Genomic DNA, 144,179 nt, shown 5'->3' with positions numbered 1-144,179 from the left:
ATATTTTACCAGGTAAGGCCCACTGGGCTATATAGTTCGTTTGTCAGACGCGACCTGGTCGCAAATGATAGCTCAACAAAAAGTGGCTCATCACGTGGAAATTCATAGCAGACAAATACTGTAAACGCGTGTTTCTAAATGTGGAGGGGAAAACCCTGGAGGACCCGGAGAAAAATCCACGCGACCACGGGGAGAGAGAGAGAGACACGCAAACTCCAAATATGCAGCAGCAGGCATCAGGGTCGGGATCGAACCCACGGCCTCCTGTACACCAGGCGAGGTAGTTAACATCTCCTAGCCACCGTGATGATGATGAGAGAGAGAGACACGCAAACTCCAAATATACAGCAGCAGGCGTCAGGGTCTGGATCGAACCCACGGCCTCCTGTACACCAGGCGAGGTAGTTAACATATCCTAGCCACTGTGATGATGATGAGAGAGGGAGAGACACGCAAACTCCAAATATACAGCAGCAGGCATCAGGGTCGTGATCGAAACCACGACCTCCTGCACACCAGGCGAGGTAGTTAACATCTCCTAGCCACCGTGATGATGATGATGAGAGAAAGACACGCAAACTCCAAATATACAGCAGCAGGCATCAGGGTCGTGATCGAACCCACGGCCTCCTGTACACCAGGCGAGGTTGTTAACATCTCTTCCACCGCAGCGCCCCACGGCATTGCCCCCCACCCCCATTTTTCATGGAAAACAAAAACTATCCAACAAAAACTCGGGAGGTGATTTTCAATAAAAATCGTATCCGTGCAAACCGAAACTGAACGCCGTTTGCGCGACTCAATGAAACCGCGGTGACCATTCACGACGCAACGAAGACGGCCGCGCCCGTGTTCATTTACGGTGGGAATTGAGGCCAAAAATATAAACCCGTGGTGAAGGCCTCGCAATGCCGCGTCAGTCATCGACGTTGGTTTTGCCACACACTAGCGGACTTCGCGACTGAGATCATGGCTTTAAATGTACGCGTGTACGTATGTTGCACTCCTTTCCCACTGCATCTAGCCAACCGCGCTAATCGGAGGTGCGGGAAATCGTAAGTTTTAGCCGCCTGTAATTAAACCGGGTTCTCGTGCGTAGCGAGAATGATGGTCTCAGCCCGCTAAACAATCGCTTAATTTGCTTGAATTTGAGCTGTGTGGATTTATTTTCGAATTACCAGTTTGCTTACCCTGCAACACACGTTTCTCTGCAGCAACATGTGTGGGAATGCGTGTGCGTGGATACCAAATGAATATTCTCAGAAGTAGTTCTGTTCTGTCACCTTCCACGGGCCATTCCCGAACACGCGGTGATGCTCGGCTCTCCGAGTGCGCGTGACGGACGCCCAACAGCACAATTGTAACACAACTTTGGACGGTGACAAACGACAAGAATGATAATATCATGCTTCACCAGATCATCACCACCACCACCACCATGAACAGTCCCTGTCTCGTCAAGCTAACAAGACCGCGATGCTGCATTGGCAGCGGTGCACGAGCACACACGTGACACAAACTCAACATTTTGAGCAGCAGCAACAAGAAAGCATGAAAAAATAAGAGTAGGTTTTACCCTTTCTGACAATAAAACAGGTGTCAATATGTTCAAACACCAAATAGAAACCTTTTTGCGAGGAATCATGTACTGCGTTAACCCACACTGCACACTTGTGGTGAACATGCATGCTCTCTGGTCTGACACTGGTGGTGAGATCAGGCCCGAAAGAAGGCTGCTGCTGTCTGTGGTGTAGACCAATCAGTCTCAAGGACAACGCAAAATGTTTTCAGAGCATGTTGTGTTTGCATGTTCACCACAAGTGTGAAGTGTGGTTAATGCAGTACACGATTCCTTGCAAAAGGTTTCTATTTGGCGTTGGAACATCTGTTATTGCCAGAAAGGGTAAAACCTATTCTTATTTTTTCATACTTTGATATTGGCAAAAAAAGACATGTCCCATTGTGTTAACAACAAAGCACTTCGTTTTAAGGCAGCGCTGTCGACAAATGTGCAGCGCTTCGAGTTATTTCGGCTCCCTCAAGACGCCCTGACATTTCGGCCAGGGGCACTTTCTTCTTCTTCAGAAGACGGCGGCGACAGAGAAACGTTTAAGTGGCGATGTCTCCTTTGAAGTAGCCAAAGTCGGTCGAGGAGAGAGTCAATCAGTGAGTCGCCCTTCAGCGTGACCCTCGGAGTCCTGGGCCCTCCCCGTGGCCCTCCCCGTGGCCCTCCCCGTGTCCCCCGTGGCTCGTCAGATCTGTCGAAGCGCGGGGTCGGCGGCCGTGCGATCACGTTTCCTCTCTCGACCGAGGAGGCTTTTTGGCGCAACAACAAAAAAAACTCCAGAACTTTCGCCGGGCAAGTCCCCGCACGAGTGAGTGCGCACGAGTATAAATAAACTCCTCCGGGACCGACCGTTGGTCCGCCGTAGCAACCGCACGGTAGCGTTGAAGGCACAAAAAGAGGGCCCAGCTGAATATGCGCAGGACGCCGGGCCTTGAGGGCACGGCTCGAGCATCGTGAGGCTGCCCACGTGGCGACCTGGCTCCACCGGTGCACTTTCGGGTTGTGCCCCGTGCGTTGGTCTAAACTACTAAACCATCACAACCTCCTCCTCCTCCTCCTGGATACACCTGCAGCGCATTGTTGCCACCTCGCATTGTGAACTTTAAAGTTGATTTTAACGATGTTACAAACATAACTACCACGTGAAACTATTGTTGTTTTATTTTACAAGGTAAGTCCTACTGAGCTATTTCGCTCTTTTTCAGAAGCGACCTGGCGACAAATAATAACTCAACGAAGTGGCTTGTCACGTGCAAATGCATAGCAGCCAAAGACTCGCCCGCTTCTAAATGTCCCGTACGATGTCCGACGTTTTGCGCAACGTGCTGGGTTATTCCCCCCCCCCTTCCCCCGCCACCGTCCACATTTCTAACGATGCTCAATCCGGCTCAACGACGACACTGGGCGCATTTCATGGCCTCTTAGCTCATCGTTGGAGTCGTTAACGCCCGACGCTGAGGCCGCTCCCTCCCACCCGCGGCGCCGCGTCTCCCACTCATGCAACAGCAAAAGGAAACAAAAAAACCTGAAAATTATTCTCGCCGGAATTCTTACGAATCGCGTGACCCATTTCAGGACGTGACGGTGAGGGCCACGGCCGCAGAATGGCCGAGCGAGTGTGACCACTTGCGATTAAAAAGCTTAGAAACATCCCGTTTAGAGTGTTTGGCTGCTAGACATTTCCACGTGAAAAGCCACTTCGTTGAGCTATCATTTGTAGCCAGGTCGCTTCTAAAAAATAATCTATCTAGCTCAGTGGGCCTTACCTAGTAAAATAAAAGAAAGTTTCAGTTTAGTTGAATTAAGTAATGATATTATGATCATCAATGGCTTGAGCAAGCAATTGCAGGGCTGCCCCTTTACCTTCGTCGCACCGCACGCGCGATGCGGGGCGGTCGGGGTTTTAGTGGATATGGGCGCAGCCCGCAAGTTGGAAACCGCTGCCCGTGGGTCAGTCCTCTCACGGTGCGCGTCAGCGCGCAGCCCATTAGCGGAGCTGTCAAGGGAGCCCGGCCCCGTCTTTCTCTCGCGGATCGCTGCCGCACCTGCCGGCCAACGATGAGAAACGATCCGAAACATTTCGTCGGAAATGCGAAGGGGTTGAATGTGCCTGCAAAAAGGGTGTTGTTGTCGTTCTGCGCCTTCACGAGCCCACGCTGTGCTCCCCCTGTGCTCGGTGTCTAACGTCAGCCGGAACAGCCCGGAACAGCTCATTATTTTAGGCCACGCCAAAAATCCATCTCGCCTCATTTCGGCCTCGTGATTTATGTAAACCTCCTGCTCATAGGGTTATAGGAACATCGGTTGCAATAATATCGTGGTGGTGCCTCACGCCGATGTAATCCCGACTCCAAGCCAGCCGAGCAGCGTTCCTGACAATATCGAGTGAGGAATTAAGACCTAACTGTGGTTGTCTGACTCCCACAATGCACCTTTGACTGAGTCCCACTCTGTGGATCAGCGTTGAGCGTGGCGCTCGCTTAAATGCCTCGGAAGCTCAGAACGCCTCGACGCGTCAACATCGCCGTTTCAAAAAGTACCAATGCCCCGCTGCAGTCCAGCCAAAGGGGTTACCCAGTGGCAGCTGCCCCTGTGCAGACGCAAGGTGTACACAGCACCGGCCTACAAATGGACGTTAGTTTGCCCGTCACGTGGCGATGTCGCTGTCGTTTTTTTTTCTCCCCCGATTTGGGTATTTTGAAATAAAATCTGGAAAATGTTGGACCATGTCGTCACCTGCGTACATGGACTGCTCTCTTTTCGAATGAGACGGTAACATCGGCTGCGAAGCAGACGGCACGCACTCTTGTTTGAGACGGCCGCAGCTGGACTCAGGCACCTCGACTCCCGGCAATGAGCGGCAAACGCGCGCTACCGCTCGCCTATGTCATTCCCTCGCATAATGCACTCATGAAAAAAAACTAAACAAATTTTTATTTTACCAGGTAAGGCCCACTGAGCTATATAACTCTTTTTCCAGACGCGACCTGGCCACAAATGATAGCTCAACGAAGTGGCTTATCACGTGGAAATGTATAGCAGCAGCCAAATGCGTCACCATAATTCCCACCATGCTCTTATCATCTTCACCCACGTGCCACTTCTTGCCAGCCCAGATGGCCCCAGAGACCAGCCGCTCTAAATGCGTTTGGCTCAATTCCACACGCGCACTCAATTCAAGGAGCATAAACCGCTGCCGTGAAACAAATACCATTAGCGGTGACGGCTATTTCATCCGTCTGGCAAGGCAAGATAAAAAAAAAATTCAATTTTAATAATTGTTGTGACCTCAAAGTATGTTGACCAACGTGGAAACAAATTCGGATCACGGCCATTTAAGAGGTGACCGGCTGGTTCAGAGGTCAGAGCACTTAGCCGGAACCACTGACATCCTGGCTTCCAATCTGGGTTTCGGACGCCTGTGGTTCAGCCAGGGGTTTCATGCGGAGTGCACTGATGGTCTCAGCCTGCCCACCAATGACCGGACATGAAGCACATCACGTAACATGTTACGTCTCACTTAATTTTGGCTGATCTCAGCTTTGAGAATGACAGAGATCCGCGTGATGAACTTGTTAGGAACGCTCATTGAGGTGACTTCATAAGTAGTTCTACGACGGCGTTTTCTTGGCCCGTTCTCTGGCACAAGGTGATGCACTTCTCACTGCGAGAATTTTGAATGGTAATTTCGTCCCCTCATGGCACGATGCCCCGGATGCGCAAGTGATTGAGATGAAGGAGCAGCCCCTGCAATTATTTGCCCATTCCACTGCTGGCAGAAGGGTGTCCACTAGAGGGCGCTCTGAAGAGCCCCCACGAGAGGGTGTTTGGCCTACTCTTCCATGCTGGTCAGACGTCTTGGAAGACGTGAGAGTACCCACCACACACGACCTGCCAATCGATTGACTGTTGTAGATAGAGGTGGGTGGGGGGGTGGAATTTAATAAACGTCCCTCCATTGTTTGACCTACCACAATGGGAAATCGGATGGAACCAGCGATCTCTGGATTGCCCAGAGTGTTGACCATTGAACCACGGCGGCGGCAGTGTCCCCACAAGTGAATGTTTGCCTACCACCAACTCAACTCGGAGTGCGCCTGATTTGGTCAGATGTCGGAAGCTACGCAGGCTTGAGTCTGGATGAAGCTTGGATATGGGTGACCGCCATGCGTCGGTGGTATCATAGACTGTGGGGCTACGCGGTGGGCAGAGGATGGCACAGCAAACCCCACTGTTGTATGTACGGTATGTTGAACCTCTTTCGTACCGTACGTCGCCAACTGTGCTAATCAGAGATGCAGGGGAAGGACAAACTAAACACAAAAGCAGCTATAAAGAAATCATTTTTGATCTAGATTAAGTGGCTTCCTAATATCGGAAGAGCGTTCCAGACGGCCGCAGAAGCACATCGGAAAGTGCGCGATGCGGCGACCGTCTTTGTTCAATGGGTATCCAAACGCCACTGTGAGGATGACCGGAGTTTGAGTAATGGCTTATAACCCTCGACGAGATCAGCAAGGTTGTACCATCAGTCCAGCGTGCTAACCCTTGCACCAGGGCTGCCTTCCCTGCCCAACTGGGATCAGTGGGAAGAACGCAACAACAAACAAACAACAACAATCACAAAAATTTCCCCCGCGCAGGATAGAGTTGTAGATGGAGTTGGGCGAATTATCTCGGACGCTGAGGGCACCACTGAAGATTGATCTCCGTCATCCGATCGCTTTGACCACCGCGGCGGCGTGGGTCACGTGCGCGGTCCCTCCGTGTCCGCCTGGCGCGCCCCGCGGATTAACCCGTCAGGCAGCAGGGCCGGGTCCCTTTGCGCGATGCCCATTCCCAAGTGCGACAAATTGCTTGCGGAAAAATACGAAGTCAACGGGGGAGAGAAAACAAAACGCAGCAGCAGCAGCATCGCCCCATAATGGCAGACTGCCGCATTCAATTTGCGTCTCGCACTGGGACAGCTGCCGCTAGGGAGTCCCCTTGGCCGGACTGCTGGCAGAATGTTGGAACGGTTGAGATGAAGTGTGATGTATGTACGTGTGATGCGCTTCTTTCGCACCGTACGTAGCCAACCGGGCTAATCGGAGGTGTGGGAAAAGGCGCTTGGGATTTCAGAGGCATTCAATGCTTTTCAGAGGCATTTAAGCAAGCAAGCCCCTTTATAAATGCTGATCCTTATCCTTGACTGTCCATCAGTATTGGTATAGTGGCCAAAACACAAGACATTGGCAAAACAATTGGAACACATGTGAGATACATACAAAGTTAAATACATAAACGTGGCACAAAACAAACTGCAAGCTGTATTATTCAAACATGAACGGTAATAGATGCAACGCAAAGCCGTACTGACCAGTGTGGTGAAGTATGGTCAACATATCCCTTCAACCTGCGCGGCGTACGGGTAACCCTCATCGAGCAGTGGAATGAACAACACTGTTACGCATATCTGTTAGATGAAGGAATCAGTCAAATGGCGAGCGAGCCAAACGTCACAAGCAAGGCCCTCTTGACAGTGAGACGCAATACTCAGTGTGGCTCTTCCGGACAAATTAATATCATTATTGCGAGTATTATTATGATCACCGTTGGAGTAAGAACTCGTACGAACCTATGTCAGACTAATCTGGTTTCAGCGAAAACATCACAAGCAGGGCCCTCTTGAGAACGATGCTTGAGACTCACAATGGCCAAGTGCCCTTATCAGCCCCCGCCCCGCCCCGCCTCCTCCATCCCCGGTGAAACGGGCACCGGTTTCCATTGCGGCACGGGGTTTGAATGGGAGCCGGTCAGGTTACAGGTACATCGAGCGCACGGGCCAGCGGCGAGCCTCAGTCCCGCGGCGAGGCAGACATGGGAGAGACGCGGCTGGAGCAGAAACGCCTGCCAGGCCCCCTCAGGCGTTCTTCTCACGATCCCGTCCGATTTGTCGAGAAGTCCCTTTGATCATGAAGTCCAGCTCGGTATGTTGTCCGCTCGCTCCTTTAGCGCGACGCGTCGCGTTACGTTTGTTGTTGTTGTTGTTGTTGTTTTGTCTGTCCCACCCCTCTTCCGTTCTCGTCGTTGTCGTATTCTCTACGTGGGTGCGTTTAAGCGTCGTGCCCACCTTGACGCTTGCGCCGTTGACCCCTGCGAATTACCGTTGACCCCTGCGATTTACCGTCAGCTCGATAAGGTGCCGCGTGGTCACTGAGCCGCGCTCATTCAATGTCAGCATCTCCCCCCCCCCCTCCATCCCCTTTCGATGTTCGCGTCGTGAGGCCGTGAGGGATGAGCAATGGCTTAGATGGAGGTGGGGGTGGCCTTTATCCAGCAGTGGATAGATCACGCCTGATGATGACGATGACACAACCTCGTTACGTTACAACAATAATTTGCAGCGCTGTGCGGATTAAGCCCCCCTCCCCACCCACACCTTGTCGGTCACGGGGATTGTGTGAACGCACTTCTTCTGTACAGTCTGAGCTGGTAAAGTTGACGGGGAGGAGGGCGGTTAGACGGAGTGAGATGGATTTTTATTTATTTCAGCGGGAAGGGCTCAGTGAGCTGCCAGGGCAGATTCCGTTTAGATGTCAGTCGCCGCTGATGATGGCTGTGGCGGGGAATCGAACTCAGGCCACCAGGGTGCAGAGCGAGCAGTGTTTTTTCACCACCGCTCCTCCAACTATTGTGCGATAAAACGACAACATAGCGGTCAATTTTTACTTTTACATTAATTCGTAAAAAAACATGAAATAGATATATGACCTATATTTACCTCATGTTTACGATGCGTACGTTTAAATATGATTATTTTAACCATTTCACGCAAACGAGGACTCAATAATTACATTTCATATCCTGCTGGCTACTCGTTTTCTTCACAAGTGAAACAGGATGAATACATGTCACACTCAGTCTCTAATTACTTAATCTCCATATTAATTAACCCCCCACATTCTCCACTCGCGTTTGTTCCAGGAGGATGGTGCGGTGGTCACTGGTGACCCCTGGGAATTTAACCCCGGCACCCAGGATGGATCATGTGACCCAAACATCAACACCTGAACTGTGGAAACGATTGGTTCTGTCATAATCACCATCATTGCCACCACCGTCATCATCATTCTTATCATCATCACGATCATCATCGCCATCCTCATCATCATTAACATCATCATCACTATCATCATCGTTATCATCGTCGTCAGCATTGTAATCAATATAGTTATTATTGATACCATCATTACGGTCAACATCACTGCTATAATTATCTAAAGGACATGAAAATAACAATAATTATTATTTAACATTCATGACTTTGTTATTGATAATCATCGACATCCACTTTTCAGTGTTTTATTCAAATTCCGCGTAACGTTTTAAATAAGTTGCTCATGGCATAAGCACCAGTGATCATGATGTAGCCACCACCTGACCACGATTGCTCTCACCTGACGACCATCAAAACCATCCTCGCTATCATCGTCATCATCATCGTCATCGTCGTCGAGGTCATCGTCGTCGCCACAAGGCGGTGATGGCAGACACAGCCCGTCCGCTCGTGGGCTTCGTCGCCATCAGCCGGCAGGCGGGCGGGCGTCGTCACATCGTCCGAGCTCGCAGGCCGCCCGTCTCTCCGTCCGCCCTGGGGCAGGACCCCACCGAGCAGGCGAGGAAACCGCAGCGCCCGGCGGCCACCGCGTGCTGGGCCCAGCACTCGCGCGCACAGTCCACGGCTCTCAAGCTCAGAGCCAACACGAGTCGTTAGCCAACGGCTAACCCGACCGTAACCATAACCCAAACTCAACACGAATCCAACAACTCACTCTGACCCAGAACACAACCCAAATATAACCCTAACCCTAACCCAATACTAACTCGAACTCCATAATCTAGTTTTTTTTTGGGTCAGATCGCGTAAATATAAATGTGTTGTTAAACCCGCCACCACACGACACAGCCAATTAGTAAGGTTTGTCACGTAGAGAAAAACATGCCAATTCGTCACTAGTACATCACACCGGTATGCTGGAGAGCAAATCCACAACATTTACAATCTTAGTACGACGTTTCGCCAGTAATTACAACCAGCTTCATCAGGCGGACAGCCAGATTTGTGGAGAAATGCTCCTGTTTCGTTCCTGAAATAGAGGCGTAGATGTGATGACGTCGCTTTTGAGCCCTTCACGTGCAAGAGGGGGGGGGGTAATGAATGCATATAAATTACAATGGGTATCCTAACTCTAAACCAACCCAAACCCAACACTAGCTCTCATCCAAAGCCAACCGAAACCTAACCCCATCTCTAACCCAAACATAATACCAACCCAAACATTAACCCAATACTGACTCTAACCTACGAATAACCCTAACAAATCACTAGCTTTAACCAAATCCTATCACCAACCCTCCCATCAACATAAAGCTGACTGCAAACTTAGCCCCCACATGAACTGAGATATGAAAAAATTAACCCGTAAAAACAAAGTTTTTCACTATAAATCCTTTATATGCGTGGCATTGGGGCGGCTAGAGTCCTCTCGTCCTCTGGCTTGAGATGGCTGCCACCTATGGGTCAGATGATTGTCTGCCACCATTAAGCAATTGGTAATTAAATATTTAATTTTTTTTCCTTAAACAGTGTAAAATTTTCGAAAAACATTTTCACGAAAATTAATTGTCACGCACAACGAGTCTGTGTGCAAAATGTCAGCTCGATTGGATCACGGGAAGTGGGTTAAAAAACAACCGAAAGATTTGCACAATCGTAAGCAAGCAAGCAAGTTAACTTAATATAAAGGATTTAAAAAAAGAGGAACACGAGGACTTAGATGAGGCGAGGCACCGTGTTGGCTGTCGAGACGAGCCGTGGGCTTGAGCAGGCCTCATCGCCCAAGGACGAGGCCGGCGACGGAACGGTGGCCAAAGCGGTGAACGTATCCAGACGACGGTCACCGTGGAGACGGAGCGATGAGATCAGCTCGAGTAGAGGAGCAGCTCTGGGCCATGGCCAATGGCGAGATGTCTACTACCTCGCCTGGTACACAGGATGTCCGTGGGTTAGATATCCACACTGACGCCTGCTGCTGTATATTTGGAGTTTGCGTGTCTCTCTTCCCGTGGTCGTGTAGATTTTTCCCCGGGTCGTCCGGTTTTTGTCCTGCACCTTTAGAAAAATGTGTTTAGAGTATTTGGCCACTATATTTCCACGTGATAAGCCACTTCATTAAGCTATCATTAGTGGCCGGATCGCTTCTGAAAAATAACTATATATCTCAGTGGGCCTTACCTGGTCAAATAAAAATGGCATAAACATGTTTTATAGTTTAGTTTTAGAGAGCATGGGGAGGCCTTCATCCAGCAGTGGATAGACAATCGCTGATGATGATGATGATGAAATAATGCACCATACAATTTGGAAAAAAAAAACCTTAGGTTCTACATACCTATACAATGTATGCAAACATAATCCATAAGCAATGGCTCGAAGCATCTAATTGGAACCCGTAAACATTGCCCATACGTCTAACACTAATCCACGGCGATGTGACCTTGGCTGCAGATTGACCACGCAGCGCTTTTAAAATTGCCGCCTGCTTTAAAACAAACTCTTGGTGAACACGCAGGCTCGGTAGTAAGCGGACACTTTCGGTACATTTTATCGCCAAACGGTGCAATTTGGATGACGAGGTGAGAGCCTTTGCCACTGGGCCACCCAGCCTCTCCACACTCAGGCCCCTGATCCAACTTCCGGCACCACGCATTCAGCCCCGAGCCATCCAAGCGTAGCGCACAGGACCCGGCGAAATCGTTCCATCCGAGCCAGGAAAAATTGGCCGCAGAGCCGATGATCGCAATACATTGTGTGCACAGACAATGCACGGAAGTCTCTGCACTTAGCTTTAAATTAAAAATCTATATATATACACGTGAACATTGCGGCGTTATGAAAGCTGCCGTCAGCAAAGTCAGGTTATATACTGTAGCGTGCCCAGCAATGCAATGTCGGATGAAAGGATTGGTATTTGACTCCTCGGCAGTGCCCGTGTGTGGATTTCTTGTCGAGGCAATCCTTATTAAGGTTGTTATCTTACGGGATATTGTTTTAGGGTGGAGCTGTGGCGCAGTGGTTAGCAAGCAATGCTCTGAACATGACAACCCAAGTCTGAGTCCTCGCCAGGGCTAACATCAGTGCAGTGAGGTATACGAAATGGTACAGAGTTTCCCTAACTTCACCAACTCGCACTGACCAGCTTGGTGAAGTATGGTCATACATTATCAGGCCATCCAACTCAATATTCATTTTACCAGGTAAGGCCCACTGAGCTATGTAGCTCTTTTTCAAAAGCGACCTGGCCACAAATGTTGGCTCAACGAAGTGGCTTATCACGTGGAAATTCATAGCAGCCACATACTCTAAATGCGTGATGTTGATTTTGAATGTGGAGGGAAATACTGGAGGACCCGGAGAAACATCCACGCGGCCACGAGGAGAACATGCAAACTCCAAATATACAAGCGTCAGAGTAGGGTCCCTGGAATATTAACCAAACGACTAAATTAGAATTATACGTAGCAATCGTCCCCCCGTACTGGCAGTATGATGCCCATTTTCAGGCCAGGTGCATTGTCATGTTGTGTCCACAGGGGCAGCTGCCACTGGGGGTGCCCTTTCCAATGTTAGATATGAGATGTGATGTACAGCACCCTGAGACTCACTGGCCTATAGGAGGGCGCTTTATGACAGAGAAAAAAAATCATGGTCGTCGTCATTATCATCAGACAGACATGGACGCTCTTTAGACGTGAGCAGATGAGACACAAGCATGGCGAGGCCTTCGTCCAGCAGTGGATTGCCAGAGGTGGGCTGCGAGTATTCGGTTGAGACGTCACGCCTTGCCCCATCGGCGCAATTTGCAACTTTCCCCGTCGCGAGGGTTCCGTCCGCCGCGGCTGTCAGAAGGAAGCGCGCGGGTGTTTAACGCGCGAGACACAGGGAGGAGAGCTTTCAACTCGTAATGGGACGGAAACGCGCTGCTAAGGAACGCGCTCCTAACCTCGTTGGGGATCCGGTAAAATGTTCCAAGGCGGCGATTAAAGTTTAAACCACGTTAACGGCTGGGGGGGGGGGGGGGGCAGCGGTGACAGCGAGTGCCTCTTTACGATGTCATTTCCGAAGGAGGCCCCCGTCCGCTCGAATCGATCGCGTGCATAATTCATCGAGTTTCGCGAGCGCTTCCGCATCACCCCCCCACACCCCCCCCCCCACAACCGCCTCGATTCCGCCCTCGTCTGAGCATCGATCCCCGATGTCTCGTCGCAGGCACGGTCATCGCGGACGCTGCCAAACGCGGACATCGCTACATTATCGCCATCGCCAGAATGCTCGCGAAGCCAATGCGTTTTGATCGGTCCAATTGAAATGTATAAACTCCTGGGTTTCATTTCTCCGCAATTCGTTTTTGTTTTGTTTTACTCCATGAGACTATTATGAGATTTCCAGAGCAATGTTAGCCAACGATATTTATCTAAGCAAAACTCTACACTCGTTTCGACCTTCCGGAACCTATCAGTTAGGGTCAAGATTGTTAAACAAATTCCGCTCGCTTGTTGGGTTGATTTTGTCAAAAGCAATCACATCTCGAAAATGGGGTCCCGGTTTGGTGCGAAGAAGCAACATTTGTTAAAAAAGAAAAACTCTAATTGTGCACAATTTTGAGGAATTGCGGGTAATGTACAAAGTCCAGTTTGTTTCTCCACAGATGAAAGCAATGAACGTGTTAGTCCATCAGCCAATGGGCTTGTCATTGCAGTGCCATCCAGCGCCATTGGTCGAAGCGTTGGCCGTAGTTCTATACAACAAGTTCCGCGACGACTGTACACAGACAATGTATGCGCGAGAAAGAACTCTTAATGCCCTGTACTTTTAACAGATTTTTTTCTTCATCGTAAGAGAGACCACTTGTTCCAATGTGCCACTAAACAGCTTAAATGTCGAACAGCTTTAATATATATTTTCTTTTCAAATATTTCTGTCGTCTTTGGTCCACCACCAACTCACTCCCCCTTTGTTCAAATTGCGCAACTGGCATCGTGACATTACCCCTCACAAAGCTCACGGAGCAGTGCAGACCCCCCCCCCCACGTGTGTTGGAGAACGGCTGCTCGAAGGAGATGTTTCTTCTTCGAGCAGAAAAATAAAAAAAACCCTCCCAAGTGTGGCCTCCTTTGTTCCCTTGCTCACAGAGCACGGGGTGTACTTCTCCACACGTATTCTACCATCAGATTGGCTTTGCCGCATTGGCAGTCAATACCGATGGTTGACATTTCCCAGGGCTGAAGTTTTTAGGCAAATTAAATTCACAGCAACTTTTTTTTTCCGCTATGGCGTCCAAGCTGAGACCATCGGTGGCTATGAGATGTTAACTACCTCGCCTGGTATGCAGGAGCTCGTGGGTTCGATCCCGACCCTGACGCCCGTATATTTGGGGTTTGCGTGTCTCCCTCCCCGTCGTTGCGTGGATTTTTCTCCGGGTCCTCCGATTTTTCCCTCGACATTTAGAAACATGCGTTTAGAGTATTTGGTTGCTATACATTTCCACGTGATAATCTACTTCGTTGAGCTATCATTTGTGGCGAGGTCGCTTCTGAAAAAAAGCTAGATAGCTCAGTGGGCCTTACCTGGTAAAATAAAAAACAGTTTATAGTTTTATCAACTTGCTGATACCAACCAAACCGGTTGAGTCAAAAGCGGCTGGAGCTTAGATTTGAACCGAGGATCTGAGCCACACCGCCTCAGTTCTTTGACCTCTGAGCCAGCCAGGGCTTCATTACTGCTTCGTACATATTTAGTTTGTTGTCCTTCCCCCGCGGTCAGGAGAGAAACCCGATTCGTGAATCCTTGGGTGTGGGATTTTGAGTGTGGGATTTTGGGTGTGGGATTTTGGGTGTGGGATTTTGGGTGTGGGATTTTGGGTATGGGATTTTGAGTGTGGGATTTTGGGTGGGGGATTTTGAGTATGGGATTTTGAATATGGGATTTTGAGTATGGGATTTTGAGTATGGGATTAATAGTGTGGGATTTTCAGTGTGGGATTTTGGGTGGGGGATTTTGGGTGTGGGATTTTGGGTGGGGGATTTTGGGTGGGGGATTTTGAGTATGGGATTTTGAGTGTGGGATTTTGGGTGGGGGATTTTGGGTGGGGGATTTTGAGTATGGGATTTTTAGTGTGGGATTTTGGGTGGGGCATTTTGAGTATGGGATTTTGAGTGTGAGATTGAGTGTGGGATTTTGAGTGTGGGATTTTGAGTGTGGGATTTTGAGTGTGGGATTTTGAGTGTGGGATTTTGGGTGTGATCGCCTCATAATGCATGGGGTGTAAATTTCCCTTCCGACAATCAGGACCGGCGCGTCGTGGTAATTGCGGTGGGCCCTGCAACACCAAATGTCCCCATGGCCCACCCGGGGTCACTCTCTTGAGCCGTGTGATCACTGTTAAGGTGGTGGCCCCCACACCCCATCTGCCTGCAAGCCAAACACTCGCACGCGCACACGTGCAGTCTCGAGGCTCAGCGAGGCTTTCCTGGAAGAGGAGCATTGGTATTATTAACCCAGGTCACTAGGATTAAAGCACAGTATGGAGTCCACTGCAGCACTACTCCTCAATGCACGGTGGCAGTAGCGTAGCTATCGAGTGCACAGGCGGTGCAACTGCACCGGAACTTACAAAGGAATGCGGGGGGGGGGGGGGTTGATGGGGTGAATTTGGTGCCGGGGGGGGCATTTTATCCTTTGCAATATGGCCCATGCCAACCATGCAACACTACTCATGGTGGTACAGTGGTCAGCATAGCTGCCTGCCATCTGTACGTGGTCATCACGCAATAACACAACTACCCCCCTTATAGAGCCTTTGACAGACCGTTGGGCGAATGTCTTGAGGGAGCAAAGTTATATTCGCGTTGCCACACCACCCCACCGGCACACGTCGTGGTAGCAGCGGGGCAAGTACCGTGCCCAGCTGCCTGCCTCTCCCATAACTGATGCTTGCACACCACAGCGGGTACACATCTAAGGCTGAGTCAACCTAGGGGAGGCCCAGGACCGGTTGAAATAATCGCCACTGGTGTTGGCCGTGAGCGGGAATAGAACCAGGGTCTCCAGGCTCGTAGCGCAGCGCGCTCACTGCTACATTACCGCTCCCCACATCACACACACAAACGCACACACAGACACACAGAGACACACACACACAGAGACCCATTTACAAACACTCGCGCCGCTGACATCCAGAGCCGGGGTGGCACGTGAGAGGCATTGCGGGCGAGGTGAGAGGCTGAGGGGTGTCATGGGAGGCTCATTCAGAACTAATTTAGCAGTGGCTTCCACTATTTGCTTATGCAAGCAAAAGCCTGAAAGCGCAAACAAACGCCATGTGCGCACACAGAGAGCTGTTTGCCCAAACCCATGGGCCTGCAGCTGCAAACGTAAACGCGGCCGATTGGAAAGGAAGACAGTCATTTAACGTATTCTCTGGGCTTTAAAGACCCACACTCCCTCCCATCCCTCGGAGTGTTTTAGAGCGAACGTTTGTGGGACGGTGCCTCTTCGAATCCGCTCGGCGTCCAGGCGTGCGACCCAAATGTGCGTCCCCCGTATTAGTGAGGGGTGTGCATCCTTTACTTCTCTGGGAAGTCGCTTTCGGATAGGGACAAATACGGTCATTGGGGGAGTCTCAGGGTCTCGACTTAGGATGCTTGGCCAAATCTCCTTCGCAGCGCTTGGCAACGTCGTATATCCGCCCCGATTAGTGCAGGCAGTATTTGGACGTATTGGCGGTGCACTGGTGCAGCATAACACACCGCTATCTCATACAACTGTCTGAGGTCAAAATTTGAGTGAGCAAGTCTGTTTTATCAGTCTTTAATTGACACTGTCGCCAATGTTGACGGGATTCGAAGGCTTATTCGGTCTACTGAGACTTGCTTACAAAGATTTGAAGCTTTCGTGACTGCAAGGATTCATATTCTTAGGTTTTTTCGGTAAAGTCATGTAGGTAAAAAATGTAATTTATTCACTTGATACAGCTATCGTGCTGTGACGGTTCCACCTGAAGGCGGAAGCTTGTGTTGCCTCCGAAACGTCGTGATTTTAATTTTATTTTTATTTTACTTTTATTAATTTTAATTTTTTACCTACGTGACTTTACCGAAAAAACCTAAGAATTTGCTAACAAAGCTCAGCATTGGCAGTTGATTTGGGGTCCGTTGAATCGAGGAACCTTCCGACCACGTCGAGGGCACGAGGAGTCAACTCTGCCTCTGGAACACGGAGCCATCGGGCTGGGTGCTGCGATACGGCAACAGACTGAGACGCTTCGTGTTCAACTGCTCACGTAACATTCGTCTTTCGACCGCTTCAACGTCACGCGAATGTATTTTGACGCACCTCGCCGCAAGGTTTTCTAACCAGGGTGTGCGAATTGCGGGAACGTAAAAATAATTGTTGAGAAACATTTGCAGCTTCAATTTTTTTTTTGTTACAAATACCGCCCACCACCGCTGTTTACCGCCAATGCGTCCATGTGCGCACCGTGAGACCGTCACTTATCTGCGGGCGTTCACATATCCGACCCTCTTCACGCCCCGCGATGTGTTCGAAATCTCGCGTGCGCTCGCTTGCTCTGAGAGCACGGCGAAGCGTGTTCCCCGCGTTCAGAGCGCAATGCGCCCGTGTCGTCGTCCGGCAACCTATTTGGCCATTTGACGGTGCAATCGTCACCTTGTGTCAGACGTCCGCATGTCCCAACCTCCCCACCCACCCGGCTCACGACACATCGCTCCAAAGTTCCCAGCACCTTTGAACTCGACGCTGAAGTTCGCGTGCGTGTACGTGACCATAATCGAGGCTTTTGGGTTAGGTCGCGTAAATGTAAATGTGTCGTTAAACCCGCCACCGCCCGACAAAGCCAATTACTAAGGTTTGTCAGGTAAACAAAACATACCAACTCGTTGCTAGTACAGCACACCGGTGTGTTGGAGAGTAAACCCACAACATTTACAACCGTGCTGATCACACGTGACTAGCCAACCATGTGCGTGGTGGGCATGGGCCCCGGTGCAAGGAATTAAATAGGACCCCTGGATCAGTCCAATCCCCCCTCCCCCTCCCGACACCTATCTTTGTAGCTCCCTGGCCTGCACGCAAAGCCGTCTCAAGGGTAGACGGTGAATCGGGGCAATCGCCCTGGGCCCCGCGCTTTGGGGGGGGGGGGCACACCGTGGGATGTGCTCCGAGCCAGGCAGTCGCACCGCCTGCACCCCAGAGAGCTTGCGCCACTGCCTTGAGCCAACGACTTAACAGGAAGGCCTTCTCGAAATTGAGCGGGTGGAGATAAAAGCAGCACTTACGGTCGGACACAAAACGAGAAAGCGAAGAGCCATCGAGGGCGGAAGGCAGCTTTGAAGAAGGTGAAATGGATGTCCCCCGTGCATTAACATGCATTACATGGGACAGCTCATCAGTGTAATGAGGGGTAATGACGAGGCTTCACTGCACCGCCCTTCAATTAGGAGCACAAAGGACTCCAATAATGAAATTGGTTCGGCCCACGTCTTTGCAGTTTGCCAAGGGGTTCGGAAAGCAATCGGCAATATTGCTCCGTTGCTAATGGGTATCGTGAGCGGCAGCGTGGCTCGGGAGTGAATGTGCTCACGGAACAGCAGAGAAAAGTCAGCGGCTTGTTCTCCTCTCGCTCACAACGGTTGTATTTATATAAACTAAACAATGTTTGTTTAATTTGACCATGTAAGGACTCACTGAGCTACATGGTTCTTTTTGTCAGAAGCGACCTGGCCACGTATATGATAGCTCAACGAAGTGGTTAGTCGCGTGGAAATGTATGGAAGCCAACTACTCTAAACGCATGTTTATAAATGTGGAGGGTAAAACCGGACGACCCGAGAAAATAATCAATGGGAAGGACATTCAAACTCCAAATATACAGCAGGCGTCAGGCTCGGGATAGACCCCACGACCTCCTGTACACCAGGCGAGAGAGTTAACATCTCATAGCCACCGTGGTTATGGTGTGTACATTGTGACCATGAGATTTAACGTCGTCAAACCAAGGAGACCTGGGAGAAATGAATTTGATTCCCGACCAAGTCTGACATCGGTGGCGAGTGATATCCGAACGGTTCCCTGCCCTTCTTTGGTTCTTTTCGGTTAAGTCACGTCTAAAAATAAAATAATAAATCAAAATAAAACAAGGTTCCCTGCCCCTCCGCCGGTTCATCAGCCAGCTCTGAACAGCGCGGTGAAGTTTGCTTGTGTGGAGGCTCTCATCCGGCAGTGGATGCACCAAAAAGCCACCACGCTACTACTATAATTGTAGATCATCTCATAATAATAATAATGCCGTCGACCCATTAAAGTCTCGCTGAGTCTCCAGACTAGTTTTTGTCTCCAGGAGGGTCCTGCATTAGGATGTTTAATTCCTTGTCATGAGTGACTTATCGAGCAGGCTGGGTGGTTCTTAATGGCCACGACGTCGCATTAAGCCAACCCCGCTGAGACCATGGGTTCATACCGAGACAGTAGGGGTGGGACATTGCATCGATTCATTAGATAATATTGATTCTCAAGTCACATGTGGAAGTATCTATTATTTTGTACTCGGCTTATGTTGCACGTGATGGATTCACGTGACCACTGCAACCGCTAGTGGCCGCTACATTCATTAAAGTTTAAAAAAAATCGGTTCTTGAATTGAAACGTGGCCATGAATGGCAACAGTTCTATGATTTGTCGTGGACAAGTGGCTCTGCCGTGAAGGGAGCGTCTTGGCTCGCAGGGCACGGGTGTGAGTCATTTTAGCGCGAGGTTTATCTCCCAGCTTTGTGGGCAGGGGTGTGAGTGATTTCGAGCATCTTTACTCAACAGCCAACGGCGATTAAAACCAGGTTCGCCGATGCGGTGGGTTGACGGTTTTAGTCCGGACACGAATATATGAATGAATATATTTTAATGCACTCTAAAGTATCTTTACTCGTGTCCTCTTTTCTCTATCCTCTGCTTCTCTCTCCTGCATTAGATCAGAACGAGAGTCCCCTTTGGAGCCGATCGTTTGTTCCAGCTACACCACTTCCTTGTACAATTATACTGTCTTCCTATATTTGCGTTGTTGAATATGAAGAGTAAAACACATACAATGCAGAATATGGCTTGTATAATTGTTCACCGTTCTGGCTACAGCAAAGCCATTACAAATAGAGGGCTTCTTGGAGACTTACACGTAGGCGTTCACCATGATGCAACGTGGCCTCAATTTATCCCATCTTGGCATGCGTATTTTGCGTGCCGCTACATCATACATTGGCGTGGAGTGGTAGTAATAATAATACAACTTACAAGACAATATTTCACGGACATAAATTACCGTGACTCTGCGGTGCTGAGCAAAGCGCAAAGTTGCTGGAGATCTGGCAAAGGACGTGGGACCTTTAAGTGTCTCTTAAAAGTCTGTGTAGATTGAACGCTGCTGCTATGAATGGGCAACGGGACGATGGCTGCGTTCCAGACGGCGGCGGCTGCCACGGAGAAACGACGCCCGGTAGTGATCAATGTCCTGGTCCTTGCTGTCGAGAGGAGGAGGAGGAAGCGCTTGCAAGTCGCACTGCTGCTGCTGCTGATTTGGAGAGTTCCACTGTGAGCCCGAGTGGAGCTGTGGTTCAGCGAGAGCGAAGAGAGATACGAGGGGTGGGGAGGGCGAGAGTAGAGGCGTGGTGGTGGCACAGGCAACACGCGATATTGCAGCTGGCCCTGCTGCCGATGAGAAGGCAGTGGAGGTAGCGGAGGCAGGCGAGGGATCTGGCCGAGTGTCACGCGCGCCGAAGATGACGTGAGTGAGATTGGGGTCTTTTTTGGTGGTGCTATGAACCCAGCGACCAGGTCACCCGAGTTCAATTCCCGACCACGGCTAATATCAATGGGTCCAGGCCTTCCTTCACCAACCAGCACTGACCAGCGTGGCCAATTATGGACAGAGAACCTCCATGACCTACATACCACAGGGAGGCGTTCATCTGACAGTGGATTGACAAAAGGGCTGCGTGGCTGCTCCAGTGGATGACTGCAATATGCGTAACATAATCAGGAAATGCCTCTGTTTAACAGCTGAAAATATCAAATATTTATCCCATCAGCCCATGGGCCTTACAGACTAATGTTTCCAATTGGAAACTGTTCAAATGATGCCACTTTAAATCGGCTCGAAATGCAGTCTCATCAGTCACGCGTGGCTTCTTAACCCAATATATGCAGGGCAACACTCAAAACTCCGTACACACACGTCAGCATCCTTATCGCTGTATGATTCAAATCAGCTCTCTTTAATACATGTACGTTGAGCTTCTTTCGCCCCCTCTGATTAGTACGGTTGGCTACGTACGGTGCGAAAGAAGTTCGACACAGATACAAGAGAGGTCATTTCGAGTGTACAGCGATAATGTTGCTGACATATTTATACGGAGTTTGAAGTGTTCATTTCTACGCCGCAGTGAGTCGATCGGCAGGTCGTGCGTGGTGGGCTAACGTGTCGGTACATCCGACTTCCTCCAAGACGTCCGGCCAACGTGGATGAGTCGGCGAGACGTTACAGGCCTGCGCCTTTACCTCTATCTAACCCTGTACTGTGTGCACGTTGAACTTCTTTCACACCGTACGTAGCCGATCGTGTTAATCGGAGGTGCGGGTGAAGAACAACGAACTAAACACAAAAAGCCGTTCTAAAGAAACGAGTTTTCAATCTAGCATTTAAAAGTGCATAGCTCCAATGGCTTCCTAAAACTCGTAAGGAAGAGCGTTCCAGACGGCCGCAGAAGCGCACATGAACGCGCGCGCGATGCAGCTACCACACCGTCTTTGTTCGATGGTCAGCCAAAAGCCGCCGCTTCGAGTATTGCACAGAGAGCAGCTGCCACCCCCCCCCACCCCTGCCCAAGTCAGGCCGCGCGCTGTGCAGGGGTGCAGGGGGCATTCCCTAGTGGGCCCAGGCTACGCTTGCTCATTCCGCACGTGGGCGCATCACGAGGTGGGGGGGGGGGGTGCAGCGGCTGTACCCGGGGAGTAACGGGGCGCGCGCGAGTGGCGCTCATTGACATTCCAACAGCGAGCACGGCTCTGCGGTGCCGCGTTAGCCACCGCTCGACAACAACAACAACAACGACAAATGTCAACAACAACAGCAACAAATGTTTAAGATGCGCATTATACACTGTCACAATCGCCACTGTCTCAATCCACCGCTGGGCCAAGGCCTCTCCACTGCTGGTTGTTTGACCATACTTCACAAAACGCTGGTCAGCGTGGATCGGTGAAGTGAACACAACACCTTGGTGCGGGGTCGCGTGTCACCCGCCGATGACGTTGTCCGTGGCCGGGAATCGAACTCAGGTGACGGGGATTCCGTAGCGCGGTGCGCTCACCGCTGCAACATTGAGCTTAGCGCTGCACCGCCGCTCCGTCGCATTAAAAGAGATATCTGGAGAGAAACGCATCGTGGTGGCGCTGTAACCCTCTGCTACGTCTTGTAGACCGGTTGTTGGCAGATGTTTCCATGACATATGGGACTGTTTATCCATCAGGGTCCCACGGTGTGGAGGAGTATTGTACAGTAGTCTCCAACGATCATTTTGGGTATTTAGCGTTCAAAGTGTTTGGCTGCTATAAATGTCCACACGTTCAGCCACTACGTTGAGCTATTCATTGTGGCCAGGTCGCTTCTTAAAAAGATCTACGTAGCTCGGTGGGCCTTACCTGGTAAAATAAAAAATAGTTAGTAATTCACTCAATCTCTCTGGACTCCCTATCGCTCTGCTATAAAGAAGAACCACGGATCAAATGCTGCCGATACGTAACATCCTCCTAGGGAAATGTTATTGACAAGTGTGTTGAGTTTCTCTGCTGACGGGTATTGGGAAGGATAGATAGACATTATTACCGCACCGCGTTTACAATACAGCCAAACGTGTCATATTATGGCGAGCGATGAGTTATGGAGGCGTCTCATTCAATCAAGGTGAATGTGGACGCAGATTAAATTCGCCGTCGTGTGGGCGGGCGGGCAGGCAACTGTGTTGCATTACACGCGAATAATAAAAGCGTTGACGTAATTTTCCAGTTGACGCTCGCGCATTCATCATACGCACCCCGCTACAGAAATTAATGAGACGTTAGAGGATTTTTTTTTGCACGCAGATTATTTGCCCATGCTGCTGCTGCTGCTGCATTGGCAGTGGTGCACAAGGGCAGACAACAGCAATAACAACAACAAATACAGCAAGACATTCGTCAATAACACCGTGTAGCCCAACAAGTCAACAAATACATGAGGTGGCGTGACGTTTCAGGCAAATGGCCTTTCTTCAGAGCACACAGGGAGGCCTACTCAATCCCTATGGCCTATGTACACTGTGAAGAAGGGCCAATACCCGAAACGTCGCCTCTTACATTCTCTTGCTTTTTCTCCGGGTCCTCCGGGTTTTTCCCTCCGAATTTAAAAACGCGTGCTCACTGTATTTGCCTGCTATACATTTCCACGCCGCGATCGGCCACTTGGGTGAGCTATCATTTGTGGCCTGGTCGCTTCTGGAAAAGCGCTTTTTACATCAGTAATGGGCCTTACCTGTTAAAATAAAAGTAGTTCAGGGCATATAAACGCTGTTATCAACAGATGCGTTTTTACATTTATATATATCTTTTTTTTTATAAATCAGTGTGGTGGATGTTATTGCGCGGGTGGTTGTTCGCCGTGTCTAATTCATGCGCGTGGCCAGGATGCGCTGGGAAGCAAGGTCACACGGTGACACTGCAAGGTTAATCGTGTGGCTGAGACACAACATTTTCCGCACACACGATAAATGCATTACGAATAATAAACGCGAAAATAAATAAATAAACGACCCCTGCTCCGCTTCTGAAATCTGATTTGGCCGTGAAAGCATTCGGAATAATGCACTTACGTGCGTGTATTTCCAATACAATTTAATACCGTGGATAATTTGCGAAACACAATATTCCTCAATGTAAATGTATAATATACAACAACAATAATTGTACATTTCAGCCCGTTGTCAATCCACTGCTCGGTAAAAGCCTCAACACACCACGCCGGCTAATGCTCGCAGGTGAACCCAGGACCCTGGGGTCAGATCAGATTTCATTCGGCCAGTGATGGTTTCCGTGGAGGGGAATCAAACTCATGTTGCTGTGTTCAAGAGTGTTTCTGCATACTGTCAATCCTCATCCACCCGTGGATTGTTGTCAATCCACAGGTGGATGAGGACCTCCCCGCGCCGTGTGGGTTTTGAGGAATATTTTGACCATGCTTCACCATGCTGGTCAATGGCCCTACTAAGTATTGAAGAAAATAATTAATAAATTATTCATGTTTTACGGTATGAAGGTCATATTTTTGGTTATATAAAATAAATAATAATATAAAATACTGATGGGTGGCAGTTTAGCGGTTCGCGCACTGGACTATGCACCTAGTGAGCAAAGTTAAATTCCTGGCCACAGCTAACGGAGTGATGTCACAACGCCACGGCTGGATGACATCCGATTAGAGGCCAGCTGATGGAGTCCGCGTCTTAAGGAGGCCAATTGCGTGGAGGTAAAAGGCGTTGTAGACTCCACAACCCAACGCAACGAGCATCCAAAGTCCAGCGATTTCGCGTCATCGACTTAGGTTAAGCGCAGCATCATGGATACAAACATTACAACCGGCGTCCTTAATTGGCGGCTCAGCAAGTTACAGGCACAGTATTCGCCATCGTTATTTTAAGTATCCGCGCGCCTCGTTTGTTTTCTCTGTGGAACTTTGGCCAAAAAGGTGTCCTCTTTCAGAATAATTAATCGCCCACCCCCCCCATCAACCGTTCATCAACCCGCACTGCCCGGCATGGTGAGGTATGGTCGAACAATTCCCGTTATCAACCCAGCACGGGGAAGCCCTTCATCCAGCAAGGGGACTGTAAATCAGTAGACATGTATAACTACAATCACAAACGATACTAATTTGCAGTTACAGGCGCTCTTGAACACAGATCCCATCGACATATCCGACCATGGAGGCGGAGGGATGGGATCACAGTCGCGTGCAGCTGCTACTATTACAATGTTTACATCGCAGCACTTGTGAGGAGGGATGGCGAAAGGCTTGGGGGGGGGGGAGGCCTTCATCCGGATTGAGCGTGGCTCACGATCATTAAATCGCGCTTCGGGACACGACGGCCGACTGCTCTCGGCTCGTCTCGCCGCGTTGCGCGCTCACTTGTAACGGCTCAATGCGGAGCATCCAGCCAGAGGCCGTGGCGGGGTTTCAACTGGGCGCTGCCCGCTAATTCGCCGCTGCGAGTATTTAGCCACCCATGTTAATTCAGCCCTGAATAAATAATGCGATGAGCTCGTTGGCATTCAACGCGTGCCCGATTAATGTCCCCCGTGCTTAGTCAGCACGTTGACGCGCGCGTCATGGCTGGATTACATCCGATTAGAGGCCAGATGATGGAGTTCGCGTCTTAAGGAGGCCAATTGCGTGGAGGTAAAAGGCGTTGTTCTCTACACAACCCAATACAGCGAGCATTTAAAGTGCAGCGATCTCGCGTCAGGTTAGGCGCAGCATCATGGATGCAACATTACAACCGGCGTCCTTAATTGGCGGCTCAGTAAGTCACCTCCACGGTATTTGCCATCGTTATTTTAAAAATCCGCGAGCCTCGTTTGTTTGTTTTCCCTGTGGCACTTTGGCCCAAAAGGTGTCCTCTTTCAGAATACTTAATCGCAAATAAATTAGATACGAATGTTTTATTCTAAAAAGGACTTACATATAACAACACTGCAATTTCCCTTTCATAATTTTTTTATTTATCATTTTAAGCGCTGTGTCAATCCACTTCTCGAAAAGCTCGTGCGGGTTTTGGGGCTTATTTGACCATACTTCACCACCATGGTCAGTGCACGTTTGTGAGGTGGGGTGATACCCAGGGCTGGTTCAGATTTCACTCGCCATTGAGGTCAACGGTGACCAGGAATCAATCTCAGGAAGCATGGCTCGTAGTACATTGTGCTGACCACGGCACCACCGCTCTACCCCAGTTACCTCTTTAAAAAAACATACTAACAAAAAAGAATTGGATAAATATACCAACTAAACTAAACATTTGTTTTTATTTTACCAGGTAAGGCCCATTGAGCTATGTAGCTCTTTTCAGAAACGACCTGGCCACAAATGATAGCTCAACGAAGTAGCTTATCATGTGGAAATGTATTGCAGCCAAATACTCTAAACGCGTGATGTTGATTCTAAATATGGAGAGAAAAACCGGAGGACCCGAAGAGAGACACGCAAACTCTAAATATACAGGCGTCAGGGTCGGGATCGAACCCACGACCTCTTGTGTACCAGGCGAGGTAGTTAACATCTCACCACCGTGATAGCTCACAATAGATGCATCGCATGTATACAAATAACTGTTTTTAGATTTGTACTTTGAACGTGATGTGCTTATGACAACTACCCTTTTCTCCAGAGTGTTACAAAAACATTGCGAAAACAAAACAACGAAAATAAAATCGCGACAATTCATTGAATTGCAGGGGACTGTGCGGCGGGAGATGTGTGAATCATTCCACCCCTGGCTAACAGACTTAACATGATTTCATCTCGATGATGAAACATAACCCTGCCCATAAGTATTATTATGTAGATCGGGTGGTGTGCACACTAACAGAGTTAGTCATAGCCAGCCTCCACAGCTGCCAGTCCGACTGGACCCCCCCCCCCCTCTCACCGACCAAGGAGCAACCCCGCCCTGAGGACCTCCCACCGTTGATCGGGGATTGGGAGGCGCGGGGTCGCGGGGCGTACGCGTGGCTCATTCAGCTCGCATTGAGCGTCGCGACCCACTCTCATTCGCTCCCGTCAGGCTGTCACTCCGTAGCCAGCAGCAGCTGTCACTCCATCGCCCCGGCACAGCGCTGCGCGCGTGCGAGTCTGTGTGTGCGTGAGTCTGTGCGCGTGCGAGTCTGCGCGTGTGCGAGTCTGTGTGTGCGCGCGTGCGAGTCTGCGCGTGTGCGAGTCTGCGTGTACGCGCGTGCGAGTCTGCGTGTGCGCGCGTGCGTGTCCACTGCCCTTATACAGGCAGCGAGCGGGGCGGGCGGGGGAGAGAATCACCGCCGTCGCCTCCGCCTCTTCAGTTTCGCCACAGAAAGAATTGCACAGACGGCAGCAGGCAGTGCCAGAGATAGACGGGGAACGGCGCTTTAGCAGTCACCCTCAACACGACTCGAAGTAAAAGACAACGTGGACTCTTGATTCCGAAGTGTCAGATTATGACAGTTTAGCAAGATCGGCGGTGGAGGGGGGGGGGGTGCTAAAAATAAATCGTTATTTTTAAACATAGTTTTTGGGGTTCGCTCAGCTTTGAGATTTCGAGTAAAAAGATGCCATCGGCCCAGCCCTGGGAGGCGGCGGGCAAGCCACAACGCCCCGTGTCGGAGTGCACGGGGCCCCCCGCCTCGGCCGCCCCCCACCTCGCGGCCGCTCAGGGCGGCGGGGCCCGCGGGGCGGCCCTGACAGCCCGCAGAGTCCAGCGACCGGCCTCGCTGAGCCTCTGGCAGCCGCTCAAGATATTCGCTTGTTCACAGCTCGGATCGCTGGTGCGCAGAGCCGCTCTGCTCAGGGACGCGCCCGACCACCTGCACAAGTATGAGAAGTCGCACAACTTCAAGGTGAGATTTGGGTGTCCCTCCCCCTCCCTCCGTCTCTTTAGAAACGCGCGTTTAGAGGATTTGGCTACTGATATAAATGTCCACATGATGATAAGCCACTGTAGTTGAGCTCTCATTTGTGAGTGCCAGGTCGCTTCTGAAAAAGAGCTGGTGAGCTCAGTAGGCCTTACCGGGTAAAATTGATTTTTTAAAAAAATTGTTTTTTGTTAGTTTCTCGTCTTTGCCAGAACTACGCCGCGCCTCTAAATTCGCGTGTTCGCCGCGGGGGAACCGGTTTCACGCGATGCCGCGGGTCGTGGTTCCTGTCGAGTGCGTGGCGTGTTGGTCGACGGCATTCGGAACTGTTCGGGGCAAAGTAAGTTGGGGCTTGGGCAGGAAGACGTCGCTCGCAGGCGCGAGTGGTCCACGATGAAGAGCAATAGCGAAGTGGCAGCCAAGGAATGGAACGGGACGGTGTCTGCTGAGTAGACAAGACAGAGTGACGGGGATACAGCTCGTGCGCGGGAGCTTGGCGGATCGGCAACATCGCTGGATGGGTGAGCGGTGGTGGCAGCTTGTGTGGACCTTCATCCAGCAGTGGATTGACCATCGTAGACGACTATGACGGTGATGAAGATTGAGTCTATGTGTGCGTGCGTGTGTGTGTGGATGATGAATTCACAATGCATTGAGTGATATCCGGCAGAATAGGGAGCTTTATTTATTGTTAATATCACTTGAGATACAAAAAAAAACCCATTGCAAATGCGGTACGTTCACTTCTCGGCTGTGAAACGTCTCGTTGTGCGCTCCCTCGTGGACAGTGACCACACAGTAATCCCGTGCTCGCTGGCAAAGGCGCACGGCTGATCATGAGTCTTCCTCTCGCAACGTCCTCTTAATTCTACGCACAGGACACGCACACACACAGTGCCCCCACATTGTGAGACGGGACACAAAACCACTCTTGCATCGGCCGTAGCAACGGCGTTTTGTAGATTCCTCCCCGCAAAAGAATCGCTCGCCTCGCAGCGGTCGCGACCAGAGCGAATCGCACAAAGCAAGCGCCGAGTTAGATAGACGGAACAGAGGCGAGCGCTGTGTATAATTTTAGAAAAGTTAAAGCTGGGGTGGTGTGGGATGGTCGGCGAGGTGGGTGGGGCGCAGCTTTTTTTTTTGCACGAACATCGCCATGGGTCGAGAGTGACCGAGGAACAATTATGGTTGACGAAGAGACGACATCGACTCTCGACGCAACCGCTTTCAAATGGAAATCAACGCGGCCATCTCCCTCATCCTCATCCTCCCCCCACGCACCCTCAGGGTATGGGGGCAAGAGGGCAGCAGCAGCACCCGCCGCATCTGGGAGCAGGTGGCCCACGATTAATGGGATGACGCTGTAATTGGCGGAGCCCCCAACCTGGGCCTCGACAGCGACGACCCCTGAGACGGACGATCAGAGGACCGCCTCAGACCGCCCCCATCCTGCCCCTGAAACGCCCCGCGGGCCAAGGCCGATCTGGTGTTCAGGTGACAAGGGCTTCCAATAACAATCGCTGGAGGGCAACGGCCCTGATCAGCATCATCATCAACAACAGCAGCAGCAGTCGTAATCAACTGCTGGATGAAAGTCTACCCCCCCCCCAACCAAAGCCACCACCACCATCTCTCACGATCCTGCGATGATGGAGGTCATCAGAGGCTCCTATGCTCAAATTGTCCGTGCTTCCGATCGACGACTGGAAAATTCCATTGTCCGAAGATGGATCCTTTTTGTAAACCACGTTTCGATTTAAAATAAATGGAATCACCTGCAAGGAAGCGGTGTCAACATTCACCCCTTTTTTATTCACATTTACCTGCGGATGATTCACCCCGAAGCGGGTCTCAACTAAAGTGCCTAAATTCAATATTTTATTCCGTTGCGGCTGGACGGATAAGATGAGCCACCCACAATAGCGGCGGCAGCTTCATCCAATGAATCCGCGGATAACCAAAGAGGGGCACTGGAGTCTAATTCATGCGACGTAAATGCTCGCGCGCCTTCCACATCCGTACAGATTAAGGATTTTTTCTCTGCGGTCACATTTCGATGTTGTTTATCATGATTATTTCGGAAGTCTCGTTTCTAAAATGTGCTTCACCCCCCCACCCCCGTCATACTGTGTACGTTCAGTATTGCGTTGTCGAGACCACACGGTGCGTGGCGGTTGATTTCTCATCGCAGGAGCCATGCGTCGTGATGCATGCACGGCGCTCCAATCAGCTTCCCTTTGGCCGGGCGTCATAACAATGCCCGGGCTCAGAGGCGCGTGGCGGCGCACAGATTACATCCGAATGCGCTTCTCCAACACGACACCCGCTGCCAGTGCCGTACGGCTTCATCTCCATCAGCGCTTTGTGTGTGTGTGTGTGTTACGCTCACATCGAGAGCAAGCTCGATGTGAGTCACGTGCTCTCACCGCCGCGGTGTCCGGCGGGGCTGCAGTGCTCGCCACTGAAAAGCGATGTGATCGTGGAGACCCATCACTCACACCAATGGCCACGGTAAATATCAATTATTAGCATTTGAATAAGCGGAGAGCGGTGTTTTGTAGAGGTGGAAACGTCTTGTTCAGGCCCCATCGTCTCTTTAAAAAAAAAACACCCACACACAGAAGGTAATTTAAGAAAGTGTTGTGTGGAATTACTAAATTGCAACCAATTTGAGATGTTTGGGACGTTCAGATCTACAATGCTGAGAGACAGGATGCATCCCTGTAGACTCGCAACCTCCCCCCCACTCCCCCCAATTCCCCCACCGCTCTCTGTGGTCAAATAAATGACGCTGAGTCGAATTGTCATTCCGCGCGCGTGTACCCGTAAACAGCGGCGTCATAGATAATAGAGAGACGGCCCAGCTGAGCTCCATCGCGCGTGCCACCGTCAAACCAAATCAAACCGGGGCGGCGTTAGGCGACCGCTGCGTATTCCTGAGCGCATTTCGCAGCATTAATTTCTGCGGACATCAGCGACAGCCTTTGGGAATGGAATAATTGCATAACCCCGCCAGACAGCAGTGTCAGGGTTATCTTAGTATCTTAGCCCTCGCGAGCTACTGTCCGCGGAGGGTCCCCCAATGATTGGTCATTTATCACAATTACTACGGCTTCTGCAGCACCACCACCACCACCCCAATCTAAGAGCGAGAGGATTTGTTTACATCTCACACCGTGTTCCAGTGCGCGATCAGTTCACGTGCAGGTGACTGGCAGAATATTACATCACGGTGGCTGGGGCAGAGGCCTCCATCCAGCAGTGGATTGAGCCTGGCTGATGATGTTTAAACGGCGTCTCGATACGTCATGGAACAGGTGCGACACGGCAGGCATCGCATTTCCTGTTTCTCCCTCTCCTGTTTTCCCTCAATGAAGTTCCGATTGCGCGAACCAGCGTCGCGTCACGGAACGCCGACGCTTCCACTAAGCACCCTGCAGCCAGCAGCGCATTAATTCTAGATTTTAAGTTTTCGTGACTGCAAGGATCCATCATACTCTTTGTTTTTTTTTTTGGTAAAGTCACGTAGGTGAAAAAAAAATCACGACGTTTCGGAAGCAACACAATGATGACGGATGCTTGTGTTGCTTCCGAAACGTCGTGATTTAATTTAGCTGTTTTATTTTTTATTTTATTTAGTTTTCACCTACGTGACTTTACCGAAAAAAACAAAGAGTAGTAGCACATCGTCCTGTGTCAGAGAACGGCCCCACCGAAAGATGTCATTACAGAACTACTTCTGAGGTCACTTCACAAGGCTTCTTCATCCACACTCAGGGCACAGCTCTGAAGGCTCTGCACAGTGTTCGACGCACGTCAGTCAAACCAAACTGTTTTAATGTGTCCGAGCTGGGATTTAGCACAATTAAGTGACAACTAATTGAACTCGTCGCACTTGAGAGGCTGGTTCCATCACGGGTGCCTGCCCTGGGTTGAATCCAGGTCCTGAGCGCTCCTGGCTCAGTGCTGTGACCTGTGAGCCACCTCTGGCGTCACATTTCCTCAACGTCAAAGCACAATTTCACGACCAATTTGTGTCAATCACAGCAAAACACAAGCAGACATTCAATTTATACGTATAAAAAAACGTATAACGATCGTGTACGTGCAAGAGCGGTGAGCACAACATCCATCAATACTTTGGCAGGACTACAATCTCTCTCTCCTCGCTTCTGTCACAACTGGCGTGACATGTTTGTAGCATTGCCCGAAACACAACACAAACATTTGACCGAAAATTATCATTGAAAGTGTCAACGAGAAAATACCACTCATCGAAAACTCATTAAACCCCGGGAATTACGAAGTAATTATGAAACAATATCCTAGGAGGCTGATCTTGCCAAAGTGTTGATGGATGCTGTGCTCACTGCCCCCTTCCGATCAGCACACGGTTGGCTACGTACGGTGCGAAAGAAGGTCAACGTACGCGCGTACATTTACGACGCTCGTGCCCAGTTGACCCCAAGGTGCGTATTTTTAAAACGACGCCAAGGGCCACGACGATGGGTGAGACGCCTTTTTCAGGACAGGCACTCCCTGCCCCCCTACCCCCGCTACGTTTGCTCAGCTGTTATGGAAACGTAATTCCGGCTCACTGCTCGTGCTGGGAGACCAAAAAAACCACGAGGAGGATTTCAGCGGGGAGGAAGAGAGGCGCGGTGTAGGGATCTGTCTCAAATCAGCACATGAGCACGCGCGGTGCATCTGCCGTGGGGTTGACGGTCAGTGCATTGGACTTGAAATCTTAGAGGTCACCGGATCCAAGTCCATCTCCCCGTGCAGCAGTTGAAATAAAAAAAACGCACAATTTTCCTAAAACCCCCACGCCTCTGTCCATCCACCAGTCTAAATGAGTGCGCCATAGCAGAACGTCAGGTCGTGTACGGGGGGGGGGGGGGGGTCAACTGCGGGTGCTCGCACCTCTGCCAAGACATCTGGCCAGCGCGGAAGAGTAGGCCAAAAATACCCCGAGAGGCACTCTTGCGGGCTGCTGCCAGCGGAGTCCGTTCCGCATCTATGGCGCCCCTACCCACGCGAGAGTGATCTGGAGCCACGCAACGCCGCGATGTCTACCGCAGGGCGGACGCGCGCTGGCTGGCTCAACTCGGCGGTGGGCACGGCGTCACGCACGCTCCGTGGTGTGGGGGGCGGCAGGGGGGAGCGCACAGCGCAAGCTGCGCCACCTCCGAGACTTTCGGTGTCCGCGATGACTCATCGCTCGTGGCAGAGGGACGCGCCACGTTCGGCGAGTCGTGCTGCGGCGGATTTTGGCTGAAAGATATCGCGCCGCGTTTTGGACGCCTCCGAGTGGTCCCGGAGGTTGGCACGTTCGAGCCTCTGCCGCTGATGGCGCTGTGCGCAGGCGCGTCGCCGTCCAGCCAGTTAGTGTCCGTTAAATTGCACAGATGTGAGAGATTCCGATGAAGTGCGCAAGGTGCGGAGGGAATTGCGTGCCGCTATCATGGCGCCAAATTCTTTGAATGTTGGAAATTGGATGATGGTGATGACGATGATGGAGACGGCGGCGATGATCACCGCGATGGCAACAATTGTACAATCATTCTAGATTTGAAGCTTTCGTGACTGCAAGGATTCATACTCTTAGGTTTTTTCGGTAAAGTCACGTAGGTAAAAATAAATAATAAAAATTTAAACAATAGAAATAATAATATAAATTAATATTATTATTTCAATAATTTTTTGTTTTATTTATTTTTACCTACGTGACTTTACCGAAAAAACCTAAGAGTATGGCACAATTATCATTATCTCCAAATTGGACTTTGAGATTTATATTTAAAAAAATCGAATTATCTATATAATCAATTCAATTCTGAACGTAACAAATTCCACTTGTTGTCCTCTCTCTATACTGAGACCTTGAGGCCCTTCTTTCCCATTAACTCATCCACACAGACCGAGTGGTGGTGAAGGCCCAGCCCTCGCAAACTCTGAAACCTGACCCTGAGCAGTCAGCGCTATCTCAGGATGAGCCAGAGATGCCCCGAGCTCGGAGTGATCTTTGCCGCGGCGAAATATGCCCCACAAAAGCGATGGCCGCAAGCCACGGCAATTCTCCATTATCCTATGATTGCCTTCGCTGTGATGTAACGCGAAGCCTTGCCTCCTTCAACCCCATCCATGTGTTGATCCCTGCGACGTCTCTCTCAATCTCCAAGCTTCGCTCGCCGGGAGGTCGCTCCTTCTCCTCCGCTGGCCCCCCAGTCTGAATCGCCCCTTCCCCCAGCCATCCATGCCGTTGACTCTCTATTCAAGTACAGGCTCAGGACCTTGCTCTTTTTTATCTATCTTCGACCAATTCTCAATACTCCTCTATAAACCAAAAACGTGCACATGCTTCCTTACCCCAGGACACCCATGTCCCACCGTTGTCTGGGGACGGCATCTTGAGATGCATGCCAAGGATATGCAAACCTACCACAATGTGGGAGCCCTTCGTCCAGCAGCGGACTGACGATAAAGTGCTGTACATTCAAAAGTAATTTTCTTACAATCTCATATATGTATACAAATCAGCGTTGCGTTGTTGTGCTGTGTTGTGTCTCGCGCAGGTCCACACATTCCGGGGCCCCCACTGGTGCGAGTACTGCGCCAACTTCATGTGGGGGCTCATTGCCCAGGGAGTCAAGTGCTCTGGTGAGTGTAGCGTGTGTGTTTGTGTGCGCGCGTGGTTAGTCCTTAAAGTGCACGTAGCCTGGCACAAGCGCCGTGGTGACGTCACCGCGGTTGCTGTTGTTATTGTTGGTCAGTGCTGTGGGGGGTGGGGGTAGCGGTAGCATAGCGGACAGCACGCTGCGCTACGAACCCGGTGGCCTGAGTTTGATTTCTGCTCATGGCCAACACCGGTGACGATTACCTTAACTGGTCCAGGACCTCCCCTAGGTCGACTCAGCCTCAAATGAGTATCTGGTGCGGTGTGTAAACATCGCCACTGGGGAGACAAAGGCGGCCGGGTGTGGTGCTGGCCACCCACCCCCTCGTGTGCCATGCCAGTCTTCATAGGTGCTCGCTAACAGCACTTGCCCCAATAGTCTGTTGAGGCTATATGCGGGATCTTTGTCTTTGTCAGTCCTGGGCCGTCCCCGAGGTCGACTCAGACTTAAATTATCACTGTGCCTGGTGACTATGAAACAACAGCATGGTGGTGGCCACCCACCCCCTCGTGTGCCATCCCGGCCTATATGTGCTAGCTAACAGCATTTGCTACAACAGTCTGTCAAGGGCTATACGGGGGATCTGTCTTATTCTTTTGGTGACGGTGCATCTGGCAGTCGTCTTAAAAAGTTAACCCATAACACCCGGGGCTTGTCCCGATCACCTGCAAGCGCGAAGGTGATCTCACCTCCGTAGTTGGGAATGTCGGCGTGGTTGTTGTTGTTGTAGTACAGTACGTGTTTATATCTGTACGTACGGACGTGCGTGTGTTTGATCGTGATACCCGGCCATGACTATCAATCAGTAGCGAGTGATATCTGAATGTAAGGCCTTCCCGAGTCAAACTAAGCCCTTTAAATGAGTACCTCGTGGCGTGCGTAAAAATAACAATGATCACGTGGTGCCTTTCCGGCACAAATGTGCCACTCAAAGCGCCATCGTCACATTCATTGCTCCAAGTCCCAATTCCCAGCTGGCAACGCCACGGCGCGTTTCCCTGGGAGCGAGCAAGCGAGCGAGCGACACGTGGGCCGACGGATGCAACACAACACTCACGACTCCCCTCTCCTACAACAGTGCTCTTCACTCATCTTCAGAGTGGGGGGGGGGGGCACTTGGCCGATAAGACATCATCAGTGTGAGGGCCGCCACACCATTCGAAACCGTTGGGGTTTGACATCAGCAGAATTTGCGGTGTTATTCTTTGGTTCTTTCGGTTAAGTCACGTCTAAAAATAAAATAATAAATTAAAATAATAGCGACGTTTCGATTGCAACACAAGCAATCATCATCAGGCATAAAAGAAATAGCAATAAAAATCTAACTAGAAAACTATAGACAGACATACAAGCAGACAGACATCACAAGGACACACAGAGAGAGGACACATATCTCTGTGCCGATATGTGTGATGATTGCTTGTGTTGCAATCGAAACGTCGCTATTATTTTAATTTATTATTTTATTTTTAGACGCGACTTAACCGAAAGAACCAAAGAATAATTCCTGCAGTCACGAAAGCTCCAAAATTAAGATTTGCGGTGTTTAAAAAAAAAAATTGTATCGTCATTAGGGGCTTCACTAAGGGCCACCAGTTGCAATAAAAAAGAACCACTGCGCTAAACACAGAGCGGGCAGATTCGTGAGCTCGTCCCAGCAGCGCGCCACTCGCCCTGCGCTGCTCTACAATAAACGACGGCTCTTTATTTGGGCAGAAATTTAAAAAAACCGAGGCGAGACCGAGGCGACTCGGTGAAAGCCACAACTGGCGCCTTCGTGAGTGCCCGACGGCGGCGAGAGGGAACGGCGGCTCTTTAGAATGCCCGGCCACACAAAAGGGTCGGCCGTGCGGGCAGGCGGCCATCTGCTCAGCAACAGGCAGTGGCCACGCGCAGCCGACCCTCAACTAACGCGACGCCTCTCTTTGTGTGACCGAGGGCGGTGGCCGTGGTGGTGGTGGTGGTGGTTAGGGGGAGAGGGGGGGTGAGACAGAGGGAGAGAAAGGAGCAAATGGGTGGAGAGGGAGGGGGGGTGAGAGTATAAGCGTGCGAGTGCAATTGTTCGACACCGCGGTTCTCAAAAACAAAGGACGGTGAAAGCATTCGCCCGAAGGAGGGAGGCACAGCATCTGCCGCCGTGGCTTTGTGAGCGCGGACGGCCTCTGCGGGGCGGCCGCCGGCGGTTTGTTTTGGACACAAAGGAGGAGGATTCTGGTGGAGCGTGGCGAGTGATGGCAGCGTGGGGGGGGGGGGCAGGCGGCTTTGCTCCAGGTGCCGGGCCGTGATTCCTTCACCGTCGCTTGCCACCCTCTGGCTCCGAGCGAGACGCCAGATCGAGAGGCTGTGTAGCAAAGTCCGCGTTGACATTTTTAATAACAGCACTTTATTTGTATTTTCAGGAGGGTTAGATGTTAAACACCTCGGCTGGTATAAAGGTGGTCGGTCGTGCTTTCGATCCTAACCCTGATCCCTTTTATATATTTGAAGTGTGCGTATTCTCTCTCCCCACATTTGGCTGCTATAAGTTTCCACGTGATAAGCCGCTTCGTTGAGCTATCATTTGTGGCCATGTCACGTCTGAAAAACGAGCTACATAGCTCAGTGGGCCTCACCTTTGCAACATAAAAACAGGTAAATATGTTGAATAATATTTGGCATCATTGAGTTTGAAGAGTTTTTCAAGGAGGAGCTTCAGCGTTTGGTACTTTGACCTTCCTGAGTCTCAAGACTCATTCCCAGAGGGCCATGCTTTGGATTGTCATCTGTCCAACGCATTCATTTGTTTGTGGGTTTTTTTGTTTGTTTGTGAGGAAGAGAATTGTGATAACAAAAGAGAGAACACTTCAAACGCCACATACAACAACGACAACCCAGCTGTTAATACACTAAGTCTACGCTCATGGGATTGGGCATGAGTGCACAGCACTTCAATTTAATGGGACCCTTGCTCTAAGTGTAATCACCCTCACGCCAATAAATGTTAATTGCGCTTACAAGAAGGGGCCCTCTAAGTGCAATCAACAGACACTTACAAATGTGATCTGATGCGATAGAATAAGAGCGACCGCGTGTAAGGATGTACGCAAACTCAGCGGTCGCGGCCGTCGTTATAAATTAGGCAGCAGATTTCGATAAATGCGTGTACATTATCATATCGAGTCGTTATCTAGGCTAAGTTATTACTGCCATGGTTGTGTGTTAACTTACATAAGCACAGTACTAGTCATGTAACTAGGCATAGATTCATAATACTGATTGTAAGGGCCATGGCACACCTTGATTCGCGTGTGTAGGAATAGAGTTGTAGATGTTGTATGTAATGGGGTCACTTGACCACTGCAGTCACCAGAAGCTGTGTTCACATACACAACCCATTGCTCCACAGACTTCAGGGAGTGCAACATTTCAGCAGTGTCGATTCAGCATAAGCAAGCTCTGGACTAGTTTCGACATCCAGTGTCTCATCAGCAGTGTACATCTACACATTGTATCGCGATTATTCCTCGAATTGCCACAGGCAAGACACACGCACCAAAGCAGTGCTTCTCAACTCCGCTTCTTTCCTTGATTACCAATCATCGGGTTTAGGAATTGTGCAAGTGGCTTAATTCACATACGAATATGACAAATTGATTATCACGAAGTGGTGGGCCGCTAGAACCGGACTGCAGAGTGAGGGTAGAGGGGGCAGTTTATCCCCAGCTTCAGGTCCAAGGGGGGGGGGGGGGCATCATCCGGAAATTTTCACCCGGCCTCAGAAAACCCTTCATGGGCTGTGGCCATGAGGTGGCCCGCGTGGACCGGAGTTGAGAGACGCTGCACGAGACAGCGTGCGATAGAACGCTTCTCTCCTTCGTTGCCATTGCCATCTTCTGCCTGCCTGCCCACAGCACCGAGGGGGTCACCGACCTTGACCCCGTGATATTTTGGCCCAGAAAAAAAACAATCTCAGGAAAATGAATTACAGCCTCCGAAGGACGTTTATAAACGTCGGTGAGGATTTGTCCCTGATAGCTTCGAAAATTAAATCTCAATCGCCAGCCTGCCGGTTTCCCCAGGGCACATCTTAACACAATTACCTACTAACACTCCCATCCTTCCATGACCTTCATGAATCATAATCAAACCCAAGGGTAAAACTGTACTCGTAACCACACCTAGAATGTATATTTACTTTTTCTAACGGTTTCCATCTGTGGTTAAAAACATGTATGCACGACCTCTGTTCGCCTGTCCGCATGATAACTCTGGTAAAGATGATACAATGTAAGCGTTCAGTTGGATAAACTTATGTTCCTGTTAGGGAATTAGCTTATTAAAACCGAACAAATTGATCAAAGGTCTGCTAAGTATATGCAGATACGATGTGGAAATGCACTGACAGCTCCCATCGGCTTACTCACCATTGATGGAATACTTCTGAAGACAACCGTACATTGGAAAACGTTACATAATCCATGTATGAAAAATAATAGGTTTTACCCTTTTTGCCACTAGTACATTCGGCTGACTCCCCTGTCATTACCTCCCGTGGCCACTAGTCCCTATGCATTGCAGGCTGACTCCCCTGTCATTACCTCCCGTAGCCACTATCCCATTCACACTGCAGGCTGACTCCCCTGTCACTACCTCCCGTGGCCACTAGCCCATTCGCACTGTAGGCTGACTCTACTGTCATTACATATGCATATGAATGACAATGGCCATCTATTATCACTTTTGTTGACGTCCTATGGAGAGACTGGTGATTTCGCACGCAATGTGGCATTGCAATCGAAGGCTCAGTACCGGTGATGGACACGAGAATCACCCCAACGTTGAACGAACTATGCAAACGCATACTTAGAGTTGGACATATTTGCGTAACACAAATAAACCAGTCGAATGGGCAGCGACGCAGGCATGTACACAACAGATGCTCCAACTCACCCTTGACCTGCTGGCTAAAGACAAAGCTGCATGCCTTTGTCTTTACGTGCGTGTGTGTGTGTTCGCATACATGTAAATGTGTGTGCACTTGCCCCAACAGTCTGTTGAGACTATACGGGGGATCTTTGTTTCACATGTGTGTGGCCTTCATAGGTGCTGGCTGACAGCACTTTCCTCAACAGTTTATTACATGCTATATAGGAGGGGTCTCTATCTTTGTTCACAAGTGCAAGTGTGTTTGTGCATTCACGCTCACGTGTACACGCCTGTTTATTCGTGTGCGCGCATTTGTATATCCACGTGTGTGGTGTTAACCATCGGCGCTGGGGGAGACAAAAGCGGTCGCGCGTGGAGCTAGCCCCCCACCCCCTGGTGTGCCACAGTACCGGCCTTCATAGGTCCTGGCTAACAGCACTTACATCCTGTTAGAGGCTGCACGGGGGAGCTTTGTCTTGTGTGTGGGGAGTGGTAGTGCAGCGGTTCGCGCGCTGCGCTACGAACCCGGCGACCAGGGTTCGATTCCCGCTCACGGGAAAAACACAAGCGACGATTATCTGAACGGGTCCTGGGCCTCCCCTCGGTTGACTCAGCCTCAAATGAGTTCCTGGTGCAACGCTACTGGGGAGACAAAGGCGGCCGGGCGTGGTGCTGGCCACCCACCCCCTCGTGCGCCGTGCCAGCTTTTATAGGTGCTTCCTTAAAGCACTTTCCCCTACAGTCTGTTCAGGCGATACGGGGGATCTGTGTGCGTGTGCGCTGTGTGTGTGCGTGTGCGCTGTGTGTGTGCGTGTGTGCTGTGTGTGTGCGTGTGTGTTTCAACCCATAACACCTCTGGGTCTGTCCCGTGACCTCCTTCCTGCCAGCGGGCCTTCGCGACGTTTCGCGCGGTCTCAAAGGTGCACCTAGCGTGGCACGAGTGGTTGTTGCTGCTGCTGCGTGTGTTCGAGCGTTCATCGCGCGCGTCTGTGTGCGCCCGTATCTGCACCTTCGCGTGTGCGACGCAGCCAGCATGTCTGAGTTTTTTTATGAAACTCCTGCGGACCGCCAAAGCCAGCTTCGTCTCGTGTTAATTATCCCCCTCCACCCCTCCCCTACCCCCCCCCCCTCACGGGGGAATGTTAATGCGGCGTGCCGAGCGATGCCTGTTCACCGCCGCGACGCATCTGCTCCTGCCGGAATTCTTTTTACATTTTCCTTTCTTTTCCCTCTGCGCCCTCGTAACCTCCTCCACTATCACCATCATCACCACCACCACGGTGACGCAGGATTTGAGTCCATTTCCCAGCAACGGATGCTCAGCATGGGTAGACAATGGGGACGGGGGGGGGGCACGCTCCCGGGACACACGTTAATGGTTGCTCGGTTATCGGAAAACACTGGGGGGGGGGGGGGGGTTGGGGGGGTTCGACTCCCAGTGCGCGTGCCACCCCCCCAACCACCACCTCCGCTCCGCGTCTGCCGGAACGCAACCGTGACCATCCTGCGTCTGAACCAACTGCGTGGCACCACCAGATCCATTTCATTGATCGCGGTGGAGTTTCCATGCGTGTCCAAACCTCCCCCCCCCCCTACGAGAGATTGATGATCACGCTGGATGGTCAAGGTCACGCAACATGATCGCAGAGGAAGGTTCACGGCGTGTGGTGCGCCGGATGCAGTTTGACCGTCCGTGACATCGAGAAATAGTTGAACCGTTATTTATATAACACAAATTTTTTTTTCTGACATTGACATGGGAGGCTGAACTTTTTTTGTAGGGCAACTGTTGATGCTGCAGCAGATTCACCTGACTTTTAATCTGAAGGTTTCACAAGTTCAAATCTCTGTTGGCGGTCAACTGAGCCCACAATTCCGTTCGGTTAGAAAATGTTAGGGTGCTTGAAATCGTGTTTTTTTGGCATTCCTGTTATAACTTTATGAATACAACCCGGCAATTAGCCGGTTAATGACAGTTTTCCGAACATACAGTCACGTCTAAAGCGGCAAAACGTAACAGTTTCACCTTTTTTAATTGAGAAGTTAAGAAAAGTGTCCTGCCACAATCGCGCTATTATTGGCACCCCGGACTTGCATCCAAAGGGAAATTCGATTCATTCTCTCGGCACGGTAGTTCAAACGATGGGCTACGTTTCTTAAACAAGTTGCATTCTTTACCAAAATCCCACTAGAAATGGCTTCTGGTTCCTGCCTTTAGTGACTGTTAATCGATTTTGAAAACGGTTACTGTTTTACCTGTTACCATTTAACAACCACGGATGATATCAGCATACATTTGTGAAAATTCACCAGTGGCTGCCCAAACCCGCGACTCTTCCTTGCTGACGTTTAACACGGATTTTCCAACGCTCGACCGCCGGCCAAGATAGCTCTATCACGGCTACGAATAATTATGACTATAAAGGTCACTTTCTGTGCCGGTCCCAGACCTTTAACACCCCCCCCCCCCCCCCCTTGGCGAAACCGTCTCTCTCTCTCCCCGGCGCCAGACTGCGGCCTGAACGTGCACAAGCAGTGCTGCCGCCTGGTGCCCACCGACTGCCAGCCCGACCCCCGGAGGCTGCCAAAGGTGTTCGGCTGCGACCTCACGGCGCTGGTGAAGGCTCACCGCGGGCGGCTGCCCATGGTCGTGGAAATGTGCATCGGCGAGATCGAGGCGCGCGGTGAGGGCCCGCACACACGCACGCACATGCACGCACACACGCACACACACACGCGCACACACACGCACACGCGCGCACACGCACGCACACACACGTGCACACACGCGCGCGCACACACACGCACACACACACGCGCACACACACACACGCGCACACACACACACGCGCACACACACACACGCGCGCACACACACATAAACGCAAACGCACACGCACGCACGTACACGCACGCACGGCTGACGAACGCTCATCTGCGACGACGCGGCGGTCGCTGTTACTCGATCCCATTGTCCGAAATGTATCGACGAAGGTAATGCCTCTCTGTACATTGCTATAGACCGACACTGCATTTCAGCTGGACCAAAAGAGTAACCAACGTAGAAGTAAGATAAACGGTTGCACATATAAGAATATTATCTAATGATGCCCAGGCAGTGATGAGAAGGAAACTGTCACTATTTGGACACACGTGTAGGATGGGCATTGACAGGAACATTTAAAGTGCGTTGTTGTTGTTGTTATTATTCGTAAAAATAGAAGTAACCGGAAAGAGAGGAAGGCCTAACAGAGAATGGCTTGACGACGATCATAAGAGATTGGTGCCAAAAAGATGTGGCCACTACCTGAGCATATTGGCACGAGAGAGAGGGAAGTGGAAACAAATGACGGAATGTGCGGAAGTCACGGATGAGACGCGTTTCACTGCCCAAGGCCATGTTCACGAGGCGGTCGCGAAAATCGCGGCGTGAGAATCACAACGACTGAACGCCAATTCTAGATTTGAAGCTTTCGTGACTGCAAGGATTCATATTCTTAGGTTTTTTCGGTAAAGTCACGTAGGTAAAACATTAAAATTAATAAAAGTAAACAAAAAATCACGACGTTTCGGAGGCAACACAAGCTCCGTCCGAGCTGTTCTCGTTTGTTCTAAGCGTTCTCACGCGGGGTGCTGTCCCAACATCGCACAAACCCCAAGAGCTCATCTCTACCACCACGTCCGTCTCTACAACTTGGTCGTGTGACTCCGTTACCGGCGGATTCGTCCGCATACTGCGCGCGCACACACAGTGCGGTGAGTTGTAGGTGGCATAGCAATCTACCCCCGGCCTTCCACTACCACCCCCCACCTCCCACCCATCCCCTGGCGTGTCTGGAAGTGCCGCATATGGTGCTAGGAAACTTCGTGCGGACCCCGATTTGCTCAGCAGTAAACATCCGGCCAGGTGGCGCAGTGGCCAACGCACGCAGACTCGCAAAGTGCAAGGTTGCGGAGGTCAAATCCCGGTTGGGGGGTCGGCATAAGACTTCTCATTGGTCAACAACAACGACGACGACGAGTCCTGCTGTCGTGTGGCAGACAGCATGGGTTTTCTTACGAAGTAACAGGCCCCTACCATAGGAATGTGGAATTTCCACCACCGGCTCAGGGCTGTAAACAGGAAATCGACACCCCATGCTCGATTGAGCAGTGTACGACAACAACAATGACGTTTTTGGCACGGCACATTGTCACTAAATATGGCACATCCTGCGTATGTTTTTCACCTTCTTGTTCATGTAATAATTATCAAGAAAAATAATTTACAACCCATGCCTCCGGGATGATGTGCCAAGTTTTGTTGAATGTTTATTTATTTTTATTGGGGGCCGCGTCACTAAGTAGAGGCTTCGCGTTGACGAGGAGGAAGCTCGTTATCGGCCGACCGTCCCACACGACGCCCTCGCTTGCGCCTCCGGCATCACAACAAATTGGCGGCACTCGCGAGCCGACGAGCGCCCCCTTCTCGCCCGCGCTGCAACGGAGAGCTTCTCTGACGACGCGCGATTTAAAAACCTGGGAACTTCACAGCGGCCGCCGCGGTGTTGTAGCAGCGCAGTTGGCCTGGGCCCCCGGTGCGAGCAATAAATGGGGCCCACTGTCCATTGTTCCCCCCCTCCCCCCCCCTTCTTCGTAGCGCAGCACGCGAGCCCCTCTGACCGCATGCTCGCGAGCTGTGAGCAACTGGGCGCAGCCCAATTGTCGCGCTGTCCACCGTTAATCGTGAAACTCTTTCTCCGTGCCCCGCGGGCAGGCCTGAAGTCGGAGGGACTCTACCGGGTGTCTGGGGTCAGCGACCTCGTGGAGGAAGTGAGGGCGGCCTTCGACAAAGGTGAGGCTTCGTTCATCAATTGTTTGCCGGCTTCAGGGAATGTCCCGAACACCCTGGTCAACTTCCGAGGGGGAATTCCGGGTGATGTTGATTGGTTACCACAGTGCCCGGACAGGTGGACATGGGCTGCAGGACATGGGCTACACGGCGTGTAGCAGAGGGCAGTGCATCGAAGAAACAAAACTTTGAAACTTAGATTAGAACATCGTGTAGAGCTCGTCGAGAGGAACAAATCGCCGTGTCGTTCGCCTTCAACAGACATCAAATGACGTCGCAACGCAGTTTATGCGAGAGCTTATGGGACCCCAGGGTCCTGCCATAAGGTTCATTTGTGTTTTAAAAAAAAAAATGTAACCCCTGTATGCACATGAGCCCGGTGGCTGTCAATGCCCTGTCTGCCAATAGGTCATGTTTCTTTCATGAAAACAAAAAACCCACATATTTCCCTTAGAAAAAAAATCACAATCATCACGACTTCAAAATTCTTCTCCTTATTATTTCACAATGCGATTATGCACCTAGCCAGCCAAGCCCCGCGGACGTTAATTGGGTGTATAATTGGCATCGCGCATTTGGGGAATACGCGTGGTGCTTGGCGAAGCCGGGGACTCGTTAGCACGTCTAACTAGGTCAGCGAAATGCGACTCCCCTTGTGCTTTGCGATTGATGATGCAGCAAGGCACTGCACGTACAGGCCTATCCACTTGAAGATGTCCCGATAAGGTGGGACCCCCCCCCCGCCCCCCCCCCGCCCCCCCCCGCCCCCCGCGGTATGGTTTGGAGCAGCGAGCCCATTCACCATCTTTCCATCCCCCTGCTTTTCATAACCGTTTTGACTCATGTCGACGGTGTGTGCACGTGCATCACGACGTAATGCATTGGGCCCCGCACATTGTCTCAATAAAATAAATATTTTTCAGGAAGACATCCCGGTTGAAATAATGGGGGAGAAATGTTTACAAAACTCGAAACGTTTTTGTTTTCATAGCCTCTGCGTGACTCCCACCAATCTAAACGCGCTTATAACGTCTTGCAACTCTCTCCTCTTTAACACGTGTTCACAATAGTCAGTCTCCTACTGACACGCAAGAGGGACGTTCAAATTCAGTGGGGGTGTCTATGCATGGATCGCCCTCTAAATTCCTCCATCTCAACTTTGCTCAGGGGGCGAAGCGCTCCGATCGCGGCTCGAGCTCGTGACCTACCCTGCCGCACGTGAACCCTAACACCTACGCACATGAACCCTAACACCTACGCGGCGACCCTGCGCTGGCATTGCTTGTCCCGCAGACGGGGAGAAGGCGGACATCTCTGCGAAGGCGTACGAAGACGTCAACGTCATCACGGGCGCGCTGAAGCTGTTCTTCAGGGAGCTCCCGACGCCCCTCGTCACGTACCAAGCCTACCCGCACTTCGTGGAGGCCGCCAGTGAGTGGCTCGGCAAGCCTCCCCTCACCGCTTCGTCTCACCAATCACCACCACATTGAGTCTCCGAGTGTCTCACCAATCACCACCACATTGAGTCTCCTAGCGTCTCACCAATCACCACCGCTTTGAGTCTCTTAGTGTCTTACCAATCCCCACCACATTGAGTCTCTTAGCGTCTCACCAATCCCCACCACATTGAGTCTCCTAGTGTCTCACCAATCACCACCGCTTTGAGTCTCCTAGTGTCTCACCAATCCCCACCACATTGAGTCTCTTAGTGTCTTACCAATCACCACCGCTTTGAGTCTCCTAGTGTCTCACCAATCACCACCGCTTTGAGTCTCCTAGTGTCTTACCAATCACCACCGCTTTGAGTCTCCTAGTGTCTCACCAATCACCACCACATTGAGTCTCTTAGTGTCTTACCAATCACCACCGCTTTGAGTCTCCTAGTGTCTCACCAATCCCCACCACATTGAGTCTCTTAGCGTCTCACCAATCACCACCGCTTTGAGTCTCTTAGCGTCTCACCAATCCCCACCGCTTTGAGTCTCCTAGCGTCTCACCAATCACCACCGCTTTGAGTCTCCTAGTGTCTCACCAATCCCCACCACATTGAGTCTCTTAGCGTCTCACCAATCACCACCGCTTTGAGTCTCCTAGTGTCTCACCAATCACCACCGCTTTGAGACTCCTAGCGTCTCACCAATCCCCACCACATTGAGTCTCCGAGTGTCTTACCAATCCTCACCGCTTTGAGTCTCCTAGTGTCTCACCAATCACCACCACATTGAGTCTCCTAGTGTCTTACCAATCACCACCGCTTTGAGTCTCCTAGTGTCTTACCAATCACCACCGCTTTGAGTCTCCTAGTGTCTCACCAATCACCACCACATTGAGTCTCTTAGTGTCTTACCAATCACCACCGCTTTGAGTCTCCTAGCGTCTCACCAATCACCACCGCTTTGAGTCTCCTAGTGTCTCACCAATTACCACCACATTGAGACTCCTAGTGTCTTACCAATCACCACCGCTTTGAGTCTCCTAGTGTCTCACCAATCACCACCACATTAAGTCTCCGAGTGTCTTACCAATCCTCACCGCTTTGAGTCTCCTAGTGTCTCACCAATTACCACCACATTGAGTCTCCTAGTGTCTTACCAATCACCACCGCTTTGAGTCTCCTAGTGTCTCACCAATCACCACCACATTAAGTCTCCGAGTGTCTTACCAATCCTCACCGCTTTGAGTCTCCTAGTGTCTCACCAATTACCACCACATTGAGTCTCCTAGTGTCTTACCAATCCTCACCGCTTTGAGTCTCCTAGTGTCTCACCAATCACCACTGCTTTGAGTCTCCTAGCGTCTAACCAATCCCCACCGCATTGAGTCTCCGAGTGTCTCACCAATCCCCACCGCATTGAGTCTCCAAGTGTCTTACCAATCCCCACCACATTGAGTCTCCAAGTGTCTTACCAATCCTCACCGCATTAAGTCTCCAAGTGTCTTACCAATCCCCACCACATTGAGTCTCCAAGTGTCTTACCAATCCTCACCGCATTGAGTCTCCTAGTGTCTCACCAATCACCACCACATTGAGTCTCCTAGTGTCTCACCAATCCTCACCGCATTGAGTCTCTTAGCTAGCGTAGCTTCACTGCATTGAGTCCCATCGTTCCAATCCGAGCCTCGCGTGCTTGAGTCTACTAAAATATGTGTTTGTCTGTCCACCGTTCTGCTTACAACTCTAGAACCAAACATAATTCAAGGGTGAGAGGTACAAGAAAAAGCGTCAACACAATCTCCCCCTCCCCGAATGGAGAGAGAGAGAGAGAGAGTGTGGCCACACGTGACCCGCCGAGTGGACGAAACTTTTCATGGAGGGATCCTAGCGACGGCCGCCTCGCCGCGGCTGCAGAACGTCGAGAGCAAACGCCACCGAGCGCACGTCGGTGGCGATGTGGATACGGCCAAGTGAGGAGAGGGCGGGGATTGCAGGCCATGGATCACGCGTCAGTTGTGGCGAACACACAAGCGCGAGCAGACGGAGTGAATGCTGTAAAACACGTAGGCTTTCGCCACCATGTTGTGGGTTTACTCTCCAACACACCGGTGTACCGGTAACGAATTAGCACGTTTTGTTCACGTGACAAAACCTCACTAATTGGCTGTGTCGGGTGGTGGCGGGATTAACGACGCGTTCATATTTACGCAATCTAACTCAAAGAGCCTCTATTATGGGTGAATACTTCAGAGTGTGCAATCCTGCATGTACGGACAAGGCAAAGAGAGGGAGTAGGGATTGCACAGCATTCACCGGCCGTCTCACGCGGGGAACGGACAGGAACCGCGACCGGCACGTGCGGTAGCAAGGCCACGCAAGTGTCACCACGAACGCGAGCGATAGTCAAATACCAGGAGTGACAACGCTCGGGCCTGATCTTTCCCTGAAAGTTTCCCAGGTCACTGGTATCGTGCGTACACTGGAGTAGGCGTAGAGAACGGTGACCCTTCAGGCTGGCCCCAGCTCAGAGCCAGAGGTGTGCTGGATGCGGTGCGCCGGGCGGGGGAAATATTTCAGCAGGTCGCTTTGGGCGACAAACCCGGGTGGGATGAAGCCCTGACGATTGAACCCCCCCTCCATGTCCCCCCCCCCCCCCCGTGTGTGCCGCAGAAGTGAGCGACCCCACGGAGAGGCTGGAGCAGCTGCGCAGGGCGCTGCAGACGCTGCCACCAGCGCACTACGACACGCTGCACTGCCTCATGGCCCACCTGCACAGGTGACACACACACACACACACATATCCCCCGTGTAGATGGTTGGGGCAAGGGGTGTTAGCGAGCACTTATGAAGGCAGAGACAGCACACGAGGCGGTGGTTGGCCAGCAACCACGCCCGGCCGCCTTTGTCTCCCCAGTGGCAATATTTACACACCGCACCAGATACTCATCTGAGGCTGAGTCGACCTAGGGGAGGCCCAGGACCAGGTTCAGATAATCGTCGTGAACTGGAATCGAACTCGGGTCGCCGGGTTTCGTAGCGCAGCGTAGCGCTAACCAACGCACGACCGCTCCCCTCCACGCACGCACGCAGGGTGGCGCAGCAGGAGAAGGACAACCTGATGAGCTCGGAGAACCTGAGCATCGTGTTCGGCCCCACGCTCATGAGGCCGCACGAGCAGGACGTCCTGGCGACGCTCAACGGCATGAGGCACCAGCGCCTCCTGGTGGAGCTGCTCATCCGCCACGTGCAGGAGCTCTTCTGAGAACGACCCGTGTCACGCGTCAACGTCCGTCCCGTCTCTTGCCACCACCACCACCTCATCCTCCTCCTCCGGCGTATTAGCTCTGACCCTTCAACACCCTGCAATGCCCGACTGCACCAAACAATGACCAACAATGCCCTACTACACCAAACAACACCATAGAGAGACGCCGAATGACCAAATATATATGTGACTTTTGAACTTCAACGAAACTATTTTGTATTTTCCCAGGTAAGGCCCACTGAGCCACACAGTTCTTTGTCAGAAGTGACCTGGCCGCAAACTGCAGCTCAACAAAGTGGCTCATCACGTGGCAACGTAGCGCGGCTAATTACTCTAAACTTATCTAAATCAGTCGGAACGCACCGGAACATAAAATAAGATCACTAAGGATAGCCCAGAGCGCCACTACTGCGGCCAGCAATCACGTGGACCTGCGTATCACACAATCGCCCGCTTCGATCGTTCGCCTGTGTCAGCTTATGGGTCTCTCTGTGAGTCTGTGCGTCTCTGCACGAGCCTACGATTCTCCGCTCCAATTCAAGGACTCTCCATGCGAGTCTGCATCTCAGACCGTGGGGACTGACGTGCTCACGGCCACTGCACGCTTTGATCATTTTGCTGGCAGCGTTTAAGACATTTCGCTCACCAAACTCACTCGACACGGACAAAGACAAAGATCCCCCGTATAGCCTTAACAGACTGTAGGAGCAAGGGCTGTTAGCGAGCACCTTCGACACGGACGCACACACACACACTGCCGATCACCCCCCCCCCCCCAACGCCACCGTACAAGAGAAGAAGAAGATCTGGAATGCGCCAGATATCAGAAGCCAAGTAGTTGTTGAGCCTGGACAGTGTTCGGATGTGGGAGGATCGCCGTGGGGACTACTGCGGGGCTGCGTTGTCAGCAGTGGGCACTGCAGCTAAACGCTGATTTGTTGTACTGCACTTCGTGGTTTCCACATGTCTGCCCGCAGTCCTCACCGACGCACGGCGATGGGCTTGCCGAAGTATGGTCGAATAACCCTCACGATCGGCGCGGCATGGGGAGGCCCTCATCCAGAAGTGGATCAACAAAGATCTGTACGTTAATTCTACAGGCATGGCATAGTGAGGTGGGGGGAGGGGGTTGTCTGACTTGGATGTGTGTTGAACTTTTTTTGCACCGTACGTAGCCAACCGTGCTAATCAGAGGTGCGGGGGAAAGACAACACATCTAAACAAAAGAAAAGCAGTTCTAAAGGAATGAGTTTTCAACCTCGGCAGGGCAGCGTTTGAGACTGAGGCCGATCGTCATGCCTTGGTGTCTGTGCCGCGGAGCCGTTCCATTCACACAACCCTCCTGCTGTTCCGAGCCTCAACCCATAAACCCACAGAGTGGCACGCTCCAGACACCAGATGACGTGTCAGCACGGTGGTGGACTCGACAGTAACAACAACACAAACTGAAATCCAGGATGTGGTCCAGGACACATTCGATGACTCAAGCAGCCCTGCAGCTGCGAGCCAAGCAGCCAGGGTTTCTTTTTTTTTCTCTCGTTGTTTCCCCCAGGCTAATATATTTCATTCAAATCCTGTCTGCCCCACAACCGCCGCCGGAGTGACGTCACTCCTCGCGCTTCTCCGACGCGCTGCGCGGATCTCCAGCCGCAGAGGAACAAAACGCCGCCGTGTTCACGCCGACCCCGTGGGCTGGCAGGGATGGATGGGGTGCGTGCGCTGGTGGCTGGCCCGCGTCAAGCGCTCACCGCCAGCAGCGAGCGGCGGGGGGAACGCTTTGTACGTGGGCAGGGCGCTAGACCTCGCGACGGAAACGTCTCGAAGCGACGGGCAACCACTTGAGCGGGAGAAAGTGCAAATACATTTAGAAGCAGTGAGGAGCGTGGAAGCACGGTCACGTCGACACGCCGTACTGTGCGTGCATGACATCGACGGTTCAATTCAGTTCCTGGACAAGGTCCCAGCACGCGGAGCGAAACGCCGGACGTCGCCCCCCCCCCCCCCTGACGACAACGCGCGATAAACAACCCGAACAGGCCTCGGGGAAGCTGGCTCTTCCTGTGGCTCTCGGTGGTGACCAGCTGGGACATGCACCGCAGCAGTCGTCTGCGCGCAGGGAGGCTGGGCGGAGGCCGCGTCACGGAGTTTCGGTCGAAGGGTCGAGGGGGCGTGAAGTCGACAGCCTGAACTACACAACGAACGAATGTGGTTTGTGCCTCTCCCAGCGGTTACTGCTGCGCTGAAACATACTCCGAAATATTGAAACAACTCACATTTAAGCAATGCAAAACGGTATACACTCGACCCCCCCTCAATATTAAGCATGGTGGTGCATGGGGTTAGTCCACTGCGCCATGAACCCTGTGACCCCGAGTTTGAATCCTGAATGTGGCCAACATCAGCGTCTGAACCGGGCACGGTCGCTGTTCACCAACCCCCATGGCCAACAGGGCGTGGTGAGAGAGGCCTCCATCCAGCAGTGGATTGAGAAAGAGCTACAAATGAGAAGCAAGGCTCAATGGGAGCGCGCAAGTGACGTCATCGCATGTACCCCTCTATTTAAGGGACGAAACAGGAGGATTTCTCCACAACTCTGGCTGTCGCCTGATGAAGCTGGTTGTAATTACTGGCGAAACTTCGAACTCAGATTTGTAAATGTTGTGACTTTGTGCTCTCCAACACACCGGTGTGGCTGTACTTGTAACGAATTGGCCACGTTCTGTTTACGTGACAAACCTTACTAATTGGCTGTGTCGGGTGGTGGCGTGTTTAACGACACACTTATATACTTACGCAATGATATTGGTCGCGAAAGCCGACGTGTTAAACTCAACGTAAAAGCACAAGCAATGAACCAAACCGAAAAAAATGCCCAGACGTAGCTGTTCTCGGCAAGGTCAATGAGCTTCTTACGAAGTCCTTTGAAACAACAGCCATAGCCACACGATTGCCTTGCTGTCAGAGGTCGATAACGGGTTTTGATTCCTTACCCGTACCCGGCCGCACCAGGGTCGCAAATGGGTACCCGTACTCATACCCGGCCGGGTACGGGTACCCGTTCCCTACCCGTACCCTACCGGAAATGAGTGACAAACGGTGACTCACCAGTGACTCACGGCCTACCCGTACCCGGCCGCACCAGGGTCGCAAACGGGTACCCGTACCCGTACCTGGCCGGGTACGGGTAGCCGGGTATCGGGTAGGGTACGGGTATTGGGTACCCGGTTGCGACCTCTGCTTGCTGTGTGTGACGCCGTTTACGATCTTCGCGAACTTGCGATCATCAGACAGCTTCGGTTGCTCAGTCACGGAGCCAATTTCAAATGTGCAGCCCAGGACCGCCAACCATCTCCCTTGCCGAGCCACAGCTCTCCGATGCGTCGCTCGGTCTGCATCGCGAGCTGATCGGCATCACCCTCTCGACGTTTTGCTCCACACGCTGGGAGCTTCTAGAATTGTTTACGTCCACCAATGAAACTCGCAGCACGTGGGGCGAAACGTCGGACATTGTCCAAAACAACACGCGGCGTAGCCCAATGCCTCTTCGGAGAGCCAACTCTTAAGAACCTACACGGGGGGGGTGGGGTGGTCAGCTTGACCACGTGTGCTACCCGAGCGAGCTGCAACTGCAACGCCCTCCATTGTTGGTGCTCACGCAATGACAAAGGATGCTCAGGAGAGAAGTCTCATCCGTCGTGAAGCACGGGTCGGCACTGAGTTGGCTATGAATGACTACGCAAGGCTGTGGCTATGAATGACTACGCAAGGCTGTGGGCTAGAGACACGAGTTCCCCATATGGTGCACGTATGTACGGTGAACTTCTTTCGCAGCGCACGCAGCCAACCGTGCGAATCGGAGGTGCGGGAGAGGGATGTGCTGGGTGTGATGACGGCATCGAGATGACATTAGGGAATGCAAATGCGCCAGCAACACGCCAGCGTTTCTGTTCTGTACAACCAGAACTGGATTTATGTCCGAAGTCGAATGGATTGCCGATCAATGTATTGATTGATGTTGGGCTTCGAGAGAAAAAGAACCACAGTCCGCAAACTCCACCACGGTACACATTTACACTTTTGCCGAACTGCTCCATTGAAGCGAACATTGTGGTTCGGCGCTGCATGCATGAGACGATCGGTAAAATTGAAAAACAGGACCAGAGTGGAGCACGAGGAGTGGAATATCAAGAACTTTATCCCGGTAAACAAACCAACGTCGGGCCAACGTTAGCCCAACGTTCCGCGTTCACCGGGGTGAGCCTAACACGAAAGAGCGTTGATTGCGACTGTCAGTTTTAATTCCTGCCGCGCTACGCAGAGGAGGAGACGAGCATTCAAATGGACCAAACCCACGGAGCTTCGAGTGACAACAATGAGCTTCACGTTGCCACACACCCCTACGACTGGAGAGAGGGAGGGAGAGACGACATTGTAAATATTGTATTTATTCGAAGGTACCTATAATGATACTCTCCCACCTAAAGATGTTTGAATGTTGACACTCTAAACACTTGTAGCCGTGTTCTGTACCGCTTGCCGGTCTGTGTGTTGTGTGGTTGGATGTCCACCCCCTTGTATAAAGTGGTACCCTCCCCAAGTTGAATAGTATGTACGCCTGGGCTTAAATTCTCCCGGGTCTCTCCGGAGAATATTTCTGGACAAGGCACACGACGTTTCGGTATATGTAGCTCCTCTCGCCGCCAATAGCTGTGGCTGCTGTTGTCACGTGACTACCGGTCTCTGACCAGCTTACCCTGAACATATTCAGTGAGAAATTAAGCCCTGATTTACCCCTGTTTAAATGTACATCTATAGTTGTGGTGGATGCTGTGGTGTGGGATATTTATTTTGGGATGTTCCATTTTGGGAAACACGGCGGGGGGACGGGGGGGCTTGTTTTGTGAGTTGGGTTGCACCAACTGTTTTACAAATACAACCTCTTGTTTTGTAGGAAGTGTGTGATGTGAAATCATGTGATGTTCTCATTAAAGACAGACATAGTTACATTGAAGACAGACATAGTTACAACCCCTTTTTCAAACAAGGACATTTAGGGTTTACTGCGTATGTTAAACTACCTTCTGGCGACGAAACATTTACCGCTTTTATATTCTCTGTCAACATTTTTACGTATATAGATAATAGCCCTCCAAACAATCTGCAAATGTATTTTTAACCGTTTGTTACATTGGTGCAACTAAGTGACCTACACTGCAATGTGTTTTTATAAGATGTATTTCGCAATGTTGATGACACCTGCATCCTGGCTTACCGCAAAAACAAACCCATCACGTTCAACGTAATTATAATCATCTCACAACACTTGCGTTTAATTACTCAATCGCCCCCCCCTACTGTGAAACACTTGGCAGGGCCCTCTTGAAACGAGTCACCAGACTCGGTCAGATTTTCCTGGGTAAACAATAATTATTATTATTTATAATGAAAGTAAAGGTCTCAAAGAGCAGTCTAGAGACCCCCTAATGGGAGCTGTCCCTGGGTGGAACCGGCCTACAAGTGGTCATTGTATACCCTCATTTTGCCATCTCGGCCAACTGGCACCAAGATGATTGCGTCGGCGTAGCATTGTGCAGGAAATGACAGAACATGGCCAATATTTATCTAAATTAAACACGCTTAAAAATGTGCGGCATGTAATGGGTTTGCCATGCTCGATGAAATGTCACGATTCCAGGTTACGATTAAATTCGAGAATCAAATTGTTCGTCTCATTATTTAAATGCGTTTTCAATGCTCGGTCTTGTTTGTTCCGTTGGACTCAAGGTAACATTTGTGTACGATTCGAATTGTCGTATAGCTAAACATTCTTACACCAACGATGCGATGACGCATGTCTCGAATCAATGTGTAAACTTGGTGTTGGATCCGTCGTGGCAGTGCAAGGCGATGACGATGGCAGTGCGTTTCCCAGACGAGTCACTGTACGGTTTCGTCTGGGTAGGAGCGAGTTCATGATTACGACGTACGAACCGCGGGTCTTCTTACGCAGAGAGTATTTTCACATTTCCCAGGAAACTATTAAATCAGCAAAGGCAAGCTGCCTGAGCACGACCCCAGCAGCTGATCCTACAGCAAACGTTCAGGGTAAATCTATAGATATGTTTTTTTGTTACAATGAATACTGATTAGAGTTACAATGGCGAGCATGCGTGCGTCTCTGCGTCGCGCGTGGCCTCTGTTCCGTGGGGAGGGGAGGGCGATGGCGTCTCCTGCGGTCAGTCCGGTTTCACAACCGCGAAGAATGTTTGTCGGTGTCGAGAGTTGTTCTCAACCTTGCCGAGCAACACGGTCCGTGGGCCAGAGTGACCACAAAAAAACTGCTGCGGTAACAATTCATTGATGTGGCTAATGCGAGTGCATTTTTTAAAAATAATAACACCATTCATTTCGAATGGTTGTCGCATAAGTCACTGTTGTTGGCCACATTATGAAATTTTATCCGCCAAAGTTATGGTGGTACCGACAGGTGAAATGTCTGGCCTGGGGCTCAGGGTCTTGTTACCGCTATTTGAACTCATATATTCACGGTGTCATTACGAGCGGGGCTCGCCGCTTTCGCTGAGACAGCACCACACAGGAGCTTGCGGCTTGATACATTGCTATCCTGGATATGTACAGAGGAGTCACGCTGAGAAGACAAACGAGATGAGGTCCAGAATAGCAAAGCACCGACATGGTGTTGAGTCATTCAGTGGCCCCTTTGAGTCGGCCCTGTTATTTATTGCCAGCCCTAACACATTACCACGTGCTTAGCTTCGACCTGCAACATCCAGTCACTTGGGAAATTAGTGACTCAAACATTAACGAAGCCTAAACCAGTCCATGCTCTTGCCACCCAACTCTCTTGGGTGACAAGTTGACGTATCAGGGTTTTTTTTCAATTATTATTGGGACCACAAGAAAGCATCTTGGTTTATCTGAGCACCCTGGATTCCTCTAACACGAAGCCAAACACTCATTCCTGGAATTGGCCAAATATTACAATGTGGCAGGCAGGACTCTCGTGATAAATAATCTGGAGATTTATTGGAATTTTTTCGCGTTCGGGGCGCCGCGCTGGCGAGATGTTAACTCCCTCGCCCTGTGTACAGGAGGTCGTGGGTTCGATCTCAACCCTGACGCCTGCTGTATATTTGGAGTTTGCATGTTCTCCCCGTGGTCGCGTGGATTTTTTTTCCATGTACTCCGGGTTTTTCCCTCCACATTTAGAAACATGCTGTTTGGAATATTTGGCTGCTCTGAATTTTCACACGATAAGCCACTTTGTTGAGCCATCATTTGTGGGCAAGTTTCTTCTTAAAAAGAGCTATATAGCCCAGTGGACCTTACCTGGTTAAATAAAAAAAAAATGGAATTATTTTCTACGTCACGTGAATCGCTTGTACACTGTCCATCGGCGAGGTCAAGGCAGAACCGATTTTAACTCAAAGTTATTTTTCACGAAGTAGCAAACGTGAATGAAATCAACATCTTACGCACGCCCAGGTGACAAGCAAACGCACCTATGCCACTACATTTGGACACGTTGAAACAAACGTCAATTCCAACAGTCCGTTTATACTGGTAGGAACGAAGTGGACCAGACCACCGATAGATTATATCGTCCGTCCGTCCGTCCGTGTATCAACATCGCCCCCTACTGCAAACACTTAGTGGGGCTTTCCTGGCTTAACAAGTGTAATAATACATTATGTTTATATTATTTGGTTATTCGTTCCTACCAGCCCACCCCGCAGGGTCCTGTTTATATTGATATTGAACCTTGTTACATCACGTGATGCGCGCGCACCGTTTTGTAAGGCGCTCGACCTACGAAGATGGAGGTGGTGGCACACACGCCTTGTCCCGACACCGAGTCGGCTTATTTGTTGAGGGACGAGCTGTTGTTCTTCTGGCACGACTCGCGAACCCGCCGATGTTGTTACACACGGACTTGGCGTGCCGCTGTGCGACTTTCACTTCACTTCACACGCGGTACACCCCGCTGGTGTCGTGACCGTGCATGACGAGTCCAAACGGTTGTTCGTCAAATGTAACGAATACAAACAGGAACTGCATGATAACCACTTCTGTCCTTGAGTGTCATTATAGATACAGTAAATATATTTACATGTGCAACTTATTGTCAGTCAACTGCTGGATGAACACCCCCACTCCTCACATCTACAGCTGTCAGTAGCGTGGTTTATTACTGCCATACTTGTCCCATGACTTGTTTTATTTTCGCATGGGAAGAAGCCAGTGGCTGGAGAAACCCCACAGAGGAGCTAAGACTCAAAATTCGTGTAATTAAGGTCAGCAAACTATTTTCTGTACTGCGTCCTAAGGGGCCGTCCATAAATGACGTCACGCACCTGGGGTGGGGGGGGGTCAGACATTTGTGACGATGTGTGACGAGGGGGTGGGGGGTGAGAAATGTGACGTCACATCAAAATGCGCCACTTTAAATTAATATCGACAACACGTTCTACTTAATTAAAGTTACTTTTTAATAAATGTTTTCTCCTACAACATCAGACGCTGCATGACGAGGGGGGGGGTCAAAAATCGTCCAAAATCGCGTGACGTCATTTATGGACGGCCCCTAAAGCTTCAACTGAATACCCTGCGCACTGCCACAATGTGTCCGCTAGGTGGCTTACCTTCACAGCAATGCTGTTTATATAACTCGTACATTCTTCCATTGTGCCCACTATATATAGCAGAAGTACGCTGAAGCCTGGGTGAACACCAATTGACAACGCATCTTCCAAGTGCGAATACCGCATGCGATTCAGCAACTGGTCTGTACACAACATAGTCGCCCTCTAGCGGACAGAATGTAAAACTACAGTGCGGGCGGAAATTCCCTATACCCCCGTACACATGAGGTTTATCAGAGATTTTGAGACATGGGGTAAGGCGGCTTCCCGACCACGCTTTGCGGTTGACATTTATTGACTTGAAATGCTAAGCACGAAGTGGAGTGGTGGCGCAGTGATTAGCGCACGGCACCACTGCGTAAAACCCCGCCGCCGCGTCAACTCAGTTGGATTACCGACCACGGCTACCATCAGTGGCGAGTAATATTAGAAACGACCCTCTCCCCTCTCCGGGCTTCACCAATCAGCGACCGTGAGCTATTGGCCATCAACCGCATGGTACACGGAGTGGGGGAGGGGCGGCCTCCGTCAATCAGTGGAATGATATACGTAGTGCATTTATATATATAAAAGGGAAATTTGTGAATATGTGTGTCTGTTTGAAATGTTTAGCCTATACTTCCCGACATGCAACAAACTTGAAATTTGGCATGTGAGTAGCTTCCAGGCTGTGCACAATGCAAAACGTATTTAAAAAACTTTTGTATTTGGGGGGGGGGGCGCAATAATGGATATATTTTGCACGCAAGTGAGCGGTGACGTCACAACTGTGATGTCACCCGCATGCGGCAGCGCCACGCAGTGTACCTGCTGACGTCACCCCCCCCCCAACCCTTTGCGTAGGCCGTCCAAGACAAGAATTCAAGTCGTGGACGAAGCCGGGTAGTTAAGCTTGTTATAAATATACCCGTAAATACATTTCCAAATTCCTGCTACATCGAGGAATAGAGCGACGTAGCTGCCACGTCCATGTCCCTTCTCCCCATCTTCTCACTGCTCTGTGTCGTCTCGACACCCATTGACAACCCACGGTGCGACTATGTCCGTGCAACCCAAGCTATGGACCGTATAGTAACACCACTGTAATCTGTGCTCCTTCAGCGGAGGGTTAGCACAGACGACACGAGCTCTCTCCTGAAGCCCTTTCGACATTGGCATTTACCTCCCGCGCGTCATCGCTGCACCTCCGATTAGCACGGTTGGCTACGTACGGCGCGAAAGAAGTTCAAGATAAATGCATACTGCCATACGAAAGAATGGTACCTCCAACAGCACCTTACCGTGTTCAATTTAGATTTGTTTTTTGGTATAAACTCGCATTGCATTGAGCTGGATCGTAATAACCTTTGGCAGGGTGTGTTCACTTTCAGCTTTCGTGATACACTCCGCAGAGGGTAAATGACTCGGTCCACCGTTGAACAGCAAGAACGATAGGACTGTGATAATGGAGGCTGACAGTGCTGAAAGTAAAATCAAACTCTGGTCTATAATTATTACGGACCCGAATTTGACGAACAAAAAAAAACGGAGTCTGATTGTTCTGGTTAATAATCAGAGGCTGGATGATATCCGTGCTAAATGTGGCCTTCCTTACCGTTGTAGCTTCCACCATTCATCTTTTTTTTGTTATTATTACACGCGTTCTATTAACTCACTCGGTCTGTTGTATACTCATACCTTGTAACTCAATTTTAACCCACTTCGCAATGTAGTATCGACTGCAAACTTTGTATACTTATGCCATACTCATGACAATACTATATTCTATAATAATAAAAAAATATTTGTGAACAATCTTTTTTATATTTTATGTTTCGGCTTGGGTCTAATTTTGCACGCTCAACTGACTGACGTTGGCTATAAATCACCACCGTCCCTTAGGTTATGGCAAGCTTTGGGCCCACTACCTGGAGTCGTGTAGTTCTGCGATTACTAGTACATTTCATTGAAGCGTGTTTTAAAAAAGTTTTTTTTACAAATATTACTTATTTCAAACAGTCACGATTGTCCCTACGTACAGCGTTAGACGTATCGTAGAGCACATCAAGGCCACACACAGCATGCACCTAATCGTATATTCCTACAGGTGTCAGCAGATGGCGAGTGTCACTCACTTGAAATCCCATTGAGACGTAGTAACAATTGCACTCTCAGTGCAGTATTTGAATCCCGGTTTATGTATGTTGAACTTCTTTCGCACCGTACGTCATCAACCGCGCTAATCGGAGGTGCGGAGGAATTAACTATCGCAAGCACCAGCCATTCTCTATCTTCTGCTGGATTAAGGCCTGTCCGAGCAGTCGCCATACTCCAGTCACGCGATGTGACACTGGATCTCACTCATGCACACGAGCTAACCACATCGCTCCATCTCCTCGGTGGACGTCCACTTGACCTGCCAGCCCGCAAGATAATTTCGCGTACCACAACGCACCAAAACAAAAACAATTCTTCAACATTAATTATAAAAAAAATAACTCGAGCATCCCCTGTAAACTGTTAATTAAACAGCCCTAAATACGATCAAGTTTACATTGACAAATCGAAATCGTTGTGAAATGGGCAGTCAAGAATGTGGTGTTTTTGTGAGAAACATTTATCAAGAGTTCCTTGGACTACTTCAAAAGGTCTTGCAGCTTAAGAACCACTCGTGTAGGAGATGTCCTCGCCACGGTGGGTGCCACGGTGGGGAGCGGTGGTGTAGCGGTTAGCGCTACGCTGCGCTTCGAACCTGGCGACTCGGGTTCGATTCCCGCTCACGGCGAACACCAGTGAACCGGTCCTGGGCCTCCCCTAGGTCGACTCTGCCTCAAATGAGTACCTGGTGGGATGTGTAAACATCGCCGCTAGGGAGACAAAGGCGGTCGGGCGTGATGTTGGCCACCCATCCCCTCGTGTTCCGTGCCGGCCTTTATATGTGCTCGCTAACAGTACTTGCCCCTACATTCTGTTAAGGTTATACGGGGGATCTTTGTCTTTGTCTGTGCCACGGTGGGTGCCAATGTGGTTAGGGTAGGAGATGTTACCATGGGAGGTCTTGGGTTTAATCCCGACTCTGACGCCTGCTGCGTATTTGGAGTCTGCGTGTTTCTCTCCCCGTGGTCACGTGGATTTGTCTCCGGGTCCTCCGGTTTTTATTCCCTACACTTTTAGAAACATGCTTTTACACTATTTGGCTCTGATAAATGTCCACGTTGATAAGCCACTTCGTTAAGGTATCAGCTGCGGCCAGGTCGCTTCTCAAAAATAACAACAGTTACATATTTCTGTGGGCCTTACCTGGTAAAATACAAAAAACATCTTCGTTTATAGTTTAAAAAACCCAGACACCAGCAGCAGGACCCGGCCCTCAATTCGCATTCCTCCCACACGCGAATAATGCTCATGTAACGGGAGCGCGACTGCGCTTGTTTAACGCGCAGCGAATGCACAATGACTCCGGGTCCTTCTGCACATGCCGAACACAGCCAGGGTCTATCCGCTGCTGGATGAGCGACTCTTCATTATCATCAGTTATGGGCTCGGCACTCCTATAGAGGAAGGTCAGCTCGTCGTCCTGAGCTGCCACCATGGTCGATCTACTGTTGGATGAAGGCCATGGTATATCCACTGCTGGGTAAAGGCCATCAGTGGATAGACGATGCGATGGTGAACACCATCACCATCCTACGCGGCCATGTGGAACACAATTCATTTGCATCTCATTAACAAAAAAACAACAACGGCAACCTTCATTAAACCACGTGTGAGCCCATTGTGATTCTCCAGATGGCATGTTCTTAGTTATCTTTTGCTCGATTTTAATTTTATAATTACCTTTTATATGCCAGTTTAGTAATTTACGATGTCTGTCCTCATTCAACCTGTCCATCACCATCATCGTCATTATCTGTGTAGAATTGTGATTACAAAGCCCATGCCGGCGAGTGATGTCGTCATTGAAGGGCTGTACCACTGCGCACGACCTCAAAGGACCCTTAATGTCCCAAAAGGTTTTGCTTCATCAACGAAATGGAAAACTGTACTTGGGATTTAAAAAAGGAAAAACACAATTTACTTGATTGACGGCGTTCAGTGATAGATCGTGGATCACGTGCTCAGTAGGAGGTCGCGCACTCTCATCTGCAGCCCCCACTGTCTGAAACTCACGTCTCCCCCTGTCTATGTTGCTGTCGACTTCCTGCCAGGCCAGTCTCGAGATCGTCTTCGTCTCCTCCTAAGGTAGCATCGACTGTTTTATCACCATTATATAAAGTTGAACACGGAAGGCTTTCGCAACCAACATTATTCATAATACATTTTATTGCGGGGTTTAGATCGCGTAATGTGTCGTTAAACCCGCTACCACCGGGTTTAACGACACATTTGTATTAATGTGATTTAACCCAAAAAAAAAACGTTATTCACGGACCAATATATACACGTCTGATAGGATTGATTTATATAACAAATTCATTAAAAAAATGGTTTTCACACAATTTTCTTGTTTGCCACTGAAAGAGATTGGAACCACTGCAGTTATGACTCCTCAGGTGGCACTGACAAGGGGGCGTCCATAAATGACGTCACGCGATTTTTTACCCCCCCCTCCTCCCCCCCTCGTCACACGGCGTCACAAAAAGTCAGAACCCCCTTCAAATATGACGTCACAAAGCCAAACCACATTTCCATTTTGAAAATAAAACATGCTTCAAATCACTTTAAACTTTTGTCATTGTAGTGCGAATTTAATTTGGCGCTGCACTCTGATGTTGTAGGAGAAAACATTTATTAAAAAGCCTATTTAATTAAGTAGAACGCCTATATTTATATCAAGTTGCGCATTTTTATGTGACGTCACATTTCTCAAACCCCCCCTCGTCACACATCGTCGCAAATGTCTGACCCCCCTCCCCCCTAGGTGCGTGACGTCATTTATGGACGGCCCCCAAGGGCCACATCTGGTGACGAGCTCGATGTGGCTCAAAGTCTTTCTCCATAAAAATAAATGTGCCCACAGTTTCTCGACAGCATCTTGATATGCGGTCTCATTCAGACGTCCATATATATACATCCACATTGTATTGCATTTGGATCTCTATGTGAATACGGGGATCTCTATGTGAATACGGGGGTCTCTATGTAAGTCTATGGCTCTCTGTGTGCGTCTATTGGTCTCTATGGAAGTATACGACTGACCGCCTCTTCAAATTAAATGTCCCTATTGTTCCTGTACATCGACCTGAGATGCGTTCACATTTAGACGCTGCATCAATTTTAAATTGTATACCAATTAGCTCAGAACGATGTCAGATGAACGCTTGGCTACGGCGAACGCTCTTCTCAGACGGCGGAAGCAGGCTGGCATGAAGAGGTGATGACGACGACGATTTAATTACCAGCTGCCCAGAATCTTGCTGCCAGGCGACCTGCATACAAATCGGAGATTGGCAGCGGCGGTGCTGGGAATCGAGTGCGCTGACGTCATTTAACAAGCCCATAAAAGGATTTCCGGAACTCCACCGCCTCTCAATGGCGCATTAACCCGTTCAGGTTCGTGATATTTCGATTAAAAAATAAACAACGCTCGATTGAGATGCATTAGGCTGACATGGAGTTAAATATCCTAGTTTTTTTTTTTAACAGGTAAGGCCCACTGAGCTATATGGCTTTTTTTCAGAAGCGACCTGGCCACAAATGATAGCTCAACGAAGCGGCTTGTCGTCGTCATCATCATGTGGACGTATCAAGCAGCTAAATACTCTAAATGCACGTGACGACACAATGTGGAGGGAAACACCGGAGGACCCCGAGAAATATCCACAGATTATGAACGTAGGCAGACACTCATACGACCGTCTCACGTTTAATTCGCGACCGATCCCATCACGTAAAATCGGAAGCTAAGCAACAATCAGCCTGGTCACTTGTATTGATGAGCAGGGCGCATGAAGCAGGTGCAGTAGACATTGTGGGCAATAAAGGGCAGTGGGTTTTTTTTTCGTCCGTACCCCCTACCCCCTTTCACCAGCTTCATTAATTGACCAATGTGGTGAAGTATGGTCACAATTGATATGTGCATCACCAGGCAAGAGCCCATTCAGGTGAGTGTGTTTTTGTTTAGGAAGATGCGGGATACGAGGCAAAGCACGGCATAAACCGGTGCCGGATTATCATAGGAGCAGAAATAGCTACATATGTAGTAGCTACGACATACACTACATATGTAGTAGCTACTACATACATAATAGTAGCTACTACATATGTCCACACTACATATGTAGTAGCTACGGGCCCGCACTTTCAAGGGCCCGTGCTAAATGCTTTCAAGCTAACAATTCAGGTTCAGTGATTCTGCACTTGCTCTATCACTATAGTACTATACCGCCTACAACTTTTACGAATGACTGGGTGTTTAAGGTTAGCGATTTGTCTTATTACCCGGTTGTATAGCAAATGAAAAAATACAATCACTTTACTATGCAAGTAAAAAAAATACGTGTGTTTTAATATTTACGTGTGTTTTTTTAGGGCCCCTTTATAACACATGCTACAGGCCCCGCACTAGCTTAATCGGGCACTGGCATAAACACAGCAGTGGAGGACAAATAAATACACACCGGTGCGAATAAACACAACGATCACAATGCAGTGGGTAGGTTTAGAGAACTGAATGGCTTCGTTTTCTCACTTGTCAGTTGCTATGGGGTACAAAGACAAAGATCCACCGTGCGGATATCGAATCTCGCGTGTTGTTAGCGAGCACCTATGAAGGCCGACACGGCACACGAGTACCTGGTGCGATGTTTACACATCGCACCAGGTACTCATTTGAGGCCGAGTCGACCTGGGCGAGACCCAGGACCGGTGCAGATCAATCGTCACTGATGATGACCGTGAGCGGGAATCGAACTCTGCTCGCTAACCACTGACGCTTCCGTTGCTTGCGGTACATGCACACACACAAAGACAAAGATCCCCCGTGTAGCCTTAACAGACTGTAGGAGCAAGTGCCGTTAACGAGTAGCACCTATGAATGCCGAAGAGGCACACGAGGGGGTGGGTGGCCAGCACCACGCCCGGCCGCCTTTGTCTCCCCAGTGGCGATGTTTACGCACCGCACCAGGTACACAGAGAGAGACACACACACGGCACATTTGGAAGACGTTGGATGCCACATTAAATGACCACGATGCGAGTATTTGCTTCCACTATCTGCGAGATATTTTGCGTATTAAAAGACATTCGCCTTGGACGACCATCCCGTTGAGATTGGAGCATCTTCGCTTGCGAGCGCTGAGTCTGCCCGCCCACGGTGGGGTGGTGGGGTCAAGTGACGGACGCTCACATTTCGCACGTGCCACGACACGTACACAAACACGCGTTATTAAACCCCCACGGGCTGACCGACGTTCGTACACTTGCCAAAGCGCACGGCCGCTCTATTATACCGCTCGCTGTCACGGACACGATCCTCGGAAAGCCACGGCCCACGTCTCGTACACAGAATGTGGGCATCGCATCGCGACGGAGTTTGACGTGGGGAGAGCGTGCAACGATTCCTTCCCGCCGAACCAAGTCCAGTCTGCTTAACCAGAACCCGCGGGTTCTGGTTTTTACAGCAGGCGGTGGACGAGGGTTATTCCGATGATGCGGTGAAGTGTTATCGGCGAGCGGATGATGCATCAGTTCATCCATTCGTAAGCGCATTGGTTCGCATATCGAATCTCGCGTGTTTAGTGATGGACGTGTCGCGATGTTGGATGTCTTGCAAGGGTCGCTTGCAGGGTCAGCAAGTGAACGAGTCAGTGCGACTGTTACCGAGATGGGTTCACGGCTGCTGTGGCCACGAGAGGCGCTATCATTCAGCAAAATGTAAAAAAAAAATTGAGAAATGTAACGACTACAATTCCTTTAGGGGGGGAGGGAGTGAATTGTCACTACTCCTGGTTGACATGACAATTATAATCTACTAGTTTATAACCCATAAACATTGAATGCAAGCTTATAATTATATATACCCGTACAACATTGGAGCATGGTCACAGTGGTTAGCGCTATGCGCTATGAAAGCGACTACCTAAGTTATATTCCAGGTTACAGTCCCGCGTTTACGCTGCTGTCAGACTCTCCGATGTGTTTTATGGTTGACAAACGCGCTGCACTTGCCCACATTACCAATCAGGGCACATTGACAAATGCATACTGAATAGTTTCCAAGGGCGTCGAGCAAAACGTCGGACGTCCCTCCCCCCCAACCAGCACGCGCTGCGACCCCGGGCGAACTTACACGACACGTGGTGCGAAACGTCGGACAACATCGCGCCTGAACAGCACGCGATAGCGCATCGGCTAGAAGCGATGCTGCCCGTCGCCTCTCGGCACCCTCCTCCGTGCGTGCGTGGCGACCACTGCCTCCTCCTCCTCATCATCCCACGGGGCGAGAGAGAGAGAGAGGCGCCGCTCCTGCCGTGCACAGAACGCGCTCATCACAGAGTCACCAAACCGGGCAAGCCCCTCCAAATATGGGCAGAGGCAGGGACCTACGCCGAGTATATAAACACACAATGTGTGTGTGTGTGCGGTGGTCGTGGCTTGGCGTGTGACGGAGAAGCAGGGGAGGGTGGTGTAACAACGCCTGTCACTCAGCTTGTACACACACACACACCTATACACGGGGGTACATATACCACACACACGCACCTGCCTATATAGCACAGATATATATACATAGCGTATACTGTATACACACACATACATCCTGCACACATATATCATACACACACACACCTATCATACACAAACATATATCCCATAGCTACTCATCAATATCACGTAGCCAACACCCACGCACACCTACACAGATCTACCACATTCCACACGCACACGCAGTCTTCACTCGCGTCTGCACATATACACAGTGGGGTGGGGGGGCACACGCAACCGCGTCTACACCGTGGAGAGATGTCAGCTCGGACGGCGACTGCGGATAGGAAATACTTGGAGAACATCTCCGGCGAGGGGAAATGCATCGGTGTGTTGACCAGCGGCGGGGATGCCCAAGGTAGGTGCTGGAGGTGCTGGAGGAGGATTTCCTTCACGCATTCGTTTTTTTTTATCATTCGTCACGCGTACTGCACCGTCCAGTAGTGGACCGAATCGACAACCGGGACTGCTGGGGACTTTATGCTTCGCGAATTTGTGATGAGCTTAAGGGTGTCACAACCGGGGCCGTTCCAGTTGCGACAGTGGCATACTGAGAAGTGTCATTGCTCGCCCACCCATGCACTTTTTTTCGATGTATTCTTATACGCATCCGTTTCGTAAATGTGCGTGGTGCGTGTGGCAAGCCACTCCGCGTGCAGTACAACGTCTGCAGTCACTGACCGCAGATGTCAACTATACAGTCAGTAAATGATTCCACCTTCTCTCTCTCTGCTCTGAAGAAGGGCCATTGCTTGAAACGTCAGTCTACTATATATTAGAATGTAATATTTGCTCAGCAATATTGCTTGTACGAGTGACCACTCTGCACCAGGTCGTCCACGATGAGCTCTCGCCTCGTTACGGAGGCTTCACTCGATCAATAAATCAATTCAGTATATCTCAGCTTGCTTGCACACTACCCACCTGAACGAGCATCGCGGAGATGGAGCGATGGAATCGGCTTGTGTGCAGCAGCTAGGTGAATTATTGCATCGTGTGACCATGGGAGATAACTTACGCAAGCTGTCGCTTTCATCCAGCAGTGGATTGCTCATGACGTTTGACGACGGATGAATGACCTACATATGCATGGTTACATCATCGCCCATAACAATGTTGTATGTGTAGAGTACAGGGACATTGTCTATATACACTATTGTACACACACACACACGTGCATAAATACACACACGCACAATTGCCCTGCAATGACTTTGGGGTTGACAAAATAGTGAACATGTGTTGCAGAGGGAGAGGGGCACAAGGAGCCACACTCATCCCTGATTTGCCAGCGGCTGATGCAGAGAATATAACGTTGGATGACGTCAAGGCACATTTATTCGGCAGGCGTGCTCCCTCTCTCATCTCTGCGAGACGAGAGAGAGAGCACGCGACCTCGAGAAACACAGAGAGAGAGAGAGACGCACACACACAGGGACACATCGAGAGACAGAGAGAGAGAGACACACACATAGAGACACGGAGAGAGAGAGACACAGTGAGAGAGACACACACAGAGAGACACAGAGAGAGAGAGAGAGACACACACAGAGAGACACAGAGAGAGAGAGACACACACACACAGAGAGAGACACACACAGACACACACACACACAGAGACACACACACAGACACACACAGAGAGAGAGACACACACAGAGATAGAGACACACAGAGAGAGACACACACAGAGAGAGACACACAGAGAGAGACACACAGAGAGAGACACACACACAGAGAGAGACACACACACAGTGACACACAGAGAGAGAGAGAGACACACACAGAAACACACAGAGAGAGACACACACACAGAGAGAGAGAGAGACACATACAGAAGAGAGGCACACACACACACAGAGAGCAGTTGCGTTCGCACCACCGTCTTGACGGAGCGAACGCAAACCACAGCGCGCTGCAAGCAGCAGGTGCGAGCCGTGCCACTCTGCGTGGCAGGGTCGTCGTGAGAGATGGCGGCGGCGGCGACGGCGGCTCGGGGGGGGGGGCATTCATCGAGCAGTGGATTTTGACCACTGCTGATCACCATGATGGTTTCACACGCGAGGCTTGCTAATGCCAAGGGATGTTGCTTGCCCCTACAGTAGCGTATTCTTGGTTCTGTCGGTAAAGTCACGTAACTAGAAAAAAGAAAATCCAAACATAAAAATAAAATAATAAGATAAAATAAAAAAATAAATTGTTCTCATTATTATTACATTTTATCTTAATCTTTATATATATTTTTTTATTTTTCTATTTACGTGACTTTACCGAAAGAACCAAGAATATGAATTCCTGCAGTCACGAAAGTTTCAAGTCTAAATTTACTACAGCAGCGGTTAATGAATGAGCGCACTGGAGTCTTGCGATCCATGGGACGATTCGATCTCTCCCGGCGTGGCATTGAAGACAATGGGACAAGCCCATTGTATTCCCCCCCCCCTGCCTCAGCTCAGCCAGCGGCACGAATGGATGCGCCACAATTAGTCCATCAGCGGGGAGCGTGCGCTGGAAGGAAGCGTGGGTACTCCCACCTGTGCGAGGACGTCTGGCCATCGTGGGAGAGTAGGCCAAAATATACCCACTTCAAGTTAAATTATTAGGTATAGCCCTGTGAGCCATTCGGTTCTTGAATCAGGTGCAACCGCAACACACAAAAAAACAAAAACATGAACAAGAAAACATCTTGAAGTGACTATGTGCAAACAGAAAATAAAAAAAAGCAAAATATTGCATAAAAAGCACCGTACACCAACACTGTGTGCAAAAATCCCAGTGGGATGCAAGTCACTTGATGCGCCGTCCAGAGCTCCCTCTTAGTGGAGGCCCTTCTGCCAGCAGCGACGTGAGCGAGAGATGCCAGGGGCGCTGTGGTGGCGATGAGATGTTAACTACCTCGCCTGGTATGCAGGAGGTCGTGGCTTCGATCCTGACGCTTGACGCCTGTTGTACATTTGCAGTTTGCGCGTCTCTCTCCCCGTGGTCGCGTGGATTTTTCTCCGGGTCCTCCGGGTTTTTCCCTCCACGTTTAGAAAAAAAACCCATCACGCGTTTAGAGTATTTGGCTGCGATAAAATAACGTCCACATGAGACGCCACTTATTTGAGTTATCATTTGTGGCCAGGCTGATATATAATTTGGTTTACAGTACTGTTAGCAAAATAGGTCTTCGTGTCCATCATTGGGAGGTGAATTAGATACTTGAACTCACCTCCTACAGACATTCGTTTTTTTTGACAAGCTTAAAATTTTTAATAACGGCAATTTAATGCGTAATTGCACTTTTTGGCGTGTAATCTATAAAGGAGATTATCGAATTACGCATGCTTAATTGCATTCCTGGGATAGCAGGGCCCAAAACTGATTTTACAATTACTACAACTTTTGAGTTCTGAGAAAATGTTAACGGAAAATACGTTGAGGGTTAAGGGAAACAATTGTTAAACTTCTGAAACGTAACCAAGAAAACGGTTGGGGAAATGCGTGTTCAGAAACCATGCTGTACTCTAATACTGTACTGTATTCTCAGGATAATGACACGCATTTTTTTCACCTCGGTATTTTTCAAGCAAAATTTGTGGTTGCGTCTTGTAATTCGGTAGCTGTGTGCGTGCAACTCGATCTGAATAACAGCCGTGACGCCGAGACAAAGTTGGCGTTGCGTCTTTCTGTAGATGAATAATCCTAAGAATCCGGTGACGATAATGACAACAAACAAACAACGTGTTTATCAAACAGGGGTAAAGATCTCTGAAATATGCATCACACAACGGAGCAAACCCAAGCGGGACCCCAGTGAAACAAATGTCTACCCAGAACATTTACAAACAAATTGCCACACGCTTGACCGGTTGATTATTGGCGAAAACGTTTGAGAAATTTACGGACACAATGGCCACAAATGATACTTTTAACTCTCGTTTTTTTACACGTGTTTTTGCATGTCCAGAATACTACGTGAGCCCGTGATAACCTCCCAGTTCACGTTTCCATGTCCTCGGAACGCTCGGCGTCATTCAACAGGGTACCTGGCAGTATAAGATCACTGAGCCCCAGGTCAACAACGTCACTGCCAGCGAAGTGCACTGCGTGTACAGCCAGTTCTGTCAATCCACTGCTGGATGAGGGCCTCCCCGTCCCACGTCGGAATTATTTGACCATACTTCACCACGCCAGTCAGGGCGGGTTGGTGACGGCAGGCACAGCATAGACGTTGGAGCATAGTACAGTACAACAGTTGATTATTGCTGCACTCCCCAACTTCTCACATTTCCCCGCGGCGGCCTACAAGGGTCTCTTTAAATGCAGCGAATAATGATACAGTCTTCAGGAACGGTCATTTAAGATCAGTGTTGAAACAACAAAGTCCCTTTGGGCTGCCACTTCCGGAGCACTCTTATCTTGATCAAAAGAAACACACAAAGCGGAATAATAATCTATCTGCGGGCAAAATAAGGATTGATTGGGTCATCAGACAACGGGAGCTGTGGGTGGTAACAGGACGATGATGTTCACAGAATACAGTGCGTGCCATGTATAATTAAATCCATTCTACTCTGCCGATGTTTGTTCTGCGAAGCTTGGTTTCCGACAAGCAATGGGAATGGCCCAGCTCGTCAAACTGGCAACTCTCGACCGCTTGAGGAATGAGATCCCAGGCGAAGGCAAGAGATGTTTCTAGGAATGAAATTTTAAAAAAACGAAACGTAAAAAAAAACTCACAAATGTGGCAGGGGTCGGGGTCATTTCAGTTTGAACATTTCCAATTTTCCCACGAACGTCCCTTTATTAGTGCTACTAAAGGGCATCTGCTCAACCCACACGAACAGAGCCGAGCTCGCCTCACCGCACGCGAAGTGGCCCCTTCGTTCTGGGAGGAAGACAAGGAAGGGGGTTCGATTGAGGGCGGGGGGGGTGAATTGCGCAATAACTCCCCCCCCCCATCGCTGCCTCCCCGGTTACAAACGGAGCCCAGTGGCGCAGTAACGAATGGCGGTCACGCGTGGCTTGAGAAGGCGACTCAAAGCCCTGTCATTATTATTAATCTTCAAACGCGTTGTGAGCGTGCCCTCTCCTCCTCCCCCCCTCCTCCCCCGCCCCCTCGCGTTGGGGAGAGGCCACCACGACACCGGCCGAGTCAGTTTCCTCGGTCACGGAACTTTGAAATGAGTGAGTTTACTGTACAGGAAGCGATGATGTCCCATCGACAAGAATGAGGGATTGAGAGGGGGGGGGGTGTGACGGACGCACGCCAGCCAAGCAACGTGTCTGACTTGCATGTCCGCTGTGGACATGCAGTGGTGGAATGCCCTCGTGCGTGGAAATCCGATAGATTTTATGCGATTGAAACTTTTTATTTTATTTTCCCAGGTAAGGCCCCACTGAGCTATAAGGTGCCGTCCATAAATGACGTCACGCGATTTTGGACGATTTTTGACTCCCCCCCCCCCTTCGTCACACGACGTCACAAAAAGTCAGAACCCCCCTCAAATATGACGTCACAAAGCTCTGTCCCCCCCCCCCCCTAAAAAAATAAAACATGCTTAAAATGGCTTTAAACGAGTGCCATTGTAGTGTGTATTTAATGTGGCGCTGCACTCTGATGTTGTAGGAGAAAACATTTATTAAAAAGTCTATTTAATTAAGTAGAACGAGTTGTCTATATTTATTTAAAGTTGTGCATTTTTACGTGACGTCACATTTCTCACACATCGTCACAAATGTCTGACCCCCCCAACCCCTAGGTGCGTGACGTCATTTATGGACGGCCCCTAATAGCGCTCTTTTTTTCAGAAGCGACCTCGCTATCATAAATGATACAGGGTGTTTTAAAATAATGGACCCAATTTGAAATCGCTACATCTCTGCAACCACAAACCGCCCATGAATGAAACTCTTACTACTTGAAAGGGCGGGGCATAGAGAGGGCGTGGCATAGAGAGGGCGTGGCATAGAGAGGGCGGGGCATAGAGAGGGCGGGGCATAGAGGGGGCGGGGCATAGAGAGGGCGTGGCATAGAGAGGGCGGGGCATAGAGAGGGCGGGGCATAGAGGTTCAAATGATTACCGCTCGATGTCTCTCCCAGCGCACAAACAGCCCAGAGCCTCAGTCACTCGCAAGACGCGCTGCCGCATCGTTGGAGAGGTCGCACGGGACCCCAAGACGTGGCGCTACACTCTTGGCCCCCAAGATCCCCAGATATCATCGCACCCTGCGACTTGTTATTGTGGGGATACGCCAAAGACCGCGTTGTTGTGCCACCATTAGCGACGAATCTGGATGACCTCAAAAACAGAATCATGGCAGCGGTGACTTTAGTGGAAGAAGACACTTTTAGAGGCGATTGGGACCAATTTTAACTATCGTCTCGATGTTGTCCGTACAGCAAGGTGGAGGGCACATAGAGCATTTATAAAATGGTTAGTAAAACTTGATAACTCATTAAACTGTTTGTAACCTTTCGTGTAATTGTAACATTGTTACCATCGTGAAATATACTGCTTTGAAATTGGGTCAATCTTTTTCAAACACCCTGTATAGCAGGCGTCAGGGTCGGGATCGAACCCACGATCTCCTGTATACCAGATGAGGCATTGTAAAACTATTAAGATATTGCAACAGCTAGCGGAAGCCGTCATCCAGCGGTCGATAACTCATGGCCGATGGTGATGAAGATGTATGTTGCTTACATTTCAACCATGCAGTTCAAATAGCTGTCGAATTATACATGTTTAATAACGGATGGTACCACACAGTTTGTACAATACTCTTAAAACAGCTACTGCTCGGTGCAAAATGTCAAATGGGAATAAACTAATTTGAAAGTAAAACTTAATTAAAAATTGCACACTAATCTTTTACAAAAGAGGATTAAAATCAAAACCAGATTTATCACGATGACCGACATGCTTAGTGAACTAGCAATGCCAGAAAGAGGCATTCTTCATGGGTGTTTATATTTATCCGGGAAAGCCTCACTGAACCTAAAGAGACTCTCAAAGGAGAGTCCTGCATTGGGACATCTGTTAATGTCTTTCTAATGAGTGTTTGTATTATTAACGTGCGATTATGCTGCCGTAATGCAAATATGCATTCATATTTTGCTCCCAAGTAAATTTTTTAATTAACATCTTTTCCAATGGCTGCGGGGGCCACGTTAGCTAATCTTGCACCGCACATTACTCCGACATGGCTGGCGATGTGCTCAACACAAAAGAGTCAAGCATAAAGCAGAGGGCTGCAAACCTAACGGATCACTCTCACGATCAGCGACGAAAGGTGACGGGCGACCGATTGAGAAACATCTAAAAGGCCTTCATTAAATATGAATGCGGTGTTTTTTATTTTCAGAGATGAATATGCTTTGATGAGCTCCCCACATTTAGATCGGGCTTAAATGTCAGCCTCGGCAAAAAAATAGGCCACGTTGGAACGGTGTTAATGGCTTGCATGTAAACTAAACTTTGTATTTTGCCAGGTAAGGCCCACTGAGCTATATAGTGACCTGGCCACAAATGATAGCTCAATGAAGTGGTTTCTGTGAAAATGTATTGCAGCCAAATACTCTAAACGCGTGGTGATGTTGATTCTAAATGCGGAGGAAAAAACCTGAGGACCTGGAGAAAAATACACACGACCACGGGGAGAGAGAGAGACACACAAACTCCAAATATACAGCAGGCGTCAGGGTCGCGGTCGAACCCACGACCTCCGGTATACCAGGCGAGGTAGTTAACATCCTGCTTTGTGATCACTCCGTTGGCATTTAGATTGAACCCCATTTGTCGAGTCCTGAACCGCAGAGTCAGCGGTCAGCCATGAGCCGGGCACGCGTCGTCACGTTGGCGAAGCTTGCGCCAAGTCTGTCGGTGTCACTCGGAGAGTCGTGGTGGGCCTGCGTGGGTGGGGGAGGGGGCGAACTTTTGCCAGGCCACGCCACGAAGCAGGCGTGCGTGCGTGCGACGCCAAAAACGAGCACACTCCACGCGAGCCAGTCGGATGATTCCACGATTGGCTACTGACAGCGGTGACCTTTGTCGCGAGTCCAGCAAATAAAATAATCGTGCGCTAATTGTTTTTTTACCCTTCTATCTGGCAACAAAACTGACACCTTTTTTTACAAGGAGTCATGTTTACATAAACCACAATACCTGCAGTCATAATGCAAACAAAAAACATAACTTTGATAATGTGCACTGTCCTTGAAGTTGATTGGTCCACACCCGAGACAGCTTTCCTTAGAGCCTAGTCTCACATGGGTTGGACCAGATGACGCCAAAAGGCGCACAACTCAAAGACAATGCACCATCAGAGTATGAGAGCTCGGGGCAAGCATTTACACCATTGGAACCTCATTTGCCAGTAAAAAAAATATATATATTTTTTTACTGGCAAATGAGGTTCCAACGGTGTAATCGTGTGCTGTCATCCCTGGGAGGGGGGAGGGGCTTCACCGACCCGCTTTCAACTCGCACGACAGGACTCTGTGGCAGCACAGTTGGGATGTACATTGATTTGCCGGCGAGTGCTCCTGCAAATGCGCTGCTGGGATGGAGGCCTCGCACAAAGCCGTTGTCCGTCACGAGGCGGGGGTTGTTTGACCATATTTCACCACGATGGTCAGTGCAGGTTGTTGGAAGAGGGTGGGAAGAAGTGGGAGGGCCTGGACCGGTGAGGATATCACTCGCCACTGGTGTTAGCCGTGACTCGGAGTCGGACTCTGTTCGTCAGATGCGTAGCGCAGTGTGCTGACCACTAATGCCACCGCTCCACCCCAATGAAGAGTACACGGTATTTGTATACAAATAATTACGTCACGGTAAATCTCATGAGCTGCATCAACAGCCCAAAGCAAAGACTGCACTGCGGGCGCACGGTTGTCAGCTCATTTAGCGCCGTATTTATGACTCAGAGATTGACCAAGTGGATGCGTCAACAGCTACGCGGGCGATTTCACGGTAACGGAATTACAGCGCGGCAAGCATCCCGTATTAGACACGGCGATGAAACGGGCCCATTTATGCATCGCAACAAGCCTGCCGTGTAATATGGTTCAACATGATACCCGTGTTGGATTCCGTGATTGGCGGGGTCCTGGGTCCCACGCGGTAATTCCGTTACCGCGAATTACGGTGCAGTGACGACACACGATCAGATGTGGAGCGGTCATCATCAGCCACGACCTATTCACTGCTGGATGAAAGCCTCCCCCCCCCCCCCCCAAGCTGTCGCCATCTCTCGTGGGTCTCGCGATGCAACAATCCATCTCGCTACTGCACAGGAGCCGACTTCATCGCTCCATCTCCGTGATGAACGTCCACCCGCGCCCCCCCCCCCCCCCCCCCCCCCGTTGGGCATGTTACCTACTTTGCAGTTGTTGTAAACTTTGAAAAGAAATAGAAGAAAAGATATGACTCGTCACTCGCGAATTTCACCACCATCATGATCATCATCGTTATTTCATTTCTTCTCGTCTTACAGGAATGAACGCGGCGGTGCGTGCCGTCGTGAGGATGGGAATTTACACCGGAGCCAAAGTTTATTTCATTCATGAGGTCAGTTTACGCGCACGCGCACACTCGCCGCGTGACCCTGCGGGTGCACGCGCGAGGTCACGCCGCCGCAGGTCGCGTGCGGGGAGAGACGTCTCGGGTCTAACGAGACGCAGTCTCACTAGGTTGCCGCGGCCAATGGGTTGCGTAACAAAATAATATTATAATTGTTTTTTTACCCTTCTATGTGGCAACAAAACTGACACCTTTTTACGAGGAGTCATGTTTGCATAGACCACAATACCTGCAGTGATAATGCAAACAAAAAAACATAACTCTGATAATGTGCACTGTCCTTGAAGCATTATGACTGCAGGTATTGTGGTCTATGCAAACATGACTCCTTGTAAAAAGGTGCCAGTTTTGTTGCCAGATAGAAGGGTAAAAAACCAATTATCATATTTTACTGGCAAATGAGGTTCCCATGGTGGAACAAAATAATAGTTAGGATTTATTTTTTGATGCGGAGAGACAATCGTGGGTACGGTATGCAAGTTATTTCGTCACTTATATCATTTAAAGTTTTGTATTTTTTTTTGCCGCAAACAAGGACCCGTTCCTTCAAGAAAGGGTCCTTTGCCTATAAACATCGGGCAATTCACCAGCATTGATTGGTTCAAGCACGCGTGACACTGCTGATGAGGCACTGAATGTCAAAACCAGCACAGCGCTTTGCTCGTGTTAAGTAAGCACAACGAATGAACCCAATCCAAACTTCCTCTTCTCAGGCAACAGTCTGCACGGGGTCAGCTGCAGGCGATTGTCCTTCTCTCTGTGCTTCTTATTCTGGGCCTCTTCTCTTCTCTATTCAAAACTAAAATAGTTTAGTTTTAACAGTTCACATCCACTCTACCCTCGTATTTCGCTCCGGCGCGTCTTCGCATTTCACCCTCGGTCTGCCTCTACTCCATCCGCCCTGCGAAGGCATCACAAACGAAACTGAGCAAAACTCTGATAAACATTCAGCCCACTACCACCTCTGCCATTTTCACAATTCCATGAATTGTCATGAAACGCGGGTCACAATTCAATCTGACAACTAATTTTGCATTTGACCGTATGTTGCAAGTAGAGGCTCTCTCTATCTCCTAGCCCGCCGAGTTTGTGCAAACCAATTACTTACAACATCTACGGATCGTGGAAAAAAATCGATTATTTCATGCATCATTTAGTGTGTGTATTTGCGAGCATAATCATCGATATTTAATGAATTCATCGATGCATCGTTACAGTGCGCTTGTTTACAGTATACCAAACGTGCACACGTTAAACAAAACAAATATTCCACACCAGTCATTCCACCTCGGCCGCTGTCCCCGATGACACGCGTGTGATTTAACGATTTAACCCGTGCGGTTAATTCAGGGCGGTAACAAGGCAGCCGGCTTGTTACCGCGCCAAATTTGCCGTCTCACGACGCAAAATGCCACCCCCCACGTTGCCCGGGGTCGCCGTGTCAGGGGTCGAGATTTCTGAGCTCTCCGTGATGTAGGGTCTGTCAGTGGCTTCTCACGAGGGCACGTGCCAGGCAGGGTGCAGGGGTGCACGGGAGGACAGCGCTGTAAATAGTGCGCTCCCACATTTTAAAACGACAATTTTTTTTTTTATTTGGCCAGGTGAGGCCCACTGAGCGATGTAGCTCTTTTTCAGAAGCGACCTGGCCACAAGCGATAGCTCAACGAAGTGGCTTATCACGTGGAAATGTAGAGCAGGCAAATAATGTGATCGTGTGTTTCTAAATGTGGAGGGAAAAACCGGAGGACCCGGGGAAAAATCCCTGTGACCACGGGGAGAACGTGCACACTCTAAATATACAGGGGTCAGGGTCGCGATCGAACCTACGACCTCCCGCATACCCGGCGAGGAAGTTAACGTCTCGTTACCCTCACGCCGTTACTGTGGTTTCTCACTTAATTTGGCTGCGTTGTTGGATCTCGGTTCACTGAAAGGTATCCGGGTTTCACGAACTCACAAAAAACTAGAAAATCACTTCATCTGTTTCCACATGAGAGAGTGAGCACAAAACAGCCACATAACAATTACAAACAGCAGTCGTAGTTTATATAGATGTATAGAGAGAGAGGCAGATTCACACTTTGACGAAAGTTCAACTTCATACAATTGTATAGTGAAAACTTATGGATGTCTTCCCTCACACACACCAGGGAAGATCATTGGAGAAAAGTGGTGCGGTCATTTTCATCATCAACGTGTTACTCCGGTGCCAGTACTGTATTGCGTGAAAATAATAATTAGGTCAGAGTTGAATGCGGAAGAATTAAGCGAAAAACCAAAGTAAGGGTGCCATTGTGGTGAGATGTTAACTACCTCTCCTGGTATACAGGAGGTCGTGGGTTTGATCCCGACCCTGACGCCTGCTGTACATTTGGAGTTTGCACGTTCTCCCCGTGGTCACGTGCATTTTCTCCTGGTCCTCCGGGTTTTCCCTCCTCATTTAGAAACATGCATTTAGAGTATTTGACAGCGATAAATGTCAACATGCTAAGCCACTTTGTTGAGCTATCAATTGTGGCCAGGTCGTTTCTGAAAAATGTCTATAAAGCTCGGTGGGCCTTCCCCGATGAAATAAAATAAAATCTAGTTTGTGGTTTAGTTTATAATGCTACTGCGCACGTGAGTATTCATCGCTCAGTGGGCAGTGACCTTAAAACCCACAGCACCTGACAATTTGCACGACCGATCAGATCTCAATAGAGCTCGCCCATTATCTTAACACACGGATTCACCTACCCTCCCTCCCTGAAATTCCAAGCCGCCCAGCAATCCACGGCCATTTGTGCTTTTAACAACCACACGGGCAGCTTAACACTTCAAAAGGTGGCCGTTTGATCTTGCACCACCGAGTCTGAATCCTGTGACCCAATAAAAGCCCCATGCAGAGAGAGAAAGACAGTATCACTCATCCGCACAAACCATGGCAGATGCGTATACCCAATGCACAAATTGACTGCGGTCATCCAGGACAGACCGTACAACGTCTAACGACGCAATGTCCCCGATCGACAAACACGAAGGAGACATCGCCGCGTTGGTGATACACTCCACTGCTCCTGATGCTGTTGTCCGGCTCGACCACCTGCGTGTCAGATTGTAGTTGCTGCTCTGCATCTGCGTCAGCCGTAAAAAAAGAAGAAGGCTGCTGACTAGTGCAGCTTACTCAGTGGAACGGATAATTTTTTGCGCAAACATCGCCTGCTTTGAGCGTGACACGACGGGAAGGTGATCTGTGTTTTCTCTGCCGCCTGGACACAAGCACTCGCACCGGAACACAGATGTTGCTGTGCGGTCGAATGCCCCCGCGTGATGCTCGCATTAAAAATGACTATGTCTGCCACGATCCAGGCGTGTGATCCCACTCGCATCAGCACAGCCCTCACTGGACAAATGGGCTAATTAACAGGGACGACTTCAAAATCATCGGATTAGGATTAGGAGGGAAACTAACTAAACATTGTTTACTTTGATTACATTTTAATTACACTTTCCGCTAGGTTTTTTGTGGTCGTGCCGCGTCATTATTAGATATGATGTCCGACGTTTCACTCAACGTACCTGGGGGCATTCTTGAGGAACTGCTCGATTCCCGAATTGTTTCGGAGTTTTCCAATGTCATCTCCTTGGGGTCATTCTACAATGCAGGGTGATACACTGTTCGCTCCAGAGCTCCACTTGGAAATGTCTTTGTCGCATTAAATTATGCTGATAGCACAGCTGGAATACAATTATGGAAAATTAAGGTTATAGCTTTATGGAATGAGGAAATGCCCCCTTTAAGCGTTACAGCATTTCACTCCGATAGCTGCTGCGTCCACATCCGGCACAGCTTAGCGGCAGCGCAAGAAAGCCGCCGATATTTATGAGACACTGCACATTATTTGACGATTGTCACAATTTATAAAGAAAAAAAAGCAAATTATTCCCGGGGTGCTCGAAGCAATGTGGCTTCTCTCAGAGTGTGGCTGCCTAGTTTGGTTTGTGCGCCGCCTCCGAGCCCAAACGCCGGCTCGGTTTCTGGGAATCTTGCCGGAGTGTTTTTTTTTTATCGAGGCCCTTGGCAACTGTCCGGTTCGATCCCAACCGTGACGCTTGTATATTTAAAGCTTCCACGTTCTCCCCATGGTTGTGTGGATTTTTTTTTCTTCTCCGGGTTCTGTTTTTTTCTTTTCTCTCTCCACATTTATAAACATGCATTGAAATTATTTGTATTCTTTTGTTTCTATAAATTTCCACGTGATAAGCTACTTTGTTGAGCTATTATTTTTTGGGCCAGGTCACTTATGATAAATAAGTTAATACCTCAGCGGGCCTTATATCCGGTAAGATACAAATTACTTAATTTAATTTGTATATTTTTAAAGCGATTTGTTTAACATTCCTATACTTTACACTCCTATCGCGTTTGTGTATTATTTGTTGTCGTCACGTTCTTACCCCGTGCCCCGACTGGACCATCTGTGGGAAAGAGCTTCACGGCTTATCGGATTCCTCCTCCAGTATCAATACCGATTCTGATTCTGACAGGGAAGGCAGCGTGGTGAGGGCTGTGCTCAACAGCACAATGCATTGTGTCGCCCCAAAGTTCTTCTGGCTTTCACGCCAGAAAAAATGTAACCGGAGCAGCCTCTCTCTCTCATCCCAATATCTTGTTGACCTCCGCACGCCCCCCCCCCCATTCCCCCCCCCCCCAAACGGATATTATTGTACTTTAATACGTACTTATGTCATTTATATCTACAGAGGGCATTAGGGCCATGTGGGTGCGCGGGGTGAGTCTGACAGGGAACGGATGATTCATCCAGGAATGGGCGCGATTGATTTATTTCGCATTGCCTTCGAGCTCTGTTTATTTTTAACGGCAGGATCACGATGGTCAGTCACAAGGAGTTTCTTGTGAAAGTTCCCATACAAATAGAGTTCCTGCAAAAATGCTTTTAAAATAAACATTTGGCGAACCGTGTGCTCGTGAAGTGTACATAATTTACATTTAAGTGTGTGGCATGTTTGAAGTAATTCTGTACTTTGTACGTTAAATATATTGAATTGATTTATATATACATAAACACATTATTCCTGACACATTTAAATTAATCTCATTCCCGTAACCGGGTGACAGCCGACTGAGATCATATATTACTTTTGGAAGGGAAATACGCATTTATCTTGGACTTCTTTCGCACCGTACGTAGCCAACCGTGCTAATCGGAAGTACGGAAGGACAACAAACTAAACACAAAAAGCCAGTTTTAAAGACATGAGTTTTCAATCCAGATTTAAAAGTGCAAAGCTCCAGTGGTTTCTTAATGCTGGCAGGAAGAGCGTTCCAGACAGCCGCAGAAGCGCATCTGAAAGCGCGCGATGATGCAGTGGCCAGCAAACAGCCGCTGCAAGGATGAGCGGAGTTTGCGTACTGATGTATGCTCCTCGATGCAATCAGCAAGCTGTTTTTGTTTAGTTGTGGCAAGTACTTCGCGTGTAATGAGTGCGACCTTATAATGTGTTCGTTCGGCAAAAGATACGAACGATTGCACAAATTAGTGGCACATAATTGCGAACTGTTGGACTTGGACACTGATGACTTTCAGTTTCATTTATTAGGTATGGCCCTGTGAGCCATGAGGCTCTTGACTCGGGTGCAACCGCAACAAACAAATCATGAACAAAGAAACATCTTAAAGTGACGTTTCGCAACAGAAACATCCAGGAAAAAACAGTAAAAATCTTTCAAAAAAAAAGCACCGTACATCAACGCTGGTGTGACTACCACGAGAAATTACTCCTCCAAACCACTAGAGAAACAAAGCCATCTCTCTTCAAAGTAACAAAGTAAACAAGCAGAAACTACGTCTTTCTCCCGAAGTCTGTCTCTCCGGTTTAAATAAATAAAAGTTATTTATTTACATATCCCATCGACCACACGGCCTTCTGGGAATGACATTTTTCAGCAGCACTGCTTTTACGAATTGGCCCAGTGCTGAGCCTGTCACCATTCGGCTTGTCCACCTGCCTTTCGTAAATCCACTGCTAGATTAAAGCCTCCTCAAGCCATGCCAGTAATGGGGGTTGTTTGAGTGGACTTCTCAGTAAATGTGGTAAAAAAAAACTTGCATGCACTCAAGATTAGAATCGATAATTAATCGATGGATCAGCCTGTTTGCTTTTGTGCTGGGCAGTGTTCACTGCTTCGGAATGTCTCTCCCCTGGGCTTGACGACGCAAGAACAACATCGGCCTCCCTTCCTCTATTAAACTACGGCAAGCCCAGTCCTGCAGTCCCAGCCGCAGCCACATCCGCCCCCCATTGTGGAATTTAGATTGATGCTGCTCATTTACGCTCCTCTGAATTCCCGCTGCATTCCTGCTCACAGTGCCGCGCCTGTTGCCGGGCCTGAGTTTGTAATTTTCTCCGTGCTGTGCCGCTTGGTTACGAGACGGATTATTGGTTTTACTGGCTGTTGTGTTAAATCAGCTTAGCTATCTGTGCGCCGATCAATCTACAGTGTAAAATCACTGTGGCCATTTTTTGTTTATGGATTGAGTCAGGAATCGAACCCAGGCCCTCCTTGCTGAGAGGCACAAGTGTCACCACTGTGCCCAGAATGCATCTGTTCATCTTGCATGCCCGCCACAGTCGGTTAAATTATTGATAGATCAGCGTGCTGGTTTTTTTGGTGGCAGCCATCAGCTGCTGGAACTGAATATCCCTCGCGACATCTGAGGGTACGCTGTGAATTCTTAATGAAGGACACGGGGTCTGGCATAAACACTTGGCAAGAGAAACCGGCCGAATCAAACCTCTAGAGATTCCCTCGTCAGATTCCTACCGCCACGCCTCAACCTTTGTTTGGATCACCAACACCACCTCTGCCATAATACACCCCCCAAAAACATTGTATTATGGATATTGGTCGCGAAAGCCTACGTGTTAAACCACTTCTGCCACTCGTGACATTTTCGGCCGTGATCGAAAAGCCACGGGGGAATAATTTGTGTCATTTAAATAACTTTGTTACTATATCTGTAACAGCTTTCTAAGTCTTTAAAGTGTTATTATTATTTTGTACGTACGTATGTGGAACTTCTTTCGCACTGTACGTAGCCAACCGTGCTAATTTTACACGCAATAATGACAATTTATTTCAGATTCGAATTCGGGTCAACATTCATGAGGTTGGGCGATTCATATTTTCTGTCGATAATGCACCTCACAGTTTTAAATGTTGTAATCATCATTATCATCAGCGGCGGAAGCCATTGTCAATCCACTGCTGGATGAAGGCCTCCCCAAACGGCTGCTACCTCTCACAACCCTGCGATGTAAGATCCACCAAGCTCCTGCATGAGGTGACTTCATGGCCACATCCCCTCGCTGAATGTCATCTTGGATGCGTACCATTCCTTGGCTGCCACTCCCTCATCATCATCATTATGATTGCTGACCATCGGCCATCGTCCCTTCTAGGCCCGTGACTAGTCCTGCCCAAACCCACTTAACATGTCTTAAGCGTTTGAATTATGTCATTTGACCTACACGTGTTAATTCAACCAGCACCATCAGTGCTGGTTGGCTGCCACAAAAACATCAAAACGAGTCAACTTTGTGGAAACGACTTTTTTTGTTTTATCTTGATAGCCAAGGTGAAACTTTGTATACTTTGCTTTGGAATGCAAAGACGAAAAGATTCGCTTCCTTGAAACTGAAAGACCTGGGGGATATTTGCAATTCAAAACATATCTGCGGTGCCTAAATATGCCCTCCTAGACGCATGCGCTATCTCGTAAAAAAATGGGTGTGGATTTCAAAATCACGCTGTTAGCAATCATTAAACACACACACACACATGTACTGTATAGAAAGATAGTGCGTGTGTGTGTCTCTGAGGAGTGGGGAGCGGTAGTGCAGCAGTTAGCACGCTGCGCTACGAACCCGGCGACCCGAGTTCGATTCCAGCTCACAGTCAGAATCAGAATCCTTATCCTTGTGAGAATATTTTTTTTATCCTGGAGAAATCCGATGAGCTATGAAGCTCTTTCACAGATGTCCAGTAGTTCACAGATGTCCAGTCAACATCGGTGACGAATATCTAAACTGACCCTGGGCATCCGCAAGGTTGACTCAGCCTGACATGAGTACCTGGTGCCGTGTGTACACATCAGCACTGGGCCAACAAAGGCGGCCGGGCGTGGTGCTGGCCACCTGCCCTCCTCGTGTGCCTTGCTGGCCAGAAGAGGTGCTCGCTAAGAACACTTGCCCCAACATCCTGTTGAGGCTACACGGGGGAGCTTTGCATTTGTTTAAAGAGAGTTTTGCACGATGTGAGTAACAGGCAGCCCGATTTTTGAATCTCCCGTTCCCCGCAAACCAAATTTTAAAAGCTAACCGTGCCGCAGAGAGTACAAACACCCGATACGATGGGATCGGGTGCATCCGGGACGGATCGACGGCGCTCATTTGTGCACACGGGGTCACACAATTGGCACGGTTGTCCGTTCCGATTCCTTCAAAAAGTTCCTGCTTGGGGCCAACTGCTCGCGCGACGGAGTCCACGGAGAGAGGAAACGCAGCGAGTGGGGAAGCGGTTTTTATCGCCTCACCTGCGCGCCTTCGAGTCGGCAGACACGCTCCGCCGGGCGCAAAGAAGCAGCTGGATCAGACACCGCGAGAGTCACGTGGGAGCCACCCAACCCGCGTGTGCTGCACGGGGCACCCCCAGCATCCTTTGACGAGCCGTGCCACGTAGAGCGACAGGCGCAGGGCTTTACAGTTTGAGGCCCCCCCCCCCCTTATTAGGCGATGGCTCAGCGTGTTTTATGCATGGAACGCTCCTCTCTCAAATACTATTGTCAATCTCCCACCCCCCCCCGCCCATAAATTGGGAGGTTGCTCCTTCTCCCCTGCTGTTCTCAAGGTCTCGATCACCACCTCCCCCCCCCTGCCCTTAGCTGTTTGCCAAGCTGACTCGCTTCGGCCCGGTTCAAGTTGAGGCATAAGACGTCTGCCTCCTGCGCCTCCTCCTCTTCTCCTTCCACGCGTTTGTCCCACTCACGTGGGTGTCCCGCTGTTCTTGCCAACCTTCTCCACGCTGCCCTGTCCTGCGCCATCTCTCGTTCTATCCAAGCTCAACACTGGTTAGCTTCCTACGTCCGATAAGACCAGGCACATTGCAAGCGTATTTGAACATGGGAGCTATCATAAATGCGATCTAGCTGTATAATGCATATTCAGGCACAATTTCTCCGAAACACTGCTCTCTCACAAGAACAGTATGAACCACATGTGTGTGCGAGGGGGGGGGGGGTCATTCTATAGGATTAAGTCCACTTGGAGTGTACGGTCATGGAACATTGGAGCTTCGACAAACAGATTAAAATCACCACCAGGGTCAAGTGCCTGCGCACCCTCCTCCGCTGCGAGCAAAAGCATCGATGATAATCACGATTATTACATCATGTATTTAGCGAGGAACGTATCATCGAGGCTCAATGCAGTTTTTGTTGTTGTTTTGCACGAGGAGGGTCCTTCTACATTTGGATGTTTGGCGGAAACCCCCACCCCCCATTGTGGAGCGCTTCGCCGTGTGGGAGGAAACCAGAGGACCCAGCGAGCCAAGGAGGGCCACTCAATTGATCCAATGCAAAGACAGCCTCAGGAGAGCGTTTGGACCAAATCTCAAACATTGCACCTTGTATCCTTCGCAGCCTCATCTCGACTGGAACGCCATAATAATTTAATAATTATTATTTATTGGCCATAGCGTACATCGTCAATCATCATCCCAACTTTATTGCCTGTGGTTGCCTCTTGACTTTTAACTTTGACCTGCATTGGGATGTGCCCAATCGCATCGGATGTTGGAAGCTAAGCAGGTTTGGGCCTGGACAATGTTTGGATGGGCGTCCACCACCATGCATAATAGGTGCTGTTGGCTGCTGTGTTGGCGACTATTGTCAGCCGAGGGCAGTGAAGCAAACCCCACTGTTGTACCGTACTATGCTCCAATGTCCTCACCTTCACCAACCCGCACTAACCAGCACAGTGCAGTGAAATAACCCTCACAGCACACACGGCTAGGGGATGCCCTCATCCAACAGTGGATTGACAAACAAACGCTTTACAATTGATTCTTATGGCGGTACCCCGGGGTACCAAATAACACAAAATGACCGAGGCAATTAAATATTTGATTTCTGGGACACGATTATTTTCCAGGGGTGTACTTCACTCCGCGACCGGGGTACCAATCAATCCGACATCAGTGCCACTCCGCGATGTCGAAACGCAGCGAGGACGATTGCGCCGAAACCCTCAACGCTCATACGCACCGTGGCGGTGCATCGTGTACAGCTCGTCGAGATGAGTCGATTGCCGCATCGCCGACCATCAACAGACTAAAGATGACCGCGTCACGGACATGATGCGAGAGCCGGGGTACCACCATAAGGTTAAATTACACCACCACGTGACAGCCTGAGAAGAAGGCCCTCCATCCAGCAGTGGATACACAATGGTTGATGAGGACCATCACGAAAATGAGAGAAGAAATATAACTCCGTGTGGGGGGGGGGGGGGGGCTCCTGAAGGAGGAACGAGGGTGCTAAGAAAAGATTAAACGAAGGAGTAGAATTACTGGGAAGGGCCGCATCAGTTGCCCTCGCCTACCTACCCCCCCCCCCCCCGCTACATCCACGGTCGCCACCTGCCTGCCCTCATTTGTTGTCCTTCCCCCGCACCTCCGATGAGCACGGTTGGCTACGTACCGTGGTGCGAAAGAAGTTCCGTATACAACGCATGCACAATAGACACACCGTCCGGGTTTAACCTGGGACGATCCGTGAATTTGCATCTGCGTTTCGGGTGGCAGGAGTTGATTTAATTTGTCACGGGGACTGCTAGCGTGACTGCCGGTAGCAGATCCCGTGTGAGAAATACGTCCGGGTTTGGCATGCGGTGGTGGCAGCCCCCCCCCTCCCCCAATGTGCACTTTGCCACGTCCCGAACCAAGCAGCATCCCGAGCGCGTCAATCACTCGTTCGTGCTACGCTCGGCCTACGACGAGTCGTCGGCACAGCGTCTCGATGAGGAATGGCCCGTGTGTTCACTCCGTGGGCAGCGTGCACCGCAGACACACAGTTTAGCGTGTACACCGCATGTTTTATATGCACACCTATTTATTTGATTAATTTTCATATTCCCTGGATGCTTCAAGCCACATTCGGCTTTGTTTTCGTCTCTTCTCCGAAACAGTATTCTCCATCACAGACATCACGACACTCAGCTAATGCCATTTATCTCGTAAACAGCTACCATGGTGACCTTGCTATCAAACGTACCTGCGATCTAGAAATAAAAGGCTCGAAGAAAACCAAGAGTGGCATTCGATACCCATGGTGGTACCAATAAACCATTCACCGCTCATGGCGGTACCATTTTCGTATAAACCATATTCAGACCAGCGGCTCAAAGAGCAAAACGCAGCTCGCCATGTCCCCACGCCACCACCAATGTGACCCGAGATGTCCTCGCCTTGTCAGCCACAAGTCGCTTTGCCCACGGTGTAAATTTAGCCCCCGGCGATGCCGCCAAAGGCCAAGGCCCGGCGAGACCACAACGGCGAGACCACAACGGCGAGACCACAACGGTGAGGCCACAACGGCGAGGCCACAACGGTGAGGCCACAACGGCGAGGCCACAACGGCGAGGCGCTCCGTCTCCACTGGGGCCCCCCGAGAGCCGACGACATCAAATGAGCAGGATGGGGCACGTCGAGTTTGAGGGATGTAGATTCAACCTCCCCAGCGATTCATGCCTTGTGGGAAAATAATAATAATGATGATAATTATCTCTCTCTCTCTGAACGTCTGTGGCATTCGGCCACAGTTATAACTGATGAGTGGCAAAGGCGCAGCCCTGCAATTGCCGGCTCGCGCCACTGCTGACGAAAGGGCTTCCCCACCCTAGAGCCGTTCTTAGACGGTACTTGGCCTACTCTTCCGCGCTGGACAGTCGTCGTGGAAGACGTGGGAGTACCCACACTTGACCCCTCCACATGCGACCTATCGACTGACTCGCTGCGGTGAACACATTTATACTGCTGCCTGGACAGAGGCACACTGGAGGGGGTGGGGGGGGTGGACTTGAGAAACTTTTGCCCCACTGTGTCGGCCGCCGTGCCGGAGAGGTCGAATCGAACCGATGGCCTCCGGAGTGCAGGTCCAGCACGCCGCGGACCGATGCGCCACGCAGCGGCGTCCCTGGATGTGTGAAAGCGCCCCGCGTGATGTTTCTTTGCTTCGTGGGAAAGTAACAGGCGTCTCTTTGAGCTGCTGCGGCATTAGCCGTGATGATAGCAGCGGTTGAAAAATCTCAAGCCCGTTTTTTTTTTTGGGGGTGGTGGGGTGGTGTTGGTGGTGGTTAGGTTTTTACGAGAGCCACCGCCTTCCACTGTGGTGGCAGCCGACTGGGCGTGCGCGCTCGCAATGAGAAACCACGCTCATTCTCCGCCCAGGGGCTGGTTGTCGAGCAACACAAAGAACAACAACACAAAGAACAACAACACAAAGGGGAAAGGCATCGCCCCACGAACGCGCGCTCGTGGACGTGCGGGCTCGTTCAGCTCGACGGGTCGCGGACGATTTTGTTTGTGGCCACCGCACGCGGTAGATGCCGGCCGTGGGCCATCAAGCGAAAAGCGTCCCCCGATGTGTTCACGTGTTTGTTTCTTGGCTGACGGCGAACAAGCGGTGCGTCGCGGCGACCTTTGTTTTGCTCGCGAGCGGTGTCCCTCCGTATAATTGCGCTTTCGGGAAAAAAAAAATGATGGCCGCAACCGCATTTTACACGCCAGGGCTTCGCACTGCAAGGGGAAAAGACGCGTCGGGCAATCGCGCAGACCGCCATGTGGCCACGAAGCTGAACGTGACCTTGAGCTTCGTGAAGGTTGAATATGCTGCGTCTGCGCGTACGTACACGCGGGCGTGCGTCACAAGGCGTTGCTATGGCTGCATTAAGAAGCTGCGTCGCCCCGGCCTCCCTGTCTCTGCGCCCTCACCAACAGCGCTCCCCCACCCACCCTTTCCCATCTCCGCCAAATCCCTGGGGGGGGGGGTCTGGGTTGGCCCCCATTAGGGTCCCCGCTTAGCCATCGCGGTTTCCTTTCCCAGGCCCACGGGCGTGGAGGCATCGATCATTCAGCCCGCTGCGTGAAGTGAAGGGGCAGCGTTTCAACCCTTCATAGATGCAACGGCGCCGGCAAATATTTCACTTTGCCTCGAGTCGTGTTGAGTGCAGTCCGATATTCGCTTTCTCCTACGGTGTGAGATGTAGAAAAAATGTTAAGGGCGTTAAATGTCTATTTGCAGTTTCGCATGAAACGTGTGAGATTGGGGGGCGGTGTGTACCGCTTAGCGCTACGCTGCGCTACGAATCCGGCGACCCGAGTTCGATTCCCCCTCACAGCCACCATCTGAACCGTTCCAAGGCCTCAAGTGAGCGCCTGGTGCGGTGTGTGAACATCGCCACTGGGGAGACAAAGGCGGTCGGGCGTGGTGCTGGCCACCCACCCCCTCGTGTGCCGTTCTGGCCTTCATAGGTGCTCGCTAAAAGCACTTCCCCCAACAGTCTGTTAAGGCTACACGGGGAAGTTTTGTCTTTGTGTGATTCTTTTCAATATTGGGCAAGTTGGACGACGGTTGAAACCAATCAATGACGTTGAAATGTTCGATTAGGCTCGCTTAATTTCACTTCACAGTTGATTTGTCATTTCGATGCCACGGTGCGTATGTATAGAAGTAGGGACAGCAGTAGCAATTAGCACGGTTGGCTACATACGGTACGAAAAAAAGTTCAACATGCATACAGTGGCAAGTGCATTGTGTTACAAACCAGGCAGCGTTCATTCTATTTCTGGCCACAGCTCTCATCAGCGGAGGGTGATCTGGTCATCGACCCCTCCCTGTCACCCACTTTCTTCACCAACCCCGCATTGGCCAGCGTGGTGAAGTATGGTCAAGCAACCGCCATGACAGGCACAGCATGGGGAGGCCTTCATCCAGCAGCGTAGCGCTCACATAGGTTAAGGGTGCAGCCCTGCAATTGCTTGCTCACATCCACTAGAGGGAGCTCTAGAGAGCCCCTCTGCAGAGGTGTTTGGCCTACTCTTTCACGCTATAACAGGACGGGAAGAGCGCACAAATGAGCAATCACATTGGGAGGCATTTTCACCCTAATCGTTTGATGAAATATAAATGAGATCTTCCGAGTGCACATAGAGGGATGGGGAAGCGATACGAGTCATCTCAGCAGAAAGTAAGCCACAGACGGGCAGAAAATACATTCCTGTGATGATTGCACCGGTGGCTGCTGACACTTCGCATCGGTCACACAAACCACCCAGCGGCGATGACACATGCCACAAGAATAGCCCCGACACCCGCAGAGCCCGCAGGACGTCCTCTGGTGCAGCCTCGAGTGCGCCCTTCTTCTCGTCCTGCGATGCCCGGCGAGAGAGAGAGAGAGTGGAAGTCTCCTGTCTCAGTGACACAGATCCCATCAGCACCTAGCGCAGACCCAGAGCGCAACTCGGGCTGAATGGCGCCGTCGCGTGCTCAACCCCTGACGCTCTCTGGCGATAAGCCACGGATAAGCCATAGTTGCAGTCCTCTCCATTGTGTTGCCGGTGGAGGCCGCACACGAATGAATAATGTCGTGCCGCTATTTGTTTTGTGTTCGGTTCACGCGACGGGCAGCAGTGGTCGTTTGCGGTGTTTCGCGCACCGCACGAGCCCTGCACACTCGAAGGGTGAATTGTACAGTGGAGCCCTAATTCGGTTATCCTGGAGGAATCCGATGAGCCGTGAAGCTCTGTTTCACAGACGTCCAGTAATTATCACATGTCCAATTATCCGCGGCCCTATAACCCACACGAGTCCTATTGTCTGCGGCAGCTGTAGGGTCCGCATAAATTATATTATCCACAAACCTATTTCTTCCTGTTATTTGCGGTTATCCATAATTTTACCCAAAATGCATAACAAAGCAGCTTCCTAATACGCGTGAGTTTAACCCCACATTAAGAGGAATCGCACAGAAATGTATTCCTATTATCTGCGAGGTTATCCATGATTGTTTTACCCTGCGGATAAGGTGTAAAATCGCGGATATTGGTCCCCCAAATCACCGCAGATAAGAGGAGCTCTCCTTTATAAGTGTGTGCAGTTAATGTATCGAACGAGCCAGTAAGTGCGGCCATTTCTGTGCCGTGACACATTCCTTAACAAATATTTTTAATATAAATGGGGTGAGCGATGCCACATATGGTTAGCACACTGCATTGTGAACCCGACAACACAAACTTAATTTTCAGCCACGGCTAACATTAGTGGCAAGTTGTGACTGATCCAGTCCTGGGTCCCACCTTCACCAAATCCCATAACCAACATAAATGTGGGGAGGGCTTCATCCAGAAGTGGTTTGACAAAAAGGCGGTGAATTTTAATTTATTATGAGAATTCAGCAATAAGCATTTTTGAATGAAATCGTTCGTTCGTTCGTTTCTCAATCCGCTTGCCCTGGCAACGGACTCGAGCTCTTCCCGAGGAATTCCCAGGCGTTCCCCGGCCATCCGAGCGACATAGTCCCACCAGCGTGTCCTCGGCTGGCCCCGGGGTCTACGCCCAGTGAAGGATCGTAACCTTATCATGGTGGTGGGGTTTGTGTTCTTCCGTTGACCCTCAGAGCTATGTGGCCTGGAGTCTTGTACTCCTGCTCGGGTCTCTGCTGGCGAGCAGGTCTGGGGGGATGTTCCAAACAAATAACGGTTCAAACAGAAGTCCCTTATGAATGGTTATGAAATGTAAAAAAATCATAGAACCTCGTCCTGACAAGGTATACCGGGACACCCCCCAGCCCCCCCACCGAGCCAGGCTTGGGGGTGGTGTTCGCCGGAAAGCGCCTGGTGTGCCGAGTGAGCCACGTATAACTAGGTAGGGCCCAGTCCGAAATGCCTACGTGGTGCGTCCTGTGCGTCCAGCATCCGCAGGATAAAGGGTGAGGGGTGGTTGCGATGACAGCATGGCAGGGAGAGGGATGGTCTCAGACGAACTGGACCTTGGCGATGGATGAAATTGTTTATTATTGTAAATTATAATGGTATTGTTACATGGCTATAGAAGCGATAATCTCAGATACAGACCACGCGTTAACTACCTCGCCTGATATGCAGGTTATGGGTGAGATCCTGGTCCTGCTGATACCTGTATATTTGGAGTTTGCGTGTTCTCCCCGTGGTCGTGTGGATTTTTCTCCACATTTAGAAACACGCGTTTAGAGTATTTGGCTGCAATACATTTCCACGTGATAAGCCACTTCGTTGAACTATCATTTGTGGCCAGGTCACTTCATAAAAAAGAGCAACATGGCTCAGTGCGCCTTACCTGCAAAAATAGCTAAATGTTTTATACATTTTTAGTTTAGTATAAAGTGGCGCATCAAACAGTCAGGACCAAGAACCCTGTTATTCACAAACCAATCTGCCAGTGACTCTCAACCGTCCATCGCCTCTCCTCTCTGCGCCCGTGTGTGTTTGTTTTTCAGGGCTACCAAGGGATGGTGGACGGAGGAGATAACATCCGAGAGGCGACATGGGAGAGCGTCTCTGGCATCCTCCAGCTGGTGGGTGCCGTGTGTCATCGGCAGGATCTGGTCGTTTGCTAATGTGGGGGGGGAGGGACTAGGTCACCTGTGAAATAACAGACACGTGTTCTTGGTTCTTCCGGTAAAGTCACGTAGAAGTAATAAAATAATATTATTTTATTACTTCCCTTCTACGTGACTTTACCAGAAGAACCAAGAAGATGAATCCCTGCAGTCACGAAAGCTTTAAATCGAAACAGACACGTGGTAAAGTAAAAAAAATTCTTAAATATATCATTCAGGCCCCTGCTTTGGTTGAGTTTGTGTTTTTTTTTGGGGGGGAGGGCAAGAGTCTGCTAAGGGTGCAAGTTGTCTAAGGCGTGTACGGAGAGTGCCATCCTCAATGGCAGCAGCGTTCAAAATGCACACCAAGGAAGCCAGGCGACACACAGGAGCACTGTGGCAAATTAAACAACAGCGGGGCCTTCTCTGGGGGAAAGGGTGGCCAAATGGTGCCACGTCCACACCACTTCGTTGACCCATAGTGCGTCGACCGACACAGCAACAATCGATGCCTGGGATAAATGAATTCATCAGCGGATTGACAAATCAATGTTTTTGCCAACACAAAGATAAAGATCGCCAGTAGAGCCTTAAGATACTGTAGGAGCAAGTGCTGTTAGCGAGCACCTATGAAGGCCGGCACAGCCCACGAGGGGGTGGGTGGCCATCACCATGCTTGGCCGCCTTTGTATCCCTAATGGCGATGTTCACACACCACACCAGGTCCTCATTTGAGGCTAGCTCGACTTAGGGTAGGCCCAGGACTGGTTCAGATAATCCTCACTGGTGTTGATGTGAGTGGAAATCTAACCCGGGTCGTAGCACAGCACGCTAACTGCTGCACTACTCCTCCCCAAAACGCACGCACGCACACACACAGACACGAGAGAACAGTCTTCATTCAAACAGCAACCTACTTCCTCCACTGCCTCATAAAGGCACCTCTGTATTGCCACGAAGGGTGTTGCACGCATGGTCTTGCCTCATGGCAACGCGGTGGAATTGTACTGCAGTGGCAAGCCCCTCACTCTTCACGTTGTTTCTTTTGCAAGGCAGACCTGAGAAAGAATCATTTCTGTGACCTCTACCAGGTATTTTGGGGCGAGAGCGGTGGCACAGTGGTTAGCGCACCGTGCTTTGAACCCAGCCATCTGCGTTGGATGGCCCAGCCACGGCAGACATCTAAACGAGTCCTGGGTCTCCCACCGTTTCCATCCGAGTATGAGGAAGTATGGTCAAACAACCCCGAATGTGACGGACACGACACGGAAGTAATATTTGGTCACCCAGGTCTCTCTGACAAATGAGACAATCCTGGTCCCTTGAAATCTCATCCGGTTGAAGAAACACACTTTAAACTTAAAGGTCTTCATCCAGAAGTGGACTGACGAAGGCTGATTCGGTAGGACTAGATATTGACTGTGGTACGATGGGTGAGGTGTTCTTGCACTCGATGTCACTGAAAATTCACTTCCCTGTTCTTCGTCGCTTCTATCAGCAACCACATCAGGCACACGCCCAACACAAAACTTCCAAGACTTGTCAGCCGCTCGAATTCTCTTGCAGTGAACCATTCTTTAAAAAAAAGCCCTCGAGCAAGAAAAGGGCATTTTCCATGTTATGAAAAGCAGGAAGTATTTTTTTGTTATTTCGCTAGAAACCACCAGTGGTGTAAGAGGTGGCGCAGTGGTGGGCTCACTGTGCCGTGAACCCAATGCACTGAATATAAGAATAGGTTCTACCTTTTCTGGCAATAAAACAGGTGTTAAGAAGTTAAAATATATATACTTGTTCACCACAAGTATATGTGGTTAATGCAGACACGATTCTTTGCAAAATGTTTCAGTTTGGTGTTTTAACGTCTTAACACAACTGTTTTATTGCCAGAAAGGGTGAAACCTATTCTTATTTTTTGATACTGGAGAGGGAGGTCAAAATGAACTGAGATTGAATCACGGCCACGGCCGAAATCGGCGACGACCGCTAAAGCAACCCCACCGCCATGATGATCGCCACGGTGCAGGGAGGCCTTCATCTAGCAGTGGATTGACGACAGAGGACTGTACATTATTTCATGTCATCCATAGACCACTGGAATCTCCAACATCCTCGTGTCGAACACTCCTGCAGGGGTGGTGGCAGGTTTCTCTGCGGATTTGCTGTAAAGCTCGATGATGATGTCCGACGTTTCACCCCACGCACTGGGAGCTTCAGTTGCAGAACAGCGCGTAGTTAACAACCCAAACATCTGGGTGGGGGGGGGGTCATCGGGCGCCTTGGACACAGCCCGACCTTACCGCCACCGCGTGTGTGTACATTTTAAAGAAAACCATTGTTTGCCAAACAAACAATGTGCACTGTATAAAAACAAACAGTCTCCCTGCCTCAAATATAGCCAGCAGCAGCATCACATCAATACAGGACCACGGACACACGCCCTGAATGCCGAAGGCCAATGTTTAGGGTAAATTGAATGTTTTTTTTTACATTTACTTGTAAGTTGGCCAAAGCAAAGCCGTTGGACAACCAAGGGGCAGTTTTATTTATTTTTTCAATGTAACTTTATTATTTTAATAAAATGTGGGCACAGCTGTCCAAGCCGGCGGGGCGTTGGAAGTCAGGAATTCGCGCGTTTCATCGCATGTTTGAAAAGTGCGGTCTTGGGCGAGAAATTCAATTGTCAATTATTTTTAGCCATGATTACTCGCGAGGAATCACTTGCGGGTGACAGATTGCTGAGATCTCAGGGGATGCTTAATGACCTTTAAGCAAAAATGAGCGGTCGAACGATCGATTTCAGTGCCCTTTCCTCGTCTTTGCGAAAATTTATCATCGCTTGCAAAACACCCGAAGGCATTATAACGCTGCTCACAAGCATCACCGCCGTTATCAGCCATGGTCAATCCACTGCTGGATGAAGGCCTCTCCATCTCTCACGATCCCATGCTGTGCTAACCCACCTAGCCGCCACTGCTGCTGCACACGAGTCGATGCCGTCACTCAAAATTCTCAGTGAGCGTCCTCTCACGTGGGCTCCATTCCTTGGGTGCCTCTCCCTGTTCACTTATCTTGACCGGGGGGGCTGGGGGGGACAGGTCGGAAACCAAAATAACAAGAAGGGCCGCAATGCACGCGGTGAATACGAGACGGTGATCCGGAGAAAAGAAAGTCACGAAGCAGCGGTCCTTAAAAAGCCGCATGTGGATCTTGGGCCGGTTGCGTTTGCCGACCCCTAGTCTCGACCATCGGGCCTTTGTGCCCATCTAGCGACGCGTCCTGCCCAAGGCCGTGTACTTTTCCTCAACAGTTTGAAGGATTTTATTTTGATTTAAAGCTTTCGTGACTGCAGGGATTCATATTCTTGGTTCTTTCGGTAAAGTCACGTAGAAGGGAAACTATAAAATAATAAAAATTAAAACAATAAAAATTCTAATTTTTTTTATGTTTTTATGTTTGTATTATTTCATTGTTTCCCTTCTACGTGACTTTACTGAAAGAACCAAGAATAGTTTGAAGGATGCCACCATCGTGACATCATTTCAAAGGCGACAGTCGACTGAGATCAAACGTCGCCTTTTCGAGGGAGAGCTGGACCACAGAGCAACACACGTGTAAACACGTTCACTGACATTGACAATAATTCAGAGTTCCCAGCGATAAAGTACGAGGCAAGGTAGGGATTATATCCCTCCTGTGGGTTTGCTGAGAATTATGAAAATCATTTGGTGAACCTGCTTTGGCAGTGGTGCACGAGCACAATCGACGACAAAAGGGTCATTCATACATCTGTCAGTAACACTGGGTGTGGCATTGAAAGGCAAAATATACAATAGATGACGTTTCAGGTGATGGTCCTTCTCTATTTGTGTGCTGTGAGTCAGGGACATTTCCTTTTATGGTAACACAGCGTTATTGACGAATGTAGTATTTTTTTATTTTCCCAGGTAAGGCGCACTGAGCTATATGGATCTTTTTCAGAAGTGACCTGTCCACAAATGATAGCTCAAACAAAGTGGCTGATCACGTGGAAACTTATAGCAGTCAAAGACTCTAAATGCATACTCTTTGGTTCTTTCGGTAAAGTCACGTAGGTACAAAATAAAATAATTTTATGAAAAAAAAATATTTATACCTACGTGACTTTACCGAAAGAACCAAAGAGTATGGATTCCTGCAGTCACGAAAGCTTCAAATCAAGACTCTAAATGCATGTTTCTTCTAAATGTGGAGGGAAAAACCAGAGGGCCCAGAGACAAATCCACGGGAGAACATGCGAACTCCAAATATACAAAGTCAAGGTCGGGAACGAACCCAGGACCTCCTGCATGCCGGGCGAGGTAGTCAACATCTCCCCACCGCGACACGTGGTTGTTCGTGGGTGCAGAAATGTTGCCCGTCTTGTACGACAAGTGCGGTGAAGGGATTTGAATTCCTACGCTTGTCCCCACCTCGTGGAGGCCCTTCCCGCTAGCAGTGGCGTGACCAGGCGATAGCTTGGCTGCAATTTCACCTTTTACCCTTGTTCATTCAAAACAAATGCTACGCAAGTCGAAACAACGTTTTTGCATATGTCAGAATGGATGCGGGTGCATGTCAGGATATAGCCAAATCGTTTGTGATTACAAAAAAAAATCTACTTATAAATGAAATATATAACGAACACGATGCCCCATCCTATCACACCTCTATGATGAAAAACGTGGACGCCAGTTTGTGGAAAATTAACCGCCCTAACTGTCCACCAAGCCGGATAAATGTACGTGCCACAGATCGTCGATTGGCTGGTCGTGTGTGGTGGGTAAAGTGTGGGTGCTTCCTAGCGTGGAGGAGTAGGCCCAAATACCCTCGAGGGAGAGATGCTCTCTAAAGATCCTCTAGTATATTTGGAGTTTGCATTTATTTAAAACTTCCATGTTCTCCCTGCGGTCACGTGCATTTTTATCCAGGTGCTCACTGTTTTTCCCTCCACATTTATAAAGGTGCGGTGAGAGTATTTGGCTGCTATAAAAATTTGCACATGTTCAGCCACTTTGTCTAGCTATTATTTGTGTTCAAGTGACTTCTGAAAAAGAGCAATATAGCCGAGTGGGCCTTACCCCAAAATCTTTTTTTCAAAAAAGCTGTAGAGACCCTTCCGCCAGCAGTGGTATGAGCAACTCATAGCAGGGCGAGCAACTTTACCTTTACATTACAACACATGTTTTCGATTGATAATAACAAAGACAAAGATCTCCCGTGTAGCCTTAACAGACTTTTGGGACAAATGCTGTTAGTGGAGCACCTACGAAGGCCGGCACGGCACACGAGAGGATTGGTGGCCAACACCACGCCGGGGCCGCCTCTGCCTCCCGAGTGGCGATGATAACACACAGCACCAGGTTACTCATTCGAGACCGAGTCCACCTAACAACAACCGCCATTTGCCACGAAGTGGCGGTGGCATCACTGCGGCGCTTTTGCCCGGCTCTGTGCACTTTAAAACCACGTAAAGTGTCGACTGCTCACTGGCAGGAGGTCACGGGACAGACCCACGGGTTGACCGACCGAGTCGACCTAACACAACAACACACGCCTACGCGCGCGCACACGCAAACGCGTTGCGTCGCCCTGTGCCAAGCCTGTGTTGCGTGGTGAACCCGCAGGGCGGCACGGTCATCGGCAGCGCACGCTGCAAGGACTTCCGCGGCAGGGAGGGGCGCGAGCAGGCGGCCCTGCACCTCCTGGAGCACGGCATCACCAACCTGTGCGTCATCGGCGGCGACGGCAGCCTCACGGGCGCCAACATGTTCCGCCAGGAGTGGGGCGAGCACGTGCAGAGCCTGCTCAAGCAAGGTGGCTCCCCCAGACCTGTCAGAGCCGGGCAATGGCACGGCATTGGCACTTTGCATCTCTCTCTTCTCACTACATCTGTGCCAACTGCATCTCTCTTCTCACTACATCCGTGCCATCTGCATCTCGCTTCTCACTACATCCGTGCCATCTGCATCTCGCTTCTCACTACATCTGTGCCAACTGCATCTCGCTTCTCACTACATCTGTGCCAACTGCATCTCTCTTCTCACTACATCTGTGCCATCTGCATCTCGCTTCTCACTACATCTGTGACAACTGCATCTCTCTCTTCTCACTACATCTGTGCCATCTGCATATCGCTTCTCACTACATCTGTGCCATCTGCATCTCGCTTCTCACTACATCTGTGCCATCTGCATCTCTCTTCTCACTACATCTGTGCCATCTGCATCTCGCTTCTCACTACATCTGTGACAACTGCATCTCTCTCTTCTCACTACATCTGTGCCATCTGCATCTCGCTTCTCACTACATCTGTGCCATCTGCATCTCGCTTCTCACTACATCTGTGCCATCTGCATCTCTCTTCTCACTACATCTGTGCCATCTGCATCTCGCTTCTCACTACATCTGTGCCATCTGCATCTCGCTTCTCACTACATCTGTGACAACTGCATCTCTCTCTTCTCACTACATCTGTGCCATCTGCATCTCGCTTCTCACTACATCTGTGCCATCTGCATCTCTCTTCTCACTACATCTGTGCCATCTGCATCTCGCTTCTCACTACATCTGTGCCATCTGCATCTCTCTTCTCACTACATCTGTGCCATCTGCATCTCGCTTCTCACTAAATCTGTGCCATCTGCATCTCGCTTCTCACTACATCTGTGCCATCTGCATCTCTCTCTTCTCACTACATCTGTGCCATCTGCATCTCTCTTCTCACTACATCTGTGCCATCTGCATCTCTCTTCTCACTACATCTGTGCCATCTGCATATCGCTTCTCACTACATCTGTGCCAACTGCATCTCTCTTCTCACTACATCTGTGCCAACTGCATCTCTCTTCTCACTACATCTGTGCCATCTGCATCTCTCTTCTCACTACATCTGTGCCATCTGCATCTCGCTTCTCACTACATCTGTGACAACTGCATCTCTCTCTTCTCACTACATCTGTGCCATCTGCATCTCGCTTCTCACTACATCTGTGCCATCTGCATCTCTCTTCTCACTACATCTGTGCCATCTGCATCTCGCTTCTCACTACATCTGTGACAACTGCATCTCTCTTCTCACTACATCTGTGCCATCTGCATATCGCTTCTCACTACATCTGTGCCATCTGCATCTCTCTCTTCTCACTACATCTGTGCCATCTGCATATCGCTTCTCACTACATCTGTGCCATCTGCATCTCGCTTCTCACTACATCTGTGCCATCTGCATCTCTCTTCTCACTACATCTGTGCCATCTGCATATCGCTTCTCACTACATCTGTGCCATCTGCATCTCGCTTCTCACTACATCTGTGCCATCTGCATCTCTCTTCTCACTACATCTGTGCCATCTGCATATCGCTTCTCACTACATCTGTGCCATCTGCATCTCGCTTCTCACTACATCTGTGCCATCTGCATATCGCTTCTCACTACATCTGTGCCATCTGCATCTCTCTTCTCACTACATCTGTGCCAACTGCATCTCTCTTCTCACTACATCTGTGCCATCTGCATCTCTCTTCTCACTACATCTGTGCCATCTGCATATCGCTTCTCACTACATCTGTGCCATCTGCATCTCTCTCTTCTCACTACATCTGTGCCATCTGCATCTCTCTTCTCACTACATCTGTGCCATCTGCATCTCTCTCTTCTCACTACATCTGTGCCATCTGCATCTCTCTCTTCTCTCTACATCTGTGCCATCTGCATCTCTCTTCTCACTACAGCTCTGTCCTTCGTCCACATTTCTCTCGTCTCGCCATCGCTATGTCTTTCTTCTGTCATCTCACTTGGAGTTGAATGAAAGGGCCCCCCACCCAATAATAATTTCTGCGCCAGGCCCCCCGATGGAGCAGCACCTCCTCTGGGGGTGGGAACCCCTTTCTTGCCGAGGGTCGACTAGATGCACGCCACACGTTAGTTGACACAATGACTGTATACATCGACTGCGTTGCTCAGACATACTTGAAAGACAAACGGTGGCTGAGCATACCTGATCAGAAACACAGTGCTGCCAGGTTGAAATGACCCCCCCTCTCGTACCCGATGAGCGCAGCAAATGACGATGATGAACAAACAAAAACATTTCTTGCTGTGGTTTCCCCACCTGATGATGATTGCTTGTGTTGTTGCAATCGAAACGTCGTGATTTGTTTTATTTTAATTTATTTCTAACTACGTGACTTTACCGAGAGAACCAAAGAGTATGGATTCCGGCAGTCACGAAAGCTTCAAATTAAGAACGAACAAAGTTGACTGTGACGATGATGATATTGATGACGACGAGAAACACAACCAACGCCGATGACAATCGTGACGATACGAGAACTTTCTCGTGCGCTGGACCAGGCAAAATCTCGGAGGAGGTGGCGGAGCGCTGCAGCCACCTTCACGTCGTGGGCCTCGTGGGCTCCATCGACAACGACTTCTGCGGCACGGACATGACCATCGGCGCCGACTCGGCGCTGCACCGCATCGTGGAGGTGGTGGACGCCATCATGACCACGGCCACCAGGTGTGACGGGGCCCCCAGCGGGCCGAAACGGCAGTTTACGTCTCATTTTGGTTTTTGCGTTTGCTTTTTACTAAACTAAGCTATTGTATTGTACCAGGTAAGGCCCATTGAGCTATGTAGCTCTTTTTCAGAAGAGACCTGGCTACCACAAATGATAGCTCAACAAAGTGGCTTGTCACGTGGACATTTATAGCAGCCAAATAATCGGAATGCACCTTGATTCTAAATGTGGAGGGAAAAACGGGATGACCCAGAGAAAAATCGACGCGACCACAGGGAGAACATGCAAACTCCAAATATAGAGGCATCAGGGTCAGGATCGGACCCACGACCACCTGTATACCAGGCGAGAGAGTTCACATCTCAGCACTGCAGTGTGTTGCTCCGGGAGCCCATGCCAGCCACACTCAGCCACTGGCAAATTTCACGGGTAAATCGCATGACTGTGACTCTGGTGGGACATTCAGGAGAATCAATTTTATTTTGGAGAATGGAAAATTACTCACACTCAACTCGTACGAATAGCAGTACATTTGAATTAAGCCCAGGTTATTTCGGTGACTTCTTCGTCGAAATCCAGTGAGCGTGAACGTAGTTTCGTCCGATGTGACTGAGCGGTTTCAGCTCGGTTGGCCTGTTATATTATTGTATTTATCATATTACGACCTGCTATATTATATTTATATTACGACCCGCTACACCACACGAGCCGCGCAAAACGTGGACATTTCAGCAGAAGCTGAAAAGTTCACAGAAGCGTCGACACGCGCACGCTTCACATTGCGGCGAGAAACGGGGAGGATTAGAGGAGCATAGTGCAAGTTAGCAATGTCTCATCGACTTTTAACGACTATTCAGCCGGGCTTGGGCAGAACACGTTGCCACTACGAATGACGTTCCGGTGGTCGGGACTCACGACCGGGCGGCAGCAAAAGGAGGGGGAGATGGAGCGATAAAAATCAGCTCCAACATGGGAGCTCTATGGATTGTTGGCTCAAAAGACTGTAAGAGATGGTGCAGGCTTTGGGGAGGCCTCCATCCGGCAGTGGGTAAACCATGGCTGACGACGACACGTACAGCTGAGATCAGGGGTCGGCAACCCGTGGCTCCAGAGTTGCGTGCGGCTCTTTAAGGACTGCTGCTTCGTGATGTTGTTGATGAAGGAACCACCGTCTCGTGCTCGCGTGCATTGCGACTCTAGAAAGAAATTTTTTTTTTACACCGAATTAACAAAAAGTTGTTTCTCCGTCGCAGCCAATACCGACGATGCCACCACACACCCCGCATCACGTCCTTCCCTCTGTCAGATCTGACAACAGCCGCATAGTCCACACCAGACCTCTCAAGTCTGCCCCTACGCTATTTGAGAGAGGGCCTTAAAACTGTTGTCAGTGTTGCCCCAGAACTATAAACTTCCTCTTGGCCTGAAAACTGCCACGGCAACGGACACTTACTTCGCAATGGGGTCGTCTCACAAGGAAGCGAAAGGGAGAAAAGAAAAATCTTGACCTTATACTGCAGGGAGAAGGAGGGGGGGTGATGGGGAGACCGGATGTACATGGAATTAAAACACAAAAACACTGTCGCGCCTGTAATTGGACCTACAAATGGGAACCAGACAGCGAAATATTTCGAGTGAAACCACCGCCAGTGGACGCGGCTAAAAGGCACCGACCACGAGCAGCGTTTAACAAGAGGCTCGTGCCACAACTGTTGGGCACGCAAAGACAAAGATCCCCCGTATAGCCTTTAACAGACTGTTGGGGCAAGTGCTGTTAGCGAGCACCTATGAAGGCCGGCATGGAACATGACGGGGTGCGGGTGACCAGGCTGAGTCGACCTAAGGGAGGGCCCAGGACGGGTTCAGATAACCGTCACTGGTGTTGGTGGCCGTGAGCGGGAATTGAACTGGGGTAGCAGGATTCTTAGCTCAGCATGCTAACCACTGCGCCACCGCTCTCCACACCCACGCAGAAAGAAAAAAATCTTCCGTATAGCCTTTAACAGACTGTTGGGGCAAGTGCTGTTAGCGAGCACCTATGAAGGCCGGAACGGCATATGAGGGGGTGGGTGGCCAGCACCAAGCCCGGCCGCCTGTGTCTCCCACAGTGGGGATGTTTACACATCGCGCCAGATATTCATTTGAGGCTGAGTCGACCTAGGCAAGGCCCAGGACCGGTCCAGATAATCGCCACTGGTGTTGGCCGTGAACGGGAATCGAACTCGGGCCACCGGGTTCGCAGCGCAGCGCGCTCACCGCTACGCTACCGCACCCACGGACAGACGCGCGCGTGTGTGTGTGTGCGTGTCTGTGCGTGGGGCCACATGAAAGGCTGCTGCTGCTGCTGAGAGAGTGCTGACGTGAGCAACCACTGTTGAGAATTCCTCCCCTTGTACGGCTCGGGTCATAGGTGGGCCCAAAGTAGTGTGAGGACAGTGAAATGGAAACATGAAAATGTTTCAGATAGACTTGTCGGCAGACGTACAGAGAGACACGCATATAAGGTGATGCAGGTAGACGGAGAGAATTATAGAAAGATAGGGGGGGGGGGAAACAAATGCAGATAAATAGAAATCGATAGATATACAGATAGACATATTTCCGTTGTTTATATTCAGACGGGACAATTTTATTCGATTATTTTTCATCTAATGCGTGGGAGGAAATCGATATGCCCAGGAGAAACCCGCACGCAATTATTCCAGCGTAATTGTGGAAAAAGACAACGATCATTTGATGCTGTCATCAGGTCCTTGGCTGGTTGATGTTGCAACTGAAGATGCCAAGCCTGAGAGTCACCGAATGATTCAAGCCCTCGCAACCCGATGAATTGTCACGATTTTGGCTCGCGAATCGATTTGTTGTTGCCATTGTGATGAATGCGGCATCTCTAGTGGCTGCAGGGGTGACGTGAACCCCTGGCATGCACAGTATTCCCTCGTTATTCACCAACTTGTGATCCGTCAATCGCATCTCGAACTCTGCACGACTGCATCGAGAGAGAAAGAGGGATAAAGTGATGAGAGAGAACGTGATGAGATAAAATGATGAGAGAAAGTGATATCTGATGATAATGTGCATGCATCTAATAGCTTATTTATGTATTTTCTGTAAAATAAAAATAACATCAACATTTTTTATAGTTTAGTTTTAGAGAGCATGGGGAGGCCTTCATTCAGCAGCGAAATGTTCCATTAGCGAGCATCTCCGGGACGTATCACCCGCAAATAACAAAGGAATACCATATTGCCATACACGGTGATCAATGTGTATATCATCGTATATATATAAGCCACTGATTTCCTAACGACCTTCTTACATTCGCCTCAACGGGTGATGTTGAGAAAGCGATGGCTTCATGACGACAGCAGGAGAGAGTTAAAAGGGTCCAATCATCATAACGATAATAAGTGCACGGAGACTTGCGGTGTGGTGGGTGAACGCAACGTGGGAGGCGACGACACACGGGCGCAGGAAGTTGCGAGTGAAGTCCATGGGAACGGTTGCTGCGTTGGCAAGCAAACAAAAGAGTGACATGCAGGATATGTGAAAAGTTCAGATATGGGAAAAGTTCAGATATGCGAACATCTGCAGAAAATAACAGCGACACCTTTGCTCAAACAAGGATGCCGGACAAAAACAAAGCACAAACCCCCTTTACACACCGTAGCAATAATCTACTGAACTTTGATGAGTAAGCAAATGTACGCAGGGTTCAAACGTGAGTGGGAAAAGTAACCAGAGTGGGAGTGATAGCAGAGTGATACAGAGGTAACTAGCCGCAGGTTTGCAGTGAATTAGTCGGTGTTGGATCATGATCGTCAGTCAACTCTCCTGTTTTACGGAGCCAGCGAGGTCGGAGGAGGTCGCTCCACACCCCAGATATGATGACAGCAGCTTCTGACGCGGAAGTCTAACCTCGGACGTGTGCTTTGTTGCAGCCACCAGCGGACGTTTGTACTGGAGGTGATGGGGAGGCACTGTGGGTGAGTCTCCTTGCAGGGCCCTCTCAATTACCTCCCATTAGCACGGTTGGCTATGTACGGTGCGAAAGAAGTTCAACATACATGCATAGATACAACAAACCGCCGTCTCATGCAGGGATTCATTTCAGCTGGGTCTGTCCGGGGTCGACTACTCAAAACATATTGTTGCACTCGGCACAACCACATCCATAGTACCTCTCGCCACGGCTCTGGCGACTAGAAGTCGCTCGCTGCCTACTCCGTCCACTCGACCAGCGCGCCGGAAATTAATCGGTGAGAAAATCAAGCCCCGGTCACAGCTGTCACATTTGATTGATGGGGCATACAGCCAGCACTGCCGAATGCAATTGACATCACAGTTAATTACATTGCCATCCGTCGTGACGTCTAATCACTTGATATAATATCTGAGTGGCGACACAGTGTTTGGGTCACCGCGCCATGAACCCACGACCCGAGTTCAATTCCCAGCCAAGGCTGACCATCGGTGGCGAGTGATGTCACAACTGGTGCTGGACCACCACCTCTGCTATTCTTCACCAACCTGAAGTATGGATGTATGACCATATAACCTCCCATGACTGACCTAGTATAGGGAGGTCTTCATCCAGCAATGGATTGAAGGAAGGGTTGTAAACCATTATCTTATAATAATAATAATAATATAAAATGTAAATGTCATGCTATTTGAATTAAAAAGAACCACACTTTTTTGAGAGACCACATTTTAAATGTCATCGCCCAAATACAAGCCTCTCTCCTCCCTCGCTGTTTTGAGTAAAAGTCATTACGGTAAATGTTAACCATTAAATATGTATCAGTTGTTAGGCAGAGTTTGTGAATGCCAGTGGTGGAGAAGTATTTTGGGTCCCTAAATGTAATCTTTTTTAATCTTTTCCATCATCCGTGTGTTTATAGTCATGTTTTTTTAATTACAGTCGTGCTGTTCACTGCTGTGGTTTTGCATTACTCATATCTATTGCGCTGTGTTTATTTTCTCTAAATTAATCCGCTCGATTTATGTAAATGATGAGAAACTCATGGGGACTGACAGAATGGGAATGTGGATTGGTAAGACGGCGACACATTCTCACTCTTGTATCCAAGTGCCAGTCTCAGAGTCTCAAACGAGCAACGTGGCAGTGATTCTCCCAGAGAGAAATTTCGATGTTTAATTTCACCGTTAATTTTGCACTGCTGCTGCTGATTACGATTTTCATCGTTGTGTGTTTACTCTTTACATTCCTATTCATTTTATCCATCCTGCTTTCATGCGACTGAGTTTCAGTTTCTTGAGATAGTTTTTCTTGTGACGATTGAACAATGTACTTATTTTTACTCCCTTGAAAAAAAAACCCTTCAGTGTTTAACAAAAAAAAAAGTTCAGCCCTTTATCAATCCACTACTGGATGAAGGCTTGCGCATGCCACGCTGGTCGTTGTTTGACCGTACTTCACCACACTGGTCAATGCGGATTAATGCAACGAGGACCAGCAGTGATTCAATTATCATTTGCAGTTACCGGTTATCCGCGTCGCCGTGTCACAGTGAGCGTTCCCGTGACATCATTCGCAAGCGTCACCTGTTTTATTATCAAATTATTTATTTATACTGGAAGAATCCGATGAGCTATGAAGCTCTTTTTCACAGTCGTCCAGTAGGGGCGTGTAAGAACGTCACAACCACCAATGCAACAATTTGATAACAGGCCATTGTTTAAAAGCGTCATGGTCCAAATTTGCCAAATAAAAAAAATTCCATCGCTATTGATTGAATTTGGAAACACAGCAATCGAGCTCCCTTCTGCTAAAACCTACCAGGACACTCCGTCCACACCAACTCCCTCCCACAAAAAACGATCCTGAGACTTGGTAAGTCTTTCCAGTGTAAACATGCGGAGTGAATAAAAATACAAATCCACGAGCACGTTTGATAACGATGAACTGCACTGTGTGTGTGTGTGTGAGAGAGACGACCTCTGCTGTAGCGTGTCCACTCTGGGTGTGCGGTCCGCAGCTACCTGGCTCTGGTGAGCGCTCTGACATGCGGTGCGGACTGGGTCTTCATCCCCGAGAGCCCCCCGCAGGACGGCTGGGAGGACCGCATGTGCGACAAACTGAGCGCGGTAAGGGCAGCGCCCATGTGTACATGCACACGTGTGAGCGTGTATGTGTACATACACGCGTACATGCAAATGTACATACATGTGTACATGCACTCGTGTGAGCGTGCATGTGTACATACACGTGTACATGCAAATGTGCATGCATGTGTACATACATGTGTACATGCAAATGTACATGCATGTGTACATACATGTAAATACATGTGTACATGCATGTGTACATGCATGTATTATGTACATACAGTACATGCATGTGTAGATACATGTACTGTATGTGGGGAGCAGTCGCGCAGTGGCTAGCGCACCGTATTCCAAATCCGACGAGCAGAGTTTGATTCCCACTCACGGCCAATCGATGATGACGCAGCAGCAGAGTGATCATGGCCAATCGACGATGACGCGCGATGCTCGTCCGTGGGCGATTGAAATGCACGAGCTGTAGCCAGCCGTCCGTGTCAGTCCTCCGTAAGAGTCGGCGCGCTGCCTCAAATGACCCCAGCCGCGACACTTTACACCCTCTGCCTCCGGCATTAAGACCGCAGCTGTCAGTCAAAGCCCCTCCACCTACAAGCAGCAGGGAAGATCCCCAGGCCTGGTTACAGCCCCTCTGGGATAGGCGGCGGGGGGTGTGGTGGGGTGGGGGGCAGCCGAGCCGTTGTGTGGGGGTGGTGCACCATAACAATGATTCACTTCAAAAGATACATTCAGGTGGGGTGGGCAAAGGGGGTTATTTGGTGGTTTTTGGGGCCAACCTCAGCAGCAGACTAATTGCACCGGGCCCTGGGTGACGCTGGGATACGATGCGGCCTGCATGAGGCATCTCTTCCTCCCTCCCTCTCTCCCCCACCACCACCAACCACCATCCAGCCCCCACCTGATGAAGACTCAGGTCACCATCTCCTTTAAAATGTTTCATTGTCAAGTCAACAAGTGTTCGTGCAATCCTGAACACCGTTTGCAACGATGACAGTGATGATGATGATAATTACAATTTGACAATCCGGCATGCCGAGAAAATCTACAGTGCGATGATGACCCTAATCATAGTTGCTCGTTTTGTTTTGCGTTTGGCATTTTATTGGAGTTTGTTTAACATTGTGTCGTGCAAGCGAAGGAGGGGGGGGGATGACCCTATGATGCATTCTCAAACTATGACCCTTGTGGCAAGTGCCTTGATTGTGATTGGTCCGATGGTGTCTAAGCAGTTGGCATAGCATATTAGCATAGCACATTGCGAAAAACGAGGGAATACGGTATTAACAAAGCAATTCATCTTGCACGCTTTGTAATTTGCCAACTGCAAGTGAAAAGATCCCTGCATAGCGAGCGCTCTCCTTGTGGCTATCCCACACCGCGCCATTGGGCATCGGTGGGGTTGTGCATTAAACCCACGGGGTCATCGCGATCACACCGCGTTAAAAGGTCATCTATTACCGCTGAATCAGGGCGCGGCGGTGCCGCGGTCGAGCGCGTGCATTGCATTCGCAAGGTCGTGAGTTCAATTCTCGATTGGTGGTTGAGGGGGTGGACCCAGACAATCATCCCGATGGGGCCATTAAAAGAGGTCCCGCTTTGTGTTGAAATGGTAACGGTGGTTGAGCTATGGATAGGCTCGCCCCCATATTTGAGAAAAATGTCATTTCCAAGGCTGGCTCAAGGCTGTAAAGAACAGCGCCACCCACTGTTCAAGTGAACGGGAAACCACGTTCGTTCGACTCATTTGGTTATCGCTCGGCGTGTGACACATTCACGCTAAATGCAGCCCATCTCGTGAGGTCTCAGAAAGCTAAGTAGATGTGAGCCTGGTTTGTACGCGGATGGGTGGCAATCAGGGCTTGTCAGGTATTGTAAGTGTCGGGTGGCCAGGAGATGTAATTGCTTAGTGTCACCCTCTCCTATGTGTGGTGAGTTTTTTTTTCCGGGTACTCAAGTTTTCTTGGCACATGAAGCCAAACTTTGTTCAATAAAATTGGCCGAACATCCAAAATGTAGCAGGACTAACTTTCTGTAAAATAGTCCCAAGACTATTGTACAGGAAGGTAGTCCAAGCGAAGCTTCTCCTGGGTAAATTATTGCCATTATTTCTTGTTAAAATGTTCGGTCGGACTTTAAAATATCAGTGCCATTGCAAGAAAAGACCACAGATCTAATGTGGTCACGTAGAGCAAATTGTCGCTGGCAAGTGCAAAGTTACCGTATTTTTTTATTGCTCCGAGGCGAAAGCGCATTAACGAAAACACTTTGGCTCACGGCCGCGTCGAGCACTTGATCGCGGGATTACAAACGGTATATAAAGGGGTGCCATTAGGGAAGCACTTAGGCACACGTTGATAGGCAAGGGCATAGGACGTATTGCATGCGAGCGCGATACACAATGCATTATCGTCCGTAAGTGCCGGATTATTTGCGGGCCAGTGGGAAAAAGAAAAAAAAAAGTCCCCGCCAGCGGAATTTTCCACTCGCGCGCAATGCGACCGAGTTCGCAATCAATGACTCTTAATAACTCCCTCGTACTTTCGCGATGCTGTATTCAGAATTGCAGCCGAATCGAAAAACTGCACACATCGGGGGACCTGCAAAAAGCGTAAACTTTAAACATTCAAAATAAGAAACAGTGGCAGCATGAGCGGTCGAATGAGGCATTGTCGCAGCGTGTTAATGTAGCGGGTTTTTTTAGCCAGTGGTCACGTGGCTTACCACTGGGACGAAGCTGCCTTGTGTCATCATCTCAGCCCGTTGATGATATATATTGAGACTGATTGTCAGAATTGTTATTCATTATTCTAATGTGCGCGAATGGAAAAGTAACAAGACCATCGTTTGCAACCGTTTGTAACTCTACCGCTGCATTTCCCCACGTAGAATATTGTCCGTCATTCTTACGGAGTGGCGGCACGGTGAATGTCCCACTGCGTTATGAACCCCGTTGACCTTTTGAGTTCGGTTCCTGGCCACGGCTTACACCAGTGGACGAATAATATCTGAACCGGTCCCGAGTTCCCCCCCGCCCCCCTTCACTAACCCCTTACTGACCAGCTCGGTGAAGTTGAGGTCAAAAATCCCCATGACGGGCACGGCGCGAGGAAGCCTTCGTCCAGCGGTGGATTGACAAAGGGCGATCCAGTGAAGCAAATTAACACATCACGGTGGCAAAAACGTGCGGCTCTCCACACTGGTTCTGCTAACAACTACGAACAGTGGAACGAAAGTTAACCAATGGGTCCCCCCGCACTTGCTCCATTAACCGCATTGGCCGCTATTAACGAACCGCAGTCACACGGCGAGGCTTGCCACCTGCGGCGTGCAACAAACGGGGTCATCTCATGGGTATGAAGAATAATTCACACGTACTACATGCGCGCGCGTTGTCCCGACCGGTGCATTATTGTTACCGCCATTACTGACAACGACCGGGACCTTTAACAGATTTCGCGGGCCAGCAGCTGCCCCGACAAGACGACGACGCTGGGAGGACCAGCGCCCGCGTGGCAACCCGTGTACCTCAAACTGCGGCAATGTCATTTCAGACGCGGGTGCACAGGAAGAGGCTGAACATGATCATCGTCGCCGAGGGGGCCATCGACGCACACAACCAGCCCATCACGTCGGAGCTGCTCAAAAACGTGCGCCACCCACCACCCCCCTCACCCCCCCCACCCCACCCTAGACCCCCCCTCCCCGCCCCCCCCCCTCCCCCCAGCTCCTCATCGACCGGAACTCCTCGCACGCTCACCTGTACCCGGGCATTATTTACAGCCGGGGCCTACCTGCCGGCTCATCACACGTGGAAAATATCTCCGCACTCGGCACGCCGCATCCTGTATTGCGCCTCGTCAAGGCCGTGGCTGCTGATCACGGGCCGCCCCGTCCAGTCTACCAGCGACCCGGGAGACAATCAGCGAGAGAGACGCAGCTCAGGGGCATGTGGCTGAAACCCAAAAGAAGCTCATCGGCACTGGCCCAGTGCTTTGACCCCTAGGGGCTGCCCAGCCACCTCTGTGGGGAGAACTTTCAGTTTGAAAAGGCCACGATGAGGTAGTTGCAGACACACCGAGGGCAGCAGAGGAGAAGGAGTGACCTCCGTTCAAAGCGTAGGCTTGCGATGCAGAGCACGTAGAGTATACAGGTCTGACGGTGTGACAGGTAAGAGTCGAGACATTTCTTGCGTCAAGCAGGGTCAAAAGTTGTGCGACTGAGCGGATGAGTGGGTTATGCATCGCCAAAAAGGTAGAAAGTGGCAAGGCCCCTTGGAGGTTCTCGAATATAACAAGGGCGTCAGTAACCAATAGAAAAGTTAAATCTGCTAGGCGCAGCGTGTGCAAATCCCCCCCCCCCCCCGTGGATTTACGCGCGAGCTCTCGCCATGCGGCCTGTCACCTTCCCTCCCGTCGGCGCAGCTCATCGTCAAGCGCCTGGGCTTCGACACCCGGGTCACGGTGCTGGGCCACGTGCAGCGCGGAGGGACGCCCTCCGCCTTCGACCGCATACTGGTGCGTCAACCGTGTGCATCGCGCGCCATGAAGAAGGCCCATTGCCCAAAACGTCACCCGATTATATATCTTTAAAAATATATATATTTTTGAGGCCACACACACACACACGGTGTTATTTGAGGAATACGCTCGGATTGTGAGTAGCTGTTCGTTATCTCATTTTATATTTATAGAGCGCCTCAGTTCAAGGCGCTTCACACGGTTTCAAAGCGGCAGTAAAAACCGTGATTTAGATATTCTTTGGATCTTTTGGAAAAGTCACGTAGATAGGCTTAAAGAAAATAACAAAAAAAAACTACGACGTTTCGATCGCAACACAAGCATTTGTCGTTCCTGGTGACGACCGCAACAGAGGGCGACGTGGGGGTCACGGCAGGGCAGGGGAGGGACGGGACAGAGTGGAGGGGCGTCGAGGGCAGGTGAAGAGGAAAGGAAATGGGGCAATGGAGACTCGTTGAGCTCGGCGAGAAACGGTGCCGCCCCCGTGATGCGTGGATCAAACCGGTGTATGGTGTACGGTGCTTTTTTATGGAAGATTTCTTTGCAGTTTTTTCCTGGATTTTTCTGTTTGCGCATATTCACTTTAATATGTTTTCCTGTTCATGTTTTTGTTTTTTGTTTGTTGCGGTTGCACCCGATTCGAGAGCCGAATGGCTCACAGGGCTCTACCAAATAGATTAAATGAACACTATGAGATCTCTTTTACCAGTGGCAAAATATAATGGAAGGTTTTTACCCCTTTAACTGGTACAAAACTGACACCTTTATATCATTAGATTAAATTAAAACAAATCAGCCGAGACGCCGGCGTGCGGCGGCAAGGGCGGCTGATGTGAACGCTGCCGCGGGATGCGACGCGTCATAGCCGCGCACCGGTCCTCGCGCCGGCCCGTGCGCGCGCCGATCGAGCGATGCGCTCGGGGTGGTTTAGACGCCGCTGTAGAACAACAACAAACCACGTGGCGTTGTGCTCGTTGTGCTGCAGGCGAGTCGCATGGGCTTTGAGGCCGTGCTGGCCCTGCTGGAGGCCACGCCGGAAACTCCGGCGTACGTGGTCGCGCTCACCGGCAACCAGATCGTGCGCAACTCCCTCATGCAGTGCGTGCAGCAGGTGAGACGTCGTCATCGGCCATCATCTATCTACTGCTGGAGGAAGGTCTCCGCAAACCGTTGCCACCACCGCCGCAGTATCATGGTTCACTCCCGTTGGAGTAAATCCAAATTGTAAATGTCGTGTGGATTTACTCTCCAACACTCCGGCGTTTTGTTTACGTGACAAATCCCTTACTGATTGGCTGTGTCGGGTGGTGGAGGGTTATGACACATTTATACTGAAGCGATCGAACCCAGAAACCTTGATTACGAATCACCTTCATCTGTCCGGGTCAGCAACCCAGAACATATTTCCACACCCGGCACACCGCATCCAGTATACCTCGAGTTACAACTGCGACTGCAAGCCGCCGCGTGCCGCCTACTCCAATCCACCAGCGACCTGGAGAGTATTCAGCGAGACGCTGAGCCCTGGCGACGGGTGCGTGTGTTTGCGGCCGAGTGATCCGCTCACGCTCTGCTGCGTTGAACGCCATCGTGCACCGTGCGCACAGACCCAGGCGGTGCAGAAGGCGATGGACGAGGGGCGATTCGAGGACGCCGTGAGACTCCGCGGAAAGTAAGACTCCGACCTCGTTAATTGCCACATACATTTCATCATCGGCATGACCGTTTGATGTTTTTTTTAAACGCCCGAACTGTATAAATACAAGTGTCGGGGTTACACACGGTCGATGCTTGGGGCGGAGCAGCGGTGCAGTGGTTAGCGCACTTCGCTCTGAACCCGGGGACCAAAGTTAAATCCCAGCCATGGCTAACATCAACGGCGAATGATGCCAGACCCAATCCCGCCCTGCCAAACCAGCCTCGCTTCACCGACGTGGCGAGGCCCCTTGGCAGTATTGTTAAACTGACACTGCGAGTGAGACACTTATCCTGGTTGTGTTGAATTACACTGGTCAACACACTTTTTCTGGCATAAGGTTTTCCAACGGTTTTAAGGTAATTTTGGGGTGCTGATTCCAAATCTAGCATAAGTTTTTGTCTATCACATCAGGTTTTTGAGATATCAAATATTGCATTTTCAGTAAAAACTGCAGAAGAAAAATATAAAATAAATGTGGATATCTACATAAAATTATATTATAAACACACTATCTTAAAAATACAGCACCATATTTTAACACTAAAGCAGTCATTGACTCGCAACAACTTGCAAACATAAGTGACAGAGTTAATTTCGGAAAAAATCAATGAAAATGGGGTATGCCGATAGCATAAAAATAAGATGTGATAGAGAAAATCTGAGATCAGATTTGGAATCAGCACCCTGAAATTAGTCTAAAACAGCTGCAAAAGTCCAGGCCAGATTTTTTTTTTTGTTGACCTGTGTTATCTTCGTACAATGTGGGTCGGTGAAGCTGGATTCGGATATCACTCGCCACCAACGTGAGCCAGGGCCAGGAATGAAATTCAGGTCAATGGGTTTAGAGCACGGCGTACCAACCATTGTGCCACGGGCTAGCCCATCATTTCCACATTCCACGTTATAAACAAAGATGTGGTATTAATGTCATTGTCATTAGACGAATACTGTCCCTGCACCCGCACGTTGTCATTCAAACGCGCGTGCTCCAAAATAACCACCCGTCGAATATATATAACTACATCAGAAAACGACGCTGTACACGCGTCAATGAATAAACTAGAATACAAATGAATGCGTGGACGAATGCGTGGGCTTGCTCAGCAATGTTTAACTCGATAACCTCCGCTTCTAATGGGTGAGGGAAGGGGCCACACGAAGTCGGGATGGCTAACTCAATAATTGATGCCTTGTACGACGTCAACTGGTGTCATGGCATCGAGTCTCAAGAGAATCATGCCTAGGATGCTTGGCTCGTGCCTTTTCCACAATGTCTGTTGAACTTTTTCCGCACCGTAACGTAGCCGACCGTGCCAATCGGAGGACACGAACTTGGAACAGATATGTCAGCAGCCTACTTGCTGTACTGCATCCCAGTGGCACATCATAGCATAGAACGTCGGTGTGTATCCACACACCGAGGCTCTTTCTGCAGCACTTTGCGATTCCAGACTCTCATCCTTAAGCGGTCCACCAACCCCATTGCCGAGTGGCTGGATTTCAAGCGCACGTTTGCCACTACACCCAGTAAAACATAAATAACTTCAGAAAACTGTTCAGGCGAGGTGTACTGCAGATTCATAGTATACTACGATACATTTGCATTGCGGGTGAGTGAAGTGGGTAGCGTAGGGAGTAGCGTCACTGCGCTCTGAACCTGGTGACCTGAATTAGATTCCAAGCAACAGCGAACGTAAGTGGGGTGAGTGATATCCGAATCGATCCTGGTCACCCCAATCATCCTTTCACTGACCCCCGCACTGACCGGCACGGTGAAGTATGGCCAAAACAACGCCACGATCGTAATGCTGCAAGGAAGGCCTTCATCCAGCAGCGGATTGACAAGATATCTATTTAAGGTTGATTGCTTCGCTATTTTGGCAAATCGCCCGATGATGCTGGATGTAACTACCAGCGAAACGTCGTACTACTCAAATCGTAAATGTTGTGGATTTAGTCTCCAACACACCAGTGGGCTGTGTCGGGTGGTGGAGGGTTACGACACATTTATCCTGACGCGATCTAACCCAAAAAACTTTCTTTTGAATAATATTGGTCGTGAAAGTCTACGTGTTAAACAAAGATATGAACGTTAATATACAAAATGCACCAATAAGAGAAATCGTGGGGGGAAAAGGTGAACAAATCACAGCTTTTCAAAACATGCCACACGTCTCGTTTAACAATAAAAGTTACGCGATGCAATGGTGTGGGACGTTTGCATCTTGAGATTAAGGGGAAGTGGTGTTTAAAGGTTATTTTAAGAAGATGGTAGATGGAGGCTTCGGGACAGAGTTGGAATGAAAGCTGTTGATAAAGAGACAGGCAATCACAAATAACTATTCACCATAGGTGCAGAGAGCCAGGGTGGCATGTGCAGTGATTATTGCACATGCAGCCCTAGCTGCCTGCAATGGTCATTGAACATGCAGCCGCACCTCAGAATAGCACGTTTAGCTACGTACAGTGCGGGAGAGGTTACACACATATCGTCAGCCGTGATCAATCCACTGCTGGATAAACGCCTCCCAGAGCCGTTGTTATCTCTCATGATCCTGCAATGCAACGGATCCATCTTGCACACGACTCCACGCCTGAGCCAACTTCATCGCTCCATCTCCGTAGCGGGACGTGCTCTCTGGCACGCTCCCTCTCTTGGCTGCCGAGCCATCGTTACTCTCAAGCACCTGCCATCACCATTCCTTCTCGCGACGGTGCCCTGCACCATGGCCCACTTAACTCTTTGTCAAAATATCTCAAATAATAATAATAATACTGATATAATAATAGATGTGCGATCGTAACACTCATGTGCGTGCCCGTATGCACGTAAACACATGAACACACAGTGAACGTGACCTAATGCAAGCATCCTGCCAGATATTGGTCCACGTAGATTTGCGGACATCCTGCCGCCGTGGCCGAATGTGATTTGTGTCTTTGTTTTTCTCTCTCGGTGATCCTTCTGTTCATTTTTTTTATTTTGTACTGCCCGAAAGGAGTTTCCAAAACAACCTCAACTCGTACAACCTATTCGCGAACAACAAGGCCCCGGTCAGCAAAGCCAAGGTGAGAGCCGAACCCGTTCGTTTGAAGGTGTCCGTCAAGCTCGCGCGGGGTGGGATGGGGGGGGTGTCCTTGGCGAGAGAGCACAACGGCGGTGCCGGAATCCGAGCCGGAATCCGAGCCGTCGCCCGTCACGCAGCGAGACGGTCGCAGCGAGACACGGCGGCACGAGGTTCGGTCGTAAACAAAGCAAAAGAAAACACTCCGTAGCTGAACGCAGAAGCATCAACGGAAATTACACCGCACTGCAGATGGAGGTGCCAAGTATATATAAGATATACGGGTCTCATTTGAAGGACTTTGTTTACGAATAGAATTGCGTACGGTATCAGCGAGTGTGCAGACTCAGTTTTGAGAGGACGCTGCTTTGGATTTTGGTCACAAACGACAAAACAAATGAGATGGACACGACAAATGAGACAGTTCGAATGAGACAGATACCACAAACGAGACGGTAAAACTCAGACAGACACTCCGGTGAGACAGACATGAGAAATGAGATGGTGCCACTGAGACAAAGCGTCGAATTGACAGGACGAGCAGGACACAAATGAGGGAGTGCATATTGAGACCCGTGGCGTGAACGAGACAAACGGCACAACTGAGACAGACAGACACAACCATACACACATCACAAACGAGTCAACACACGGCAAGAGAGACGGTTGTCCGACGCCAACCCATGGATGAGGCGCCAGCAGGTTAAGGGGAAAGCCTCCAGGTTTGAGAGAAAGAAAAAAAAATTCCCTTGCTGATATTAAAGCGCGGGGCACGATGTGGTTCGTAACTGCAGGTGTGGCTTGACGGAGCCGATGGGAATCCCGCAAGCACCTCTCAGCAAAGCTGACGCAATAGTATTCACGTTTGAGTCATCATCGATGCCCTTTCGGCCCCGGTCAAAAGGCCCGCACGTAAGGGTAATGGATCAGTCAAACCCTGCACCAGCAGCCTATCAGGAACCTACTTGCTGTACTCCTTCCTCACAGGCACCACCTCGTTACCTGGCATGTGGGTGTCTCACGCGTATGATGGTTCCATCCGTGTGTGATCCACCAACACCGGCCTAAAGCTGTCGTAAAGTAAGCGCGAGTGCACACCAGCGATATGGCATTGATGTCACGAAGTTTACGGGTCACGCCTTGAACCGCGGACACTCGATGGCGATGCACAGACGGAAAATTAAAAACTCTCCCCGTCAGCACGCAGAGAGACTGTGGTCACCACCCAGAGCAGAACCACGGAGCGTATAACGACGACTCAATGCCCGATTCACGAATACGACGGAGACATCGTTCCAGCGATGCGCCACCCCGCTACTCCTGGCGGACTAATCCGTCTCATCAACCATCACGCACGCACGCACACACGCACACACCATCGACGCCAACGGGGGCCGTGAGCGGCGTGTCGTTGTGTGTCACACAGACGGCCTTCGCGGTGGCGGTGCTGAGTGTCGGAGCGCCGGCTGCCGGGGTGAACGCTGCGGTGCGCTCGGCGGTGCGCGTCGGCATGACGTGCGGCCTGCGCGTCCTCACCGTCAACGACGGCTTCCAGGGCTTGGCCACCGGACAGGTACGCGGGCCGTCGGAGAGAGACGCGGGCCGTCGGGGAGGTACGCGGCCTGTGGCACCGACCTTGGCGGGCTACGCCGTGGCTCCAGCCGTTCGGCAGCGACGTCCCGACGTTCCGCTCGGCGAGCTGGGAGCTTCTTCCCAGCGTTCCTAAGTTTTTCGGGAGAAAGAGCGACCCCCTGCAGTGCGGGCCGAAACGTCGGACGTCACGCCGAACGACGCGCGGGACGAACCGATGCGCGGCGCCGTGCGCTCACCGCCATGTGTGCAGCTTCTCCCCACCCCACGCATCAATGGTGTCACAGATAATCATTTTTTTGCTATCATCGTTATTGTAATTGCGATCATTAATAGACTGCCGCTAAGCGTGTCACATCACGTCTGCCTATTCACAGTGTGCTCCCCCCCCCGTCGCGGGCTAAAGTCACTGTCTGTCTTAATAGACAGACACGAGCTTGATATTGAAGAGCTCACAGCTCACACCTGCCTGCCCTGCTTCGATGGCCCTGACAGGATAATTACCAACGACACAGACTTTGTCCACTCGCACAAACACAAAAGCACAATTCTAGATTTGAAGCTTTCGTGACTGCAAGGATTCATATTCTTAGGTTTTTTCGGTAAAGTCACGTAGGTAAAAAATTCAAATTAAAATTAATAAAAATAAAATAAAAATCTCGACGTTTCGGAGGCAACACAAGCTTCCGTCTTCAGGTGGAACCGTCACAGCCCTACAGCTGTAGCAATCCTTGCAGTCATTTTTTTTTCATTTTTTTTTACTTGATACAGCTGTAGGGCTGTGACGGTTCCACCTGAAGATGGAAGCTTGTGTTGCCTCCGAAACGTCGTGATTTTTATTTTATTTTTATTTTATTTTACTTTTATTAATTTAAAATTTTTACCTACGTGACTTTACCGAAAAAACCTAAGAATACAAAAGCACAAGGTACATACGTTTGAGATGGATTGTCAAACGCGCTGCTGAGCACAGAGGGATGAATGGAATGCGTGAATGCGTAGACCGATGGCTGAACGTATTCACGGAAGCACAAATGTTTTGACCAACATAGATTGTCTCTAAAGTCTGGCCAAAAAGTGCACGTGTTTTCGGCTCAAATGAATCCATCACAGTCGTCGGTAATTCTAGATGCGGACCAACGATGTCCATTTCGCCTTGACGACGGCATTGTGCCCAAGGTCACATGAAGGACACGTGACAGGTAGGGCCCACCTCGAGTATTGAACGTATTGCCACGCGCACCTGAATAAATTATTCATTCTGCCTTTGGCATTTCATTTTACATTAGGCTTGATGTAAAGACAACTTGTATAATTAATGGAGGTTACCACACTCAAATTAAGGGAATCAGTTCTGGCATGAATGCACATAACTTCAATAGCGTGATAGTTATGTGCTTTCTGTGAAACAAGGGTATGAAATGAACCCATTGAGGCCCATTAAGCAACGGTGCCTCTTTTGCAAGGGCGACCCGGGTCACATAAGTTAACTTATTTTTTTTTTTAAAGTTGTGGACTTCTACGCTTGTATATAACGTTAATTATTCCAAAAAAATAATAATTTTGGCTAACATCCCAAGCAGGACTATCCTAAAGGAGTTAAACAGTTCGAATGAATCTCGAATTTTCATGGCCATTCCTAATTCAGAATCAGATGTCACAATCGTCACAGAAACGCAAGTTTCTGTGGCTCGTAGACTATTAACAATACTGCATTATTCATTCCACGGACTTCTCGCTGCTGTATTTTAAGTTCAGTACAGAATATTCAAGTCACGTTCAGTTTGGCACGGAGCCGGGTGGGTGGGGGGTTGACAGCAATGATGCTGGGGATATTATTGAATTATAAACTTTCAAAACGTTGAAAAAAATACAGTGACTCACCCTCTCTCTCTCTCTCCCTCCCTCCTCATCGCCACCTTGCAGCCTGCAGGTAACTCTGCTGAAGTGAAATCCGGTAGAACGAGCAGAGCTGGTCCTGGCGAACACCAGGGGGTCCTGCTTAATTGCTTGCTGAGTTTTGCTCGAATCGAGAAAAATATTTTTGTTTCATCTTGGTTACCGACACAAACAATTGCTACTTGGGCACGTAATTGACCGTGATTGTTCTTCACATTCAGTTTGTATTTGTATGTTGTATGAGGAATATGTCTTCAAATCTGTTACATCCTTTCTATTTTATAAATCGTCACGTTGAAATAATTTGAACATTTTTGCGAGGATGTGACCTCACTGGCCCAATCAGTGCAACACATCACAGTCAGCCAAACAAATCCTCCAAAGCGATAAGATCACTCATTTTCATTTAGTTCATTTATTAGGTATAGCCCTGTGAGCCATTCGGCTCTTGAGTTTGTAACTCAGTCATTCGTTTCACTCTGATCCAAGTTTAAAAAGACAACTCTAGAGGATTCCCCAACTCTGTTAAAGCAGGCGTGTAGATGTTTTTCTTTATCAGAGACGATAAGTGACTTGGTTGAGACTATGACAGCCAAGGCAAGTTGAGTTTCAAGTTCATTTTGTTGAACAAAGTGAGAACTCAAGAGACCGGGATAGGAGAGTCTCTCTATTGCAGGAGTGATCCGGCTCACCAAAATGACAAAATAAAAACAATTAACGCACACAACAATGAAGCAAACAGAAGTCATGGCAAAAGCCAACTGCATCACGTGAGCACGTGGGAACGCCGTGATACTTGGGGAGCAGAGTTACATTTTTTGGCCCGTCCTCTCCACATGTTCAGGCTTGGAGTGCCAACACGATCCATGACACTTCCCCTCCTATCGCGAGTCACTCATAATTCCATTACAGATTTTTAAAAAGCGTTTCTTGAGCTGCGTCTTGACCTTTACACTGACAGCAGTGTGGCTTCACGCAGCGTCTGAGACTGCTCGCAGCAAAGGGACCGTTATCCAGGAGGTCGGCCGGTCCGCTTTGAGTCCTGAATCGACGTGTGGCTCCAACAAAAGCCTCGATGTAGACGAGACATCCACCTGCTTGACAATGTGGCGGTGGATTTGTTCTTTTTTACCTGGCCTCTCTCTTCCACAACAGAAAAAAAGGACATCTGAAAGAATCTTGGCCCATACTCTTTGGGTCTTTCGGTAAAGTCATGTAGGTAGAAAAAATAATAGATCACGACGTTTCGATCGCAACTCATGCAATCGTCATCTTTCTTCCGCCCGATGACGATTGCTTGAGTTGCGATCGAGACGTCGTGATCTATTATTTTCTCTACCTACGTGACTTTACCGAAAGAACAAAAGAGTGTGGATTTCTGCAGTCACGAAAGCTTCAAATCAAGATTGAATCTTGACCCAACTTGTAAAGCCAAGATCCACCTGCAAAATAGTATTGAGCTCCACAGGGGGGTCTGCCATGGAGTGAGTGGACCTGTCAGATCTGGAGATGAATCTGTAACAGTTCTCCGATGGGTTTTCGGGTTGGACCGCGTCCTGTTCGACGCGATGTCCGACATTTCCACTCCACGTGCTGAAGTTCCCGGAGGAGCTCCCAGCCACGTGTAGTAAAGACATCTGACACCGTGCGCAATCCGACAACGCAACGGAGAGCTAATACAGAACAACCGTGAAAAACCTACGCAGTTGATTGAGCAAACCGTGTCTCGCCCGCTCCCTCTCCCTCCTCTCTCAGATCCAGGAGATGACGTGGGATTCCGTGGGCGGCTGGACTGGGCAGGGGGGATCGATCCTGGGAACCAAACGGTAATGACCGGCGATGGGGATTTTTTTTGTTTCTAATTGTGGGGATCTGTTCTCAGCAGGCCAGCACGTCTACAGAGTCCAGTTAACAACAGAAATGACGGTCAAATCACAACAGCGGCCTGGTCATTTAGCAGGGGGTGATGAAGGTCACCCTAGATAAAGACTTGCCCCGACCATGAGAATGTGGAATTCCCATCTTTGGTACATCGTAGCGTTTGCATGCTCTCTCCTTGCTTTGAATGGGTTTCTTCAGGGCTCTGCGGTTTCCTCGTAGCTAGACAAAGCTATGCACAGTAGTAGCCCGGCTTACGTCGGGGGTGATGTGTTCCTGAAAGGTGCGACGATGGATATCGAAACAACGTCAATTGAAGCGGTTTGCGGGGTAGGTGAAGGCGGTAGCTGAGAGGCGATGGATACAAGTAGGGAGGGGTGATTGTGTCAGCGACGAAAGTGCGAGGTTGAGGCGACGCAAATCAGGAAGCGGTAATAAAAAAGTGACGATGCATTTGGGAAAATATGTAAATGGGGGAGACGTAAATGGGGGCATTACTCGTCAAGGAACATGAACCATCATCACGCAATCTCCGGTCATCCTCGCAGTGGCTTTTAGCTAACCATCGAACAAAGACGGGCACTGCATAGCGCGCTTTCAGATGCTCTTCTGTGGCTGTCTGGAATGCTCTTCCTTTGATAGATATTAGGAAGCCAGTGGAGATATGCACTTGGAAATCCAGATTGAGAACTATTTTATTTAGAACTGCTTTTTGTGCTTAGTTTGTAGTCCCCCCCCCCCTCCGCACCTTCGATTAGAACGGTCGGCTACGTACGGTGCAAAAGAAGTGCAACGTACATACACACACGCAATGCAATTATTGGCCAAACATTCCAACATCGCCCCCTACCGCGAACATTTGGCATGGCCCTCGTGATAAACATATTTGATTCTCGGTGAGGCTTCTGCTGGGCAGACAAGCGGGGGTGATACCATCTGGGGATGGGCATCGCCCCGATTCCAAAAGAACGATACCCAAACTGTGCCGTCGTTTGTGAACTTCGCAATGCCCCGTTACACCGTTTACAAGGTTCAGTCAATGTGTGCTGGTGGCGCAGTCAGAAACCCTCGTCACCTTCGTCATCAGTCGTCATTGTCGTCATGCCTGTTCTTGTCGTGATCAGTTATCTTTGTCATCTTCAGTCATCATCATCATCAATATTGTTGTAACCATCATCATTATCACCATAATTACATTATCACCATCATCATCATCATTGCCATCCTTGTCATCATCATCATCTTCGTGACCACGTGCTTCCTCTTTTAGCACGCTCCCAGCGAAGATTCTGAAGGAGGTGGTGTCCGAGATTCAGAAGAACGACATCCAAGCACTGCTCGTCATCGGAGGCTTCGAGGTGCCCCCCCACCACCCCCCCCCCTCCCACCACCCCCCCTGCTCCCCCCCTCCCCACAGCCCCACAACCTCAATTCCTGTCCAGATCTTTAGCTGTAGCAAACGTCGTGGACGCACCAACGTCATCTCGAGATAAAAGTTCACAGCGGAACAAGGAGACCGCGCCTGCAAGGATGACCACCACCACCACGGAGATCGAAGAATGAAATGAGTTCACGTGGAGGAGTGGCATGGATCTTTGAATTAAACAGAGGGGCAGCGAGGAAGCAGCACGGTGGCTGCGGGAAGTTACAAACTATAGGGGCAGCAGTGGAAAGTGAGTGACTTCCGACCTAGGTGAAGGTTAGTTTAACACGTCGTAGGTTGTCGCGCGTGGCGGTGTTGAGAGCGAGGTGGAGTGGAGAGCGTGGTGGGGTGGGGAGCGTGGTGGGGTGGGGAGCGTGGTGGAGTGGGGAGCGTGGCGGTGTTGAGAGCGTGGTGGAGTGGGGAGCGTGGCGGAGTGGGGAGCGTGGCGGAGTGGGGAGCGTGGTGGAGTGGGGAGCGTGGTGGAGTGGGGAGCGTGGTGGAGTTGAGAGCGTGGTGGAGTAAGGAGCGTGGTGGAGTGGGGAGCGTGGTGGAGTGGGTAGCGTGGTGGAGTGGGGAGCGTGGTGGAGTGGGGAGCGTGGTGGAGTGGGGAGCGTGGTGGAGTGGGGAGCGTGGTGGAGTGGGGCGCGTGGTGGAGTGGGGAGCGTGGTGGAGTTGAGAGCGAGGTGGAGTGGGGAGCGTGGTGGGGTGGGGAGCGTGGTGGAGTGGGGAGCGTGGTGGAGTGGGGAGCGTGGCGGTGTTGAGAGCGAGGTGGAGTGGAGAGCGTGGTGGAGTAAGGAGCGTGGTGGAGTGGGGAGCGTGGTGGGGTGGGGAGCGTGGTGGGGTTGGGAGCGTGGTGGAGTGGGGAGCGTGGCGGTGTTGAGAGCGAGGTGGAGTGGAGAGCGTGGTGGAGTGGGGAGCGTGGTGGAGTGGGGAGCGTGGTGGAGTGGGGAGAGTGGTGGAGTGGGGAGCGTGGTGGAGTGGGGAGCGAGGTGGAGTGGGGAGCGAGGTGGAGTGGGGAGCGAGGTGGAGTGGGGAGCGTGGTGGAGTGGGCTGCGTGGTGGGGTGGGGAGCGTGGTGGAGTGGGGAGCGAGGTGGAGTGGGGAGCGTGGTGGAGTGGGGAGCGTGGTGGAGTGGGGAGCGTGGTGGAGTGGGGAGCGTGGTGGAGTGGGGAGCGTGGTGGAGTGGGGAGCGTGGTGGGGTGGGGAGCGTGGTGGAGTGGGGAACGTGGCGGTGTTGAGAGCGTGGTGGAGTGGGGAGCGTGGTGGAGTGGGGAGCGTGATGGGGTGGGGAGCGTGGTGGAGTGGGGAGCGTGGTGGAGTGGGGAGCGTGGCGGTGTTGAGAGCGAGGTGGAGTGGAGAGCGTGGTGGAGTAAGGAGCGTGGTGGAGTGGGGAGCGTGGTGGGGTGGGGAGCGTGGTGGGGTGGGGAGCGTGGTGGAGTGGGGAGCGTGGCGGTGTTGAGAGCGAGGTGGAGTGGAGAGCGTGGTGGAGTGGGGAGCGTGGTGGAGTGGGGAGCGTGGTGGAGTGGGGAGAGTGGTGGAGTGGGGAGCGTGGTGGAGTGGGGAGCGAGGTGGAGTGGGGAGCGTGGTGGAGTGGGGAGCGAGGTGGAGTGGGGAGCGTGGTGGAGTGGGGAGCGTGGTGGAGTGGGGAGCGAGGTGGAGTGGGGAGCGTGGTGGAGTGGGGAGCGTGGTGGAGTGGGGAGCGTGGTGGAGTGCGGAGCGAGGTGGAGTGGGGAGCGTGGTGGAGTGGGAGCGAGGTGGAGTGGGGAGCGTGGTGGAGTGGGGAGCGTGGTGGAGTGGGGAGCGAGGTGGAGTGGGGAGCGTGGTGGGGTGGGGAGCGTGGTGGGGTGGGGAGCGTGGTGGAGTGGGGAGCGTGGTGGGGTGGGGAGCGTGGTGGGGTGGGGAGCGTGGTGGAGTGGGGAGCGTGGTGGAGTGGGGAGTGTGGTGGAGTGGGGAGCGTGGTGGAGTGGGGAGCGAGGTGGAGTGGGGAGCGTGGTGGAGTGGGGAGCGTGGTGGAGTGGGGAGCGTGGTGGAGTGGGGAGCGTGGTGGGGAGCGTGGTGGAGTGGGGAGCGTGGTGGAGTGGGGAGCGTGGTGGAGTGGAGAGCTTGAGGGAATTGTGTCGAGTGAGAGAAGAGAGGAGAGGTAGTTCAGTAGCCGAGCCCATGGTGGTGACGAGTGCGGTTCGTGTATCGATCCTGTATTGGATTGGAAGCTGGCTGAGGGATTTGAGTACAGTATATGGGGCGATGTGGTCCCATTTAAGGGCGCGGATGAGAATTCTGGCAGCAGCATTTAAGTATCATCTGGAGTTTGGTGATGAGGGATGTGGAGAGAGTGGCAATCGTCGAGTCAGGATGAATTGAAGGCACGGCTGAGGGTCTCAGTGGCGGCTGGGACAAGGAAATGCGTGATGGGAACATCGCGGTTTTTTTGTTTGTTATTATCGGAAGAGCGATCATCATGGTGCCCCGATTCCTAGCCCGAGTGCGAACCATGCCCGTGATTGTAATGGTCGCCCTGTCACCCACGCGTTATTAGAAGAGGTGCAGAGGTTATTTTGAGGGATGGTTTCCCCCTTTACAAAGGGGGACAATGGATTGCTTAAAAGAGAAAAATAAACCTCTCTGCAAAGTGCTTTGAAGAGAGGCGAAATTGGTTTCTTGAAAAAAAAATTAGATGAACGTCTCCCGAGCGACACGTTTAAAGGACAGCCGTTTCAAGAAGGAATAGACGGACATTGTAGGGCAGGCGGACGGGCGGGCGGGCGAGAGATTTTGTCTTTTGTCAGCAAGTTTATCTCCGCTGCGCGGTTGGGAATCACCTCATTAGCCGCGAGCAGAAGGAAGACTCCCTTCAGCGAGCCGCGCGTCGCGACACGTCCGGGGACTGGCCACCGGAGATAATGTGACGGAACAAAATGTGGAGTCGCTTCAATCACAACCACACCACCCCCCCTAGCCAGCCGAGTACTTAAACTGTGCATCCACCAACTGCCCCGGTGCAGGGTCTGCCCCTGAAAGGGCCTTGAGACTCAGGATCCCGCTGCGTTTAAGTGGAGGACCCTTTATTTATTTATTGTCGCCAGTGGTTAGCGCACTGCACGATGAACCCAGCGACTTGAGTTGATTTCCTGTCCACGACTAACATCAGTGGCACGTGATGACTGCACACATCTTGGTCGCCCCCTCCCCCTTCTCCGTGTCTAACGTCCTCCTCCTCCTCCCCGTGCCCCCCTTGCCCCCCACGCTGCCCCTGCTCCCCACGCTGCCCCGTGCTGCCCCCGCGTGCGCTAGGCCTACCTGGGCGTACTGGAGCTAGAGGCGGCGCGGGCGCAGCACGACGAGCTGTGCATCCCCATGGTGGTGGTGCCGGCCACGGTCTCCAACAACGTGCCGGGCACCGACTTCTGCCTGGGCGCCGACACGGCGCTCAACATCATCATGCACGTGAGCGCGCGCCAGCCAACTTAGCCCACCTCCAACCCCCCCCCCCCCCCCAGTGGCAGCTTGATTGAGACAATTCGATTTTGATCAATCGATATGAGCGATTAACAGTCATGATTACCATCCGCAGTTTGAGTTTTCAGTCGAGATGATTTAAAAGTGCACGGCTTAAACCCCCCCCCCCCCCCCCCCGCGGCCGTTGCCGGGCACTCCGCAGACGTGCGACCACATCAAGCAGTCGGCGAGCGGCACCAAGCGGCGCGTGTTCGTCATCGAGACGATGGGCGGCTTCTGCGGCTACCTGGCCACGGCGGGGGCGCTGGCGGCCGGCGCCGACGCCGCCTACATCTACGAGGAGCCCTTCGGCATCGCGCAGCTGCAGGTGAGCGCGCTGTCACTGGCTCCTTTCGCAAAGGGAAGAACAAAAATGCCATCGGCCGTACGCCAAATTCGTTCATCCGCGAGCATTTTAAAAGCTTTTTTTTTTTACAAAGTCCATCAGCCTATCGGCCTTTCCAGACCGAGACTGTCAAGCAGTATTTGTTTAAGGTGAACTCTGACCTTCTGGGACTAATCAGCGGAGTCGTGGCTTGTGAAATAAATGCTGCCGGATCGGCAGATGCTACTGGCAAGAGCACTCCACTGAAATTAAGAGGGCCCCGTTTCGGCGCCAAAATCGAGGGTGACCACGAGGCCACGATGCGCTTCTTGAGGTTCGGAACGCACGGAGCGATTGTCACCGTGTGACCGACACGGCAGATGTCTCGAGGAGCTGCTCCGTCGTTGCTGCGCACAGCAGGGCGGGTGGGAAAGTGCTGCCCCCTAGTGTGGATAAAGATCCTCCCCGTATACGCCTGAGTAGACTTGTTAGGGCAAAGACAAAGATCCCCCGTGTAGCCCGTACGACTGTAGGGACAAGTGTTGTTAGCGAGCACCTATGAAGGCCGGTACAGTACACGAAGAGGTGGTTTGCCAGGACCACGCCCGACCACCTTTGTCTCCCCAGTGATGATGTTCACCCATCGCACCAGGTGCTCATTTGAGGCTGAGTCGACCTCGTGTGGATAAGAGCTCGGTTGCACAATCGGGATGAAATTGGGGTGACAGAAATATAAAGGATCCTTGTGACAACAACAAAAAATTAACCCGTAAAAACAAAGTTTTTCACTATAAATCCTTTATATGCGTGGCGGCTAGAGTCCTCTCGTCCTCTGGCTTGAGATGGCTGCCACCTATGGGTCAGATGATTGTCTGGCAGCATTAAACAATTGGTAATTTAATATTTAATTTTTTTTCCCTAAACAGTGTAAAATTTTGGAAAATATTTTTCACGAAAAGGCATTGTCACGCACAACGAGTCTGTGTGCAAAATGTCAGCTCGATTGGATCACGGGAAGTGGGTTAAAAAACGACCGAAAGATTTGCACGGTCCTAAGCAAGCAAGCAAACTTAATATAAAGGATTTAAAAATGACGAAGCTTTTTGGACATTGCGTGCAACATGCCTCCCGTGCATATGAGAACGTGAACCTCAACGGACTCCCACCTGGGAGTCATCAGAGTGAGATTGTTGTCCGTATTGCAGGCGGACGTCATCCGTCTGGTGGAGAAGATGAAATCGGGGGTGCAGCGTGGTCTGGTGCTCAGGTGAGTGGCGGCCATTCACCACGGCGCTTGTGCCAGGCTAGGTGCACTTTGAGACCGCGCTGGCAGGAGGCCACGGGACTGGCGGATGCACCCCGCTGCTCTTCCCACTGTGTCACCTTGGTGTGTTTTTAGCCGCCCGGTGCCCTCTGCTCGTTGTTGCGAGCGCTACTTCTCCGATCTTGCAGGAGGACATGAATGTGGTGATGGCACTAGCGAGCTATAGAGGCATGCCTACCACCGAATTTGAGCTCTTGTGGGACAGCCCGGGACGTATAGCCTGTGTACATAATAGCTACAAGATAAAAGCTGCTCGTTTATTTTTTATTTTTGGGGGTCCCTCTCCATTTTTAAAATGAACATGCGTTTCAGAGTATTTGCCTGCTATAAATTTCCACTGGATGAGCCACTTCGTTGAGCTATCATTTGTGGCCAGGTCGCTTCCGACAAAAGAGCCACACAGCTCAGTGGGTCCCTTACCGCGTGAAATAAAAAAAGATAGTCGGTCAATTTAAATTCTAAAGCTTGTGGCCTCTCCTACCCACAGGAACGAACACTGCAACACCAACTACAGCACGGACTTTGTCTACCACCTCTACACGGAGGAGGGCAAAGGCGTGTTCGACTGCCGCAAGAATGTCCTGGGACACATGCAGCAGGTGAGACACTCGGCGTGGAACAACGCATCGATTCACATCACCCACGTATAGGGTCGGTATCTTTACCGCTGTCGACCAAACCTGGACTATTTCTCCGTCTGCCGAGTTCACAATACATGGAAGCAATGGGAACGCACTGGCGCAGTGGTCAGCGCGCTGCGCTAGGAACCTGGGGACCCGAGTTTGATTTCCGCTCACGGCCAACACCAGTGACAATTATCTGAACCCGTTCTGGGTCTCCCCAAGGTCGACTCAGCCTCAAATGAGTACCTGGTGCGGAGTGTAAACATCACCACTCGGGATACAAAGGTGGCCGGGCGTAGTGGTGGCCACCCACCCCCTCGTGTGCCATTCCGGCCTTTATAGGTGCTTGCTAACAGCACTTGCCCCAACAGTCTGTTGAGGCTAAACGGGGGATCTTTGTTTTTGTATATATATGTTTGTGTGTGTGTAAAAAGTGTGTGTTTTTTTGTGCATTTGTGCATAGGGTGGGGTGCCATCTCCCTTTGACCGAAATTTTGGCACCAAAATGGCAGCCAAGGCCATCCAGTGGCTCTCTGAGAAGCTCAAGGAGAGCTACAAGCAAGGTGAAGCCTCACAACAGCCACCGCCGCGCTCTACAGCGGCGGCTAGTACACTTTGTTGGGCCCGTGGGCCCCTCGGCTGATGCAAAACATTTCCGCGGAAACCCACCCCTGGTGACAAAACGCATTCATTTGTCTCTCTAAATACCAGTGATACTCCATGATTCAAATGAATGGAACATTACAACTTTTTTTTTATGCAGCTATGAGGGTTTTTTTGGGGGTGCCATTTCGATCTTAGGGTTACGGTAGTTTAATCAAGGTAGTTTACTTAACTTATTTTTATTTTATTTTAAATATCATGAGTAAAATCTGAATTAATATCTGAAACAAAAACGTCGTCATTCTTGTCCGGGTCAACCTGCGCTTGCATCACAGCCCCGCGGAGCACGTGGAGGAGCGGGGACCACACTCTGAGAACCCGCTGCTGTAGAACCACGATGGCTGTAGAACCACGATGGCTGTAGACCCACGATGGCTGTAGACCCACGATGGCTGTAGACCCACGATGGCTGTAGACCCACGATGGCTGTAGACCCACGATGGCTGTAGACCCACGATGGCTGTAGACCCACGATGGCTGTAGACCCACGATGGCTGTAGACCCACGATGGCTGTAGACCCACGATGGCTGTAGACCCACGATGGCTGTAGATCCACGATGGCAACGCGATCTTCCTCAAGGGGTGGAATGCAGTGACCAAAGCCTAGCCAAGGCCTCTACCGGAGTCAACGTCCCACAGCTGCTGAAACCAAATTCCACACGTATTCCTCTATGAAGTCATTTCACTGAGATTGTACATGAAGAAAGAACCCAGCATTCATTTTAGAAGAGATAAGTCAGACAGGTTGACACGATTACACCATAGTTATTCAGTGGCATTGGACGATGCTTTTTTTCTGACAGTTTGATTGGAGAAACGAAGGCATAGATAAACAGTACTAATACGTCTTGTTTTAACAGCACTGATGGATTTGTTTGAGAGCGTTTTAATCAAGGATAAATATTTGTATTCGTTGAGCGCTTAAACACGACCGAACCTCAAAATGCTAAACAAACACGTACAGGAAGTAACCGGGGATTAATTTCGGCCGGGGTTTTGTGACCTGGAAAAAAATGTGCCTGCACCCGGCACACCACGTCCAGGATGCCTTTCGCTATGGCTGTGGCCACTTAGTCCCCCCATGCCTACTGCAGTCTAACTGCGATCCCGAAAATAATCAGAACATCGGCTCCGGTCGTGCGCTACTATTTTGGGCAATGACAGCGCGATAAATGAAAGGCATCGTCGGCGAGACAATGTCACGACTAAACGGCAATGTCACATACGGGGCTTTCAATTTATCCGTTTGAATAAGTGCCATTTGTTCCGTTAAAAATGGTTTTGGGAAATCAATAAGGCGACCAAAAGTGCACCACTGTACAGTGCGCCCTTCCAAGAAACCTTATCCTACCCGCGAGCGGAATGGAAATGTACGAGCACTTTTTATCCCGTCGCGTAAAGTGCATTAAGGGTGCAGTGAGAGAGTGTCGAGTTGAAACAATGCACACATGACTGGTTATCTTCTTGCTCCTGATCACAACTCTCTCACAGAGAGTCGTGATCAGGAGCATGCGGTGCTGCAATAACTAAACGGTGCCGGTCATTGGTGCTAAAGGGAAACAATTAACGTTTTGGAAAATGGTGAAAGGGTGGGGGGGGGACGTGCAATGCTGATGTTCCTGGTTATACGGAGACATCTGCCTCGATGCCTCTCTTCCCTCCACAACCACAACCTCGCCTCCTTGCCCCCGCCCCCCGCCCACCCCTCCACTCCCCCCATCTCCCTCCTCGCTACCCCCCTCCTCGACCCCCGGCAGGTCGCGTCTTCGCTACCGGCGCCGACTCGGCGTGTCTGCTGGGTCTGCGGCGCCAGGCTCTCGAGTTCCAGCCCGTGTCGGACCTCAAAGATCAAACCGACTTCACGTGAGTTCCAGCCGCCACCGCCGCAAGGCTGTGTGCATCGTGCACGCGGCGTGGTGATGCCTCCCCTAGGTCGACTCAGCCTCAAATTAGAACCTGGTGCGGTGTGTAAACATCGTCACTGGGGAGACAAAGGTGTTCGGGCGTGGTGCTGGCCACCCACCCCCTCGTGTACCGTTCCTGCCTTCAGAGGTGCTCGCTAACAGCACTTGCCCCTACAGTCTGTTAAGGCTATATTTTAGGAAGCGCCTTGTGATCTCCAGGTGAAAGGCGCTTTAGAAGTATAAATTATTATTATAAACAATGGGGCAATGAGTACAACACAAGTTAGCTGATCAGTGGGTCTCGTGTGGTGGTGGCGTAACATGTGGGCACTCCCACCCACCTCTTCCAAAACGTCTGACCAGCATGGAAGAGCAAGCCAAAACTAATGTGGCTCAGTGTGTGGGGGGGGATACCCATCCATCAGCAGTGGCGTGAGCAAGCAATTTCAGGGCTGTGCCTCTCTGCCTTCTTGTACTCTTGCTTCACTCCCTCGGCCCACCGTCGAACCGCTTCAGGCACCGCATCCCGCGCGAGGAGTGGTGGCTCAAGCTGCGCCCGCTGCTCAAGATCCTGGCCAAGGACCGCGTGAGCTACGACATCACGGACACCGGCTACGTGGGCCCGCTCAGCGCCAAGCAATAAGGGGGGGGGGGGGGGCGGCGAGGCATAGGGCAGGCGTGGGGAGGGGGGCACGTGTGGGGAGGGCAGGCGTGGGGAGGGCAGGTGTGTGAGGGCAGGTGTGGGAGGGCAGGTGTGGGGAGGGTAGGTGTGTGAGGGCAGGTGTGGGGAGGGCAGGTGTGGGAGGGCAGGTGTGGGAGGGCAGGTGTGGGGAGGGCAGGTGTGGGAGGGCAGGTGTGGGAGGGCAGGTGTGGGAGGGCAGGTGTGGGAGGGCAGGTGTGGGGAGGGCAGGTGTGTGAGGGCAGGTGTGGGGAGGGCAGGTGTGGGAGGGCAGGTGTGGGGAGGGCAGGTGTGGGAGGGCAGGTGTGGGGAGGGCAGGCATGAGAGGGCAGGTGTGAGAGGGTAGATGCGGGCAGGGCAGGTGTAGCAGGGTAGGCGTGGGAGCGGCCGGGCGGACCCGGCGCTCGGCTCGGTCGAGCTCGTGACCGAGTGGACACAAATCCCTTGAGCGTGGCAGCGCCGCTGAGGCAGCACCCACCACCAGCCGAGGGCTTCACGAGCTTCAGGTTCTCGCGATAGCGAACGCTCTTCGTGGAAAGTCTCGACAAGGGCCGTGAAATTCTCGGCCAGTCATCACTGGCATTGCAATTACCGTCAACATGGCTAAATTTCTCAATTGAGAGTTTCCGGAACGCAACTAGGCCAGCTTAGAGAAGGGATAATCAGCGTACGGCACTACAACGAGAGTACAAAGTGTGCCTATCCATAGAAATCCTATATTATTGTACCATAGAGTTCCGTAAACAGGATTGTAAAGGTTTGACGCAGCGTGAGCCAAAATAACGCGAGACGGATGTGGCGTGCCGAAGTGTCAGAACAAGTGTTCCGGCTGCAAATGAAGCACCGACCCATGGGCAACTCTCCGGCGACTTGGCACAGCGATGGGCGTAGACTCCTCAGAGTGATCGATTTTCCGCTAAGCCAATGAAAATGGAGACTGCTAAAAGGTGTGTGATTGATGAGCATTGATTGGTCCTCCAGAGCACACATTCTACCGTGGACGCACGACCTGTGTATGTGATTTGATTGGAAGTTGGCATTCTAGTTGCCCATTAGGTGGAGTAGTGATTAGATTTTTTTTTTCCAGATTTAGGCCGCTAAACAATTTTACAATATATAACTTTTGCCAGTGAAGACTGCTGCCAACAATTGCTCTCAAATTGCCCAAGTGCATCCAACGGAATTTGAGTCTCAAGTATCTTTTAAAAGAGGCTCCTGTACAGGGACGTTTGGCTAATTCCTCTTTGAGTCTTTCAGCTCTAGACAGGATACCGGACCACTCGGGGAAAACCGCACACACATATTGGGAGATAGCTTTCTAAAATATGAGTAGACCGGGCAACCTCCTTGCTGTATTTCCACCTGCAGGCCACCTCATTGCCCAGTATATTGTGAGTCACACACGTTGGGATCTTTAAAGCGATCCACCAACATCGATCGTGGAGATGCTCACAGCGAGCTAATCACGTGCCAGCCACATGGCTGTGCAGTGGTAGCCTGTGGCCCGAGCGCGACGATCCAATATTCTAACTGCGTAGGTTTCCGCGGTCGTGCTGGATAAGCTCTCCCGATGTATTTTCCGGTTGCACCGCGCGCTGCTCAACACGGTGTCCGACGTTTTGCTCCACGTGCTGGGAGCTTCTTCAGGAACTGAATCGAGCGGCTCACGTTCTCCGTCCATGGGGCTTTCTGGAAGGGAAGCGCCGTGGAGTGAAGCGTCGGGCGTAATGCCGACTAACACGCGGGAACGGCCCCGCAGACGTATCGGAGAACGCATACGTTTTGTTGGAGAGAAAACACGAAAAGGCGAACATTGTAGGATGTTTAACCTGCAGAGATTTTTTAAAAACTAAACTTTCGTCTTCATTCAACTTCTTTGGCAGTACTATTATCGCCGCAATCAACGCGGCCCATAAAATTGTTCGTTTTGACCTTAATTAGTAAACCCAGAACGGTTACCCACCCGAGCTCGTGTTACGGTCGACCCGTTAATCCAGTAAACATGCTCACGAATTCATATATCATGGAACACAAATAACAAAAATACCCATGAAAAAAAATCCCATTTAGAGGTTGCTTATGGCATTATAAAGACATGGCACGCTGAGCCGCAGTGCAGTTTGAAGTTGTAAAATGTTGTGTTTTGCCCTGAGCTTAAGAAGCGTAAAAAATGTATTTGTTTCGCCTTATTCATGATACCTTGCTAAGATATTTATTGGTTGTGCGAGGTCTTCTTTGCGAATGCAAGAATTATTTTTGCCCTTTATTCACGCAAACGCCCTCCCAGGCTGTGTTGCCACCACTGTTACTGCTGGGGTAGAGATGAGATTTCCGATTTGAATACATTAACAAAAAGCACGATAAGACACCTTAGGCAAATAAGTAGCCTTGTAAATAAAATATATTACCTCCACAAATATATTTATGAGTGTGTGTATAGATAAATATATTCAAGGGAAATGTTTAATTACATTTAAAGAAAAATGTATAAAACTCCAATATAAGAGTATATTGGCTACAAAGCCTCTGTTGATAAAGAGTATCATTACTTTCATGTTGGTTGAAATGTCACTGGGTGGAGCGGTGGCGCAGCGGTTAACGCACTGTGCCGCGAAAAAACCGGCGACCTCAGTTCGATCCGCGGCCACGGCTACCATCAGTGGCGAGTCATTTATGAACTGCCCCCCCCCCCAATATGCTTCAGAGACCCGTGCTGACCAGCATGCGTGGTGAAGTATGGTCAAACAACCCCCGTGACATTCTTAACGTGGGGAAACCTTCATCCAGGGGTGAAGTGACAAATGGCTGCACGTTCTACGATGCATTGAATAATTGTTGGTTTTATTTGACCAGATAGGATGCTTTGGGCCCCACTGGTGACAGCGTGCAGCCAAATGATATGGGGGCATATGTGGGGGAGTGGGTTCAACCTATCACGTGCACTGTTACCGAATGGAGACACCGGATGCGTTGTCAATATTGAGGTACGAGAGATGTCATCGACTCAGAAAGCCAGTGTGACTGAGAAACACTTGCACTTGATTGGCTGTGAAATCACACGACAGTTGTGATTGGCTGTGCAGAAAGCGAGTGTGACTGAGAAACACTTGCATTTGATTGGCTGTGAAATCACACGACAGTTGTGATTGGCTGTGCAGAAAGCGAGTGTGACTGAGAAACACTTGCATTTGATTGGCTGTGAAATCACACGACAGTTGTGATTGGCTGTGCAGAAAGCGAGTGTGACTGAGAAACACTTGCACTCGATTGGCTGTGAAATCACACGACAGTTGTGATTGGCTGTGCAGAAAGCGAGTGTGACTGAGAAACACTTGCATTTGATTGGCTGTGAAATCACACGACAGTTGTGATTGGCTGTGCAGAAAGCGAGTATAACTGAGAAACACTTGCATTTGATTGGCTGTGAAATCACACGACAGTTGTGATTGGCTGTGCAGAAAGCCAGTGTGACTGAGAAACACTTGCATTTGATTGGCTGTGAAATCACACGACAGTTGTGATTGGCTGTGCAGAAAGCGAGTGTGACTGAGAAACACTTGCGCCTGATTGGCTGAGCCAATCACACGACAGTTGTGATTGGCTCAGGAAGCCAGTGTGACGGAGAAACACTGATTGGCTGTGCACTTTAGCTGGGCAATTGCTCTCCTAAGTGACTTAGAAAAGCGCTTTACAAACTCCAGCCCTCGCGACCCATATCAGTAAGTCTGTGCGCGTTTACCGATGGAGCTCCCGTTCAAATCCGGATTGAGTTGTTTCACACTGCACGCTGCGCACCAGGCCGACGAGTGCATTGAATCGTCGCTCTCTACCTCGCATGGGGACGCAACGAGGTGCAAAAGATCACCTGGGCATCCTACCGAGGCTGTGGGGCGCGAGCAAGGTGCACATACACACGTAGACATTGAGTTTGTTCCATGCAGCATGGTGCACAGGGGGCTTTAAGATGGTAATAATCACGGTGAGACGCGGGATAAAAATCAAAGTTGGATTGGAATGCATATGCGACGCCTTATTTTTCGTTTAATCACCGCACTCCACGTCACATGGGACGTGTTTAGCAGTCATCGGACACGTGCGTTGTGTAACAACCTCATGCGTAATGTCAAGGGGGGCGAACTGGTGAACTCGGCGGTGAGACGGAGAGTGGGAGGTTGTGAGGAATGGAGGTTGGGTTGGAGAACTTCTCTTTCCACATCTTTGCACGACACTTTGATTTTTATTATTATACGCAAACTAATAATACAAGTTAACAATAATTGCAAGGCAGGATTTAGTAAACTTCACTCCTTGCACCGCACCCGTTGCACGGCCCACATTTTCAAATTGAGCGATTTTCGGCATTCCAATACAAATGCAGTCGTTGCACGCCGCACGCACCTGATGATCGGTGAACATGCACACTCATCTGCACGCCGCACGCGCCTGATGATCGGTGAACATGCACACTCATCTGCACGCCGCACGCGCCTGATGATCGGTGAACATGCACACTCATCTGCACGCCGCACGCGCCTGATGATCGGTGAACATGCACACTCATCTGCACGCCGCACGCGCCTGATGATCGGTGAACATGCACACTCATCTGCACGCCGCACGCGCCTGATGATCGGTGAACATGCACACTCATCCGCACGACGGTGGCACACCGAGAAAGGCGTTTGAGAATTCCCAGAGTCGGACGATGCACAATTGCACAAATTCCACTGAGTGTCTCGAAATCAAAGTAGCTCGGATGCATTGAATGTACGGGGTGAGCAGAGCGGCCGCAGAGAGGGGAGTGGGATGGAGGGGGGGCAGATGTTAACTACCTCGTCTAGTATACAGGAGGTCGTGGATTTTTTTTGCTTATTATTTTGTCCTTCCCCCGCACCTCCGTTTAGCATGGTTGGCTACGTACGATGCGAAAGAAGTTCAACATGCATACGACCTTGACGCCTGTATATTTGGAGTTTGCATGTTTTCCCCGTGATCGCGTGGATTTTTCTCCGGGTCCTCCGGTTTTTCCCTCCACGTTTAGAATCAAAATGCGTTCAGAGTATTTCGCTACTGCTACACATTTCCAAGTGATGAGCCACTTCGCTGAGCTATCATTTGTGGCCAGGTCGCTTCTGACAAAGCGCTACACAGCTTAGTGGCCCTTACCTGGTGAACTAAAAAAAAATGGTTAGTTTAATAGTTTAGCCTCGGGCCTGAGATTGGAAGAGAACCTCAGAAAGGTCCGCATGGGGCCTCTCTCAGAGGGGAATATCGTCTGGAATATTGCCCCGGACCTCCAAAAACATCTCAACTGCCCCGGGTGAACAGATGGGGGCTGTCGCCGCCTGTGCACAGATTTGCACCCCCGACCGGTGACGCTTCTGATGAACAAGCAGCAGCAGGCGCCGCGCCGTGTCGTCTCGTAGCCGTGTGCCGTGCTGTGATCGTGTGTATTTATGCAATCCGTGTTGCGTGTGTCGTCGTGCGTCGGAATCTCGGTGTGCGCGAAGCATGCGCGTCGTGTCTGACCGCGGACCCACGTAAGCCTCGGTGTCTGTAAATGTCGTCAATGCTTTTGTGTTGCACCGATTAAAGAGTTGCCTCCCACGAAGCTCCCGCGTGCAGATTTTCGTTTGTCGTGTGTGTACAGGGCCACGTAACGATGCATCGATTAACATCGATTCTTTAATACTGGTAGGAACCTCCTGGTTACACCAGCCCACAGGGGAGTATTGTGTCCGTCGTGCAGGGAGGGGCTGGGTGGGGAGGGTGGGTGGGGTGGGAGGGGTGGGGCTGGGTGGGGAGGGGCTGGTCACCCCGTGGTGCCCTTATAAAACTCAACGTTTAACCTACTCACGCCGGCTTGTGCCCGCCCTCACAGTCGGGCATATTTGCGGAATACACCACGCCGCCGTTGACCCTGCCCATTGACCGAGCAACCCAACGTTCCTACCAGCTCCCTCCGCAGGAATGTGTTTTAGTTTTTTTATTCCCCCCACCCCGCACACGTTTTTTTTTCATCACGATTGGTGCCATCGCCGCCGCGTCATGAGCAGAGGACTTCATTTGGATCTCTCGCAGAGCAGCGCCAACCCTTATATGTTTGAGAACGGTCCGCAGAAGCGGATGCTACAGAGCCACCTCTGAAAAGCCATTAAGTGACCTCTGGTTCACGCTGTAGGGAGCAGCATTCCCCCCGCTTGCCCTGCTCACAGAGAGAGTAATGTTAGTCGCATGACAGTCAAGCTGACCATTTGATTTTCGGCAAATTACGCGCTGAAGAAATATTTAACGCGACTATGTTTTCGTGCAGTCATTGGTGCCGGGGCTGAAACCATCTACTCGCTGCTCTCGAGAACCCGGTTTCATCACGGGCGGGTGGCTGCTTGGATTCTTACGACCATGATACACGGCCCAAATCACGCGTGTGAGAACAGATTGAGAATTCGTATGAAAATAGTGCAGCCATGCTGGTGGAGCAACCAAAACTGTGCATTGGTGAGATGAAATAAATAATAAACAAATGATGCAGATAGAAATGAGACGAAAAATCTTTTCTGGAATCGAATCATGAAGCCGACACATCAGCCAGCATTCGTTAAATCGCTCGAGGCAGAATCGTTGAATCCCTGTCAATTGCAACAGACTCCATGAAGTGGGAATTCGGATAGTGAGAGTGTGAGGGTGTGAGTACAGGTGTGATTTGATATATGTTGGCACAGTGGGGAGCACAGGTGGTGTGCCAGTCATCTCAGTCAACCTGTAACACCTCACTGGGTCTGTCCCTGTGACCTGCTAGCGAGTCTCTTGACCCTTCACGTGGCCTCAATGTGCACTTAGCCTGGCACTGTGGTTACGTCACAGAGTGAATAATAGGCGCTGTTGTTGTCCATTGACATCTTGTTTGTCTACATGTAAAGCGGTTTTTAAAAATAGTTTTTCAAGAGCCAAGGAGGAATATCTATCATAGGGAGGGCGAGACAGTAGCGTGTAACAAACCGTGCGATTGACACAGTGGCTCGTGACACCCTCGTGATTAGGGGCAACGGACGAGACCACGTGGGCTCGCCGCCCGACCATGGCAAGGGGCAGCGATGTTGTTGTTTTTTCTTCTTCTCAAAAGAATGTTTTTATGAACAAGACGATTCAGGTACACACCACAGAGGATACGAAAGGAGGTTGACACCAGCACAACACACATTACGCATTACAGTACAATGTTAACCTGTCTAAAACGCACGCTTCAATAAACTGTTGGAGGAATAAATTTCGATTTAAAGCTTTCGTGACTGGAGGGATTCATCTACTTGGTTCTTTCGGTAAAGTCACGTAGAATGGAAATAATAAAATAATAAGAAATAAAACATAATAAAATAATTATATATAAAATAATTAAGCTAAAACATAATAAAACATTATTTTATTATGTTTTATTTTTATTATTTTATTATTTCCATTCTACGTGACTTTTCCGAAAGAACCAAGAAGATGTTGGAATAAACTCGACAACCCCCAGGTGTCTTCCTAAGCTCTGATACGCCTGGAGGAGGAGACGAAAACAACGAGGGGGCGGGGGAAGGGGGGAGGTGCCTCAATGCCCTCATGAATGCCCTTAAGAAGCAATGCCCTCTGGAGGAGAGGTAATGAAAGGGGGAGTTACATGTTTCGTGATAATCCCCTTAGTGTTGCACGTAGACGCTCTAGAGCGGAAATTTTTTGACAATTTATTGGCCCATCCTTGTAGTGCTGGGGCGGCGGCAGTGATGTCGTTTGATATGTGAAGCTGGACCGAGCATCTGCTCGCAAAGCTCAAACCGAAAGCGAGAACAAGCAGCGCCATCTCCGGGGAGACGAAGGAGCCGAGTGTTGGCCCAGGTCTTTGTGCGCGCGACTCGAGAGCACTCGCGCTCGTTAATTAAGACGGAATGCAAGTGGGGGGGGGGGTGGGGGCAGAAATAATTGCCGTTCTAACATATTACTTCGGCAAAGTTTTCTCTTCGCAAGCCTCCCGTTTCTAATGAGTTAAGAGAGTTTTTACTCGGTTTTGTTTTAATACATCGGTCCCCGTAGATATTACTTCTGTGACTTACGCGTTCATTCATGCGCATAAATTGCCTTCAAATGCAGCGCGCACGTGCAAGTGCATTGAATATTAACGTGTGGCCAGCGTCGAATTCATAACCATCATCAGCCATGTTCAGTCCACTGCTGGATGAAGGCCTCTACGAGCCACCCCGGAAAGTCTCATGATTCCGCAATCCAACTCAATGGCAAATTGAGCTGACCTCATCGCTCCATCTCTGCGGTGGTCGTACTCTCTGTGATGTGCTTAACTTTTTCTGCCATTCCTTCGCCAGTCTCGTCCATCTGCGATCGTCCCTTCCAACGATATGTCCAGTCCAAGCTCACTTTTCGTAACGGTCTATGTCATATTTTTAATTTGTGTTCTCCGATCCATGAGTTACTCTTTGTCACTCAAAACAATTCGAGGCATGCATCCTCACCATCATTATTTGCATACTGTTCAATTCTTATCCCATTCATTACTGTCCGTGTGTCTGCTCCGTACGTTGTGGTGGGTAATATGCACTGATTGAAAACTTTCCTCTTTAAGCACATTGCTGAATTTAGGTTTCCAACAATCCCTCCAACCTTGAATAATTGCCCTCGGGGTATCTATGTACAGCTGTTTTATTTCCAGTCGTGCATCTCCAACAATTAGTATTTCATCTTGTTTAATAATTGTGTTTTATATTTTAATCAGCAGCGGTAATGCAAATTGCAGATTACAACCCCGTAGAGTTCGTAGCGCGTGCAGTTTTTCGCACGCCGAGGCGCAGGAAAGCGTAGCCAAGTTGGAGCACAGCTCAAAGTGGCGACAACTATTGCCCAAGCTCTGTGGACCTACATTCAGATGTTTGACCATTTACATTGTTTTTTTCACTCGTTTATCTTGAGCCAAACTTTGCAACCTTCAGCAAAGTTCTTCAGTCAATCCCGTAGTTCATTTCCATTGGTCAGAATAATGTCTCCGTCAGCAACGGTGTTAATTTTTGTTATCTCTGTTTACGCGTTCATGCTGATCCAATTTTTAGGAAATATCTTGCTAAACTTGCTGGGAATTGCCTCTTTGAGAGCGTGAAATTGAATTATCAAAGCTACAATGACAATCTCTTATTGGGCTGCTTTCACGACGTGCTTTAACATGGATTTAAAATTTACAGGCGTTCACTTAGCACACGCATTAACCCAGACATTTTCTTCCGTGTTACATCGCCGTAATTTTGCAGTTTTAGTGCTTTTATGTCCACAACATTCCAGAGTACCAGATGATAAAATGTAATAAAATATAACCCACGGCTGAATGAAAAATGCAGAATTCAGAATGGCAGAATTTGTACTTGGCGCTTGAACAGTCGAGCAGTGGTGATTACTCAACCTATCATCCTTCTGGGGTCGATACAATTAATACCAGACAGTTAAAAGTGGTTGTCCTTTAGATAGACTCGCCCCCGCCATAGAAATGTAGACTTTCCACAGAAGATAAGCACCACCTTCAATGCTCATTTGAGCAAAGCGTTACTTGAGAAGATGTTCCATCACAATGGTGCCGTGTACTAAAAGGCACACAGACTTACTGCTCACGCGCTGATCGAGATATTTTAAAATATATATTTAATGCGTGAATGTTGCTCCACTGTTTGCAGTGTCCCTACACAACCATAAAACGTCACTCTGTTTAAAGGGAAGCGGGGGGGGTGAGACACGGTCAGTGTTAAATAAACCGTGAACAGATGTCAAAATGTTCAACGCTGACCAGAATGAGTAGCGATACGATCTGATTTTGTCAATTGTGCCTTCTGCTGCAGCTCTCACCTCCGTGAATGCACAAAGGCTCGGATACGTGCAGCAATGGTGGTTCTTTTAAACTTGACGATGGCAATTCAGATGATCCACTCAGTCGAGTGTGGCTCACTACCTAGGTGGCAACTCTGTTTATTTTCAATGATGGTTCTTGCGCACAGGCCCAAAGGCCAGCAACAATAGTATTGTTGAGAAATTATCAAATTAGAACGCACGAGTCGTCTTCTTTGTCATTCAATGAATTGGCACGATATGGGATCGCGATGCTATGCCGATTTTTTTTAAATCTGAGACACAATCCCGATATTTACAAATTTATTTCGCACTGCATGTAGCCAACCGTCCTAATCGGAGGTGCGGGGGAAGGACAACAAACTAAACACAAAAATCAGTTCTAAAGAAATACTTTTAAATCTATATTGTGTAAAAGTGCATATCTCCAGTGGCTTCCTAATATCGCAAGGAAGAACGTTCCAGACGGCCACAGGAGCACAGCTGAAAGCCCACGATGCGGTGATCGTCTTTGTCGTATTTCCAGGGGCATCTTGATAGATACAACTAGATTTTCATCAATCGTTATGAGCGATTAACAGTAGTCGTTATCATCGACAGCAGCCATGATCAATCCACTGCACAACGTATGTCAAAAACCATGGTATCTGGTAGCTGTAACAAAGCGTTGTCCATGACTGTCTCCACTGCAGTGGCACACACACACCCACTGGGGGTCACCAACAGACAGACCTACAAAGTGTGACCTCTGCACTGAACGCCACAGCGTGCAGAAGGGGCATTCCCTCCCCCTCCTCCTTCCCCAGGTTGCCCAGACAGTCGAAATGGACCGACGGCACACCACTAAGCCAACGTTGACTGGCTCTCCGAGCCAAACTTAATTTGGAGCTTTCGTGACTGCAGGAATTACTCTTTGGTTCTTTCGGTAAAGTCACGTGTAAAGAGAAAATAATAAATTAAATACTAGCATGCGACGTTTCGATTGCAACACAGGCAATTATCATCAGGTATAAATGAAATAGAAACACAAATCTAGTATACTTAGAAATGTAATGTAATACAACAGAGAGTCGGATAACATAACAGTCAACACCATACCTGGTTGATTACGTTCTTCCTGAGAATGCTAAATTTGAGAGAGAGATGAAACACAGAATAAGAGACATATAGCCAGACATATAAGCAGACAGATATCACAGAGATACACAGAAAGAGAACAACCATAGGCACACAGAGAAACCACGCCTCTGTGTCGAGGCCTTAAAGCCAGTTCGCATACAGCCAACAAAAGCAGCGGGACTCTTGTGCAGTCAGGGATCAGTGCCGTGGTTTTCAAACGGTAGAACGGCGTCCGAGACGAACGACCACCGCGGAGATGGAAGCGATGCCAGGGACGGATCAAAGCAGCATCATTGGACCGCAGGAAAGGGGGGAGGGGCTTCATCCATCAGTGGATAGACAATGGTTGCTGTTTGATTATGAGAATTGAATGCCCCACCATTTGCCCCACTACGGCAGGTGGAGCTGCTTGTTAGCACGACTCACTTGAGTTCGCTCTGGATCTCGACAAGCCCTGGGCCCTTGAGTCAAACCCAGCACTTGTAGATGGCGCAAAACACCGGCGTAGCGACCTCGACACGACAGATATCTCCACTCAGCCCCCCCCCCCCCCCGTCACTGAGCCTGGCTCGCTCGACGCTGGGGTGACCGTCTCGTTTGTTTTTTATTTCTACGATTCACTACTGGGAAGGAATTTTCATTTAGATTGTGTTTTAAAGATCATTGTTGGTGAGCATAAGGCACAGGAGCATAACATTAATTCAATTTGTAAAGCTTTTGCCTGACGTTGGCGGATTTATTTATTTTTATATTTCCATGCCGCGCGCCGTACAGACAAGTTGCAATTATTTCCCAAGGGGGGGGGGGGTTGCAAGCTCACCCCCCCAGCCCCCCTCCCCCACAGCCCCTCCCCCACAGCCCCCCACCCCCAACGCCACCCACCTGGCTCCCCTACTCTGACAGCGCCGAGATGAAACAAAGAGAAAGATGACGCCGTGTTGCAGGCGGAGGTAGAGGAAGCGGGCGATGGACAAGGATTCGAATTTTAAAAGAAGGAAACTATCGAGTCGTTTGTTGTTCTTGTTGTTGTCACATCTTAAGCAGAGCGAGAAGAGCGTTTGGCGCCTAATTGGATAGCCAGCCTCGGTGCTAATTGGGAAATCTGGAGAAGAGACTGCAACTCGAGAGATGAGGCAGACTTACTTTCCTCCCTGGAGGGGCTTTTCGCTTGCTCGTCACCACCACCACTTGTGACAATTACGCCAAAAAAAACCCCCCGACGTTACTTTAATACGTATATATATACAGTATAATACTTACATTAACACTCCTTGCTCAACATCCCCACGGGACGTCAAATTATAAAATGAAAAGTTGTTGACAAACACATTCCTGCGGAGGGAGCTGGTAGGAACGTTGGGTTGCTCGGTCAATGGCTAGGGTCAACG

At 50.1% G+C, this 144,179-nt stretch overlaps 2 protein-coding genes across 2 annotated transcripts; both read left to right on the top strand.

Annotated features, from left to right (window-relative positions):
- The first annotated feature begins 26,630 nt into the window (after positions 1 to 26,630).
- On the top strand, positions 26,631 to 54,321 carry LOC144943440 (beta-chimaerin-like). The gene is made up of 7 exons (XM_078870857.1): positions 26,631 to 27,350; positions 33,941 to 34,025; positions 41,458 to 41,631; positions 43,704 to 43,781; positions 45,072 to 45,209; positions 47,884 to 47,989; positions 48,304 to 54,321. The coding sequence occupies exons 1-7, from the start codon at positions 27,063 to 27,065 to the stop codon at positions 48,473 to 48,475; spliced, it is 1,041 nt and encodes a 346-aa protein (XP_078726983.1). The 5' UTR covers positions 26,631 to 27,062; the 3' UTR covers positions 48,476 to 54,321.
- Positions 54,322 to 65,680: 11,359 nt separating this feature from the next.
- LOC144943434 (ATP-dependent 6-phosphofructokinase, platelet type-like) lies at positions 65,681 to 131,780 on the top strand. Its single transcript, XM_078870848.1, has 22 exons — positions 65,681 to 66,184; positions 75,307 to 75,380; positions 91,986 to 92,063; positions 97,730 to 97,919; positions 100,459 to 100,624; positions 104,567 to 104,611; positions 106,628 to 106,736; positions 110,264 to 110,359; positions 111,134 to 111,226; positions 112,215 to 112,340; positions 112,837 to 112,901; positions 115,928 to 115,997; positions 117,420 to 117,566; positions 121,238 to 121,308; positions 122,631 to 122,718; positions 126,074 to 126,226; positions 126,441 to 126,605; positions 127,808 to 127,869; positions 128,414 to 128,525; positions 129,013 to 129,112; positions 130,971 to 131,076; positions 131,634 to 131,780. The coding sequence occupies exons 1-22, from the start codon at positions 66,085 to 66,087 to the stop codon at positions 131,758 to 131,760; spliced, it is 2,343 nt and encodes a 780-aa protein (XP_078726974.1). The 5' UTR covers positions 65,681 to 66,084; the 3' UTR covers positions 131,761 to 131,780.
- Positions 131,781 to 144,179: the final 12,399 nt, after the last annotated feature.

The sequence above is a fragment of the Lampetra fluviatilis genome, chromosome 31 (assembly GCF_964198595.1).
Source record: "Lampetra fluviatilis chromosome 31, kcLamFluv1.1, whole genome shotgun sequence".
NCBI lineage: Eukaryota > Metazoa > Chordata > Hyperoartia > Petromyzontiformes > Petromyzontidae > Lampetra > Lampetra fluviatilis.
This window is presented reverse-complemented; position numbering and strand designations above follow the sequence as displayed.

Bases quoted from the DNA above. Each gene is read 5' to 3' on its own strand.
- LOC144943440 (XM_078870857.1), top strand. From the start codon at position 27,063: ATGCCATCGGCCCAGCCCTGGGAGGCGGCGGGCAAGCCACAACGCCCC. The intron at 27,351-33,940 runs GTGAGATTTGGG...TGTCTCGCGCAG, and splicing joins AGAAGTCGCACAACTTCAAG to GTCCACACATTCCGGGGCCC. The intron at 34,026-41,457 runs GTGAGTGTAGCG...CCCCGGCGCCAG, and splicing joins CCAGGGAGTCAAGTGCTCTG to ACTGCGGCCTGAACGTGCAC.
- LOC144943434 (XM_078870848.1), top strand. From the start codon at position 66,085: ATGTCAGCTCGGACGGCGACTGCGGATAGGAAATACTTGGAGAACATC. The intron at 66,185-75,306 runs GTAGGTGCTGGA...CTCGTCTTACAG, and splicing joins CAGCGGCGGGGATGCCCAAG to GAATGAACGCGGCGGTGCGT. The intron at 115,998-117,419 runs GTGAGAGCCGAA...TGTGTCACACAG, and splicing joins CCCCGGTCAGCAAAGCCAAG to ACGGCCTTCGCGGTGGCGGT.